The sequence below is a fragment of the Phascolarctos cinereus genome, unplaced genomic scaffold (genome assembly GCF_003287225.1).
Source record: "Phascolarctos cinereus isolate Bilbo 61053 unplaced genomic scaffold, phaCin_HiC Scaffold_9;HRSCAF=440, whole genome shotgun sequence".
Lineage (NCBI taxonomy): Eukaryota > Metazoa > Chordata > Mammalia > Diprotodontia > Phascolarctidae > Phascolarctos > Phascolarctos cinereus.
Window position 1 is genome coordinate 230,386,737 of NW_027556402.1, and position 123,910 is coordinate 230,510,646.

The 123,910-nt window shown below is 39.3% G+C and overlaps 1 protein-coding gene across 1 annotated transcript; it reads left to right on the forward strand.

The window, feature by feature from the left end:
• The first annotated feature begins 26,383 nt into the window (after window positions 1-26,383).
• On the forward strand, window positions 26,384-112,793 carry QSER1 (glutamine and serine rich 1). Its single transcript, XM_020963938.2, is given in 15 exon segments — window positions 26,384-26,838; window positions 70,475-70,587; window positions 71,269-71,430; window positions 78,532-78,902; window positions 78,904-81,987; window positions 81,989-82,166; window positions 94,595-94,920; window positions 96,627-96,743; window positions 97,438-97,571; window positions 98,339-98,550; window positions 101,260-101,397; window positions 103,256-103,353; window positions 106,174-106,323; window positions 107,802-107,897; window positions 109,147-112,793. Coding segments are annotated over 15 exon segments (5,613 nt in total). The 5' UTR covers window positions 26,384-26,545; the 3' UTR covers window positions 109,288-112,793.
• The last annotated feature ends 11,117 nt before the right edge of the window (window positions 112,794-123,910 follow it).

The following is a 123,910-nucleotide window of genomic DNA, read 5'->3' on the forward strand; positions in this document are numbered from 1 at the left end:
TGTACATCTAGCAACTATCTATTAAGTACTGCACAGCCTTCAATCTGCAAGAAAATTGGTGTTCCCATACCAAGAATTGTCCATACTGATAAAATCACAGATCCTCTCCACATTCCATATAAAATATCATTTTGTCTTTTGGGTTGTGTTAGCCAAAACGTTACATTAAATTGTTTTTCTTCTGAAAACAGGATTTGTATATGTGGCCTGCAGCTGTATTTAATCCAGTGACAGATTAAAACACAACAGAACTGCATTGTATTTCAATCCACATCTTGCTTACACTTTGAGACTTGGATAAATGCATTTATCATAGCTATAGTAATGCAATGTGCATAAAATCAAAAATATTGGTCATATTACACGTTGATTTGTGGATATGTTAAATATTTACTACTTGGAAAGGGTTTGTGAGTGATCTGGGATGTTAGTTGCAAACAGGAAGCTGAGTCCAATTTCTCATCTTCTAAATTCTATCAGCATGTCTCTATTAGCACAATCCAAATTCTCTAAAGGACAAACCAGTCTGGCCATGTTTACAGATTTGATCAGTCAAGTCAGTAAAACAAAAATTCACAGTTTAGTTGAGCTCCAAAAAGATACTGACCAATTCTCTGAATTTAAAATATTGAAATTATTTTTTTTAAATTGAACAGCTGTTAACACATAATTTCCATTTCTGTACTGGCTTACACAAGTTTGCCCTCCCAATACAGTGGTAAAAAAGCATTAGGGGCAACTAACACTGGCCCTGGAATAAGGAAGACCTACATCTGAATTTTGCTCCGTACACTAGCTATGTGACCATTAGCAAGTAACTTCACTTTCCTTATGTGTAAAATGAGTACAATTACAGCATCTACCACTGGAGTTTTGCTTGTTTGTTTATTTGTTTGTTTGTTTTTTGAGGGGAGGGAGAATTAGAGGAAGTAGTTTATGGAAGGTGCTTTACAAATCTTTAAAGTGCATTCTTTATAAATGCTAGCTATTATTGTAAGAGGGGCAGAAAGAAGAGGCTGCCAAATATAAGACAGACTTCACCAGCTTCACAAATTTGTCTGAGTTGGCCCTATTCCAACCCTCCCTTTCTTCACATGTTCCTTTAACTCAAACCTCAAACCTTAACATCAGACATTTGTCACATAGAATTTGGAGTAATAGAGGGGAAAAAAATTTTCCTACCACTGAAAGTAAAAATACAGGACAATTCATTTTGGAAGACTATTCTTCAGACAGCAAATATTCCAGACAGATTGACATAATAATGCCTAGCACTTACATAGCTTTTAAGTTTACAAAGCACTTTATAAATGTGAGTTTATTTGATGCTCACAACAACCCTGGGAGTTAGGAGTTATTATTGTCCTCAGTTTACCAATTATGACACTAAGGCAGACAAGAGTTAAGTAATTTGCCCAGGGTCATACAGCTAACCAAGGCTTGACTGGTCTGCCCAGTGGAGCACTTAGCTGCCTGACTGCATACATAGTTAGAAGAGACCTCAGGTCATCTAATCCAACCCTATCCCATATTCAATTCCTAAATTAGTTCCTAATACACAGTTGACTCATAACATTTGTCAGCAATGAGATTAAAATTTTTTCTAAGTAATGTCAACAATCTAGTTAATTTACCTCAAAAAGAAAAAATTACTTCTGCACATAATTATTCAACACAATTGAACCAAATTCTTTGTTAATTTATACAACAATGAATTTGTTTTACATAGTGAAAAAAACCTGATTTTTAAAAATCTGTATTTCGAATGTTTGATATTGTGTAGATAAACGCTAAAATAACTCCTGTTTTAGGGAGAAAGGAGTTAGTGACAATATAGTAAAGGGCAAACATAATTAAGAGGTACAGGTTTTTAATTTCTTGGTAAAATATTGTATTCAAATGCAAGAGTCATGTTGGTTAGTGTGATGTGGTTAAAAAGAGAGGAGGGAGGGAAAGGAAGAGAAAGAGAGAGAGAGAGAGAGAGAGAGAGAGAGAGAGAGAGAGAGAGAGAGAGAGAGAGAGAGAGAGAGAGAGAGAGAGAGAACGAACATTGGTCTTATACTCTGGAGGCCGAAATCGGAATCTCCAAATCTGGGCTCCAACTCCTACTGGCAGGGTGGTATTGACAGAGACTATATATAGAGTCCAAAGCCCCAGCTTTGTATCCCAGCTCTATCATTCATTCTCTGTGTGACCAGAACAAGTCACTTTGGACCTTAGCTACAAAATGAGGAAATGGATTAGGCAACTTCTAAGGTCTCTTTCAGCTTAACTTTTCTTTGCCTCAGTTTCCTTATCTGTAAACCTGAGGGTATTTCCTGAACTTGTAGTCTGGTGACAAGTTCTTTGGAATCTCCAGTATTACTTCCCATACCACATCGGAGAATGTCATTAGTGGAGCATTTTCTCATTTAAAATATAAAAATAAGTCATATAAGCTACAAAGCAGAAGTTAAACATTTTTTAGGAATTAAATATGGCTGGAGAAAAAGTGCTAGGTGGAACCAGAAGACCTAGTTCCATCTCTGCCACTAACTAATAATTTTAATAATTATTTTTATAGCTAGTATTTAAATAGTGCTTTAAGGTTTGCAAAACGCTTCGCAAATATATCATTTGATCCTCAAAACAACCCTGGGTGCTAAGTGCTATTACTATTACCCCCATTTTACAGATGAGAAAATTGAGACAGAGGTTAAATGATTTACCCAAGGGTCGCATAGCTAGTGTCTGAGGCAAGATTTGAACTCAGGTCTTCCTCACTCCAGGCTTAGTGCTTTCTAAAGCTATGTGGCCTTGGACAGATCACAGCTTCCCTGGGCATTGGTTTCTTCATCTGTAAAAATGAGAAAAGGGAGTTGACTCAGGTTCTTTCTACCTCTATTATTCTAACACTAAAAATCTATGTTTGAAGAGTCAAGTGACTTAGACAACTGTATGTTGAATCAAAGTAGACAATCTGTATGACTAAGACAAGTAAATATTATTTTATTAATAATGCTAATAATAACTATAAGAAGAAACATGACATAGCGGATTGGAGTCAAGAAATCCCTCCTCTGGCACATACTAACTATATGACCATGAGCTAATTACTTCACCTTTGAATGTCCCTAGTCAGATCTTTGATTATAAATTACAGGTGAGCTGTCCATTTGCAATGGTGGAGGGAGTTTCATCCCAGGAGGTCCCTACACCGATGACATTACAGCTGCAGACAGAAATTTATAGAGCCCTTTAAAGTTTACAAAGTATTTTGATATACATTAATTATCTTCTTTGATTCTGGAAAAAAGAAAACACCCTGAGATAGATAGGAGCCTATGATCCCAGAATTATAGATCTGGAGATGTGAGGGACCATAGAGGCCATCTAGACCAGTTTTAAATAGAAACAGGGGCCACTAATTTATACATAAGGATCCCTGGCCACATACTGGCTTACCTTTTAAATGTAATGTTATATAGTTTATTGTATTTTTATTTATTTTGTTAAATATTTCCCAATTACATTTTAATCTGGCTCAGGTCTGCAATTGGGTTCTTATCTAGATCCATCTTTTCATTTTTACATATGGAGAAACTGAGGCCTAGAGAAAAGTGACTTCTCTAAGGTCAGCCAGGTAGTAAGCAGCAGAGCTGAGATTAGAACCCAGGTTCTCTGTTTATAAATCCAATATTCTTTCCTCTGTGCTGCACTACAGGGAAGGTACAATCCACATTTTTGATAAATATTCAATTCATTTTACAGGTTAAGAAACATGCTCAATTATTCAAAATTTTTCTATTCTACTATATTATGGAAATGCTCATTTATTTCTTAAGTTCAGAATAAAATAAATAAAATTGAAGAAAAAAAAAGAAACATGCTCAAAAAAGGTTGAGTTACCCAACATCCCCTAACTAATAAATGGTAGAGCCAGTATTTTTACCCAGGTCTTCTGACCCCAAGTCCAGTGTTCTTTCCATTGCAATATATTGGGGAGGGGAGTGGGAAAGAGAAGGAGAATTCTTTGACCTACTTATCAGGATAATTGTCTCCACATGATAATTAGTGAGGTGGGAAAATGGGCACAGGCAGCAAACATCAGGATAATCAGCATGCAAAATGGTTGGCTCTTTCCAAATGTATTTATTCTTGAAACCAATTTTCATACCAGGTTAAAAGAAAGGGAGCCTTCACTGACATACTATTTTGGGGGTTGTGAATTTGTCCAACCATTTTGGAAGAATTGGGTGAGGAAAGGGACTAAACTGATCATACCCTTTGACCCAATGATCACATTACTAAACATTGATCCTGGAAATGAATGAATGAATAAATGAAAAAGTATTTATTAAATGCTTACTATGGGCCACGCACTGGAATAAGCGCTTGGGGTATAAATACAAAAAGCAAGACACTCCATCAAAGAGTTTGTGGTCTAATGTAGGAAGACAATGTCACACACAGGGAAGTGAAGCCCGGAGAGATGTGTTACAGGGATGTTAACTGACTATCCTTTCTAGTCTAATGAGAGCCTGGCTGATGAGCCCAGTCCTCACAAGCATGCACAAAGTGCTTGTTTAGTACAATTCTCACACAGACTTTGTAGCATGTGTAGGCAGACACTGGTTCTGGTCTATTAACATTGTGGTACATGGGAGCCTCTTTAAGGCTTTGTAGCCAGAACTGAGGGTGCATTCAAAAGGTACTCGTCAACCTTGTCCTTTCTATTGGTTTGAGTTCTTCCAGTCTGGTGGCTTTCTGGTGAGAGACAATACAGAGGCCTGGGGTCCTCCCCAACCAAGACTCACATGTGGCCCATGAACATTGTTTGTTCTTCCATTTTAAGTGAAGGAGATTAGATACTAAAGCCTTGCAAGTTTCAAGAAGTCAAGAGAATAAGCTACTAGAAGGTCTGAAAGTCAAGTAAATGCTGTTTTGCAACCAGCCTATATTTGATGTCCTCAGGAACTAGAAGCTACTTTCAGAACCCAGATAACTTGCAGCTGAGACAATGGCTCATCCAGTTTCGATGCCACATTTGGAAGTGAACTTGGTGGGATCAACGTTACCTAAAAGTTTTGTTAAATCTGAATCTACTCTCCTGTTCTTACTGTACCCTCAAAGTTAATATCTCTTGTCAAAGCTAATTGAAATTAATTGGGTAAAAATGACTGAGGTGCTAATCACTTGTGCTTGAACATTGAGGAGGGTGGCAACAACATGGTCAAAACACATCAGACTGAAATATTAAGCTAATGCAATTAGAAGAAAGACTTCACACAACCCCTCAGGAGCACCAGTAGAATGCTGAGGGGGAGATGTAGCCAGCTACAAAAAGACTGATAGCGTTGATTTTACTACTGGTTATAGAGATAGAGATAAAAAAAAACCAAACAGGGGCAGAGAGGTATAACAACATGTCTGGAAGATGCCTGGAGAGCAACATGGTGGGTCTGGAGAAGACTAGATTTGGTGAGGGGTATGTGGTTCCAAGAAGCTGTAGCAGGTACAACAGCCAGATCCCACTAAAACATCTAGATAGATAGGCTAAAACAGTTTGAGGGTAACCAACAGGCCCCAAACCCATCGGTGAGTTAGAGGATGTCTAATCCAAGCATGTGAAGACTTTCCCTGGTGGAATAGGCAGATGAGAATAATTTGTTCCAATGGCCATGAAGGTAGCTGAAAGCTTAGAGTTTGATCAGGCATTGAAAACACCAAGGTCATTCATTTCTTCCTGGGCCATTGCCAGTTACCTTGACTTTTGTCCTGCCACTGGACTTCAATGACTCTAGAAGAGAGAGTGAGGCCGAAGACTTTGTGCAACTCTATTTCACTTAAATCCAATGTATGGATAAGTCAAGACATCCCCTGGTGATGTCATAGGTCTTCTTTGAAAACAAAGGACAAACAACAGATTTGGTGAACTCTTACCAATCAGAAGGATCTAAAAGAGAGAGGGATAGCTAAGTGGCACAGTGGAAAGAGCGCCAGGCCTGGAGTCAGGAAGACTCACCTTCCTGAGTTGAAATCTGGCCTCAGACACTTATTAGCTATGTCACCCTGGGCAAGTCACTTAACTCTGTTTGCCTCAGTTTCCTTATATATAAAATGATCCGGAGAAGGAAATGGCAAACCACCCTAGTATCTTTGCCGATAAAACCCAATATGGGGTCATGAAGAGTCAGACACAACAGAAAACTGAACAACAATAAAAGAAAGAGAAAAGTGAGGAGGGTCCTTTATATATCAAAATATTCATAGCAGAACTTTTTCGTGATAACAAAAAGAAAGTTGTTGTCCACTGATATGGAATAGCATTGTGGTATATTATATGATAGAATAACTAATTCTGTAAGAAATGATAAATATGGGAATTCAGAAAATCATAGGAAGACTTGCATGAACTCATGTGCAATAAAGTAACAGAACCAAATAACATACAAAATGACCACTATAATGAAAACTAAAATTGTATGAACAGCAATAACTCTCTTGGTGCCAGAGAAAAGATGAAGAGACATATTTGCTTCCTCTCAGTGGAAGGTTGCATATTGTATCAGATCTGGACAATTTCTGGTTGGTTTTGCTTAACTGTTTTTTATTGTTAAGAGGGTAGAGAAATATTGAGAAACAACTGCAGTGGAAAGGGAAGAATTTAAAACAGCAGTCCCCACAAGGGATAATATATGAGGGCAGAAAGAGACCGTGAGCCCAGCCAGGGGTGGGGAACCTTCAGCCTGGAGGCTACATGTGGTCCTTTGACTGAATCCAAAGGGCTGCAGTTGAGGACCTAGAGGTCCACATGAGGCTGAAGGTTCCCCACACCTGGGTCCCAGACCCTCATGCCCCACAAATTTTTATGCCAGAGCTCATTTTTTTAACCTTCTTGTCCATTCATTGGTCTTTGAACTATTTACAAATTTCTGTGCTTATCTTTGCCACCTTGCTACTCAGTTGCTATTTTTGAAATGCCACTAAATACTAAAAGAACCATATAAAATGTTAGGTAGTATATTATGTAGTAGAATGTTACAATATGATTGGGATGTGACCAAAAAAGTCTTAGCAGCAATTTGAGATCACTGAGGAGGGTGATTTATGTCAGATTTATTTTAAACCTGACTAAATAAAGTTAGGGGTTTGATCCAGTTTCTAAACCAAATATGGCATTCAAAATTAGCTTTAAATCTTTGCCCTCATCTCAGCTAGACCTTGAAACCTCCTTAGTCCTCACATCTACCACACTCTGTCTTCCTTCTCATTGTCTCTTCTTTCCCTTGCAAAATTGCCTATGAACCCATGGAAAATGGCTTGCTGAAGGTCCTGGGTTGGATCCAATTAGTACAACTCTCTTGGGCAGACATTGCAGCTGGGCCTAGAATGGAAGAGGAGGAGCAAAATAGGCTGGGTTGCCTTTGGGAAATTGCAGAGGGCCTTTACTAACCCCCAAGTTCCTCCCTGAAACAAAACCCATCTTTTCCATACCAATGTTCTTACAGTGATGCACTCTGACTATGAATTGTGAAATACCAGATTCTAAATAATAAAAGTTGCTGGTCACCTAAATGGCAACAAAGGGATATATGTGGGGGTGGGGGAAGAAGGGGGGTTCAATAGGCCATAGAATATTACCAACAAAGAACAGCCCTCCAGAAGAGTTTGCTAACATATTACAATAACAAAACATTTATATGCTACCCTGGCCTGGAACAGAGACTCTGGAACCCTGGGATACCTCGGCATCCTAGGGATCTTTAGAACTCACGAGGTTATGGAGGCTTCCTTCCATCTAAAAATGAAAAGAACAAATGTGGAGGTAGGGATCTAGGATTGCCCTTTCACAGGGTCATGTGGCCTCAGAAGGGAGATGGCTCCACTGTGTCTCTCCCTGAAAATGCTGTTTTCTTGGACACTGAAAGTGAAAGAATCTCTGAAGGAAGGGACTCTTCCTTTTCTTTTTCTTTTGTGTGTGTGTGTGTGTGTGTGTGTGTGTGTGTGTGTGGTTGAAACTGAGAGGCCATTTTGAATGCTTTGACAGAAAAATCATGTTCTTCCTTTTCAGTGAAGGGTCAGCTGACTATAACCAGTTAAAGAACAGCTATACATGTCACACTGTCTTGCCAACGTAATGCAATGACCAACCACCATTTCAGAGGACTGATGACACTTGACATAGAGGTGATAGCCTCAAGATGCAGAATAAGACATATGTTTCTGGACACAGTTACTGTAGGAATTTGTTTTTGCTTGACTGTGTATATTTGTTATGAGGGCTTTTTTGGGTTCATTTTTGTTTTTGTTTTCCCAATAGAAGGATGGGAGATTGAGGGATAAAAGGGATAGGATGGGAAAAAAAAAAGAAAAGAGGGTCATCAAAGTCTTTTTTAATGAAGAGAACAGAAAAAAGTATGGATAAGTAGGACAGCTTTGAAAGATACAATTAAAATTTTTTTATATAGTTCAAAAGAAAAACTAGCTATGTAAATTAAAGATCTGCAATTTCATTTGCAATCCTTCACATCCTGACACAGCTCATGCATTCCTCTGACATTAACTCTCATTTAGATTTGTATATACTTTGCACACAATAATTGTTTGCATTTTGTCTCTCCTATTAGAATGTGTGTTCCTTGAGGGTAGAGATGATGTTTTTGCCTTTCTTTGTACCCTCAGGACTTAGCACAGTACCTGACACACAGTAAGTGCCTAATAAATGTTTGTTGTTATTGCTTATGTTCCACTATGTACATGGAAATGTCTGTATTATTTGGTGTTTGTTGAGTTCAGTATAAAAATAATTTTTTTTTAAAGAAAAAGGCCAACCACCACCTCTCACCACTAATAAATAAATTGAACTGAATTGCATTCTCTCCTGCTGAGCTAGAAATGACTGATAAATCAAGATCACTTTAATCTTTGGGGTGGCCTGGTGAAGAGGAGGAATGAGGATGGAAGATATGGCCACTGGCACTTACTCCCTCTAAGCCTCAGTTTCTTTAGATATAAAATGGGAGTAATAATAGCTCTAATACCTACCTTTGAGGCTCAAACGAGATAATATATATTAAGTACTCTGCAAACTACAAAACATCTAAATATCAGTTATTATTACTGAAAGTTGTTGCTGATTTATTGCCTCCTAGAGGTTGGGAACACCACTGGTGCAGTAGGTTGGGAGGTCAAAAAAAGAAGAGGTCAGCAAACATCACCCACTTTATCATTTTGCCTGAAATCACTATTTACCTTTATCTGTGACTAAATAAAACCTGTGGGCAGAGGTATTTTTGTTCTGCTCAACACACCACCTCCACTAAAATCTTGTTTTGATGCCTTATTGCGGTATGATGGGTCCCTGGCTTCTTAAAGGTTATATAAGCAGGCCCCAAGCTCTAGCAGGACCTGCGTGCAATGTTAGTGGCAGTATAAGAAAAGGCTGGGGAGGAGAATAGCAAACTTAATAAGCTGGAAAGATATCAAGAGTGGGTTTAGGGATAGATTATATTGTCTGTTGTCTGAAGAGCAATTTGACTGGGCTTGGAGGAGCTCATTACCAAGTTGGCCATAAGAAGGATGAATTTTTTTATTTACAACTCTCCAAGATTGTCCTTTATCATAGAAGTGACCTAGTTAGCAACACTAACAAAAAACCCACATTAATTATAAATCTTAAAGTATAGGTTTCTCACCAACTTTTCAGGTCAGGTGCCTGATGCTTACTCATTGCCATCCTCAAAGTCCTGCTCTTCCCAAAGCACAGACTGCCTGAAGGGAAAAGCACTGGAACTCTGGTCAGAAGGCCGTTTGTGTCTGAGTGACAACTCATTGGACCATATGACAGTTGCTAAAAGTTCACAGGAAGGAGATAATTCACTGTGAGATGAAGTGCTCAAGGAAGGCTTCATGGAAGAGGTGAGACTTGAGCTGATCTTTGAAGGATGGGTAGGACTTAGTTAAGTGGAAAGGAATGGGAAGATATTCTAGATAAGAGAAACAGCAGTCCAGAAAAAAAAATAGAATAACCAAAACACGGACTTTGGGGTGTACATGGGGATGGCAGCAGCCAAATTAAGGAAGTCTGGAACACAGTTCATACAGGTGAGTTCTATTCATTGATATTAGAAAGGTAAATTGGGAAGAATACTGTAGAGGGCTTGAAGAGAGGTTAAGGAATTTGGTTTGTATCCTATAGATTATGAGATCTCACCGAGTATTTTCAACATAATAAACACAGGTTTTAGGAAGATCCTTCTGACAATTTTGTGCAGAATGAATAGTAATGGAGACCAAGTAGGAGGATATAGTAGCATATAAGGTGATGAATGTCTAATCTAAGTTTATGGAATTGGAAATGAAAAGGATAGATGCTACATATGATAAGTGACTGATTATAAAGGAGTAATCAAAGATGAATAGCCATGTTGAGCCTGGGAAGCTAAAATGATGGGACAATGACAGAAACAGGAAAGGCAAGAGCATGAGCCAATTGTATGTTTGTATTTGAACTTAGCTCCTGGCCTATACCCCCAGGAAGACAGAAATCAGGGTTGGTCTTTTAAAGTGTGAGACCCAGAGCAAGAGATTACTAATAGGACTGCTTGGGTTTATTTTTTTATTTTTTACATTTCAGTTTTCTCATGGCAGAGGGAGAAAGGAGGAAATAAGTAGAGGTCTGCCACTCTTCAGCACATGCTACAGGCTTTCAGCCCAAACCCCTCCAGCCTTCCTGATATGTTCAACCACAATAAACACAAAGCACCTGCACTTTGCCAGATTCAGAGAGAGATATTTCAGTCCTCATTACGGTAGGGCCATATGTTGGTCAAGTTACATTTGGAGAGATTCAGGTTTTAGGGAAAAACTCACTAGTATGGGGCAGCTATGGAGTGCTGCAGTGGATAGAGTACTGAGCCTGGAGTCAAGCAGGCCTAAGTTCAAATCCAGCCTCAGGAACTTACTAGTTGTGTGACTCATGGCAAGTCAAAGCCTGTTTGCTTCAGTTTTCTCATCTGTAAAATAGGGATAATAACAACACCACCTACCTCCCAGGGTTGTTGTGAGGATCGAATGAGACAATATCTGAAAAGCCTTTGCAAACTACATAAATGTTAGCTATTATTGTTATTAGTCCAGTGCCTTGAACATACCCAGTAGGAAGTAAATGCTTATTGGGTTGACTGATTAGCTCATTAGGTTGGCCTCAGGATATTGAATTTTGGGGCCATACCAATTCTCAAACACCTTCTACTAAGTTATAGAGGAAATACAATCTGTATCTACTGAGCAGGAAGTAGGGGAGGGGGGAAACCCATATTGACAAAATCTCTGTTTTTTGAAGTACTGAATTATTAAAAGATAGGTAGAATTTCAACAGGTGGAGTTGGGACACGGCAAAATAAGAAGAAAGAGCATTTAAGACATAGGAGAGAGATGGGGATCAGAGCAATAGGGTATGTGTATAGGGAATAGCAATTCATCCAGGTTGATGGCAATGTAGAGGTTTTGGAGAGGTAGGATGTTGGCATATCATGGAGGGCCTTGAAATCCACGCACACCAAGAAGTTTGAACTTTATTCAGTAGGCAGTGAGGAGCTATTGAAGAATTTTGAGTGAAAGAATGACATTACCAGATCTTTGCATAGTAAATATTAATCTGGCAGCTATATAAATGACAGATTGGAAAAGGGAGAATCGAGAGGCTATCACGATATTCCAGTTACAGAGCCTGAATTAGAGGGTGTAGCAATGGGGACACAGAGGAAGGAGGTGATGAATGTAAGAGATATATAATGAAAAGGTGAGTAATTAGCTATGATCAGTAGGGGAGAGGGAAAAGTCAAAGAGGATGTCCATAGAAACAAGGAAATCAGAAGAGAAAGCAGGTTTTAGGGAAATATAAGATGTTCATTTTGGGAAATACTGAGAATTGGGCAGTTTGATGTACAAGGTACCTTCAATAAAATCACTAATTGTTTAACCCAACTCAAGCGGTCCTTTATTAAACACCTGGTATGTGCACAGAACTGATGATATAGCTATATAAAGCATAAATTTTAAGGTACGTTTTTGTTGAGGGGTAAGATGTTCTTCATTGTTCCTTGTCCTAGTCAGACCACAGTAAATTTGAATCCATTTTTTTACCTCACCCAAACCAGAAGCAAGAAGTGCCCTATTGCCAACAGATCCTGTACCATCTAACTCCCATCCAGTTCTTTTTTTTGTGAAGGAATTGGGGTTAAGTGACTTGCCCAGAGTCACACAGCTAGTAAGTGTTATGTGTCTGAGGTCACATTTGAACTCAGGTCCTCCTGACTCCAAGGCCGGTACTCTATCCCACTGCACTACCTAGCTTCCCCTTTCCATCCAGTCCTAAACCAAGAGTTTGAGTTCCTGTGCCCCACCCCCCAGAGTTCCAGTACCTCACTGTGACTCTTCTTGCCTAGTCTAATCCAGGCCTCCTTAAATGACCAAGAACCAAGTGCACATTACAGTATAGGGTATTTTCTCAGCGTACCTCATACTCTGCCATCAAGCGAAGCTATGGAGCTAGCACCAGTCCAAAGAACCATATCAACAGATATTTACCCACTCAGATATTTGACCCAAACGTCCTGCCACCTTTGCCTCAAGGATACACCTGAAGTAGCTGTCCCAACACTGACATGGCACTCCATCATTGTAGGACCCCAAGGGCTACCATTTGTTCTTTGGTTAGCAAACTTCTACATTCTACTTCCTGTCCCTAAGTTCGTAAAATCATAAATTTAGAGCTGGAAGGAATCTTGGAGGTAATTAAGTCCAAGTCCTTCATTTTATAGATAAAGAAATTGAGGCTCAGAGAAATTAAGAGATTTGGTCAATTTTACCAGTCCTCATAACCCTTCTTTGTCCTCCCTTTCCACAGTGCCTTATGCTTTCTTACTAAAATACTCTTCATCACAGATCTTGTCTTACATTTTTCATTTTCTCTTGTTCATAGAAACATGGATCCCTCTGGAAAATATCAGGTTCCCAATTACCCTCTTCAGTACAGGGAGCCCCTTCTCTCTTGCTTTTAACATATGGCCAGAAGGAGGAGTCTATATAGTCTTTGCTTCTCACCACAATTTCCAGATTCTCCCTCTGCCATCATTCTGAAACCTCTTCCGCTTTGAAGCTCATCCCATTTACCTATATTACCCAGTCTAGATCCTTGTTGCTGCCATCTGCCAGCTTCCAATTCATTCTCCCTCCTTTTTCAAGGATTTCAAATGTAGCTCACAGTCTTCTCCACTATCCAATCTCTGCTCATATTTAAAGATTTCATTAAGGTCCCCTCAAACACAGTGGCTTCCCAGTTTATCAATCTCAACTTCCATACTTCCTTCTTTACTCTACTTCAGCCACCCCCATGGGATGACCATCATGTGTTACTTCCATGATATGGAACTCTATAATTATACTTTCTGCTCACAATCCTCTCTCTCTCTCTCTCTCTCTCTCTCTCTCTCTCTCTCTCTCTCTCTCTCTCTCTCTCTCTCTCTCTCTCTCTCTCTCTCTCTCTCTCTCTCTCTCCCCAGCCCCACCTCACTAGTTCTAAACCTCTTCTCCTTCTAAATCTCATTATGTCCTCTGGACTTTCCATATCTCCTTTTTCCTCAAAGTCCATCATCCCTGCCCTAGTCTCTGTTTCCCTTCTTCACAGTCTTGACCTATTGCCAAACTACATGCTGCTTCTCACCCTCACATCGCAATTCCCCTGGGCTTATTGCCATTTATTCCAATCTTCACTTCTGAGATACTCCTCCATTCCTCTCCTCAACTACTTACTCCTATACTCCTGAACACAGCTAGAAGAAGTAACATTCCCAAGAGAAGTAAGGAGATATTAAGAAGGCACCTCGCTGCCCTTGGTGAATTCAAGTCACCTGGCCCATACGACTATATCCTCTGGTACTCCAAGAACTCACAGATAGGACTGCTGAGCAATTGTCAGTGATCTTTAAAAAATCCTAGAATGTTGGAAAGGTACCTCAGGACTGGAGAAATGCAAATATCCCAATTTTCACAAAAGAGGAGAGAAAGTCTACAGTATATAAGCCAGTGAGTTCAAGTTCTGGGACAGTTTGAGAACAGATCTTTAAAGACCGTGAATACGTAGAAAAGGAAGCAATGGGTGACAAAGAGCTAATGAGGTGTCATGAAGAACAGGTCATGCCAGACTAACTTTGCTTCTTTTTTTCTTGTTTCTAACCTAGAGAAGAGTAGAGTATGCAGTGAATAAAGCATGGACATAGAGTCAGGAATACCTGAGTTCAAATCTAGCATTTAGATACTTACTAGCTGAGTAACTCTGGGCAAATCATCTAACCTTTCTATATCTCAGTTTCTCCATCTGTAAAATGGGGCTGATAATAGCCCCTACCTCCCAGGGTTGTTATGAAGATAAAATGAGATACTATTTGCAAAGTATTTTGCAAACATTAAAGCACTACATAAATGCTAGCTATTTTTTTTTGGCAGTTACTAAACTGGTCAATCAGGGAATTAAGGTATTTGGAATTTATAGTATCATATACTATTTTTGTAGAAAAGATGGAGAGGTATTAGCTAGATAATAATACAATTAAGATTTGGAACTGATTGAATGAACAGATTCAAATGAATGATTTGATGTCAGTTTGGCAGCACGACTCTAGGGGCAGGCTCCAGGGACCTGTGTTGTTTCTTTGCTGTTTGACATTTTATCAATGAGTAGGTTAAAGATGCCATGGCATGCTTAACAGATGCGCAGATGACACCAGACTGGAAGGGCCAGCTAATGCCCTGGACGACAGAGTCAGGATCCAATTATTTTTTGACAAGGTAGAGTGCTGAGCTGAATCTAAAAAGATGAAATTCAGAAGGAATAAATAGAAAGTTCTCCACTTGGGTATATCTTCACAAATGTAGAATGAGAGAGATATTGTTAGACAGCTATTGTCTGAAAAAGATCTGGGATTTTAATCACCTGGGAGCTCAATACAAGTCAGCAGTGTGATGTGGCAGTGAAAAAAAAATCAAATGTTAAGAGAAATATAGCCTCTAGGAATGAGCAAGTAGTATTCTTGAAGTCTGCCCTGGTCTGGCCACCTCTGGAGGACTCGATTCAGTTCTTAGGAAGGACACTGAGAAACTGGAGGGTGTCTGGAAGAAGGGAACCAAGATGTTGAAGCACTTTAAACTGACGTCATATAAAGGAGGGAAGGAAATAAACACTTATCAAGAACCTACTATGTGTCAGACACTTTGCTAAGCACTTTACAAATATTATCTCATTTGATTCTCACAACTCTGGGACCGAGGTGCTATTTTTTTTCCTATTCAATCGAGGCAGATAGAGATTAAGTGACTTGTCCAGGATCACACAGGGAATAAATGTCTGAGGCAAGATTTCAACTCAAGTCCTCCTGACTCCTCCATCCACTGTGCCACCAAACTGCCTCCAGCTGTCATACACAAATTGGTTAAAAGAACAACATAGAAACAATAAATAATTTCATTAGCGTAACAACAATGAGACAACATATTAAAATGTATAGGATGCAGCTAAGTACTTAGGGAAATTTCATATCTCTAAATGCTTACATCAACAAAATAGAGAAAATGAATTCGGCATGCAACTAAAAAAAACCTAGAAAAACAACAAATTAAGAATCCCCAAATAACCACCAAATTGAAAATCTTGAAAATCAAAGGAGAAAATAATAATATTGAAAGCAAGAAAATCATTGAACTAACTAATAATTAAAAGAAAGAGCTGGCTTTTTGAAAAAAAAAAACCACACAATAAAATACATAAACCACTGGTTAATTTGATTAAAAAAAGAAGAAAACCAAATTACCAGTATTGGAAATGAAAAGGGTGAACTCACCATCAATGAAAATTAAATTAAAGCAATTATTAGGAGCTACTTTGCCCAATTATATGGCAATAAATCTGATAATTTAAGTGAGATGGATGAATATTTACAAAAATATAAATTGCCCACACTAATAGAAGAGGAAATAGAATACCTAAATAACCCTACCTTTGGAAAAGAAACTGAAGAAGCCATAAATGAGACCCCTAAGAAAAAATTCCCAGGACCAGGTGGATTCATGAGTAATACTACCAAACATTTAAAGAACAATTAATTCTAATACTACATATAAACTATTTGGAAAAATAGCAAAGAAAGAGTCCTACCAAATTCCTTTTATGAGACAAATATGGCACTATTTTTGTTGAAAGAGCAAAAACAGAGAAAGAAAACTATAGACCAATTTCCCTAATGAATAGTGATGCAAAAGTTTTAAATACTAGTGAGGAGATTACAGTAATACATCACAAAGATCATACATTATGACCAGGTGGGATTTATACCACCAATGGAGGGCCAGTTCAATATTAAGAAAACTATCGGCATAATTGACCATATCAATAACAAAAACAATAAAAATCATATGATTATATCGATAGATGCAGAAAAAGCTTTTGACAAAATATAACACTAATTCCTACTAAAAACACTAGAAAGCATAGAAACAAATAAAGCTTTCCTTAAAATGATAAGTAGTACCTATCTAAAACCACCAGCAAGCATTATCTGTAATGAGGATAAGCTAGAAGCCTTTCCAATAAGATTGGGGTAAAACAAGGATACTCATTATCACCATGTTTATTCAATATGGTACTAGGAATACTAACTATAGCAGTAAGAGAAGAAAAATAAATTGAAAGAATTAGAATAGCCAATGAGGAAACAAAACTATCATTTTTTACAGATGATATAATAATATATTTAGAGAATCAGCTAAAAAACTAGTGGAAATTCTTACCAACTTCAGCTAAACTACAAGATATAAAATAAACCCACATAAATCATGAGCATTTCTGTATATTACCAACAAAGCCCAGCAGAAAGAGATAGAGAAATCGCATTCTAAATTACTGCAAACAATATAAAACACTTGGGAGTTTACTTGTCAAGGTGCAGCTGGGTGGTGCAGTAGATAGAGTGCTGGGCCTGGAATCAGAAAGACTCTTCTTTCTAGTTCAAATCTGGCCTCGGACACTTACTAGCTGTGTGACCCTGGGCAAGTCATTTAACCCTATTTATCTCAGTTTCCTTATCTGAAAAATTAGCTGGAGAAGGAAATGGCAAACCACTATAGCATCATTGCCAAGAAAACCCTAAATAAGGTCACAAAGAGTTGGACATGACTGAATATCAGCAAAAAACTATCTCCCAAGACAAATCCAGGAACTATATGAATGCAATTACAAAATTACAAATGAAGTCATATCTAAACAACTGGAGAAATATTAATTGTTCGTGGGTAGGCTGAGCCAATATAATAAAAATGACAATTCTATCTAAATTAATCTACCTATTCAGTGCCATGCCACTCAAACTATCAAAAAATTATTTTATAGAGCTAGAAAAAAAAAACAAAATTCATCTGGAAGAACAAACAGTCCAGAATATCAAAGGAAGGTCAAAATGGGTACACAATTTAGACCTAAAGGGGGGATATAAAAAATAAATTGGGGGACCACAGAAAACTTTACCGGTCAGATCTATGGATAAGGGAAGACCAATAAGAGATAGAGAACATTACAGGATGTAAAAGGGATAAATTTGATTACATTAAATTTAAAAGTTTTTGCAAAAACAAAACCAATGCAGCCAAGATTAAAAGGAAAGCAGGAAACTTGGGGGGAAATTTTATAGCAAGTTTCTCTGATAAAGGCTAAATTCTTCAAATATACAGAAAAGTGAGTCAAATTTATAAGAATATAAATCATTCCCCAATTGATAAATGGTTAAAGGATATGAACAGGCAGTTTTCAAATGAAGAAATCAAAGCAATCGATAGTCATGTGAAAATTGCTTTAAATCATTATTGATTAGAGAAATGCAAATTAAAACAAGTCTGAGGTACCACCTCACACCTATCAGATTGGCTAATATGACAGAAAAGGAAAGTAACAAATCTTGGAGGGAATGTGGGAAAATTGGAGCAATAATGCGCTGTTGGCGGAGTTGTAAACTGATCCAACCATTTGGGGGAGCAATTTGGAATTGTACCCAAAGGGCTATAAAGCTGCATACCCTTTGACCTAGCAATGCCATTATTAGGCCTGTATCCCACAGAGATTAAAAAAAAAGAAAAGCACCTAAAGGTACAAAAATACTTACAGCAGCTCTTTTTGAGGTGGCAAAGAATTGGAAATTAAGGAATACTCATCAATTGGGGAATGGCTGAACAAGTTGTGGTATATGATTGTGATGGAAAACTATTGTGCTATGAGAAATGATGAACAGGATGCTTTCAGAAAAACCTGGAAAGGTTTATATGAACTGATACAAAGTGAAGTGAGCAGAACCAAGAGAACGTTGTACACAGTAACAGCAATATTGTAAAATGATCAACTATGAATTACTTAGTTATTCTCAGCAATATAGTGATCTAAGACAATTCCAAAGGACTTGTGATGAAAAGTGCTATCCACCTCCAGAGAAGGAACTGATGGAGTCTGAATGCAGATGGAAGCATACTTTTTTTTAAACTTTGTTTTTCATAGGTCGGGTGTTTTTGTCTGTTTTCTTTTGCAACATGACTAATATGGAAGTACATTTTGCATGACTGCACATGTATAGCCTGTATCAAATTGCTTTTCTTCTCAATGAGGGAGGGGTAGAGGGAAAGAGAGAATTTGGAACTCAAAAACTTTTAAAATGAATGTTAAATATTTCTGCATGTAATTGAGAAAAATAAAATAAATAAATAACAACCAAAAATTGGGGATATTTACCCCTAAGAATTGAAGATTTCAGAGCCAGTGAAAAATGATAATTGCCTACAAGTATTTGAGGGATTGTTATGTGAAAGAGGGATCAGACTCATTCTATTAGGCCCCAGAGGACAGAACTAGAAGCAATGAGTGGAAGCTGTAAATAAACAAACTTGGACTTAATGTCAGGATAAACTTCTGAATGTTCCACAAGTGGAATGGGCAGCTGCCTCAGGAGGTAATTGGCTTCTCCTCACTACAGGTATTCAAACACAGGTTGGATGGAGCCTTGTTGAGTATGTCATAGAATGGAAGGTCTTTGAAGTCAGGGGCTGTCTTTTTTTTTTGCTTGTCAATTTGATCTTCATAAAAGACATATCTGATAATGTCACCTCCATATATAATAAACTTTAATGGCTCTCTATTACCTCAAGGATCAAGTGTAAATCCTTTGTTTGTCTTTTAAAGCCCTCCATAACCTGACCCCTCCTACCTTTCCAGTCTTCTTGAATCTCTGTTTTCTTCAACGCCATTTCTACTTTGTTTTATATAGCACATCTCAGACTGTAATGGTCTGAGATGTGCTATATGGAATGGTTTCATTGCTCTTGATGGTGAACAGAATGTTATAAAAATCTCTCTACATTTTTCTTTCATGTTTTATCTGTCTATTGTCCTCCTCCTGGTTTTATCTTTACATTCTCTTGAGACAGCTTTGCTCAGTTGGATCTCCTGCCAAGCTTTCTCTAAATTTGTTTTCCTTTCAACTGCTTCTTGCTGTTTCTTTAGATGATATTGCTTATAATTTTCCTGTATTAGAAGGTTTTCTCTCAAATGAGTTTATATTCTAAACCAGCATTGGCTTGGGTGATCAGAGTTCTCTACTTGGAAAGGTCAAGTGTTTATTGGCTGACATTGTTTCTGAAGTTGTTGCTTTTCTGGTCTCCTTCTTATGGATATTGACTTATATTGGTTAAATTTCTTTAGGAAATTGTTATAATCATATTAATGTCCTTTTCTCCATCTATTTCATACTTCTTACACAGTATGTTTAGATCAGGCAGGAGTTGTTTTGATTGTACATCATTTCCTTTTCTCATTTTTTATTCTAGTTTTGCATTAATTTTGACCTTTACTTTAATACTTCAGTGACCTGGTATAGTTCATTCAGGAATGACTCACAAATCAATAACTTATTGTTTCATGTCAGTAAAAACATTGTCAATTGCACTGGAAACAAAGTGGGTGCCCATTAGCAGGGAAATAAGAATAGCTGAGTAAATTAGGTATATGGATGTAATGAAATATTACTGCACTGTAAGAAATAACTAAAGTGATAGATTCAGAGAAATGGAGGGGGAATACTTGTGTGAACTGATGCAAAGTAAAATAGAAGTAGACAAACAATTTATACAACAATAATGAAGAGGAAAACAACTTTGAAAGACTCAAAAGTGTGGATTAATGCAATGAACAATCACAACTCCAGAAGATCAGTGATAAAGTGTACTACCTAAATTCTGACAGAGATATAATGAACTGGAGGTATATAGAATGAGACAAATATATTCTAACATGTCATATGTATGGAGTCTCTTTAGTTTGACCATATTTACTTGTTACAAGAGAGGTTGCTTACTTCTTGTTTATTGGCTTAGTAGGGGATATATTAATAATAGTTAGCATTTACATAGTGATTTAAAGTTTGCAAAACATTTTATATATGTAATCTCATTTGATCCTCACAACAAACTAATGAGATAGGTGCTATAATTATCCTCATTTTACAGATGTGGAAACTGAATCAGAGAGAGGTTAAGTAACTTGCCCAAGATCACACATATCTAAGGTAGGATTCAAACTCAAGTTTTCCTGACTCCAAGTCCAGGAACTGTACTACGTAACTGCCCTCATGGTGATGCCAAAAAAGAAGAAAAGACATAAAACAGTATTAACCAAAAATTTATAACATACACAGGAGAGAGCAGAAGTTCAGAGAGACAGTAACTAGCAGGACAGTACTAGAATTACAATGTCAAAATATTTAACATATTACTAAGTTAAAATTTGGGTTTTTTTTTTTAAAGCTATACATGAGGTTCAAGGTTTGCTACGCAATTATTTCTGTTCTTCTTGTATATGGAATGATGTTTATTGATGTTTGTCAAGTTCATAATTTTACAAATGGACTAAAAAAAGCAATCATGATCCTTAACCCTTACGGGTTGGTCAAGATTGGAATAGACACATATACTGCAATCAATTTTATTTTTTTTCTGATGTTATTTGGCTACCTTGAAGTCTGTCACATCCAACATTCCTTGACTCGTTTCTAGAAGAAATGATTTATGACGTGAAGTTTCTGTGTGGTCTAAAAGTGACTGGCCTCTCTTAATTGTTCCTCCTGAACCACATTTTCCAATACACCCATGCACATGTGCACGTGCACGCGTACGCACACCCATAGCCCCCCCCCCACACACACTTCCTGTCCTCCTCCATGTCTGCCTTTGTAGGGCATGACATAGTCATTGATCATCAAAGTATATGTTGCTCTAATTTGGAGGGTCCTATCAAGTTATTCTCAGACTTTCTCTACCTCCTCATCCTTTGAAGTTAATATTTAGATGTAAACTGCAATTATTTCCTTGGTTGTCTTTTTGCCAATACTTTTCATGAGTCCTACTGTACAAGATAATAAAACATTCCACAAAATGATGCTTCTTATTGCCTTTGTATGTATAATAAAATCAACCCCACAGACTCCCTTATTTCTCCAATGAACTATAATTTCCTGTTGTCTCCTAGTTTCATTTATAGTGAAAATATCAAGATTGCTACAGTTCAGTTTCTTCAATAGAATGTCTACTCATTGGTCTTTGGATATAGATCTCACATTTGGAACACTAACAGCTAATCTAATGTTTGTAGAGGATGTAAAGAGTAGGAGATTATTAGCACCTTCTATCTCTTTTTTCCCCCAATCAATTCACAAATATTTGTTGAAATGTAGTGGATAGAGAAACTAAACTTGGAAGTTAGGAAGAACAGAATTCAAGTTCTGCCTCTGACACATCCGGGCCGTGTGACCACGGGCAAGTCACTCAACCCATACTCTAAGCAACTCTCTAATTCCATAAGTTAAAGGAAAGTTGCTAACTTGCATTGGTTAGCTGAGTTTCTTCACCCTGGAGTTCCCAATACCAAGGAAATCATAGGTCTAATCCCTATTCCTATCAAACTATGTGCTAGACACTAGCTTGGTGCTAGAGATACAAACACAAAAATAAAAACAGTCCCTGCCTTCAAGGAGTTTACATTCTAATGGAGAAAGCAAAACATACACACATATGTGTGTGTATGTATGTATATAAATAGCAGGTAGGTAGTACAGTAGATGGAGCATTGAGTCTGGAGTCAGGAAGACCTGAATTCAAATTCAAATCTAGCCTCAGATACTTACTAGCTGGGTGACCATGGGCAAGTCACTTAACCTTTTTTTTTTGTCTCAACTGTAAAATTGTGATGATAATAACACCTACTTCACAAGGTTGTTGTGAAGAGCAAATAAGATAATATTTGTAAAGTACTTAGCAAGTGCTCCTAGAGCAGGCACTGTATAAATGCTTATTCTTTCTTTTCCTTCTCTTTCCCTTCCTCCCTATTAGTTAACCTTGGGGGCAATGCTCTAGAATCTGGGGAGATCAGAAAAGGCATTGTGCAGAAAGTGGTGCTTAAGCTGAGTCTCGGTAGAAATTAGGGATTCCAAAAAAATGGTGGGGAAGAGGGATAGTGTTTCAGGTATAAAAGACAAAGATACAAAGGTCTGGTAATAGAAGATGGAGTGCCATGTGTGAGGAATGGCAAGAAGGCCAGAGTGGCTAGAGTGTAGGATATACCAAGGTGAGTAATTTTTTTGTTCTAACTTTAAATGAGAGAGAGAGAGAGACAAAGACAAAGAGAATTTCCATATACAAATTATAAGGATTATACAATATGCAAGTTAGAATGCAAGCAATTTATTCTTGTTTAGTCCTTTGTAATTGTTCATTCATGTTTACCTTTTTATGTTTCTCTTGAATCCTGCATTTGCATTTCAGAGTTTCTACTCAGCTCTGGTCTTTTCATTAGGAATGATTGAAAATCCTCTATTTTATTAAATATCCATTTCCCCCCTTGCAGGATTATGCTCAGTTTTGCTGGGTAAGTTATTCTTGGCAATGAACCTATATCCTTTGCCTTCTAGAATATTGCATTCTAAGCTCTCCCCTCCTTTTAGTGATGATTGCCAAATAGTATGTGATTCTGACTGTGGTTCCTCAGTAATTCAAATCTTTCTCTCTGGATGCTTGAAGTATTTTTCTTTGACCTAGAACCTCTGAATTTTGGCTATGAAAACTCCTGGGAGTTTTCACTTTGGAGTTTCTTTCAAGAGGTAACCAGTGGATTCTTTCTTTTTCTACTTTGCCCTCCTCTGTTTCTCAGGATCTGGGCATTATTCTTTCAAGATTTCTTGAACCATCATTTTTAGGTTCTTTTTTGGTCATAGCTTTCAGCTAGTCCAATCATTCTTAAATTTTCTCTCTTTGATCTATTTTACAAGTCACTTGTTTTAAATATAAGGTGGCTTATATTTTCTTCTATTTTCTCAATCATTTAATATTGTTCTAATTTTTTTTATCTCATGGAGTCACTGGCTTTTATTTGGAACACTCTGACTTTCAAGGAGTTTGTTGCTTTGCCAGGATTTTTGTACCTCTATGTCTTTCCTCTGCTAATTCTCTTTCCAGTTCTTTGTTAATTCTCCTCTCTTTTCCTTTTTTTTTTTTTGGCTCCACTGCTCTTATTTCATTTATAAAAAGTTTTAATTTTTTTTTAACTCTTGCTTCATTTCTTCTAGGAATTCTAGTTGACTTTGTGTCCAAGCCATGTTTTCCTTTGAGGCTTTGCTTGTAGATGTTCTGGAATCATTCTTTTCTTCTGGGTTTTTGTCTTAAACATCTTTGTCACCATAATAGCTTTAATGGTAGAATTCTTTTTTATTTGCTCATCCTTCCAGTATATTTCCTGACTTCAGATGTTGTGTTAGGGCCAGGTTCTGCACACTTCTGATGGGAATGTCTAGGGTACTGAATACTGGGTTATTCCAGTTATATCTCAAGGATAGCTCAGCTCTAAGCTATAGAAGATTTCAGTACCCCCAAAAGTGATCCAGAGCAAAGTCTGATTGCTGTTCTCTTGGTCTGAGCTCTGCAAGTTCCTGATATGAATTTGGGTCTGGACAACTGGCCTCTGGGCTTGGTTGCTTGGAGTTCCAGTAGACAGGACTATTCCACTCAGACATTGTGAGCTAGTTAGAAAGTTTTGCTGGTTCAGAGGGATAGAACTGAAGGCTTTCCTTTAGCCTTGGTTTTCCTTTGCAGGCTTCATTCAGACTGAGCTGGAGGCTGGAACTGAGATGCCACTCTGCTTCTAGGCTCTAAGCCATATAGCTGCTCCTTTCTTCTGAACATGCTCCCAACTCATAAATAGCCTAGGGCCCATGGCTACCCCTCACCCTGGTGATTAGTGCAAGTTCTTATCATCTCAAGCCCAAACAACCGCAGTAGTCGCTACTGGGTTTGCCTGCCTCCAGTTGTCTCCCCATTTCAATCCATTCTCCATTCAGCTGCTTCTAGACTGGCTTTCTGTATCCTACCATGTCACACTTCCTCTATCAAGACACTAAAAAAGAAATTTCCTCAAAGTGTCTCCCCCTCCTTTTTTAAACTAATTTAGGGGGTCATAAACAATATAGCCACGAGAAAGCTTTATAGTCATTTGTTTATTATTGGTATTGCCTGCATAACTGAGTGTCAGCCGAGGGCATCCCAAACTCAGCATAATGAAATATTTAGGAACTCCACCACTACCATCATTACCAACACATACCTTTATGTTCCAAAAAAAGTGTTTTGAGAATATAACTGAGTTATAGTCTCAGTATTTAAAATATTTTTCAAAAGTCTGCAAGAAGCAAGTTATAATATTGTAATGGAGATTTCTTTCCCTTCTCTGTAGGATCTGGTAAATTCCTCCCCAAGGAAATGCTACTTTTCAATGGCTTCCAACGGTAAATGTACATGGGAATTAGCATCAAACTGGCAGTCACCACTGTCTCCATTCCTCGGGATTCATTTGTAAATAACAACCACTCTCTTTCTTCAGCTATCCTTCTCTCAGACCCACTACCAGGTTCCAATCAATCCAGGTGCAAATAGACTTGCAAAAAGAGGGCGAACAGAAACAAAAGGATGTAGGCGCCAGGAAGAGAATAGGATGAACGAGATCCAAACACAATATTTTCGGGACAGTTGCAAATGCCTCCGCTTTTAATGAAACAAAATTGCTGGGCAGGAGTGGAGGCGGGGGAGATCCAGAGTAAAAATTACGACAAATAAGACGAGGGTGAGGGCGGAATGGGTCATTCATAATCAATTATCCTATTATCCAAAGTCTAAGCTGATTCTTCAAATCAGTAGTCAGTGACACTGTATCAAGTTTACGCTGTCTCCTCGAAGGGTTCCTAGATTTATTCTTCAATTTTCACTTTCTCCAAGGGATCAGATTTTAGTGCTGGACACCTAAAAGATGTTCAATAACGTTCCACTGATTGGCTGGTGGGATGTTATTCTTTCGAACTAATGGAATTCATTTTAGCACGTCTTAATTGTAAATTTTTCTCCACTTTCTGTTAGGCTTAAGCGCCCAAACGGACAGCTGCGGGAGTTAGTCTCCTTCGGCTCCCGGGGCCTTCAGGAGACAAAGCGGCGTCTCCCTGGTCTGGTCCCAGGAAGGGTCTTCCAGAGACACACAAAGAGAGGGCAGCGCCCGGGCCAGGACAGCCCCAGACACTGCCCTCCCGAGGCCGCATCAGCCTCATGGACAGCCCACCTCGCGCACCGCCCCCCAGGACGGCCTCCGGGCTCTGGGCCCCCCGGGGGGAGGGGCGGCGGTGACCGCGGCTGGCTGGCTGGGGAGGCTTCTCGCGGGCGTCGCCGGCCCCGGGGGCGGGGAGCGAGGGGCGCCCGAGGCCGAAGGGCAGGTCCGCGCCCGCGGGCGGCAGGGGTGCCATAGCGCCCGGCCCGGCCCTGCTCACACCCCCGCCCCGCGCCCCCGCCGCCGTCACTCGCCGGGCTCCCTCCACGGAATGCGCGCCCCCAGGGCGCCTCGGGCTTCCCGACCTGCCCCTCTCCCAGTCGAAGCCCGCGAGGCTCGAGGACAGCCGGCAGCCGCGGGGCCAAGCTGAGGCGTCGCTCAGCCCCGAAGAGCCTGGTGGGCCGGAGGCTAGCGGAGGTGAGGGCCGGGGCGGCGCGAGGGGGCGTGCGCGCGCGCGTGGGCTAGGAAGCGGGCGGGGCTGGGGCGGGCGCGGGGGCGGGGGCGCGGGCGGGCGGGCGCGCGAGGGGGAGGTGCATCCTGGGAAATCCAGCAACATGGGGAGAAGCGGCGGCTCCTGCTCCTCCTGCTGCCGCCGCCGCCGCCGTCGCCGCGGGTCCGGGCCGCCGCCGCTGCCTCTCCCGCCGCCCCCGCCGCCGCCGCCGTCGCCGCGCCCCTGAGCGAGCCGGGCCGGGCCTGGCGCCGCCGCCCGCGCCCCTGGGCCCCGCGAGCATGTGAAGGCAGCCCCCGGCCCCCGCCGCCTCGACTCGCCTCGCCTCTCCTCCCCGTCCGGGCCGCGGGCCGCCCCGCCGCCCGCCCGCCCGTGCCCTCCGCGGCCCCGGCATGGACAGGACCTACCCGAGCCCGGGCTTCGCGGAGCCGCTGCCGCTCGGGCCGCCCGCGCCCGCCGCCCCCGCGCCCCCCGCCCCTGCCGCGGCTCAGCCCCCCGCCCCCGCGCCCGCCCCGGCCCCGGCCCCGGCCTGGGCCTACGAGCCCCGGGGGCCCGCGGGGGGCGGCGGCGGCGGTGGCGGCGGGGGCAGGGGCAGCGGCAGTGGCGGCGGCGGCGGCAGCCCGAACCCGGGCCACGGCCACAGTAGCAGCAGCAGCGGCAGCAGCAGCAGTAGCCTCAAGGCCAGGTAAGGGAGACGCGGCGTCCGGCCCGGGGCCCATTGTTGTCGGGAGCCCAGCGGGCCTGGGCAGCGGCCGGGCCCGCCCTTTAAACGCCCGGCCCGGCGCGGCGCGTGTGCGCGGGGGTCCACGGAGCCGGCCGGGCCACCGAGCGCGGCCCCGGCGGGAAGGCGGGGTCGGGGCCCGGGGAGGCCGCAGCCCGAACAATGCTTCTCTGCCGGGGCCTCCGCGGGCCAGGGCTGGCCAGCCCCGCTCTGCAGGCGCGTCCGGCCTGGGGGCCTGCAGCCGGCCGGGGGGTCCGGGTCCGGGGCCGAGGCGGCTAGCCTCCCGGCCGGCGCCCCAGAGAACTGTTTAGCGCCCAAGTTTGGTGTACTGGGGACCCGGGATAGAGGTTCGGGATTGAATCTCCGCTGCTGAAGCCTTCCGGGCTGGGCATGGTGTTGTGGACGGTGATTTCACTTAGCATTTATCCTCTCCTCTCATCCCAGTTTGCACAGGGATGAGACAGATTTGACTTTCAGTACCAGTTAAGTAGCTGTTGCTTTGTGTGCATACATTTAATTTACAAAGTGAAATTAGTTTCTTTTCACTGAGTTATCAGTAATTGGGAAAATTTTTGTGATGCCTTTATGTATCACAAGTTTTTTTCTGATTGCAAAATTAGGCTGAAATGTTAACTGTTCTTTTTCATTTTAACTGAATCATTCTTTGAAGCTTCAGACTAAAGTCTACTTTTGACATTTACCAGTGGAAGTTTGTTTTTTTTTTAATAAGGACAAACACAAAATCTGGGTTGATATAGTTATAAATCTGTTTTTAAAGGTTTTTTTTATTAATGGTTTTTTTAAATGTCCTCTCCCTTTGTGTGTGTGTGTATGTATGTATGTGGTGTGGGGGGGGGGAAGTTGTTTTGTTTGTTTGGTCTGAGCTGTAGCATTCTATGATATACCTGCTTTGTTAATGTCTCATGTTAGGATCAGGCCATCTGTATAGGGCTCTGCATCTTTCTTAATTGTACCTTATTACATCTTTTTTTTTGTACCTCTAACTTCTGGATAGTGTTATATTTTGAATTTACTATAACCTAATTTTAGAAATGAAAAGTATATCCTGTGTAACAATACATACTGCACTAGATTTGTTTCTTTGTGCTTCCGTATTACTTAGTTTTAAAAGCCTGTGTCCTATTTGACATAAGGACTATGTATTTGCTGAATCCCTTTGTGAAGATTTCTGGGGAGAGTGCAAATTAGCACCAGTTGTAATGATGTAATATGGATACTTACCCACAAGGAATTAGATTGTCTATCACCTTGTTTCCCATAACTCACAAAATAGCTGACAGATGGTAATGATAGACAATTGTTATCAATCTGGGGTAACAACTTTACATATGTCATTGAACAATCCTGAAATGTGACATTTCTAGGCAGCTTGGGAAGCAGTGGAGCATAAAATTCATTTTGTCGAAAATAGCTGCGCTGAACATAAAATGCCTCACTTTAATAGTGGAAAATTAAAAGTCTAATGGAGAAACCAACCTCTTTTTAAAAATGGAGGCTTGTAGACTATTATTCTAGAGTTCAGTGCACCCTACCTAAAAAGTTCAGGGATAAGACTTGGCCACGTATTAATGTCTACCCATTTGAGTTTGGATTACCTAATTTTAGGTACTAGAATTGAAATTTTAGGTAAATTCACAGCATTGCCTTTTCTACACTCAGATAATGTGGAATATTGAAATATTGGTATATTAGAAATTTTTTAGTGCCTTAGCATTTTTTAGAGGCAAAGTAGGTGTTGAACCAGCTGAATGCAGGATTTCTGTTCCACTTCTCTACCTGATATTTATATTTTGTGTAGATCAGGAAGTGACAGGTTGAGTTTGCCTAAGTGATGAAAGATGATGTATTTTTATTTGAATGTACACTAGAGAGTGGTTGAATGGAAATGATTTGTTTCAGATCCAATTTACGTTTGTTTCCTACCTCCCTGAACTGAAAAACGTTCCTACCCATCCTTTTTGATGCTAAAGAGCATTTATTAATTTTTCTTAAAAGTCCACTGTGATAATGTGAGTGTGTAGTATGGTTAAAAAATTGAAAAGCCTCCATTGTATGCAGTTTATAATTCAGGTCTCCAAGGCTTATGAAAAGGGCCGGGTTTTTATACCTACCGTAAGTACGGACAGTTCCTACCTTATGGGTTGTGTTATAATGTTCAATTTAGTTATTTGTAACTAATTTTCCCCCACAGAAAATTTTTAAGTGGTGATTTAAGTGTCCAGGAAAGCTTACAAATGCCCATCTAACCCATAATGTACATAGACTAGTAGTGGCTAATGACCATGTTACTTAGATGGGAAAATATTCCAGATACCAACTTGAGACCCTGAAGACCATGTTTCTTGATATTGTCCTCATTGTAGATACAGGGACTACTTCTTTCTCGTTACTCAGTAATAGGCCTTCAGAATTTGAGACTGGAATTCAAGAGAGGTCTATGAGTTATTTTTGCAGAGGACTAATATTGTTAATGTAGTGACAGTAGATTAAAAATGAGGCAATAGTAATTCAGTCAGCACAGAGCGGAGAAGCCAAGAGGATTGAGTGTTCCTAAGTGTGGTAGGAAGGGAAGAGAAGGGCCTAAGTAAGGTCTTGGGGGTTTTACTGGGGACAGGGATCTTGGGTAACTATAGTAGCAGCAGCAAGGAGTTCCTTAGGGATGTAAGTTTCAGGCATTTCTATGAGGGATGTTGAAGTGGAGAGTGATGTGGAAGATGAAGGTAATAGACTTGCCTCTGCAAAGATTCCCTGTCTAATTTTCAGTCTCTCCTTGTCTACTGGCTCCTTCCCGGTTGCCCATAAATATGTCCCTATCTGCTTTAGTCTTTAAAAACCTTTACTTGACCCTACCATCCCCTCAAGCTATATTTTTTTTCCTTTTCTTGGGTACTCTCGTAGAAAATACTTCCTTTCACTTCTCAGTTTGACTTCCAACATTATTACTCCGCTGAAATTGCTCTTCAAAGTTATCAGTGATCTTTTAATTGCCAAATCAGCCGACCTTTTCATGCTCTTCATCCTTCTTGACTTTTCTGCAGCATTTGACATTACTGACCCCTTTCTCCTGCATATGGATCTCTTCTGACTGTTCTCATACCTGTCTAGCCCCTCCTCAGTCTTCTTTGCTTGGCTCATCATCCATCATCGTTACCCCACCCCCATCCCCCGTCATAGGGCTTTTCTTTTCTCCCCTCTCTGCTTCTCTAGGTGACCTCATCAGCTCCCATGGGTTCAATTATCATCTTTATGCAAATGAGTTCTAGCTCTATATATGAAGCTCTAAGCTCTCTGCAGAAATGCAAGCCCTGCATCCCCAACTGCTTATTGGACATTTTCTGATTCAGTGTCTTCTAGGCATCTTCAGCTCCACATGTCCAAAGCACAACTTGTTAAATTTTCTTCAAAAGCCTCCCCTTTTCCCTAACTCTTTTATTTCTAATTAAGTCACCGCTATTCTTCCAGTCACCCAGTTTCACAACTTTGCAGTCATCCTCGACTTTTTTCTCTCACCTTCCCCCTAATCCAGGTAGTTGCTAGGACTTGTCAATTCTACTTCCTCTACATTTCTTTCTTTGTCTTCTTTTGTCCACTTATAACTGCCACTCTAGTACAGGCTCTTATTATCTGTCTCCTGGACTGTAGCTGCCTAATTGTCCTCTCTCTCCTTCCCAATCCATCTTCCATATTACTGCCAAATTGATTTTCTTAAAGCACAGGACTGTGTCATTCATTCCCCAGTGCAAGAGGCTCCAGTTGCTTCCTTTGTGATAAAATACAAATCCTTCACATTCTGCCTCTAGGCTGCTTTTCTAGGCTTAGTGAACGTTTCTTTATGTAATGACCATACTACATCTTGCTCACACCTTATGACCATCTGTCTTCTGTTTCTCCTCCTCCATATTAGAAATGAACTTCTTCTTCACCTGTTGTCATATAGAACTCCTAGTTCCTCCCAGGCTCATCTCTAGTGCCACCTCTTCTACCAGGTCCTGAGTGGCCAGTGAGTGCCTTCTTCCTTGTGCCACCCTTCCACCCCCTTACTTCGTATTTACTTGTGTGTGTTAATGTTGTTTCCCTCTGTTGGAGCATAAACGCTGCAGGTAGGGACTATTTCATTTTTGTCTTTGAATCCAGAGCTGCTAGTACTGTCCCAAACACATGGCAGACAGTTGTTTAAAAAACAAAACTTAAACTCAGAGCATTGGTGTTGGTACCTGGAGAAGAGAAGGTGGGTGAAATCATGGCATTTCTTGGGCATGCTTTTTAGGCACAATGTTATAGAACATTGACACAGATGCTGCGGGTTCAGATGATGGGATCTAGAGCTGGAGATCCCAGAAGTCATCTACACCAACACCTTGTACAGATGAGAAAACCAAAGCCTGGGAGGTTTAAGTGACTTGCCCAAAGTCAGTATGTCAACAGGCATTTTAAAAAGCACTTTTGACTATGCTCCAGGCACTGTGTTAAATTCTGGAGAAAAGAGTTCCTGTCCTTGATGTTGAATAACTCGGTACACAGAAGATAGAGTAGGTGGAAAGTAATCTCAGAAGGGAAGGCACTGGTAGCTGAGAGGACCAGGAAAAATTGGCTCTAGAAGGAAGGGAGGGAAACTACAGGGAGATATTGTAGACATGGAGAGCAGTCTGGAAGTGGAGTGTCTTCTGCGAGGCTTTTTACAGGAGAATAAAGAGTAAGAATATTAGGAAGATGGGAAGGACTAGATTGTGAAAGGCTTTAAAAGTCAAACCTCATTTTGTATTTGATCCTGGAAATGTAGGAAACTACTGAAGATGGCCAGACCTAAGCTTTAGGAAAGTCACCTTGACACCCTTAGCACTCACTTGATGGATGCATCCCTGGAGCTGTCGTCCTATAGCTTTCCTTTCTTTGGTGGCTAAACTGGTCAAGGAAGCCATCTATAATTGTGCCTGTGCTTCCTTTCCTCATTCTCTTCTCAGTTCTGCAGTCTGGCTTCCCTCCCTCCTCCTCATTCAACTGAAATTGCTCTCTTCAAAGTTACTTAATGACCTCTTAATTACAAATCCAGTGACTTTCTTCTTAATCCTTATTCTTTTTGACCCCTCTCCAGTTTTTGACACTTTAATCACCACCTTCTTCATATTCTTTTCTCATGCTTTGAGAGTTTTTTTTTTCTTTTAAATGCTGCTTCTGTCTGGGTTCTCCTCTTTGTCTGACTGCTTCTGTTTTTTAGATCTTCATCCAGGTCTGTTTATCCAATCCTAACCTCTCTCCTGACCTTTAATGTCACAGCACAAACTGCCTCATACATCTTCAACTTAATATTCCCCTTCTAACTTCACTCACAGACCCACCACTGTGGGGCAGGGCTTCTTTGTCTCATGCTTGGACTGTTGAATTGGCACTCTTATTGATCTTCCTGCCTTAAGCCTCACCCCCAATCGAGGCAGTCCTCCACTTACCTGCCAAAGTGATCTTCCTGAAATTCAGGTCTGACTGTTGCCTCCTCGTGTCAGCTTCCTGATTTCCTTCAAGATTCATCTCAAATCCTGCTTGCTGCAGGAGGCCTTTCCAGGTGTCCCATTTATACCATATATATCTTGTTTGTATATAGTTTACATGTTGCCACATTAGAATATGCTCCTTGAGGGCAGAGACTCTTAGCTTTTCTTTGTATCTCCCAGTTCTTAGCACAGTGCTTGGCACATAATAAGGGCTTAATAAATGCTTGTTGACTTGGCAGCCTAATAGAGAATCAATTAAAATGGAGAGAGATTTGACGGGGAGATCAACTAGAAGGCTGTTGCTATAGCCTAAAGTGATGGTTGTGTGAGTGGAAATGTGACTGTATTAGAGAGATATTGTGAAGGTGGAAATGACAAAGACTTGGTAATATATTGGATATGTGAAATAAGTGTTAGAGAGGGATCAAGGGTGACACCTAGGTTGCTAGTCTGGGTAATTGGTAGTATGATGATGTCTTTGGTAATAAGGAATCTTGAAAGAGGTAAGGAATTGGGGGGAGGGGATAATGAGGTTTTTTTTTTGTATAGGCAATTTGTGTTGTGAGCCTGGAGGTCTGGAGAGAGGGTGATGGAGATACAGATAAAGATCTGGGGATCATCTGCATGGAGGGGATAACTAAACTCACGGGAGCTAATGAGATCACCGTGAGATAGAATGTATGAAGAGGAGAGAAGAGGGCCAAGGACAGCTTCAGTTAATGAATGTGACTTGGGTGAAGAATTGGCAAAGAACACTGATATGGAACATTCAGACAGGTAGGGGAACCAGGAGAGAAGATTGTCATGAAAACCTAGAACAGACCATCCAGGAGAAGACTGCTAAACAGTATCAAATGCTGCGGAGGTCAAGAATGATAAGGATAGAGAAAAGGCTGTTTGATTTGGCAAATAAGATGTCACTTGTGATTATGGAGGAAGCAGTTTCAGTTGAATGCAGAGGTCGATGGACTAGGAGAAGTGGAGTTTTCTCAAGTGTAGTTGCAAAGAGTAAGAGATAAGGGATGATAGCTAGCAGAAGTGGTAGGATCAAGTGAATTTTTTAGAGGCTGAGGAGACATGAGTGTGTTTGTAGGGAATAGGGAAAGAAACAATGGATAAGGAGGGAGAAATTGAAAATTAGTGAAAGAGCAGGGATAAAAATAGGGCAGTCTGCAGGAGAAGAGATAGGAAGGGACGAGATCAAGGATCTGTGTAGAGGGGTTTGCCTCTTCATGAGACAGGTGAAGGAGAACATAATGGAGGAACATGTTTTGAGTGATGTGAAGGGAGGATGAGGGAAGAAGAGGGAACTCTTGGTGAAAAACTTCAGTTTTTTTCAGTGAAGTTTGAGAGGAGGCCCCTTCCCTGAGGGTATGCAGAAGGTAATGATGCCCTTAAAAGCTCGAAGAGGGATAAATATTTTTATGCCTCTGGGGTAAGTGGGAGATTAATTTTCTGCAATCTAGGGCCCTATTGAGATTATGTCACATAAATTTATATGGGACCCAGTTTAGCACAATTTCATCACTTTTCCCAGCCATATTCAGTACCCCATAAATAGTGGATGTCACTTAAATAAGAAAGGATCAAGGGAAGGATTTGAACTGAAGGCCCTTTAATTCCAACGTTAGCAGATCTCAGAAGTGCCAAGGTGCTAATAGATTGTATGTAGTTAGGAACATTTTGTTAAGTACTAACTTTAAATCACTAAATCAGTCAATAATTCTTTGATTTCTTCTTTCTCACTGACTTGTTATAAGGCTCCTTTCCCCATGTCCAGATATTATGAGGATTACCTGGCCAGAATTTACATCTCAGCTGTTTTATTTAAGCATATTTACAAGTATTTTAGGTGAGTTCTAAAATGAACTTGTGTCATATCTCACTGTGGTTTTCATGAATTAAAGGATTGATTGTAGTCTTGTATGTATTTGTTTTTATATATGGATATGAGGTTTTGTAGCCATTCTTTCTTAATCTGAGTCTCCATATTTGGGGCAAGTAAACTTGGGAAACATCCTCAATATCATGTGCTAATTTTTAAAAAGCAGATGACATAGCACTGAAAACTTGTCTCTGCTTTACTGGAATGTTACAGTGACCCTGGGTTCTTGAAATTTATATCCACAGAGTGCAGGCTCAAGTTGTCCTAACCAACCTAGAGAGGCTTTGGCCCAGCACTGGACTCTCATCTGTGGATCAGCCTCGCTAAATTCCAGGAGACCCACCTTCAGAAGGTTGGCCAACAAGGCATATCTGTTTCTGGCCAGAGCAACTCACCAGGAGTTGCCAGGTGTGCCCACCTGTACCTTATGAATATTGCTATTAAATGCGGTATTACACTGTATTCTCTCTGGAATAGCTAAGAGGAAACATTAGGTGATTAATTGGCACTCAAAGTGCAGGCTGTTTTTGCCTTAGATAGCTAAATACTTAATTGTAAAAAGACTTATTTTCCTTTTGCCTGAAAATCCTACTAATTGGGAGTTCAGGTGTCATCATTTGCCTCTCTTGACCTTTAGTACTAGGAACTGGCCTAGGCCAAGATCCAGGATGATGCAGATTTAGGGCAGAAAAGAGTTTGTTCATCATATACTTATAGATAGCAGTCAAGTTAACTTTGACATGGTCTTTAAGTATTTTAACCTTTAACCTTTGCAGTTGTAAAAAATTATCAGGTCTATAAGAAATGTTCAGTCCTGCCTCTTGTCTAGTCTTTTTGGGGGAAGTGGTGTGCTGTTTCTTCTTTATATTAATGTTACTCCATCTGTTGGGTCTGGGCATTTTCTCTGGCCATTCCCAGTGCCGGGAATTAGATTCCTCCTCATTTCTGCCTCCTCGCTTCCCTGACTTGTTTTAAATCCCAGTTAAAAACCTACCTTTTGCAGGAAGCCCTTTTTAATTCTCATTCCTTCCCCTTGTTATTTTCTGTTTATCCTGTATATGGCTTGTTTGTAAATATTTGTTTGCTTGTTGTCTTTTCCATTAGGTTGTAAGCTTTTCAAGAGCAGGGACTATCTTTTTTTTGTGTCCCTAGAGTTTAGCACAGTGCCTGGCACCTAGTAGGCACTTAATAAATGTTTCATGACTGACTGACTATTCATGAAGCTAATACAAAAGAGTATTATACTAGAATATCCTCATAGAGAGACATATTCAGTTAGGCTATTTTAGCATATATTAAGCACCTACTATGTATTAGGCACTGGAGTAGACAAAAATGAAATAATCACAGCTTTCAATTTAAAATTATATCCAGTTTCTTTAGTAAAATCTAAGTTGCTATGGAAAGCAAACCCCACGTTAGAAAGTAGAAGCATGGCTTGCTGACTTTTTTAGGACCCGACCTGATAATGGATTTTTCTGAATGTTTACTGATTAGTCAGGGAAGATGAAGAATTTGCCTTGATTTATTGAATTTGAGGTGGTAGGATATTTCCGAGGCGTTCAGAACTTGAAACTGATATTCAGGAGATGTGTAAATTTGACAGTTATTTTTTTGCAAACTGTGATATTGTTGAACCAGTGAGAGTGTATAAGATTTTCGAGAAAGAGAATGTAGGAAAAAAAAGAGCCAGAGGGCTACAAGGACTACACTTTAGAATAAGGATTCTTAACCTTTTTTGTCTCATGGACCCCTTTGGCAATCTGGTGAATTCCATGTACCCTTCTCAGAATAATGTTTTAGATGTGTGGAATAAAATTCAAAGGAAATTGAAATAATTTTTTTTCCCCATTCAAGTTCTTAGAGTTCTTGAAATCCTCAGTTAAGAACTTTAGGGACTACCCTCACAGTGGAGACAGTAAGAAGAAAAGGAAGTAGTGCTGCTTGCAAAGGATTCTGAAGGATATTAGGTGAGAAGAGAAACGGGTTCTAGAAGCCAATGGAAAGAATTTCAAAAATATGACTTGAAAAATTTGAAATACAATTCTCGTATGAAGTGTATGCAGTACTCATTTGAACTAGCAACATTCTTCCCTTAGCCAAGATGTAGCTGTGCCATAGGAGATAGAGAGCAGACCTCATCTCCAGGAAGACTGGGGTTCAAGTGTCGTCTCTGATGCAGCCTGGCTGTGAGTTCCTGGGGGAGTCACCCCCTTTCTCTGCTCTATGACAGCACTTCTTAAAGTGGGTCATGGAAAATTTGGCCACGGTAAAAGGTTTCTGAACATGCAACGATCAGAAATTAATTAAAAATCAAACGTGAAATGAATCCAAGGTGTTTCTGGCAGCAGTTGCCTGTATTACATGGAGCAACTTCACTGCCAGCCTTGGTTCTGAATACAAAGCATGCACTTTGCACTGCGCATGCCCTCAGGCCATGAAATGCCCTGGTGAATGATGTCGAAAGTAGGGAAAGTTAAAGAAGCCCTGCTCTGGGAGACTAGTTAATAGAGACTAGAAAACTACAGTGGAAGGTGCTGATATGCATTGGTAGAAGGAGGAGTCTTTCTTGACTGGATATTTCTTGTACCTGTGAAATCACAGGTCCAGTCCCCATCTTGATCCCTATTCTTTTTTTTATGATAGGATTTCTCTGATTTTTGGAGTTAACTTGCGTCTGTGAACCTGTGCCAGATTGCCGGTTTGCCCCAAGATATCAGAAAGTTCAGAAAACGTATTTTATTTCGTATTCTTAAGTGAAATGAGAAAATGCCGAGTGTCCATAGAAGAAACTATATCTTCATTCTTGTAAAATTCTTATTTTATCATTGTTAGAAATGACAGATCACAAAATTGAAAACTAGATATTTGACATACCTTTGTTGGACAGTTTTCATATAATCTTTTTAACTAGACAACTGCTTTATTAATGAGCAGTTGGTTTCACACATGCCAGCTCACCCTCATTTCCATAATCTTGGGCCAACCTAGGCTTTGCAACAGAGATATGAAGGGGGGCAGCTAGGTGTGCAGTGGATGGAGCTCTGGCCTTCAAGTCAGGAGAACATGAGTTCAAATGCAGTCTCAGACACATGACACTTACTAGCTGTGTGACCCTGGGCAAGTCACTTAATCCCAATTGCCTCACCAAGAAAAAATAAAGAAAAAACAGAGGTATGTGCTGCCTCCTCTTTGCTTCCAGGGCAACAGCAAGAATCTAATATATGCTTTTAAAGAAGGTAAGTGTTCTTTCGACATATGTGATATGGCCAGATAGATGGAAAGTATTAGGAGGAGCCTAATCGCTTATTTATCGAAATCATATAATATTAGAGTCAGAAGGGATCATAGAGGTCATTTATCCTAACCTCCTACCCAATTTACAAAGTACTCACTGTGATATCCTTGATGGCACAAAGACTCTACTGCCAAAGAAAACAGCCTATTTAATTTTTAACAGCTCTCATTTGTTAAAAAGTTTTCTTTTTTCTTTTTCTGACTCTCAGTCTCTGTCCCTGTGACCAGTAGGTGTTAGTCTTAATCCTTCCTTCTGGAATAATATTTAAAAGTTCCTCTTTGACTTGATTATTTCGGATGGTTGTTTTCAAGTAGCACATCCCTTTATATCTTTTGTTTTGCAGAATAAAGTGTGCGTTTCTTTTCCTTTTCTTCATATGACAAGGTGTCCATATCTCCTAATGTCCTGGTCACCCTCCTCTGGGTGCATTTTAGTTTGTCTGTACCCCTCTTAAGATATGACCTGTAGAATTATATAGTGATATATTCCTGGTGTGATTTGATCAGTGCAGAATTTGGTGGGTTTATTATTGCTTGTTATGGACACTATACTTATGTTAATGTAGCCTAAGGTTAAATTCTTTTTTGGGCTAGATTGTTTAACACTTCTCATTTTGATTCTATTATTTTAACTTAAATAGGCATTAAACTATGTAAGAAAGAGTTTGCCTTGACCAGAGGCATAAAGGCAAAATATTATATCTGAACCAGATCAAAAGTGTGAGCCATTACCAAGAGTGGGGATTTAGCGGAGAGAGAGCTCTAGAGGTGGGGCTTGTTGGTTAGTTTCTTTGATGTATTTTGGAATAGTTTCAGTGTTTCAGCCTGAAGTTGAATAATGTTTTCTTAAGCTACCTGTTAGAATTAGTTGTGAGATTTACCTTTAATTTGAATATGACATAAGAGCCAATATATGTGTGTAGACACATATATCTGATATATGTGTATATAGATGTGTATAAGATATATCTATATACATCAATGTATATGTGTTTATATACATGTGTATGTGTATAAATACTATTTTCTCTTTCACGTGACACCTCCTAAATAATAGGAAGTCGGCTCTCATGCTCCATTTACATCTTTTCTCTCCCTCTTTCAGTTGAAACTCATTCAGAAAACTCATGACTGGGGAAACGTTACATCCTGGTTGCCTTTCACATTTAAGTACAAGTTAAGGGACCTTTTCTTCTTATCCTATTCAAGGCATATCTTACAACTAATTCTAATAGTTTAATGAAGCTACTTATAACAGATGTATTCACATATGTGTATATTTCTATAGGCATATATACACGTATACCCGGCCATAGGATATGGGACTTCTTGACAGTAAATGTGTGGTTGTGCCACTTGTTGGCATCTCTTGGATCATAGGACTGAAATCTGGAAGATGAAATTGCAAAAGTTCATTTATGAAATTTTACAAATAGTGTTTTTCTTGATAATGTTTTATTGCTTTAGGACTTGCCCTTTTCCCCCAAGTTCATGTTTCCTTTTACTCTGCCTTTATTATGAATTACTTCTGTAGAACGTGAAACAGCTATGTAAAATTTAATTATCTGAAACATTTTAAAACAATTTTGAATTCGTAGTTATCCTACCAGCTTTATCATTCTAATGCAGCAATGATTCCACTGAATAATCATTATTCAGGGGCTTGTTTCTGAGCATTGTAATTGAAACTCAGCATGTTCAGAACCAGTGGGCCATCTACACCTCCCCACCCCCACTTCCTCCAGATTTCCCTCTTTCCGTTTAGGGTACTGTTCAGTTGACCAACTTTAATGCTTCCTCCCTTCCTCCCCCTCCTTCCAAAACCAATCAGTATCAAGTCATGTCAGTTCTACCTCTATAATACCTTATATTTGTTTCCTTTTTGCCACTACCCTAGTTGAAACCTTTATTGCCACTTGCCTAGATTATTTTAATAGAAAGATCTCCCCTCTTCTTCTCAGCTTTCTCCAGTCTCTTCTTTGCACGACTGGTGTCCAAATAGAAACAGTCTGTATATGAGGATCCTTGTGGCAGCATATTGACTTAGTTTTAAAATGTAATGTTATGAGTGTTTTATTTTATTTTGTTAAATATTTCCCAATTGCATTTTAATCTGGTTCAGGTACACTGGAGAGTGTTGTAGCTAGGGATGTGTTTGACCCCTCTGCTCACAAGCCTTCAGTTATTTCCTATTGCCTCTGGAATCAAAAACAAACTCTTCAGCCTGGCCTTCCATAACCTGGTGCCATCTGATTTGTACAGCTCAGTTTCACATTGCCTGCCTTCCTTACTCTTTCCAGCCAAACTGAAATTTCAGGAGCAATTAGAAGGGGACTTCAGGGGCCATCAGTTCAAACTCCTACCTGAACAAGAAGCTACCTCTACAGAAGTCCCAGTATGTAGTCATCCAGACTTTTCTTGAAGACTTCCAGTGAGGAGGAATACCAGACAGCCTGTTCTGCTTTTAGAAAGCTCTCCTTGTTGGAATTGTTTGTTTGCATTAATCCTAAATTTGTTTATTGGCAGCTTCTGCCTGGTTTTCCTGGTTCTGCCCCCTGGGACCAAGAAGAACAAATCTATTTTCTCTTTTACATGACAAGTCCTAAATTATATGAGGTCAGCACTCATATTCCACTTAAATCTCTTATCTAGGCTAAACATACCTTTTCTGTGTTGTTCTCTCTCTCTCTCTCTCTCTCTCTCTCTCTCTCTCACACACACACACACACACACACACACACACACACACACGCCCATCCTTCCCTCCCCCCATTCACCTCCCTAGTAGAATCTCATATGACATGAATTTGAGGTCCTTAATCATAGTGGTTGCCTTCTTCTTGACAATCTTTAGCTCATTAATACTTTTCCTAAATTGTGAATTTCCTAAAACTGAATGTACTCAATATACCAGCAAATTTGAAAAATTCAACAGTGAATAAAATAAATAAAATTTAAAAAAAATCAACAGTGACCGCCGGATTGGAAAAGATTAATTTACTGAACAATTGCATTCATTTCACACACCAGCAAGGTTATGCTTAACATTCTGCAGGCTAGGCTTCAGCAATATGTGAACTAAGACTTAGCAGAAGAGAAGGCTGGTTTTTGAAGAGGCAGAGGAACTAGAGACCAAATTGCCAACTGGATTGTGGAGAAAGCAAGGGAGCTCCAGAAAAACATCTGCTTCTGCTTCATTTGCTACTCTAAAGGCCTTTGACTGTGTAGATCACCACAGAATGTGGCAAGTCCTCAAAGAGGTGGAGTACCAGACCATCTTTCTTGTCTCCTGAGGAGCCTGTATGTGGGCAAGAAGCAACAGTTAGAACTGAACATGAAACACCGATTAGCTTAAGATTGGAAAAGGAGTATGACAGGGCTTGCATGTTGTCACTTTATTTATTTAACTTATATGCAGAGCACATCATGCAAAGTGTCAAGCTGTACAAAATCGAAAGCTGCATTTAAGGTTGCCAGGAGAAATTTCAACAATCTCAGATATGCAGATGATACCACTCTGATGGCAGAAAGTGAAGAATAAAGAAGCCTCTTGACATAGGTGAAAGAGAAGAATGTAAAAGCTGGCTGGAAACTTAACATAAAAAAAACCAAAAACCTAAGACCTTAGCAACTGGTCCCATCACATCCTGGCAAACAGAGGGAGAAGAAATGGAAGCATTGTCAGGTTTATATCCTTCACCTCAAAGATCATTGTAGATGTCAGCTGCAGCTATGAAATTAAAAGATACTCCTTGGAAGGAAAGCTATGGCAAATCTGTTCAGCCTTCTATAAAGCAGAGCATCACCTTGCCAACAAAGGTCTTGTATAGTCGAAGCTATGGTTTTTCTAGTAGCAGTGAATGGCTGTGAGAGTTGGACTAGAAGGAAAGCTGAACACTGCAGAATTGACACTTGTGAATGTGGTGCTAGAGAAGACTTTTGAGACTCTCTTGGACAACACGGAGATCAAATCATTCAATACTTAAAGAAATTAATTCAGACTATTCACTAGAAGGTCAAATGCTGAAGCCAAAGCTCAAATACTTTGGCCATATAACAAGAAAACAGGACTCATTGGAAAAGACAGTCATGTTGGGAAAGATTGAAGGTAAAAGGAAAAGAGGACAGCAGAGGATGAAATAGATAGTGTCATGGGAACAACGAACATGAACTTGGACAGACTTTGAGAGACAGTGGAGGATAGAAGGGTCCATGAGGTCATGAAGAATCGGACATGACTGAATGAAATATCCTGAGGTCATTCCGCCAGGGTCAGGTAAACAAGGCTATCACCTAGCTATGCCTCTCCCATTTTGTACTTTTGAAGTTGATTTTTTTATATACAAGTATTAGACATTAAATGAATCTACATTAAACTAAATTTTATTTGGCTCAGTGTTCTAGCTTACTTTGTCCTTTTTGAAACCTGTCATCTAGTGTGCTAGCTGTCCTTCTTATAAACATTCCATCTGTCTTATCCAAGTCATTGACATAAATGTTAAATAGAAAAATCCCTGAGACATTCTACTAGAGACATCATTCCACATTGAAATAAATCATTGATTACTATTCTTTAGGTTGAGCTATCTAAATGATTTCTAATCTTCCTAATTGTAGAACATCTTGCCCATGCCATTCCATCTTTTCTCTAAGAATAGCCTCAAAGGCATAACATACTTTGCTCAGATCTAGGAAAACTGTATTTACAGCATTCATACGATCTACCAGTTTAGTAATCTTGTTCAAAAAGTAAATCAGATTAGTCTGGCATAACTGACTCTCTTTAGTTCTATGCGTTTAACTCTACCTTATGTTCCTTCATGGTTCAGCTCAAGTGCTACCTCCCTATTTAATCCTTCCCTGAAGGTTTTTCAGCGGGAGGTAACATACTGGTCATACTGGTAGAGGAGCCAGGAAAAAGATCTCCCCAAAGCTGAGGAGTAGCATGGTTCAGTGAATGAAAAAGCATTTATTAAGAGTTTATTATGTGCTAAGCCTGAGGATACAAAAACAAAGCCAAGTATTTTTACATTATAATGGCGGAGACTACACACATGGGGAGTGGGGGTCTGAAGAAACTCACTGGGAATTGCATTGGGGATCAGTGGCAGAATTGAGTTGATCGTGGTTCACCCAATTCCAGAACTGGAGAAGATGGGACATGTACTATAAGGTGATGGGAGAGTCTGGGGGAGGGGGGAAATGTTTGAGGAGTAGGAAATGAAATGGCTCAAACATACCCACAACATCCTGTGCTTTTGCACTGTATGCTCCTCAGTCCTCTAGTGCTTTTCCTCCCAACCTCCTGTTCCTTAGAGTCCTTGTCTTCCTTTAAAACACCGCTCCAGTCCTCCCTCCAGGAGGGCTTTCCTTCTTCCCCCTAGCTGTTAATGCCATCCCATCTAAGATTACCTTCCATCTGCTCTATATTTGTCTTATAGGTTCTGATTTATACTTACTAGCTGTGTGACCCATGGCAAATCATGTGATCTCTCTCAGCCTCAGTTTCCCCACCTATAAAATAAGGATAATATGAGCATTTGCCTCACAGGATTGTTAGGAGGATCAAATGAGTTCATCTGTAAAGTGCATTGCAAACCTTTTGTTATTGTTCAGATGTGTCCACCTCTTTGTGACCCCATTTGGGTCTTCTTGGCAAAGGTACTGGAGTGGTTTGCCATTTCCTTCTCCAGCTCATTTTACAGATGAAGAAACTGAGGCAAACAGGGTGAAGTGACTTGCCCGGGGTCATACAGCTAGTAAGACTCACCTTCCTGACTTCTGGTCTGGCTGGTGCTATGTAAATACTATCCTCTTCCCCTCCCCCTCCATTAGAATGTAAGTTCTTTGTAGGCAGGGATTGTTCTTGCTTTTTCTTTTCATCCCTGATAATTAGCATTGTGTCCTAGTAAAGATGCTTACTTCTTGTGGCTGGGCCGTATTGAAATGAGAGGCCCAGGGCTTGGGGCCAGTGGAGAATGAAGAAAAAGAGGAGTGGATTTGGAGTCAGAGAACCTGGGCTCAGCTCCCACCTCTGACAGTTACCACCTGTGTGACTTGGGACAAGTGACTGAGCCTCTTCTTTCTCATCTGTAAAATGAGAGGGTGGAGTAGTGGCCTTTCCAGATCTGAATCATCATGATCTGAGAGGAAATTATGTCCAGGAGGAGGGGCTTGTAAAATGTTAGTGTGGCTCTCCAGTGGAATACCCTATGAAGTATTCTGACCATTTGCTGCTTAACTTTGTTGTCTGTGACTTGGATAAAGGAATAGAGGTCATGCTCATCAAATTGTAGAGTGATAGATAAGGTACTAGGTGATGAGGCAGGATCCAAACATCTTGATAGACGAGAGCATTGGGCTGAGTCTAATAGGATGATATTTAGTAGGGTTTAAATTGACTTGCATTCGAAAAATCAACCTCGTGAGTACAAGGTGGAGGAAGCATGGTTAGACAGTTTGTCTTACAACAATCTAGAGGTTTCAGTGGGACTGCAGACTCAATGTGGATCAGCAGCATGATGTAGCATCCTTACATTATGAAAAGCATAGCTTCTAGAAATCGGGACTAGTCCCATTGTACTGTGCCTTCATGAAACCCTGCCTGAAGTCTTGTGTGCAGTTCTGGGTGCTACTGTTTAAGAAGGACAGTGATAAATTGGAGAGTGTCCATAAGTCCCTTTCATAGAAAGTGTGGTTGAAGGAACTGGGCATGCTTAGCCTGGAAAATAGAAAATTGGGAGGAGGGGGAGTTGATATCTGTCTTCAAGTGTTTGATAGCCTCTGTTTGGCCCCAGGGGGCTGAACCTGGAGCATTTGGGGGGGGGAGTTGAAGAAACCACTTTGGTCTTGAGATCGAGAAGTCTCCTTAACAATTCAAGCTGTTTCCAAAAGGAATGGGCTGTCTCTAGAGGTAGCAGGTTACCCCTCCTGAAATATCTTCAGGCAGACGCTAGGCAGGCACACTTACTGAGTATGTCATCCTGGGCATTACTTTAGTATAGGTGTTCTTAATCTTTTTTTATGTCAAAGATTCCCTCTCAGAATGTTTTTTAAGAGCATAAAATAAAATTCATAAGATTGCAAAGGAAGCTGCTTATAATAAAATAGAATTACCAAAATATCTTCTAAAAAACAAGTTTATGTATCTTAAGAACCCCCAAAGTTGAATGTATAGGTTGGACTAGATGGCTGCTGAGGGCTTTTCCAGCTCTCAGATTCTGTGATTTTTGTGTGTTTCTCCTGCCCCTTAGTTATTAGTGATGTTTTCCTTCTCAAATTACTTGAGTTTGCTTATTTGTATCAGTTATATCCCTCTTCTTTGAGGGGAAAGTAATCTCCTTTAGTAGTCATACCACACTCTCCTCTCTCTCTCCCTCACTTCATGTGTTCAGTCAGTTGGCATTCCTGTCAGCTCTATTCCCATAGCATTTCTCTAGTTACTCTCCTTTCTCCACTCACAAGCCCTTTTTATAAAAAAAATTTTAATTCACAAGCATGTCTTTGCATTTCATTGTAACATTCACTGAATATGTTCGCATTTTATGTATTTCCATATAACATTTTACTTGTCTTAATTTATCTGTCAAAAATATCAATATATACTTTTATTAAGTGACACTTGAACACATTTAAGAACACTTATTTCAAGAAGCAAACTGGTATGGTGGACCTAGATTTGAATCCTGACTTCAGCAGTTTGTAGCTGTAGACTATTGGCAGATCATTTAGATTCCTTGAAGGATGTAGATATATAGCTACTTCCCAGAGTGTGGTGATGAACGTTGTGAGCAATCTTGAAAGCACTATATACATGTGAGTTTGATAAATTCGTGGAAGATTACGTTCAGAGTGCTAGCACTGTGAGGGACCTGAGGATGTCTAGTCTATTCCAGCCCTTTTCCAAGACCTGTATCTCTTTACCACCTCCAACAGATAGTTGGCCAGTTTCAATTTGTATATCTCCAGTAATGGAGAACTTATTCCATTTTCTAATAACTCTTGTAGGACATATTTAGCTCCAAATGTACCTTGTAATTCCATATGATGGTCCTGATTTTATCCCTGACACCATAGAGAAAGCAAATATATCTTCTATGAGAGACTTGAATACTATCATAGTCCTCCTCTAAGTCTACTTTTTTCCAAGCTAACATGCTCATTTCCTTCAACTGTTCCTCATGTGATAAATGGTTTCCAGATTTCCACCCCTCCTGCTCTCCTCTGTTGATTATCTTCAATTTATCCTGTTGTGTATATTGTTTGTTCTTAGTTTTCATGTTGTTTATCCCATTACTCTGACCTCCTTGAGAACAAGAACTGACTTTTGCCTTTTTTTTGTTTTGTTTAAATTTATTTAGGATTTTTTTTTAAAGGCAATTGGGGTTAAGTGACTTGCCCAGGGTCACACAGCTAGTAAGTGTCAAATGTTTGGTCTGAGGCCGGATTTGAACTTAGGTCCTCCTGACTTCAGGGCTGGTACTCTATCCACTGTACCACCTAGCTGCCCTGTTTTGTTTAAATTATCCTCGGTGCTTAGACAGTGCCTGGCACATAGTAGGTCACTTAATTTGTATTTACTGACTGGATACATTTCAGCTTGGCAGTATGCCTCTTAAAATGTAGCACCTCAGATCTAAGTACATTATTCCAAATGTGATTTGACCAGTGCAGAATACAATGCTATTTTCATTTTCTTGTTCTGGGTATTATGCTTATATTAAAGTAGCAATTTCATTGGCTCTTTGGGGGGGGCCGTAGCCGACTGTTAAATCATTGAGCCATCAGTCAGCTAAAAACCCTCAAATCTTACCTTAATGTCATCTTGTTAGCTAGATCAGCCTCTGGAGATGCTTCTGTCAGTCAGTGTATTAGCTGTCTTCTATAGCTTCCGTTAAGAAATCGGCCTCATAAAAATATTGACCAGTGTCAAGACTAGAAATCTCCCTCCATTTAGTGAATCCATTAATTCCAAAGCCTCCTTATAAAGAGGGCCCTGAAGCTCTGACAGCTCTTCATTACCACCCACCTGCATGGCTTGGCTTCTACTCCACCAGCATATCATGTACCCTCTGCATCTCCCTCCCCTTTTCAACTTCCTTTGTGTGTTTCTTCCCCATTAGATTGTGAGCATTCAAATTCAGCTGGTGGTTATAAATCTACTGAGCTATATTGTCATTTCTCCACCTTGTTTACAAAGGGGATCGCGCCAGCGGCTTTTTCATGCATGCTGCTGAAGTCCAGAGAAACTATCTGCAGTATTCCATTGTTCTACTAGTTTGATCATAATTTCAGAAAAGGCCATGATACTGCCCTAACATTCTCCGTTTTCAGTCAACCCATGTTTGTTTCTTATGATTTGGTTCAGTTGAGCCCATGTTTTTTAAGGCCTGCTGTGGGCCAGATACAATGTTAGGCACTCAGAATACAAAGATGAAATGAAGGTATCACCGACCTCAGGGAGCTTATGTTCTTTTGGGGAATCATCTGGGATCAGCAAAAAGCTCACTTATATGTAGTTTGAAGGCTAAGGCACAAACTATTTACAGTATTACATGTTATTATATCAGTTATCTTATGCGATATCTGCCACTCAACTCCAAATATTCCTGAACATATTTAATAGTTAGCAAAATGAGGATATGTTGTCCAGACAAACAAAACACACTCAGTAAGATAAAGAAGATAAGACAAATGATAAATATATCTTAAGAGGAAGTAATCAGAAGAATTTAAAGAGCATAAATTTTCCCCACTCATATAAAAGGATGTTATTCTGTGCCTCCCTCAATACTTAATATTTATTGAGCCCTGGTATTGTTCCTTATATTATTTTTTAAAAGTTTTAATACTTCTTTTTATATTAGTCATTTCCCAATCTATCCCCTACTCCCAAAATGTTGAATTCTCAGTTTTAACAAAAGAAAAATGATTAAACAGAAACAACAGGAAGACTTTGTTTAATAGCACATGTAGTGTTATGTACCTGTTGTCCCTCATCCATCTTAAGAGTGGGGAAGTGTTTGTGGTATGTTCTAATTAATCGTATCATTATTTTATAACCATTTAAAATTTTCATGCAGAAGATGTTACAGTAATTTTTTTTTGAAAAACATCCCAGGAGCCATTGTGTTTAAAACAGAATTGTAAATAATTTTAGTGATAAATTTATGTGATAAAAGCCTCCATTCATGAATTATGGATTGTATTATAAACCTTTTGAAGCCATAGTTTTGAAAGTTAACTATCATACAAGTAAGCAGTACCTAAATCGACCAGAATAATTTTTCCTTATGGCGCTTCAGAAGAGACAAATGATAGTAAAATAAGCTCAGTAGAGCTTTATAGTAGTTTTTAATGAATTACCCAGAGATTAGCATGGATGTTACTTAGTCTCTTGTACTTTCCACATTTGTAGCCCCAGACATTGAGTTGGTGATTCTTGAAAAATAACAAGATTCAGAGCATTGGCTCTGTCACTCTGGTTTGAGGGCTGGAGAGAGAGAAGCAAAATAATACTGCTCCCAAATTATCTCTTTAAAGAAGGCTCCAAAATTCTGACAACTGTTCATACCATCTAGCTAGTTGTACTCTTTGGCTTCTATTCACCACTGTCTTGTACCCTCTGTACCTTACTACCTTTTTGCAGCTTCCTTTGTGTATTGCCTTCCCCCATTAGACTGTAAGCTCCTTGAGGGCAGGGATTGTCTTTCTTATTTGTATCTCTAACATTAAACATAGTGCTTGACTCATAGTAGGCACTTAAAAAATGTTTATTGTATTTGGTGGAGTCAGAGGACCCAAGTTCAGATTGTTAGCTGGGTAACCTTGGGTGAATTATTTCCCTTCCATTTCCTTATGAAGGTGTTGGGCTAGCTGATTTCTAAAGTTCCTTCCAGCTCTGAATTCTATGATTCATTTGTGTTCAGTATACTATATAGTATGTTGTATTTAAAAAAAAAAAGTAAGGTGAATACGTTTTACCAATATTTTCAAAAAATCTGCAACAAAACTTTTGGTTAAACATCTTTTTCCTGACCACTTGGTTTAAGTGAAACGTTGTACAAAATATCTAAATGTTGGTATTCTTATTTGTCTTTCCTTAGTATATTCTTAGTGTCTTCCCTTTAAATTGCCTGTGTCAAAATTTTAAATAAACTCTTAAGAGTTGAATTGAAGGTAGTGAAGATAGAAAAAAAGTTCTCATTTTACCTTTTGATAGCATTAATCTATTCAGAACAAGCAGGGGAACATTAAATATTCATTGACACTATGTATCAACTTGTATCAACTGCTCTCTTAATTTTAATCCACCTGGAGTCGGTAATTGCTCCCTTTCTCCTTGTGAATCAGTCTGCTAAAAAACAAGCAGACAGAAAACCAAAGGAAAAACCTCTTCCCCTGAAACCTTGAGCAAGAGTACACTCTTGCCTCTACTCACCCTGTAGTCCATGTCTTCATCTCCCTTTTGGGCATCTAGTTATTTGCTGTCCTTCTTTCTGGTCGTGCTCTCTCCATTCTCTAAGTGGCTCCCAGGCTTCCTCTCTTCTTCAGTTCTTGCCCTCTCTCCACCTCAGAGACATGTGTCTACTTCTTCATGTCTCCTCAAGCACAACTTCCTCACCTGCCATCATCATGTGGGATTGTAAACTCCTTTGAGCTCCTTGAAATTGTTCATTTTTAGAAACACTGATCCTTCCATTTCTTTCTGCCTCATTTTTACTATTCTCTGCCATAACCTCTTCCTAGTCTAGTTGCTCTGTTTTCTCATGGCCACACATTCTTGACCCGGTCAGTGATTGACCAATTAGGCTGCATACCATCCTCAGCCCTTGCCTCCTTGTCCTGACTCTGCTCTTGTCTCGCTGAACATCAGCCATTTTTGCCTCTACCTGTAAAGAATTCTGTTGGAGGAAATTATTGTGTGATACCAATTAAGCCTGCTACAAATTTGTTAGCTAAATCTCAGCTGGACCTTCAGTGCTGCATTGCAGCCTTTTGATGCTCAAGGATCATTTAAGTTTTTGTTTTTGCATCCCTAGCACCTAACACAGTGTAGGGGCTTAATAAAGATCTGTGAATTGGTCTCTCCCTGTCTCTGCTAGGAGTATATGACATTTTCTCTTCCCTCTTTAAGCCTGCCAAACTATTCTTCCCCCCCCCAGCAGAGAACTTCACCTATTCTATGCTAATAAAGTTTTTTTAAAAATCTTTTTATTTATTTAGATTTATCAACAATCACTTCCATAAGCTTTTGAATTTTAAATTTTTCTCCCCCTTCTTTTCCTCCTCCCTCACCAAGACTGCACACAGTCTGATGTAGGCTATACATATACATTCCTATTTGCTAATAAAGTTTTAAGCCATCTCTGATCAGCTCCTTTTTTCTTCCCTGTTCAGTACCTCAGTGCTCTCTAAATCATCCTTATTCTCTCAGCAACATCCCCCCTCCCACTCCCATTCTGTCCTCTGCTCTAGTCTGAGGAGTAGGGGGCCATTTTCCTTAGATCATAGGACCAGGAACCAGAAGGGAGCTTGCAGAAACTATCCCCTTCTGTCCCTCAGAGTTTGTCTCCTTGATCATTCTCTTTCTTGAAGCTTCATTCTTTCCTTATGCATTGACTTCTTCTTGGCTGCCTAAATGTGGTCAGTTCTTCCTCCTCAAAACCTTGACTACTCTTCTTACAAATTATTCTTCTGTTTATCTTCTCACTTGCATAGCCAAACTCTTAAAAAGAATTTTATGGTTATTGTTGTCATCTCATATCCTACTCCCACCTTGCAAATATGGCTTCTAACCCCACCACATACTGAAACTATTCTCTCCAAGGTAGCTAATGATATCTTACCTGCTAAATGTGATGGGAGTTTGTCATTATTCATTCTGTTCTTCTCTGTAGCTTTTGACCCAGGTCCACCACCCATTCTTCCTTTGGCTTCTGTGACCCTGCTGTTCTGATTCTCTTCCATGTTCAGTCTTAGAGGTTCCTCTGACTACTGACCTCCCTGGCTTCCTTTAAGTCTCATTTGCAGTTCTACTTTCTGCCATCCCTAACTTCTCTTAATTCCTATGTTTTCCCTCTTTTAATTATTTCCTATTTATCCCATATGTAGATAGCTTTCTTTGTATATATATTTGCATATTATCTCCCTCATTAGAGTGTAAGCTCCTTAAAGTCAAGAATTGTCTTTTGTCTCTATGTCCCCAGTGCTTAGCACAGTGCCTGGGATATATATAGTAGGTGCTTAGTAAATGTTTATTGGTTGATTAATAGATCACCAACAATCAACCATCATTTATTAAGCACCAACTATGTTCTAGGTACTATGCTGGGCAGTGGGGAATACAGAGACAAATAAAATATTTTGCTCCCAAGTAGCTTACCACCAAGGGAGACAGTGTGTACGCATACACACTATCAACAAAATAAATACAAAGTCATTGGGGAGGGTGGGAGAATCTAGCTAGGGGGATCAGGAAAAGCCTCACATAGGAAGTTTGAGTTTTGAAAGAAACAAGGGGTTTGTTAGAAGTGAAGGTGAGGAGGGAGTGATTACAGGCATGAGGGGCAGTTAGTGCAACAGCTGGGAGGCAGAAAAAAGGCCAAGTTGGTGGGACTGAAGAGTTCATAAAAGAGACCAAAGTATAATATTCTGGAAAGGTAGTTTGAAACCTGATAGTGAAATCCTTCAAATACCAAATAAAGGAGTTGGTATTGTGAAGGTATTGGGGAGGAACTGGAGTTTATTGAGGTGCAGGGTAAAATGGTCACATCTGTCTTTGAAAATCACAACTATGTAGATATGGATTGGAAAGAGAAGTTTCAGACGGGGAGGATACTAAATAGAAGATTATCGAAGTGGTCCAGTTGAAAGGTGATAAAGACCTGAATTAGGATGGTGGCTATGTTGAGTTGAGAGAAGAGGATGGATTCAGGAGATATGGAGGTAGAATTGAGAAGGCTTGACAGCTTATCAGTACTGTGGGGTACTGGAGAGTGAGGTGTTCAGGACAATGCCATCATTGTGGGTCAGGTATCTAGGATGGTGGTGCCCTCCACTGGAATGGAGAAGGAAGTTCAGAAGAAGGGTGAGTTGGATTTGCATTGTTTGGGGTGTAGCAAAGAAGAAGGGCATTTGGAGGAGGAAACTGTTGTTGTTGGTATTGGTCCTGACATCACAGGTGATGACTTGATGTGTGAGTTAATTGGATTTTAAGTGAGGCAGAGTTGCACAAAGTTGTCAGCCTCACTCTGTCTTCCTGAATCTTCGAAGTCCAGTGGCAAGACAAAAGTCAAGGTGACTGGTGATGTCCCTGAATGCATTGGATGACCTTGGCACATCTGATGTCTGACCAAGCTTTAAGCAGTCCACATAGCCTGCTTCAGTCACCTTCACAGCTGTTGGAACAAATTTTTCTCATTTGCCGATTCTGCTGGGGAAGTCTTCACATGCTTGGGGTAGACACCCCCTCTCCAACTCAGCCAAAGAGTTTGAGGCCTCTTGGTTCCCCTCAATCTGGTTTAGCCTGTCTGCCTAGACAGCTTTACTGGGTCTGGCCAGTGCACATTCTACAGCTTCTTGGAGCCACGGGTATGAGTTGGGTGACAGGTAGACAGCAAAGAAGGTAAATGAGCAGCCCTGAAAAGGGCTTGGCAAGCCTTCATACCAGAGGTGCTAGGAGGCAGTGAGCTTTGGTCTGTAAATGTCGAGTTGAGATGCCCTTGGGACTTGTAGTTCAAAATATCTAGTAGGCAGTAATTGGTAATATAGGACTGGAGCTCAGCATAGGATATAGAGATCCCAGCTGGCTGCACACAGATGATAACTAAACCTATGGGTACTGATGAGGTTACTAAGGGAGTATAAAAAGAGAGGGTATTGGAGGACTACTAGGGTCATCCACTGCATCCCAGACCCCAGTTGTCTTGACTTTTGTCTTGCCTCTGTACTCAGGAAGAGAGAGTGAAGCTAATGACTTTGTGCAAGTTTGCCTCACTTAATCCAGTTCACTCACAAGTCAAGACATCACTCATGAAATCAGTGGTTCTCTTTGAAAACAAAGAACGAACAACATAGACAGAAGAGAGAGCCCAGTAAAAACTTGAGACATACTTGAAGTTAAGGGTTATGATATGGATAATGGTCCAACAAAGGAGATTGAACAGGAGTGGTCTAATAGGTAGGAAAAGCAAGAGTACAATGTCAGAAAAACTCACAAGAGAGCATCCAGTAGGAAGAGGTGATCAGTGGCGTCAGGCTGCAGAGAGGCCAGTCAGGATGAAGAATGAGAAAAGGCCGTCAGATTTGGCAGTTAAGAGATCGTGGTTAACTTTAGAGAGAAAGTTTAGTTTTGTGATGAGATCAGAAACCAGATTGCAAGGAGATGAGAAGTTAATGAGAAAAGTGGAAGCAATGAGAATAGGTAGTTTTTTTCCTAGGAGTTTTAATGGGAAGAAAGCTGTAGGGTCATAGCTTGAGGATATGAATCTAGTGAGTTGATTTTTAAGGATAGAGAGACCTGAATGTTTTTGTAGACAGGAGGAGAGAGATTGATGATTAGAAAATGAAGGGATGCTTTTGAGGGCAACATACTGGAGAAGGCTGTGGGATCAAGGACACATAGAGAGCTTGGTCTTGGTGAGAAGGGCCACTTCTCCATCAAAGATGAGTAAAAGAGGAGTTATGGGGGATGATATCAAGGAGTTTTGAGATGTGGAGAAAGAGGAAAGAAAGATCTCGTAGTGAAAGGCCTCTATTTTGTCAGGAAAATATAAAGCCGGGTCCAAGTCTTCTGTTAAGAGAGTGAGTGAAGGGGAGGTGAGTTTTCCTAATTCCTTGTTTCTAGTAGTCTTTCGTCTCTCCAGTTCATCCTTTAAACAACTGCCTCATTAATAGAACTGGGGCGGGGGGCCGGGGGTCATGCAGCTAGGTTTCACAGTGGATAGAGCACCGGCCCTGAAGTCAGGAGGACCTGAGTTCAAATGTGGCCTCAGACCAAACACTTGACACTAGCTGTGTGACCTTGGGCAAGTCACTTACCTCCAGTTGCCTTTATTCATATATATATATATATATATATAACTATATATATAGTTTTATATATATATATATAACTATATATATATAGTTATATATATATAGTTATATATATATATATAACTATATATATAGTTATATATATATATATATAGTTATATAACTATATATATAGTTATATAAAACCTCAGACTATGTTATTCCTTCTTTCCCTCTAGTATAAATATATTTCTTAGTCTGACATTTAAAATCTTCGCAATCTGGCTTTTACCTGCCTCTCCATACATTTAATATTCCTCCACTTCTTGCACCCTGTTTTTTAGCCAGAGTGGCCTATGAGCTGCTCCCTAAAATGCATATTCCCATCTCTCTTGCCTCCATGCCTGACACAGATTTTTCTGCATGTCTGCAGTACAATATTTCCTAACCTCAGAGAAGTAATAAAATTGACTCCCAGTTAGGAACCCTTTGTTTCAGTCATGTCTGACTCTTTGTGACCCTTTCTGGGGTTTTCTTGGCAAAGATACTGGAGTGGTTTGCCATTTCCTTCTCCAGCTTATTTTATGGATGAGAAACTGAGGCAAACAGGGTTAAGTGACTTGCCCAGGGTCACACAACTAGTAAGTATATGAAGCCAGATTTCCTGACTTGGGCCCAGCAGACTGTTTTTCCTGTTTGTCTTTATATCTATCTTCATTGCCTACAGTAATGCCCTATATATAGTAGGCACTTCAATTCAATAAATAATAATTATTATTATTATTGTTGTTATTTTTTGGTTAGGCAATGGGGTTAAGTGACTAGCCCAGGGTCACACAGCAGGTAAGTGTCAGGTGTTTGGTCTGAGGCCAGATTTGAACTCAGGTTCTCCTGACTTCAGGGCCGGTGCTTCATCCACTGCGCCACCTAGCTGTCCCTAACAATTATTATTAATTTACTATCATAGCTTGTTCTGTAAAACTGTTGCTTCAAAATAGAGATTTTTAAAAAACTTGTATACATTAATTCTTGCTTTTAAAAAGAGTCCAACAGAAATATTAGTGCTATCCTTTGGAGAACTGCAAAATGCTGACAAAACTAGGTATTTATTCAACAGGTGGGGCTTCTAATCCAAACAAGCGATGACGAGGAAGTGGACAGATGATGAAATGCAGCACTCCTTTGGAATTGTGCCTAAGCCAGGCTGTGGTGGCTCTTGTTATTAGGGATATAGCCAAGCAGATGCCACATCACCATCGTATTTCATTTCTTCATCTGTGGAGCAGCAGCAGAAAGCTGCTACCCGAATGGCTTTTGGCAGCCTTTTGTTTGGATAGTTGCTGAAAGTCTCTAGATCTGCTTATGTGATGTTTGAAACTGATGGACTGATCTCCAACTTTGCTAGGTTGGAAATATGGCACCTTTCTCTACTTAATCTCCCTTGCTCAGTAGAAACTGGAGAAGCCAGTTAATTTAGTCCATCATGTTTGTTGTAAAAAGCGTTAGAACTTTTTGGTAAATCATAATGACTGGGTGTAGGTATGCAGAAACTAAATGAGAAATTAATTTCCTTCAAGACAATGTACTTAGAATCTGAAGATACATTCATTAGTAAGTGGTACTTTTGTAGAAAATACCAAATATTTTTCATATGTTTGATAAGACAGACATTAAGAACCTACTCTGCAGTACTTAAAATTAGGGACCAGAGCTTTGAGCTTTATGTCTGGATGGTTATGGCTTTGCTAAACTTTTCATTTGGATGAGTTTTTGTTCCCTAAATTGGAGAAAGGAAATTTCCATATTGCAGCTTGATGACCTAGCCAATCAAGCAGTCAGACAAGGTTTTTTTTAATCTTTTAGTTGGTGAAAACGGTTAGGCTTATTAGGAGGTACAGGTAAGAATAGAACTTTAGTATAGCTGAATTCGTAAGTGTACTTGTCAAGCAGTGTGGATTTCTTTTTACAAAACAGAACAATGTTTCATTGATATCCTCTAGATACTCCAGTAACCTTGGAGAAGTTCCTTTCTTTCTCTTGGCCTCTACTTCCTTATATGTAAAATGAGGCGGTCTATTCTCCAAAATCTATGAGGTCAGCTCTGATACTGCATCTTATGAGTCATAGTACCTAGAAGAATCAATTAAAGGCAACAAATACTTGTGTCTGCTCTGTTAGGCATTGAAACCGGGGAAAAAAAAATCAGATAAACTAAGGACTGGATTTGGAGTCAGAAGACCTGGGTTCAGATCTTGGCTTTTCACACTAATCTTTAAAATTGCCATCCCTGCTTGTATAGTAGCTCAAGTGTTCACTTTGGGGTCAAGAGAAACCTGCTTTCAGATTCCACTTGGGCAAGTCACTTAAGGAAACCCAGTTTCCATACCTGTAAACTGGGGATAATACCAACATAGTACTATTGTGAGGCTCAAATAAGATAGTCTATTCTGTATAAAGCATTTTGAAAAATTTTAAGTGTCCTATAAATGTCTTAATTGGTATTATGATGAAAAATGGCTTCTCCAGAGTTACTTAAGCAGTTAATATCCATGTTCATTTTAATCTAGGTTTCTTAAAGTTTCTTCCTTCAGTAATTCTTTAATGCTTATAATGAAAGGCGTCAGTTGTTTGTGGGGTTCTTGTTAGACTGGAACAGAGAGAAGTGAAGGGGAGTAGTAATACAAAGCAAGACTGAAAAGATAGGTGAGAGCCAGATTGTGGAGGACTTTTACGTGCCTGAATCAGTAGTTTGTATTTTATCATAAAGACAGTTGGAAGCAACTGAAGACTTTTGAGTAGGGAACTGACGTGAGGAGCCCTGTGTTTGAGAATATCAATTGAGCGGTTGTGGATAGACATACCAGTGAGGGGGTGGACTGGAAAGAAGAATAGCAATTAGGAGGATTTTGCAATAATCAGGCAAAAGATGATTCAGGTTTGAACTACGGTGGTAGTTGTGTGAGGGAGAGGACAGATCTGAAAAGAGATGTCATAGAGTTAGAAAAGATAAAACCTGGCAACTGATTAGATAGGAAGAATGAGAGAGAGAATTAGGGTCTAGACTTCTCTCCAAGCAGTCAAGTACGACTCTTAAAAAGCAGAAGGGCTACTTCTTTTTTTCTTTTTTTAAGTTTTCAACATCCACTTTTATAAGATTTTGAGTTCCAAATTTTTTCCCCTTCCCTCCCTCCCCTTTCCCCTCTCCAAGATGGCAAGCAGTCTGATATAGGCTGTACATGTATAATCATATTAAACGTATTTCCACGTTAGTCATGTTGTAAAAGAAGAATCAGAACAAAAGGGAAAAACCACGATAAAGAGAAAATAGTATGCTTTGACCTGCATTTAGACTCCATAGTTCTTTCTCTGGATGTGGATGGCATTTTCTATCATGAGTCTTTTGGAATTGTCTTAGATTGTTGTATTTCCTTTTTTTAAAAAATTAATTTATTTTGAATTATCAACAATCACTTCCATAGGCTTTTGAGTTTTACATTTTTGTCCCTCTTCTTCCCCCCCCCACCAAGATGGCACTCAATCTGATATAGGCTATGCATATACATTACTATTAAACATTTTCACATTAGTGATGTTGTACGGAAGAATTAGAACCAATAGGAGGAACCACCAGAAAGAGGAAACACAACACAACAGAAGGAAAAAAATAGCAAATAGTATGCTTTGATCTGCATTCAAATTCCGTAGTTCTTTCTTCATATATGGATAGCATTTTCCATCATGAGGCCTTTGGAGAGGTCTTAGATCCTTGTATTGCTGAGAAGGGTTAACTCTATCAGTATTAGTCATCGCATGATGTGGCTGTTACTGTGTACAAAGTTCTCCTGGTTCTGCTCGCTTCACTCCACATCAGACCATACAAGTCTTTCCAAATTTTTCTGAAGTCAGCCTGTTCATCATTTCTTTTCTTTTTTTTTTAATTTTTAATTTTTTTAAAATTTTTTAATTTTTTCCATATGCTTTTGAGTTGAAAATTTTTCTCCCTTTTCCTCCCCCTCACCCTCTCCAAGATGGCTCACAATCTGATATAGGCTTTACACTTACATACCAATTAAACATATTTTCACATTAGTGAAGTTGTAAGTAAAAATTAAAACCAATAGGAGGAACCATCAGAAAAATGAAACAAAACTCTACAGAAGGTAAAAATAAAGTGATAGCAATTCGACTTCCATAGTTCTTTCTTTGGATGTGGACAGCATTTTCCATCCTGAGGCCTTTGGAGATGTCTTAGATCCTCCTAATGCTGAGAAGGGTTCAGTTTAACAATCTCAGTCATTGTATAACGTGGCTGTTATTGTGTACAAAGTCCTTTTGGTTCTGCTCACTTCACTCAGCATCAGACCATATAAGTTTTTCCAGGTTTTTCTGAAGTCAGCTTGTTCATCATTTCTTACAGCACAATAGTATTCCATATACCACAACTTTTTTAGCCATTCCCCAGTTGATGGGCATCCCCTCAATTTCCAATTCTTTGCCACCACAAAAAGAACTGCTATAAATATTTTTGTACATGTGGGTCCTTTTCCCATTTGTATGGTCTCTCTGGGATACAGCCCTAGAAGTGCTATTGCTGGGTCAAAGGGTAGGCACATTTTGATAGCCCTTTGGGCATAGTTCCAAATTGCTCTCCAAAATGGTTGGATCATTTCACAGCTCTACTAACAATGCATTAGTGTTCCAATTTTCCCACATCTTCTCCAGCATTTATCATTTTCCTGTACTGTCATATTGGCCAGTCTCATAGGTGTGGTTGGTACCTTAGAGTTGTTTTGATTTATATTCTCTAATCAGTAGTGATTTACAGCATTTTTTCATATGACTATAGATGGCTTTAATTTCTTCATCTGAGAACTGCCTGTTTATATGCTTTGACCATTTATCAGTTGGGGAATGAGAAGGGCTATACAGATGCAAAGAATAAAACAATCCCTAATTGTAACTTAAATGGAAACCTCTCTTCGATGGCCTCCATCTTCACTTTTACTCCAGTTTCTGATGAAGAGGTAGCCCTTCTCATTCCCCATTTCACGTGTGGTCCCTGTGCTTTAGAACCTCTAAGGGGGTTGCCTGTCAGCTGAGGAATGGCTAAAAAAACTGTGGTGTATGAATGTGAATAAAACATTGTAGCAGTGTAAGAAATAGCAAAGAGATGATCTCAGAGAGTTGTGGGTAGTGTGGACTACTTTAATACCATATCTCAGCTGTGGAACTTTGCTTAGTGCCTGGGGCTTTCTTACCCCAAAACATCCTTCTGCCATGCTGACCCCCTCCTTCCATTGGTGAGTTCCTCCCTTTTGAGTAGTTCCTCCAGTTTTAATTTCCCTCCTGCTTTTCTTTGGACTTTCCAGATTTCAACACCGTGCCTTCTTGTGGGTGTCTTCTCTTTATGCCACTCCCCTCAACAAAGCTGTTAGACTGTAAGCTCCTTGGAGAGAGGAGCTGTCTTTCTTTATCGTATTTGTGTCCCCAGCACATAGCACAGTGCCTGGCACACAGTAAACTCTTAATAAATACTTCTTACCTTGCCTTAACATGTAGATTGAAGTGAACAGAATCAGGAGACTGGTTTATACAGTGATAACATTGTAAATAAATACAACTCTGAAAGACTTCAGAATGCTTGATGACCAACAGTGTCCAGAGGACCTGTAATAAAGCACAGGGGCCACACGTGAAATGGATGCCAGGTACAGAATGAGATATACATTTTTGTACACGACCACTCTGTGAATTTGTTTTGCTTGACCATGCTTATTTGTTACCTGGATGGATTTTTTTCTGTTTTTAATTTGGGAGTGCTATTTTGGGTTGGGGGAGAAGAGGGCTTAGCAAAAAAAAAAAAAGGCCAATAGGCATTCAGAAATGCATAGAAGAGAACAGAAGGTGGCACAGACAAAGCAGGGCAGTTTGGAAAGTGATTCACTGAGAATTGGAAGCCAAGGTGACCAAGTGGAAGGAAGCAGGAGAGCCATGCTCCCCTCTGTGGAGCTCTACCAAGCACATCTAGAAAATGCACCAGGCTGAATTCTGGTGGGGAAACGCAGAAAAAGGCACAGGAGTCATTGATCCAGACCAGCTAGCCCTACCATGTAGGAGCACTGCAGCACCCAGAGAGGGGCTGTGCACCCCTAGACACATACCAGGGCACAGCAGCAGGATCAGGTGTAAAACTGGCAGCTTTGTTGCTCACTGTCTAATTTCAGGTCATAGATCCAGGGCTAGTATTCCTAGGTAGGGAGACCCTGGATGAGTATTAAGAAAGAAAATTCAGAAGCCAACAGCAAGTGTGTGGCTCGGTCTCCAAGCAAAGAACAGGGTCTCAGTTCTAACAGCTAGCCCAGCCTGCAGAGGAGTAACTAGGGTATAAATGCTGGACCAAAAGGGAGCTTACAACTGCCACTCTGAGCCAAAAGAGCTTTCCAGTTGGCTGATAGGAACTGAGTCTGCCAGCTCAGACTCAAACCCAGGTCAGGAACTTGCAGACCAGGGGGCAGCAATCAAACTTTGCCCTGGCTGAGATCACTTTTAGAGCACTGAAAGCTTTGCAGGTCCCCAGGCTGTCTTTGAAATCCTGGAAAACAGTGCTCAGTACCCCAAGAAAGCAGCAATGGAACAAGGCCAGACTTTCCGAAGTGCAGCAGAGCCTGTCCTAAATCGAGTTTGAAGTCAAGAAGTATGCTGGAAGAATGGGCAAACAAAAAAAAGAATCTCCCTATAAGGAGCTATTCTTATGGCAGGGGAAGCTCAAGACAGAAACCCAGAAGAGAAATCACTCCAAAATACCTAGAAGAAAGGAAAAACACAGCTTGTTCACAAACAAGTAGAATTCCTGGAAGAGATGAAGCAAGAGTTAAAATATCTTTTTATAAATGAAAAGAGAGCACTTGAAGAAAAATTTGGAAAAGAAATGAAAGCAATGGAAGAAAGCATTGGATAGGGAATTAACAGGGGAATGACACAGGATGTGCAAAGTGTTGCCCAAGCAACAGATTTCCATAAAATTAGAATGAACAAAATAGAAGCTAGTGACAATGAAGAAAAACATGAAAATGTAAACATGAGTGAACAGTGATAAAAGACTAAACAAGGAGAAACTCTTTATGTTCAAATATGGGGAGGTGATGGTACACAAGCATTCCCTCTGATCCCCGTTGTCATCAGGAGTTATAGGGGGAATCTGATTAGACAAGGCCAAGGAGTGGTTCTGTCATGGCCAGATTACACATAAAAAGAATGGAAGGAGAAGCAAAGAGGAATACACTGGAGTAAAGGGAAAGGGAGGTTGGGGGAAAATTATTTCACATAATCAGGATGTGCTAGTAGACATCTATATAGAGGAGCAGGTAGGGGAAACAGCTGACCCTTGAACCTCACTCTTATCTCAACTGATCAGAAGAAAGACACACACAGAGTTGAGTATAGAAATACATATCACTAAATAACAAAAGGGAGGAGGGGGAATTAAAGAGAGGGCAGAGTAAGGGAGGAATTAGTCCTAAGCAAAACAAACAAAAGGTTGTACAAAAATGTATCTAGCTTCTTTTCAGGGGCCAAAGAATGGGAATCTGAGGGAGTGCCCATTAATTAGAGAATGGTTGAACAAGTTATCTTATATAAATGTGATGGAATGCCATTTTGCCACCAGTACCAAGATTCCATTTGTAATGAGGAAACATGCCACCTGGTAGAGAGGGGAAGGGCTCAGAATGAGACAAATTTTTTTTGGACTTGACCAGTGTAGAAATTTGTTTCGATTGACTATTTATGTTTGTAATAGCTTTCATTTTTCTTGTGTTCTCAGATAGGGTGGACAGATGAGATGGTGGATTTTGGTTGATTTAAAAAAAATCTTTTTAACAAAGAATTTTCACACATTGAATTTAACACATATATTTTAAAGCAAGAGAGATGAAATGGAGATTCAGTTTCATATACCATCCTCGTTTGTGTTCAGATGTGTATAGGAAAATGTTCTTTATTAAATCCAGAGTTTAAAAAAATTTTAAAGTAAGATGATGCTTTAAAAAAAAAAGGCAGTTTGAAAAGAATAGCCCTACTTACATTCTTCCCTATAAACTAGATTAACAAGAGTTAAATAATTATAGCCAGAAAGCCTATTTCTATTTCAGTTGAGGTCCATACAATAAAATTTTTATTAAAAAAAAATTTTTTTTTGTTAAGCAATAGGGGTAAGTGACTTGCCCAGGGTCATACAGCTAGTAGTAAGTGTTATGTGTCTGAGGCCTAATTTGAACTCAGGTCCTCCTGAATCCAGGGCCGGTGCTCTATCCGCTGTGCTACCTAGCTGGCCCTAAAATTTATTTTTAAAAGATCACTTTATATGTTTCAGGGTTTGCAAACTGCTTTATATTATTTTCAATAAAGATTTTTAAAAATTAGTTTGTATGGACTTTATTGGAGTTTATATATATGTATGTGTATATCATTCTATTCATATTTTAAAATTAAGAACAGGAAATGCAAAACTATTCAATAAATAAAACAAAGAATTTTTAAAATGCAAGAGGTTAATTCTCCATCATGGTCATTTAAGGGGGTGCTCTGAAGGCTACGTCCTGGGCCTCTTCTACCTCTATACTATTTGGTTGTTTATTTCATCATCTCCCATGGATTCAGCTGTCATCCTTAAGTCTGTGATTCTCAAATTCATTTGTCTGGCCTAATCTCTAACCTCCAGAATCCTATCTCTGACTGCTTATTGGACACTTCAAACTATACCATAAACATCTTAAACTCAACATGTCCAAAAATGAACTCATTTTCCCCCAAAAACCACTCTTCTTAACTTCCCTGTCACTGTCAGGGGCACCGCTATAGTCTTAGTCCTCCAGGCTCACAACCTACGTGCCATCCTTACCTCCTCACTCTCAGCCCACCGTATCCAAAGTGGTGCCAAGTCCTGTCGATTTTGCCTCCAGGGTATTTCTCTTATACACCACCTTTCCTCTTTTATCACTACTGCCACCCTGGTACAAAAACTTCATCCCCTCATGCCTGGATTTTTCAAGTAGTCTGCTGGTAGTTTTCCTTGCCTCAGATCTCCCTACTCCAGGCCATCCTCCATTCATCTGTCAAATTGATCTTTCTAAGCTCAGGTCTGATTATGTTACACTTGTCTCTTCCCATCCCAATTCAATCAACTCCAGTGGTTCCCGGTCACCTCCATAATCAAATATAAAATCCTGTTTTGCTTTTAAAGCCCTTTATAACCTGGCCTCTTCCTTCCTTTACAGTTTTCTTATACTCTACTGACTTCCCCACCCACTTCACTCCAGTGACAGTGGCCTTACTCTTCCTCACACAAGATATTCCCATCTCCTAACTGGGAATTTTCATTGGCTGTCCCTCATGCCTGGAATTTTTCTTCCTTCTCATCTCTACTTCATAGCTTCCCTAGCTTCCTTCAAACCCCAGATTTAATCACACTTTCTACAAGAAGCTTTTCCCTACCCTTATTAATCATTGTGCCTTCCTTCTGAGATTGTCTCCAAGTTACCCTGCATATAGCTTGTTTGCACATCGTTTGAGGGCAGCTACTATTTTTCCCCTTTTCTTTGTGTCCCCCCCCCTTAGCATAGTGTCTGGCACATAGTTGGTGCTTAATAAATGTTTATTGATTTTACTTAAGTGTGAAATACGCCACTAATAGAGGCATGTTGAATTCAGCAAGTATTTATTTAGTCCTGGTCTGAAAGTCAGTGTACATTGTATATTTTCATCTTGTGATCTTTTAGGAGATTGTCACTAAAGAATTAAAACATGCTGTGTTTTTGCAAGTATAGGTGTAAATAAGGTCTTCACTTGTAAATGTTTGACCAGGAGGATTGGTGAAGTTAAGCGAAAGACTAGATTTGGCTGCTGGGCTGAAGATTCTCTACTTTTGCTTTTCAGTTAATCTGGCAAAAGCAAAAAATGAGATTCTACCTTTAGTTGATGATTTGGCAATAGAATAATAGAGCATTTTAACTGTAAAAATGTGTCTGCTGCCAAAGTGGTGTTTTGTAGTGAAGCGTTTCAAAGAATCTGCATTGGAAGGGACCACTGACCATTTAGTCCTACCTGAACAAAAATTCCTTTTATATTGTATCAGGCAAGTGATCATTAAGTCTTCTAATAAAGATTGTGAAGTAGAACTCACTAGCTTCCAAGGTAACACATTCCACCTGATAGATCACAGAATTTGAGTTAGCAGGGACCTCGCAGACCATCCCTTACATTGAGCCTAAATCTGCCTCTGTAACTTCTACTTTGGGGGTAAAAGAACATGCCTCTTCCACCTGAAAGTTCTTCAAAGACTTGAAGATAGTTATATTCTCCCTAAGTTTTCTCTAGGCCATCATCCATATTCTTTACAGTTTATGATCATTTTCTGGGCATGTGGAGGGAGTCTGTGGCAGAGTGGACAGAAGGAAGACGTGGGTTCAAGTATGCTGCAGTGGGGATTCCTGTTTCATTTGGGTTTGTACTAGTTGGCTACTGAGGTCTCAGAATTCTCAAGTCCTACCTCTGGGTAAAATACTCCCAGGTATCTGCTTATCTTGAGTAATACTACCAACTCCAAATTGTCACTGCACCTTGTTTTAGCTGAGAAAATTTCCACCTAAGTACAGATTTTCTGTCACTAAATTCAAAACAGCCAGAAAGCAAAATTATATCATCTTGGCGTGCCACATTTGTACCTGTCCCAGTAAAAGTGATTCCTGAGCTTTTTCGGAATGGAATGGAGTATTGTAGTAGCTTATTTTAGTGGCTAGCAGCCTGGCAGTGACCCAGGTAGGTAGTAGAAAGGTTGCTTCTTCTAATATATCTTCCCCTTCTCTCTGCTCCCTTCTTTGATGCTAATTTTCATTTAATTTTAACTAAATATATGAGTTGGCTGGGGAGGCATATGATATATTTTTCCCCATGTCAGTATTTTCTTAGCACGTTAATGGATACTGGCATTCAAATGTGATTTGGTTTATTTAATATCATGTTTTCTGTCTTTAGAACTGATCTCCCTTCCCTTCCCCATTCCCCTCAATTAAATTCTGTATTTCTAGCATCATTTGTTCCTTCACCTTTTCTGATACTAACATACATGTGTGCCCTTTTAGAAAGAGCTATTGTTTATGAAAGCACTTGGAGGAAGAACATAAGGTATTTGCTAAAAGCAAAGAGTCTGTGTTCTTATTTATACTTTTGTTTTTGGGCACTATTTTCATTTAACAGGTAATCTCAGTTATGCATATACATGCATACATATATACATACAGAGAGTGACACACAAGTAAATGTTTTAAAGCACAAGTGGCTTCTAAACTCATTTGATCCATGAACCATTGAAAATGAAAGCATTCAAATTAATATTCTTATTTTAAATTAATTCATTGAATTTCTTTATCTCTGAACTTTTCCCTGTTTATATGTTATTGCCCACTGTAGGAGGTTCATTTCTCATGGCAGATGTAGTACCTTTTGTCGGACCTTGTTATCAAAATAAGCTTGAGGCATATATCTTTGGCTAGCATATTAGGTGACTTAATGTGTTATTGGTGGTATTGTTTTGGTTTTGGTAGCAAGCAATTGTTGGTTTGATTTGGGTGATCCTTGGGAGTCAGGAGAGACCAAGTTTAAATCCTAGCTCAGTGGTATGTCCCAATGGTAATTTGCTTCCCCTTTGAGTTTCTTCATTTGGGTATTGTAGGGCAAATGCTTTATAAACTCTAAAGGGCTGTATAAATGTGCTTCCTGAATAAACTTTTATGGGTACTTAATCCATCTGTAGCCCATTCTCACCTAATTTACTTATCTTCTGACAATAGTAATGTTTACCTTGATAATGGGAATAATAGAGTAGATGATTAAATGTTTATAGCAGTAAGACAAATACTTAAGCAGTAAAAAAGATCATTAATCAACTAAGATATGCAAAGATGGACAGCATAATTATTCAAACTAATCTAGGACTTATTTGCAGTGACATCTATAATGTACCAGAGATTAATGGATTAGGTCCCCATTTCTGGTTGTTGGCACTCATTTATACAAATATAGTAGGTGATTTTATAATATACAGATAAGAATCTGGCCACAAATGAAATATGCTTTTATTCAATTTATTATGCTAATGAAACACATATTAACAAATTGGTTTTGTTTTGTGCAAGATTTTCATTTATTTTAACTGCATATCAAGGTAAAAGGCTCATTTTCTCCTGCCCCTTTCAGTTGGACCCAAGTGAAAGGTTAATAAAAGTTAAGGTTAAATTTAAATCTCTCATATACTTATTTATAAAGTCTATAGATGGTACACTGTGAATTTTGATTTTTTTTACCAAAATAGCTACATCCTTGGAATTGTAAGTTTTCCACAGGGCTTTTATGGGAAATTTATCATTATGGTCTATCACAGTTGGATCTTGCACATCTCATCAGTTTCTCTCTCTCTCTCTCTCTCTCTCTCTCTCTCTCTCTCTTAAATATAAATTTATTTATTTTTAGTTTTCAACATTTACTTCCACAAGATTTTGAGTTCCAAATTTTCACCCCATGTCACCCTTCTCCCCACCCCACGATGGCATGCATTCTGAATGCCCCTTCCCCTAATCTGTGCTGTCTTCTATCTCTCCCCCCCTTCTCTTATCCCCTTCCCTTTCTGTTTTCCTGTAGGGAAGGATAGATTTCTGTACCCCATTTCCTGTATTTCTTATTTCCCAGTTGCATGTAAAAACTTTTTTTTAACATGTGTTTTTAAAAATTTGGCCAAATTTTCTCCCTCCTTCCCCATCCACTCTCATTGAAAAGGCAAGCAACTCAATATAGGTTATACATGTGCAGTTATGCAAAACACTTCCATAGTAGACATGTTGTGAAATATTAACTCTTATTTCCCTTAATCCTGTCCTGCCCCCCCCATTTATTCTGTTCTTTCTTTTGACCCTGTCCCTCCTCAGAAGTATTTGCTTCTGATTATGCCCTTTCCCAATCTGCCCTCCTCTCTGTCATCCCCCTGCTGTCTTGTTCCCTTCCCCCCCATTTCCCTGTAGGGTAAGACAGATTTTCATACCCCATTGAATGTGTGTATATGTTATTCCCTCCCTAAGCCAAATCCTATGAGAATAAGATTCACTCATTCCCTCTCACCTTCCTCCCCTTTCCCTCCACTGTAAGAGCCTTTTCTTTTCTGTTTTTTTGTGAGATAATTTACCCCATTCTACCTCTCCCTCTCCTCCTCCTCCTCTCTCTCTCATCCCTTAATTTTATTCTCCAGATATCACCCCTTCATCTTCAACTCACCCTGTGCCTTCTATCTTTCTATCTATCTATACATACATATAATTTTTTCCCTCCAACTACCCTAATACTGATAAAGGTGTCATGAGTTATAAATATCTTTTCATGCAGGAATATTAAACAGTTCAACCTTAATAAGTCTCTTATGATTTCTCTTTCCTGTTTACCTCTTCATTTTCCACTTGAGTCTTGTATTTGAAAGTCAAATTTTCTATTCAGCTCTGGTCTTCATCAAAAATGCTTGAAAGTCCTCTATTTCACTGAATTACCATTTTTTCCCCTGAAGGATTATACTCAGTTTTGCTGGGTGGGTGATTCTTGGTTGTAATCCTGTCTCCTTTGCCCTCTGGAATATTATATTCCATGCCCTGCGGTCCTTTAATGTAGAAGCTGCTAAATCTTGTGTTATCCTGATTGTGTTTCCACAAAACTTCCTTTCCCATTTTTTTCCCTAGTGTATTTCATCCTCCCTTCCATTCCTTTCTTTTTTTAAAAAATGTAACCAAGTCACTTCAATGCCCTCTGTCTTATTCAATTCCCTCTGATCCCTCTGTGATACTGGGTTTCTGGGAGGATACTTATTTCCTCCATTAGAATGCATATGTTTCATCCTTTTTTAGCCCTTCTGATTCTCCTATGTTTGTATTTTGAAGTTTCTGCTTAGCTCTGTTCTTTTTACCAGTAATGTTTATAAGTCCTCTCTTCCGTTAAAGTTCTATTTTTTTTCCCCTGTAGGTTTATATTCAGTTTTACTGGATAAATCATTCTCTGTCTTAAGCATATATCTTTTGCTTTTTAGAATATCACGTTCCAAGTTCTTTTTCTTTTTAGTGGTAGCTATTAAATCTTGTATGATCTTGACTGTAGCCCTTTAGTAATTCTTTCATTCCAGTTGCTTGTAGAATTTTTTCTTTGCCTTGAAAGCTCTGGATTTTGGCTGTAATGTTCTTGGGAGTTTTCATTTTGAAGTTTCTTTCAGGAAATTATCAGTGGATTCTTTCTATTTTCTGTTTGCTCCCTTGGTCTAAGAATCTGAGTGGCATATGACTGTGCTGGAGTATTATTGTGCTATAAAAAATGACTGAGGAGGGGGTGTCAGGGAAATATGGGAAGACCTATATGAACTGATGTAAAGTGAAGTGAAAAGAACTGGGAGGTCATTGTGCACATTAAATGGCAATGTTGTAATGATGATTAACTGTGAAATACTTGGCTACTGTGATCAATACAGTGATCCAAGACAATTCCAAAGGACTCATGGTGAAAAAATGCTGTCTACCTCCAGAGAGAGAAATGATGAACTCTGAGTACAAATTATGCTTTTTTTTTTGGAAATATGACTGATACAGAAATGTTTTGCATGATTTCATATGTATAATTGATAAATTGCTTGCCTTCCCAGTAGGTGGAGGGAGAGAATTTAGAACTCAAAATTTAAAAAGAAAAGAATGTTAAAAATAAATAATAGATTAAGAATAAGACCAAGAGGGACTAAAAACCCAATGATGGGGAAGAGTAGGTTTAGGAGAAGTTAGTTACAGAAAAAGATAGAATAAGAAGAGGTTATGGTCCAACCAGAGAATATCAGAGTTTGTAATCAAGTGTAACATTTATGGGTAATGTTGAGCTTGGACAGCTCAGGCTGGCCATACCTGTAAGCTTTCAGTGCACCCAAAGCTATCTAATCACTGCTCTCTGGGTTTGAGTTTTGCAAACTCCTGACTTGAATTTGGGTCTGGGTAACAGCAGTATAGACTTGCTCTTGGTTGGATTTTCATTTGATTATTGCTGGCCCCAAATACCATCCGCTAGCTGGATGTCTCTGCAAGTTTAAAACGACAGAATTGTAGGCTCTCTTGGATCCTGAGCTCCTGACCTGTTTATTTATTTGTAGTCTTCAGACTGGGTTGAGGGCTGGATCTAAAATCCAAGGGTCAGAGCCATACAGTGACTGCTTAATATGTTTCTGCTCCTTGCCCAGTACACAGTTTTAGACTCCCAAACATTCTCTTCCTTGGACTTCCAGGGTGTCAAGTTCCTTCCCAAGTCCATGCTGGATCTATAATTCAGCTCTAGGGTTTGACAGGCATGCCATTTGACCCTGCACAGCTACAGACTCTTCTCTACTAAATCTCAAACCTCTTACTGCCCTAGTGTACATATCCCCAAGCCCCAACTCAGTGTCTAATGGAAGATTCTTTTCTCTGTCTTCCTGGCTAGACCCTGTCTCCAGCATCCTAAGACTTCTATTGAACTGGTCCAGAAAAAAGACTCTCTGAATTTTCCTTGTAATTACATGATCAGGACTTGGTTTGGTGTGTTTGCTAGATCTTTGTGGAATAGTTTATAGGGGATTTGGGCTATATTGCACCTTTTTCCTTAACTATTATGTTTGGTCTCAAGACTCAGTTCTAATCTCACCTTCTGCAAGAGGTCTTTCCTGGTCCCCTCAGCTTCTAGAGCCTTCTCTTCTAATATTTCCTTCTTGTACAGACCTAGTTATTCATATGTTGTCACACCATTAGAATGGAAGCTCCTTGAAAGCAGGCATTGTTTACCCTTTAAATTTAGGGAATTCTGAGAATGCCAGATATCCCTACTCAAATAAGTACAAAAACATTTCTCAATTTAGTCCATTGATAGTAAGTGTTTATTGCACTTGTGTGCCAGGCAGTTTGCCAGGTCTTGGGGATAGGCAGTAGTCAAACAGTTGCTGCTCTTAAGGAGCTTACATTGTGTTCCTTAAACCACATAATTGCATATCACCAAAGAAAGGTAATTTCTGAGGTCTCTAGCAGTTTGAGGGGGAGTTCAGGAGAAGACTCGAAAATGTGGTGAGTTTTTTTTTAACTTTTGCTTTGAATTAAACAAAACTTTATTTTATTTATGCAAATAATAAGTTTATAGAACCTCCAAGAGTACTTGAGTGCATTCTTGTCTTTGTACCTCCAGCACCTAGCACAGTTGGCATAAGCACTAATAAATACTTGTTAGTTAGAATGTAACTGAAATGGCAGGGCTGGAAAAATGAAAGTAGAAAGAAAAATCTGTAAAATTGTATATGTTCCATATATATGTATATACAAATGGAAATACTTTATTTTATTGCTTAAAACTGATTTGAGACTCTAAAAGTGGTATTTGTTGAAACTTTTTATTTCGCTTAAATCATAAACATATTCCTTATTTTATTATCTGACTTCAATTAAGATTGCTCTTGAGGCAAATATTAAATATAGATACCATACTTTTTTTTTTTAAATCTTTTTTCCTTGTGTCATTGAAACATTTTTTCATCGTGACAAAGTAGCCAGAATCCTGGGTTGGAGGTAAGGAAGATTAGGTTCAAATTGTCTGACTATAGGCTGCTTCAAGTGGAAGTTGCCTGACCACGCTTCCATTGGAGAAAATCACGGATCCTTTGTTTATTTTGATCAAACTAACTTTTGTTTCATTGATTTGTATCTGTAGTAATGTTAATCAAATCATTGGTTAAAGCTTTTTGGCTTACCTAAGTTTTATCTGTTTGTGGTATTGGGACATGTTATCTTTAGTCTCTACTTTTAATATTCTCTAGTTTAAACTATGGAGGAGGACATTCATCACAATCTGAAACGGATCTTCTTCACAGACAGAATTATGGCACCTCTCATCAGCTTCCTGGATATGCTGCCACCCATCATTCCACCGGTAACAGTTCTGTTGTCAAGTCTGTCATGACTCCGCACAGTTTTCAGAAGAGGAGTGGGAGTGCTGCACATATTTTAGTTGTGAATGTGGATAGAAAGAGAGCCATACTGAAAGGAAACTCAGATAAATATAAGAATGAAAACTTTCTATCATACTAATGGATTAATAAAGATAAATATTAGATTTAAAATTTTGCATAATATTTAGAGAAATGAAACTGTAGTTTTTTTGTGTGTCTTTGAGACCTATCTTGATTAGGCTGGAAGTACAGTAGCTCCTCCCAAGCCTGATCTCACTCCTGATCAGCACAGAAGTTTTGACCTGCAAAATGTCTGATGTGGGCAGATTTACTCCTTAGGCAGCCTGTTGCCTCCTGTGCACTCATCATCTTGGTGCTGGATTTAACAATAGGCTTTAGCCCTGCTGCAGTTCAGAATGCATAAGCTCAGGTCATATATTGACCTGAGCTTCTTCCTCTAAACAGGGATTACAGGTGGGCGCCACAAAGCCCTAAGAGATTAGAATTTTTAAAGTAAATTTTAATTTAATTGAAACAGCATTATTGGGGAAGAATTTTCTTTATTTCAAATTAATTGTAAACTGCCGGAACTTGTTTTTGTAAATGTAGGTGGAAACAATATGTATATTTATTTTTGTAATATATTTTATTTTAACATGTAGGTCTTTCTGGAATATTTGATACTAATATGAACAGTGCTGGCACTAATGCTAAAGAATCTTCAGTAATGAATTTTCTATCTGCTATTGAATCCCGAACTGCTCCAGCTACTTCTTCAGGAACTACTCTTTTACCGCAATTCAGGGCTCCATCATGGCAGACAGGTAATATTTTCTGAATTTTTAAGCTTGTCAGCAAACTAGTAATTCGTGATCCAGCATAGATTTTAAAATAATTTGTACACAAGATTTTTCTCTATGATGAAAACAAAAATTTGGTATGGCCCTTTAAAAATAGCATGAGGACTAGCTGTAACAGATCTCAAACTTTAATGTAAACCAGCGATTATCAAAACTATCTGTTACTAGCTAAGAAATAGAGTGGTGGATCAGTGGAATAGATTAGGTACACAAGACACAGTAGTAAATGACCACAGTAATGTAGTGTTTGATAAACCTGAAGGACCCTAGCTTCTGGAACGAGAATTCACTATTTGACAAAAACTGCTGGGAAAACTGGAAAACAGTATGGCAGAAATGATGTATAGACCAACATTATACATTGTGTATCAAGATAAGGTCAGAATGGGTACATGATTTAAATATAAAGGGTGATGCCATAAGCAAATTAGGAGAGCATGGAATAGTTTACCTGACTAATCTATGGAGAAGGAAAGAATTTATGACCAAATAAGAGATAGACAGCATTATGAGGTATAAAGTGGAGTAATTTTGATTATGTTAAATTAAAAAGGTTTTATATAAACAAAACTAATGCAACTCAGATTAGAAGGAAAGCAGAAAGCTAGAGAAAAATTTTTACGGCAGATGTCTCTGATAAAGGCCTCATTCTCAAATACACAGGGAACTGAGTCAAATTTATAAGAATACTAGTCTTCCCCAATTGATAAATGGTCAAAGGGTATGAACATGCAGTTTTCAGATTAAGAAATAAAAGCTGTTTATAGTCATATGAAAAAAAATGCACTATGATAAGAGAAATGCAATTAAAACAACTCTGAGGTACCACCTCACACGTATCAGATTGGCCAGTATGACAGAAAAGGAAAATGATAAATGTTGGAGGTGATGTGGGAAAATTGAGATGCTGATGCACAGCTGATAGAGTTGTGAACTGATCCAACCATTCTGGAGAACAATTTGGAACTAAGCCCAAAGGCAAATCAAACTGTGCATACCCTTTGGTCCAGCAATACCACTACTTGGTCTATATCCCAAAGAGATCAAAATAAAGGGAAAAGGACCTACTTGTACAAAAATATTTATAGCAGCTCTTTTTGTGGTGGCAAAGAATTAGAAATTGAGGGGATGCTCATCAATTGGGGAATGGCTGAACAAGTTGTGGTATATAAATGTAATGGAATACTGTTAACGCTATACAAAATTACTAGCAGACATTTCAGAAAAATCTTGAAAGACTTACATGAACTGATGATGCAAAGTGAAGTGAGCAAAGCCAGAAAAACATTGTCCACAATAACAGCAGTGTTGTACAATGATCAGTTATGAATGACTTAGCTCTTCTTAGCAATATAGTGATCCAAAGGACTCATGGGGGAAAATGCTATCATATCCAGAGAAAGAACTGATGGAGTCTGAATGCAGATAGAAACATACTATTTTCACTTTCTTCATTTTTTTCATAGTTTTCTTATGGTCTGTTTCTTCTTTCACAACATAACTGATATGGAAATACGTTTTACATGATTGCGTATATATAACCTATATCAAATTACCATCTTGGGGAGGAAAGAGCTCAGGAAGGTAGGGAGAAAATAATGGAACTCAAAATTTAGAAAAGTTAAAATTTGTCTTTACATGTAACTAGAAAAAATACCTTATTTTTAAAAAATAATGTCAGGAGTGCTAGAGTAAGGATATTACGTGAGGCTAGAGAGAAGAGCTCATCATGGCAATAGCACTTTGGGCTATATCAGTGAAAAAGATCAGAGAAGGAATAGGGCCACTGTGAAGGCCGTATGGCATGATAACAGAAGGCAAGAGGCACAGCCACTCCTTGCTTCTGTTCTTTCTTCTGAGGAGAAAATAGTATTTGGATTAGAAAGTCCCGAAGAAAAGTAGCTTATAGAGAACTGAAATCCAAGGTAAGGAGATGGTACCCAGTTGCTGTTTGTGAATTCAAGTCATCTGGTTCAAATGAAGTACCTCCATTCTAAGGTATTGAAAGTACTGGTAGATAAGATTGCCGAAACACTGTTGTTATATTTGAAAGAAGGTGAAGAATAGTAGAGATATCAAATGATTAGAGAAGGGAATAGGACTCAACTTTGAAAAGCACTTGAGTATGGTCTTCAAATTATGGGCTAGTGAGCTTGACTTTAATTCCTGAAAAAACTCTCTAATGTGTCATTAGGAAAACAGTGAGGATCTAGGAAAGGAAGTAGTGATCACAAATAGCCAGTATGGCTTCATCAACGATAGGTCATGTCAAATCAACTTCATTTTGTTTTTCTTAGAATTACTATAGTGGAGGGTCAGATATGTTTTCCTCCCATCCTGGTACTACCATAGTTGTAGAGAGGGTTCCTTTCATGTGTAGATTGAACTAGATGGCTGATGAGGTCCTTTCCAGTTCTCAGGTCATATAATTTCCATAGGATGACAGATTTAGAGCTGGACGGACCTATAGAGGTCATTTTACAAATGAGGAAACCAAGGCCATGAGAAGTCGCCCAGCCTCACACTAGCAGTAAATAGCAAAGCCAGGGCTTTGAACCCAGTCCTCTTGACCCAAAATCAGAGCTAAAGTTCAATATTAGTCCTCATGTGATACAGTACTCAAAATAAGAATATAATTTTAGACTGTCAAGAGGTAGTGTGTTATTGTGGAAAGAACACTGGATTTGGAGACAGAGGAGCTGAGTTCAGATGTCAGCTATGCCACACTTACTACCTGTATACCATACTTCCCTTCATCTCTGTGGGCCTCACTTTCCTCATTTGTAAAATCCTCATCTGTAAAATGAGCAGGCTGGCCTAGGTGAGCCTGTGAGGAAGGTGACAGTCTTGTTATAGTCTGCTTTGTTTTGACCTCAGATAGTATTGTCATCAGTTCTGGGTACCACATGGTAGAAATGACATTAATGAAGCTAATGTGTATCCAGAGGGAGGCAGTAGAATGATGAATAGTCGGGAAGTTAGGGCATGTGAGAAAGAGTTTACAGAGTTAGGGATATTTAGCCTGGAGAAAAGAAGGCTTAAGGGGAGGAGGATAATAACTGTCTTCAAGTACTTGTGGGGCGTCATGAGGAAAAGTGATTAGGTTTATTCTACACCATCATTGTAGAGGTAGAAGAATTGTTCATCTAGTCTAATTACCTCATTTTAAAGATGAAGAAACTGAGGCCTGAGAAGGTTAAATGATATACCTTGCATCATACAGGTAGTGATGCATGGCAGAAATGAGATTTGTACCCTGGTTCTTTGATTCCAAATCCAGTATCCTTAGTAGGGGACATGCTGGCTACTCAGAGTTATAGAAAGGGAGATTTAGGTTTGATGTAAGAAAAAAATCTTCCTAATAACTTTTTAAAGGAAATAGTTCAGGTATGGATTGAATTAAAATGGTCTCTGTGGTCCCTTCTAATGCTGAGATTTGTTGACTCAGAATTAAACTTAGCCTCAGGCTTAATGGGCTCCACCTGGAGTCAGTGAGTTCTCTCTTCATTAAGTATCTTTGAAAAAAGGTTGAATGACCACTTATCACATGTGTGGCAGAGGGAATTATTGTTCTCGAAGGGATTTCATAGAAAATGTGCCTTGAAAATATGTAGATTATTAATACCTTAAAAACCTATAGAACCTAGAATTTCTTATAGGCAGCATTTAAATGTTTGTGTCATTTAATTTAAAAGCTTAAATATTTTTGGCAGTGGTGAAGTGTGACAAGTTTAAAATTATAGGTTTTCATGTATGTGTATACATATATGTGTGGGTGTGTGTATATATGTATATGTATATATATGTATATATCTGTGATATCTGTCTATCTATCCATCTATCTCCCCTTTTAGTAGTGTTTGGTTCTAGCTTCTTCCTCTCTTTAGGAGGAGCAGCACTTTTCTAAGTAGAAAAGATTTGATCTAATTTATTTTTCTGATTATAGACTTTGTGTGTAGCATAGTAAAGAGTTGTAGAAGATTAATTTTTATAAGTTATACAGAATACTTCCCAAAACACAAAACAATCATTTTGTTAAGTAAAGCTCTCACAAGATGCTATTCTAAAAGTTAGTTTATTTCAGATTTATGATTTGTGTGAGGTTTTTTCCCTTCTGTTTTATCTCATTTTTCTTTATATTTCTAAAAATATTTGGTATCTTTAAGGCTTTTTAACCTTGGCACCTAGATTATGAATGAGAAATTTTGAAAGTAAAAATAATAGTGCAAATATCACCAGGTGATGAATAAAAGAAATATAGCCAAGTTCTTCAGATAAAATGTCTGAACTACAATTTCTCATCATCTCATTAAAGTAATATTCTAGAAAAGCTTTTCCCTCCCCCTCTTAAAGTCTTTTTGTGTTGCAGATTTAAATTCAGTCTGTAAAAAAATTAGTTTGAAGCTTGTTATCCAGGCTTTAAGTAGAGTTACATTTTCTTCTGTTTTTTTGAGGGGGGAAATAAGCTCTGCTTCAGGTGTGTATATACATGTTTACAATGAACAGAAGACTTTTTTCACTTATTTCAAAGAATAATTAATACCTTCTTTGTAAATATCTGTATTTGGTTTACATTAATTTTAAAAATTCTAACATAAAGAAAATTCTTTTTATTAAGTTTTTAATTTTTAAAATCATTGTTGTAATCAGTATCAAGCTTATAATAGAATTGAATTCAGGTTCTAGGCCTTTGAATCCCAAAATATAGGCACAATGAGATTCTTTTCATAGTTATACTGAGTTACCTACCAGTGCCCAATTAAAGTAATTTTAATAGATTTTTCAAAGCATGAAACAGAATGGAAATGTTTTCTACAGTTTCTCATTGTGAAATAAAGTGACCTTGGAGATGGGTGGAGGGAACAATGACTTCATAATATCTTAATGCCACATTATAACCATGTATTATACACAAATATAGGAACTTTTCTTATTACTAAATTTGCTGAAGCCACCAGAAATTTATCTAGATTCACCTTTAGAGTTCATTTGGTTAAAAAAAAAAGCCATCGTGCAGAGATAGGAAGAGGTATAGGTGTAGGACACATAATAGTGTAATATTGTTAATATCCATATAGGCCCTCAAGTGCCTAAGAAAGACATTTGTCCAAGAAAACTTGAAAGAGAACACTCTGATAATATCTGAAATGGAAAGAACACTTCAAAGTTTTGTTTTGGTTTCTTTTTTGTGAGGCAGTTGGGGTTAAATGACTTACTCAGGGTTACACAGCTAGTAAGTGTTAGGTGTTGGAGGCCAGATTTGAACTCAGGTCCTCCTGACTCCAGGGCCAGTGCTCTATTCACTGAGCCACCTAGCTGCCCTAAACACTTCAAAGTTTACAAAGCCCTTTCCTTACTCTAATCCTGTGAAATAACTACATGTATTGAGGTTCAAACCCAGGTCTTTCCTGGCTCTCCAAATGCAGTATTCTCTACACAAAATAGTAGTGTAGAGCAGAGATAAATGGTATCTCCAATTGAGGATATCAAGTGCAAACAACATTTACCACCTGTTTTATGCTGAGATGAACAAGATGGCCTTTAGAACTCCATTTACATTCATCTGTACTGTTCATTTGTTGAGTGAAAGCTGAAGGTATTTGACTATTTTACAGGATTAGGATGGATTACCATGCTATCATGAGACTCCAACTCCTCCCTAATTTTCTCAGTTATCTTTGGACGTGTGCTGTCCACACCACACAGTACATACCTGTTAGGTCACTGCTGCCATCATTTTCGGTAAAGTTGGAGATTGGTATTAAACCTGGCTGGGAAATTAAATTTGGGCAGAGAGGGTGGTGGTGAATGGGTCTTTATTGTGGGAATGGGGAAATCACAGAATTTAAAATCTCCTATTATAGCCTACAGATTTGCTGTGTACCACTTCCCTTTTTTTCCACACTTCTCTGCATTTTTATACAACACATCTATCTAGGGAACCTGCAAAGGAATATATAAAGAATCTTTTGGCATGGAGATCTGCTGATGTGGCTCCCTCTACTATCCCACATCATAATCTGTTTTGGCTTACTAGATAAACTCTGGGGAGTTGCCTACAGTGCATAAAGGTTAAGATGTTAAAAAAAGGATGTGAACCCAAGTCTTCTGACACCAAAGCGCAACATTCTCTTCACTGTGCCATGTTGCTTTGGTTTTAGGGCATTATGGTATTAATGACAATTAATACATCAACATGCTAAGACAGAATCACGTAAGTATAATTTTAAATTAATTTAGGTTTCAATTACTATTGCCTTGTATTGCCATGTAGCCTATTTATGTAGTCATTTTATAATTAAAAACTAATTGTTACGAGTACCTGCTGTTGCTAGTACTGTGCTAGATATTTTCTCATCTTTGTGAGGAGGAAGCATTTTTTGACATTTAACAGAGGAGGGGGAATTGAAATAGAAGTGGAACCTACATATTAGGGCTATGGAATACTTCTAAAGCATATGCTTTAATATTTTCTCACATTTTATTCACTGTCATGCATCTCTTGTAATATTTTTTGGTAAGTAGTAATAAATTTCAAATTTAAAATGTAAGAAAAACATGTTTGTTTTGACAACGGAAACCTGTTAGTATTTTAAGCTTAATATTTAAAATGTATTTGTCACTTAGACTGCGGGCAGCTTAATGTTAACTTAATTATTATAATTTTTGTGTTCCTTTTAGTTAACTTTATAATTTGTTTTTTGGCTAGATTCTTTTTGAAGGTGAAAATGTGTACCTATGTAATATGTATACTTGGCTTTATAGTTATTTTGTTACTCTGTTGTAAAAATAGGTTAATTCCAATTAGATACCCAGTCATGTGAACTAAAAATTGTATATATGAATTTCTGATTTAATAAAACTAAGTACTTTTGGATAGCGAATTTTAAAGTTCATGAATTTTCAAGAGTTATTCCTATTAGTATTTTTTTTTCCTTATAGGTAAGGATGTAAGGTATATGTGAGAATTTTTCATTGTTATAAAATCTATACTACATACGTAGATATTTATTTGTTTGTGCTCTCCTTTTATAAATACCGGTTGTGTTTTTTTTCTCCTCATAGGTATGCATTCCTCAACAGCAACTGAGCTGTTTGTTACTGGAGCTTTGCCAACCACTGGAACGTTTCCATCAACATCCACTCTTTCCACTTATCAGCATCCCAACACCTTCAGCAATAGAAACTTTGCTACCACCCCACCTCTGACACTTCAAGATTCAACTTTCAGTAGTACTTCAAATGGTATTTTAAATCCTCATGACCCTTTGCTACAAATCAAGACTTCACAGGGTACTATTCCAACCGCTTTGGCATTTGAACGGCTGGGCAGTTCTGTGTTAAGTACCAGTATACCGCCTCAGTCTTCTACATATCGTTCAGCTCAAGAGTCTGCACCCCATCTCTTACAACCTCAGTTTAGCTTGTTGTCTTCACCCCCTTGGAGGAGCCCAGCAAGCTTCTCAAGCCTATAGCTCATCAGTTTTTACTGGTTCTACTACATCCATTGAAAGAGTTCTTCGAGAATGTAGTGTTATTAAACACCATCAGCGGCCTTCAAATGCTCAGTCTCTTCAGGCACAACTGACTAGTTCACAGCATTCCTTACCTAGTTATTTTTCAAATGCCAGTGTAGCTGATTTTCAGGATACAACCAGGCAGCCATCTTTATCTTGTAACCCAATTGGAGATTCTACTCAGGTGAGCAATGGAGGACCACAACAGAAGACCTCTCAGGTCTCAGTGGGAATGGCTCAGTCTTACCCATCTACAGTTCCATCACCCAGCTATCTTCCTACTTCAAAAGGAAAAAACTGTTCTACAAAGCAACCACCAAGGTCACCTAAGACCCCTAAACCTCAAAGTGTGATGCCTCCTGTGCTAAAACAAAGCTATTCCAAATCTTTACACAACCAGAGTTCTGTGATATCAGGCCAAGCACAAATTTATTCTACAGCTCAGCTACCCAGCCTTTTATCAGTTAGCCAGTCCCAAAATTATGCTTCCACGCAGTCACATAATGTGCCATCTATTGTTCATTCACAGGTTTACACGCACAATAAAGCTGAGAAGTTGCCACCCTTGTATAAAACACTGACTTTTTCTGGGCAATCTCAAACAGTAACTTCTGAAAGTCAGACAGTTAGTTACTCCTCTGATCAACAACAGGTTTTATCTTCAATTACAAATGAGAACTACTCTACTCAAACAAGAGATATTTCTTCAGTTAGCCAGTCTCAGAGCTATTCTTCTGGTCACTCTCAGGGTTTATCTACTGTCAGTCAATCACAGGTTAGTTTCTCATCTCAATCACAAGTTTTGTCAGCTGGTAGCCCTTCACAAAACTATACTTCAGGTCAGTCTCTAACATTAACATCATCTTCTCTTCCATTTTCTTCTTCACCTCAAGTTCAAAATTTACCAGCTTCTAGTTCAACCCAGAATTATATTTCTATGCATTCTTCTCAAAGTGCTCAGACCCAAGGATCATCGTCACCACAGTCACATAAATTTTTGCCAACTGCCCAGTCATCTTTTGCATCCCCTGTTCATTCACAAACCTTACAAAATAATAGACCTTCCTCTGAAGCAAAATCTTATGCTGAAAGGAAGCCTGATTCTACTATGTATACATCCTCAAAACAAGAAGATGATTTTCCAGTGCAAGATTTACAAGTGTTACAACAGCCGGCATCTCTTGAATCACCAACCCAAAGGCTTCCTGATGGAGAAATTAATGTTCAAGATCCAGCTTACGGAATTTCAAAGGCAGACGATAGATATCCTCAGAGTGTAATTAGAAGTAATTCTTGCCTTGAAGATCAAGTTGTTGGTGTTAGTCTACAAGAGCAAGAAAAGGAGGAAAGAATGGGCAGCTCTATGACACACCTTACCCAGTCAATTGGGCCAGTGCCTAATGTGTCAAGCCATGATATTAAGAAAGCATCTAATTTAATGCAGACTTCACAAGTAAACACAAATACAAAAGAATTAAACCAGCAACATTCTCTTCTGCCTAAGGTTCATGAAGTACAGGTCCAAGAACAACATAATCAGGCTATTCACCCTTCACCACAGATTCAAATTCAGACTAATGCTTTAAGACAAGTTCATCAGCTACACTTGCCTAATTCACAGGTACTTCTAGAGTCTGGGTATGACTTGCAGATTTTTCAACAGTCAATTTTACAGGCAGGCTTAAGCCAAGCAAAGATATCGACACAGATACAGCCTGTTCAGAGTTCTCAGCAAATAGTACATCCATTCCTTCAAATGGAGGGCCCTATTATTCAAAGCAGTGGTGGACATTCTCAGCAGCAGCTTCATCCTCAAAATTCTGAGGTTATTAAAATGGATCTCTCAGAATCTTCTAAACCATTACAACAACATCTGGCGACAAAAGGCATTTTTAATCAACCAAATCAACATGATTCAAAGAATCAGTATGTTTCCCTTGGTTCCATGTGTTTTCCAGAGTCAATACTCCTCAGTGATGAGAGAAACATTTTATCAAACGATGACATCTTAGCAGCTACTGCTGCTGCTTGTGGGGTTACACCATCTGATTTTGCCAAATCAGCTGCAAGTGAAACACTTCCAACAGTTGAGAATGGTGATGACCCTAAATCCCATTTTCAGCAATCAACAGATATTAGGCATGTGACTCCAGACTTCAACTCTCTGACAGCCATGGTTGGAAAACCAGAGAATCTCAATAACATTTCCTTAAATGGAGGCCAAATTACTATAAATCTTTCATCCATACCTATAATTCATTCAAACAATATGAACCTCGATCAAAAGCATCTTGAAACTTCTGATCAAAATATCACTCCCTCAGCAATTGAGGAGCAGCAGCAATGCTCTGATACAGTGAACAAAACCTCTCATATCACTAATGAATCTGAAGAAGACAATGAAGTCCCCACTGATGGCCTGTTAAACAACAGAGACCAAGAGTTTGTTACTAGTAGTAAAAGTCTAAGTGGAGAAAGTGCCGTTTCAGAGAATGAATTTCATGTGGCTAGTGACAGTAGTGCCACAGGGTCCCAGAATAAAGTCTCACTTCCTCTAATGGTTATGGCACAACCTGGGGATATGATCAGTGTCAAGACTGAAGATGACGACCAAGATATAATACAGTTCAACCTTCAGAAGAAAAAACTTACAGGAAAGGGGCTAATGAAGGAGGATGATAACAATAGTAACCAGAAACAGGTAAAATGGCCCCCACAAAATAAACGTCAGAATTCTTCTCCTAGTTCAGAGTGTTGTCATGATGGTTATCAGCATCAAGAAAAAATGAGACAGAAGATCAGAGAAGTTGAGGAGAAGCAGCCAGAAGTGAAAACAGGATTTATTGCCTCTTTTTTAGACTTTCTGAAATCTGGACCCAAACAGCAGTTTTCAGCCCCTGCTGTACGAATGCCAAATCGGACTAGGCGGCCAGGGACCCAGGTTGTTCGTGCACCTTGCCACACCCAACTCCCAAAGACTTCATCTTCTTCATCTGCAGTGTCTAGAAACTGGGGGCTTTAGTCCTTCTAGAAAAATTGATGAACTCAAGAAAAACTTTGAAGCTTTACCTTCATTTTCTTCTGATGATGAAGATTCTGGAGGATGTAGTAATGATCTCCAGAAGAGCATCTCCACTGTTTTATCTACTTTGGATGATGCTTCTGATAAAAAAAATAAATCAGGTAAAATTTTCCATTGGCAGTCATGATTGTAATTTAGCATTAGCATAATAATTTCTAGAGGTATTATCAGTTCTAAGTTTTTTTTTTATTAAAGTAGGCACAGAGATGGGAATGGGATGGAAAATATTGGTCTGTAGGTGACATGTGTCTTAATTTCAAATGACTTTGTCAGGAAGAAGTGATTACCTTGCTGGAGTGGATGCTACATTGCTATTATCTTCCTTGGGGGTTGGGGTGAGGAGTGGAGAGCGGGGTGGTCATATCTAGCACTTTCTTTCATAGTGGCTTCTGACAAATAATTTAAAAATTGTCTAGAAAAATTGGAAAATTCATTTGAAATACTTTGGGAAAGAACTTTATCCTGTCTTAGGCAAGGCAGTTGAGGTCTGGATTGAAGGAAAGACAAGGAGCTAAGTAAAGGTTAAGGAAGGTATGAATAGATATGCCAGCAGGATTGCCAAGCTCACCAACCAGGATAGCAGCTAAGAGCTTTCCTGGAGACAAGAGTTGACGTCAGATCAGTTGACGTGGTAAATGTGGTCACCAGAGTGTGGGTGGGCACACATGTGTGCATATGTGATCGTACTTACATGTTCATTTGCATAAGACAGACTGAGAGTTGGTTGATATTAGGAGATAGAATAGAAAGCAACTTAAGAGAGAGCTCCAAACAAATCTTATTATAAGAACATGGAGCAGTTGCTACCTCCTTTTTAAAGCAGCTCAAACATTTCCTTAGTCAGGCTTGCCCCTAAAGTCCTTAGACTTTAAGGGATCCCAGGGTTGTGGTAATCTTCATAAAGCAAGCTCTCATTATCTACTTAGTCATCTTATCTATTCCATTCCTATCAGATGGCAGGATTTCTTCTGTAAGATTTGACTGTTCTGCTGTGGTTTTGAAGATGCTTCTCACCCCCGTTTCCCAGGTGTTAGAAGATTCTGACCACCAGATGAAATGGAACATTGGCAATTTCAGTGGGATTTTTTTTGTTTATTTTTAAGTGGTGTTCTAAGAGTCAAACTCTGTGGTACATAGTTTCATTTCTCTGGATTTGAAACAATCTTTAATTTACAAAAGTGATGCCAAATAACTGATGTTCTAAAACTCTTTGGACAAAGTTTGATAAGTTTATATTTAAATATGTAAATATGTATCCTTGTGTAAGGACTCTCTTCTCAAGAGTTGTTCTCTGATGTCTCACTATGGCATAGAGAGAATCCTGGGTTATCAAAGGCTGTATAGGCAAAGTACATGCTCTGGTAGGTCCCACCAAGTTGGAAAGCATGAAATTGTATGTTACCCAAGGACTGACCTAACGTAATTCAGAGAGATTTACCACCATGTTGGCTACATGCATCCTGCATGTATTTTTCAACCATTTCATATCATTGGGGGGGGGAGTTTAACTTTATTGATGTATTTTGTTTTAAGATCACCTTTATCTCTCAACGTGCCCCTTGTTCCTTCCGCTCCCAGAGTTATCCTTTTTTTTTTTTTAAGAATAAAAGTGAGAGGAAAGAAAAAAAAAAGTCATCAAAACTAACAGCATATAACTAAGTCTGACAGTATGTCATTCCACATCTGTACTCTTCTTCTGAATCACACTTAGGCATTACAATTACATAATGTTAAATTTCAGGTTTTTTTGTTCTTTGAGTTATCTATGTTGTTTTCCTGGTTCCATAGATGTCTCTTTTATCTGTTCCTGTGTCTTCTTTGTATTCTCCACATACGTTGTTTCTTGAAGTGCAGTAATATGCCATTACATTCCTATATCACAGTTTGTTTAGCTATTCTACAATCATTGAGTACTGGTTTTGTTGGCTGTGTTTTGCTATTACAAAAAGTGAGGCTGTAGACAGACTTTGGTGTGTGGGGGATCTGCCTTTGATATCTTCGGGTGTTTGCCCAGCACTGGGTTCTCTGGGTCAGAAAAGCCATGACCATTCTAAAGACCATCTACAAGGCAGTGGAGGTTTTGGATGACAATTCAGGGAGTACTTTGAGGAAAAGGAAGCAGCACTGCTGTGTATTGACTCTCAGCTGCAAAATTCCCCCAAAACTCCCAAGTGCAAATCATATTAAAATGTAATTGGGAAACATTTAACAAAATAAATAAAAATGCAGTATAACTTAGATAATGTTTTTTAAGTCAGTTTGCTGCATGGGATCCATTTCGATTTGAGTCTGACACCACTGCAGTACACAATAATGGTCTAAAGAAGTAGTAGGGGTTAGTGGAAAGGGTAGTGTGACTAGAGTCAAAGGCCCAGGGTTTAAATTACATCTCTCATACTTGGTAATTAAATGACTTTGGGCAAATCACATCCATGAACCTCGTTCCTTCTATAAAATTAAGAGGTTGGATTAGATGGCTTATGAGGTCCCTTACAGGTCTAGATTTCTGATCTTATAATTATGGAAATTTTAATAAAAATCACTAAATTCTTCACATATCCAGCTTTCTTTTCATATTTGGGGAGGGAACTATACTAATAAAGTGTGAAAAAGTGAGTACGAACTCTTGTTTTTAAAATTTGATTGTTTTTGGTTTTCTATCAGTCGTTGCTATATATACACCCCTCTCCTTGGTGAGTCTTTCTTTTAGCCAAAGGGGGAAAGAAGTTAAGCAGGAGGGTGTTTGTACTTCTTAAAAACAGAATTTCTAAAGATGATTCTTTGATATTTTTAGTGTAGAATTAATGGAACAGTTGTTTGTGCCTAATTGAATTCCTGAGATGGGATATGAAAAACACAGGTTTGAAATTATAGTTTCAAGGTGTTTTAAGTAATCTTGTGAAGTCTATAATCTCAACAAGGAATGATTATAATGAAAAGAACTGAGAAGAAAAGAGTATACAACGAGGAGAATAGCTAGATTTTCCCTTCTTTAGGTTCTTCTTCCTGGGATTCTGATTAGGGGTAGAGGTAAAGTAGGCAACCACTTAGGACAGAATACATAAGGAGAATACAGTAAGAGTATAAAAACATTTGGAATGCCAGAAAATTCTTTTTTGACCCTGAATCACGCAGGTGGTTATTCTGTGGTGGTATTTATTGGCCAGAACAAAAGAATCAAAGCCTCTGCTGCAGGATCTCCAGACTGGGGACTGTGCACTTGAGAGCTCACAACAGTTGGTGGGAATGTATGAAGAATGTAAGTGCCTGCAGCCTCCCTGTTCTTGCTCAGATGGTTTCAGCCAGAGGCCCTTTTACTTGAGTGGATGTTATAGCGGTTCAGCTGGGCTCCAGCAGTGGCACCGTGGACAGACTTGGCAGTGGTCCTCAGCAGTCAGACAGATGTGGCACATCAAGACTGTCAGGGCAGCCTCACATTTCTTCTGTTCCTCTCCATCGGTTTTGAAAAATTTTGGTTGGTGGTGATGGTGATGATGGGAACAGATGAAAGCTCAGCAGCAGCAGCAGTAGCCAAGGAGAGGTGGGTTGGGAAGGTGAGTGGTAGGTGATACATCAATCGGCAAACATTTGTAAAGTGCTTATTATGTCCTGGGCAGTGTGCTAGTCTCTGGGAATGCTAAGATACAGTCTAGCTGGAGGAAACAATGATAGGGAATAGGGGGTGCCATTAGTAGCTGAGCAAATCTTGAAGGGTTCCTTAGAGAAGGCAGCACCGGAGCTGAGTCTTAAAGGAGGTACTTAGAAGGTAAAAAAAATTTTATTTATAGGTATACACAATCAAAAACATTTGGAAATGATTGTTTTAGGGGGTGATACACACTGGAAAGTTTGTAAAGCCTACGTAAGGCACACAAATGCCTTGTCCTAAGTCTCTTTGGAATATCATACAATGCAAAAAAATTATTAGATTGTAATCTCTTTTGCAGATATATTCTTTGTTTTTTTCCTCAGTACATTGCACAGCATGCATTGCTTATAGTGTGTCTAAATGAATGGTTAGTGTCGGTCTTTCTCCTGAAAGGTCTGCATATCACTGAAGAGGTCCTATTTGGCTCATAGGTGAAGGGCCTCTCGTCCTGAATTTTAGTCAATAAATCTCTTATTCCGTGATTCAAAAGCCAAGAACAGGAATGTCTTGTTTGTGGCACAGCCAGGAGGCCACTGTCACTGGATCAAAGAGCGCTCGCCGGGGAGTAAGATGTAAGAAGACTGGAAAAGTAGGAGAAGTGGGATTATGAAGGGCTTTGAATGCCCAGCTGCACATTGTATTTGATTCTAGAGACAGAGGGGAGCCACTGGAGTTTATTGAGTAGGGGAGGGGTATGATCAGACCAGCAGACTTTATATTAGTCCAGGTGAGAAGTGATAAGGGCCTGTACCAGACTGTTGCCAGTATTGGGGAGAGAAGAGGGTCTTATTTGAGAAATCTTACAAAGGCAGAATTCACAGGCCTTGGTAACAAAATGGATATGGTTGGGGGTAGGTGAGAGATAGTAAGGTGTCCAGGAAGACTCTATATGGAGAACCCCTGAGGGACTGGGAGGATGAAGTTGCCCTGTACAGTAATGGCAGTGGTTGAAGTTGGGGAGGGCTCAGGGGAGAAAGATAATGAATTCTGTTTTGAACATGGTAAGTTCAAGAGGTCTCCTGGACATCCAATTCAAGATGTATGAAAGGGAGATGGAAACTGAAGGTCAGTAAAGAGGCTGGGGCTGAGTAGGTAGATTTGAAAGCATATAAGGTCACACAGGTAATATTTGGCACAGCAGAGATTCAAATCTAAATCTTTTTACTCCAGATCTAGTGTTTTTTCTACTGCTCAGGAGTACACATTCTTTAAATACTTATGCATTCTTTACATAGGCAGTGTACTTATAAAGATGAGTCTACTGTGGAATATCACTAGTGAAAGCCTTCCAACTTCCCTCTCGTCAAGGATAGCTTTTATGTATGAGTACATTACCCTCAAAAAATTATGTGTAGATGAGAAAGTAAGCATATGAGTTGGTAGTTATTCCTCCTTGGAATCTACTTCTTACTTCCAGGACTTTTTCCCTTACCATAACAGTGTTCTTACCCTGGAAACTCCCTTCACTAAAATCTTTATTAACATTTTTTATTATAGCAAAGAATTGGAAATAAAGTAGATGGCGATCAGTTGGGGAGTAGATAAACTAATAACATTGATATAATGGAATATTTTATTTTGCTGTAAGCAAAAAAGGCATGGTGAATACAGAGAGAACCTTCTAAAGAACTGCATGAACTGATGCAAACTAGAGTAAACAGGCAGAACAGTGTAAATGGGAAGTACAACCACCACAAAATAATTCTGAAATTATCAAGAACAAGTTTGGCTGAAAGAAAAGATAGGAGAAGACATCTCCCATGCTTCTTTGCAGAACTTGGAATCCACAGGTGTGAAACACTGTATGTAATAGACTTTCTCCATGTGTCATTCAGTTTTTTAAAATAGTATTTTTTCTAATTACGTGTAAAGACACATTTTCACATGAATTTCAAAATTTTGAGTTCCAGATTTTCTCTCTCTCTCCCATTCAAGATAAGCAGTTTAATGAAGGTTATATATACATACAGTCATGTAAAACATTTCTGTATTAGTCATGTTGTGAAACAAGGAACAGACCAAAAGAAAAAAAAAACATGAAAAAAATAAAGTGAAAATAGTATGCTTCAATCTGCATTCAGAAGCCATCAGTTTTTTCTCTGTATATAATAGCATTTTTCCTCATGAGACCTTTGGAATTGTCTTAGATGCTTGTATTGCTGGGAATAGCTAAGTTATTTATAGTTGATCATTGTACAGTGTTGCGGTTATTGTGTACAATGTTCTCCGGTTCTGCTCACTTCACCTTGCCTCAGTTCACATCTTTACAGGTTTTTCTGAAATTTGCTCATCATTTCTTGTATTCTCGTATTGCTTGTATTCCATTACATTCATGTACTACAATTTGTTCAGTCATTCTCCAGTTGATAGGGATTTCCTCAATTTCCAGTTCTTTGCCACTACAAAAAGACATGATGTAAATATTCTTGTACAACTAGGTCCTTTTCCCCTTTTTTTTGGATCTCTTTGGGATACAGACCTAGTAGTGATATGTCATTCAGTTTTGCTGAATTTTTTTTCCTCTTCCTCCTTTCAAAAAAATTCATTATGAGGTACAGTTGTCTGAGAGGGGGGAAACTATAGAGGAAAATCTAAGCAATATAAAAACAAAAGATAGCAATAAAATGTACTTTTGACAAAATTTTAGAGAGACTATAATGTTAGAGGGATATAGGTCCAGCAGAAGGGTGAAGGTAAAGGGAGCCCAGTTTGATGATGCTTAAGAATCAGAATTAGGGCCCTAGCTGAAGTTGTGGCTGCTTTCCCCCAGGGTTCTTAGGAGGGAAAGAACCCCAGCACTAGAGTGGCCACCACTCCCATAGATCCAAGACCATAATGCCTTTCCACAATGGCAGAATCTGAGCTACTGCTGTTGGACTCTTACCATTGGCCTCTGTGTGGTCCTGCCCATGGTCTTCACCATGGGCATGATCGGGCACTACGTTGTCCATCCTGCTCTAGAACAACAACAAATATCATAGAGTCAAGTCCTAATTCGATGAAGAGTCCCAGGGTCGAGCCAAGATGGTGGTCTGACTGTCAGCAAAAGTGCAGCCAGGTTCCCCTTTGCAGAATTCCTTCAAACAGACTTAGAAAATGCACCAGATGGAATCCTGATGGGGGAAATTCTGAGAAGTCATTTATCTAACTCAGATCAGTATAAAGAGGTGGAGAGGTCTGAGGACCTTAGGAGTGGGATCAGGCCAAGCAAATGCTATGGGTGGAAGCCGTGTAACAGGGAATCATGCCTGGGACAGGTGCCAACTTTGTTGCCCGCTACTCAGTCCCAGGTCACAGATCTAGAGCAGACCTAGGGATTTGTGTGGGGCGAGGAAGGTGCCATTCCCTAGTAGGAGGATTTGGGCCAAAAGAAGAAGTTTAGAAACCAGCAGCAGTGTATCACTTTGATCCCAGGAGCAGATCAGGGTCTGTTTCACCATCTAGAGGCCATCCTGCAGAGGATTAACCAGGACAGGAATCCCAGACCAAAGGGTAGCCTACAAGTCTCATTCTGAATGAACAGAATGTTCTGGCTGGTTAATAGGGACCAAGTCCAGCAATGTTCTGATTTTGCTCAGACCAAACTCAATGTTAGGAACTTGCAGGGTTCAGACCAGGGAGCAGCAATCAGATTTTACTCTAGTTGAAACCACTTTGGGACCATTGAAAATTTGGGACCAGCCTTTTCCCTGAGATCCTAGGATGAGACAGTTACTCAGTACCCCAAGAAAGCAGCAATAGGATGTGGCCTGATCTTCCTTCCAGGGGTATTGCAAAGCTTAGCCCTAACATCAGACCTGAAGTTGAGAAGTATACTGGAAGAATTAGCCAAAAAAATAATAAATAAAATCTAGAGCTATTGTGGTGACAGGGAAGCTCAGGGACACAAACTCGAGAATGTCTCCAGTACATCTTAAAGCAAAACCTCAGAGAAAAACAGCTTGTTCACAAATTAAACTAGAATTTCTAGAAGAGATACAAGAGCTTTTTTTTTCCCCAAGAAAGTTAAATGTTTTTGTAGAAGAAATGAGAGCACTTGAGGGGAAAAAAATGGGAAAGAAATGAGAGCTATGGAAGAAAGAATTGGAAAGGGAATTGACAACTTCAGAGCAACAAACTCCCTGAAAATTAGAATGGACCCAGTAGAAACCAGTAATTCCATAAAGTAACAAGAAATAACAAAGTCAGAAGACTGAGGAAAACACAGACACATGTGTATGTGTACACGGAAGAGATTAAATGGAATCATAGCAAAAACAACTGACCTGAAAAATAGATTGACAGAAAATTTAAGAATTATTAGACTCTGGATGTCACAACCAAAACCAAAACAACAACAACAAACAAACCTAGATATTCCATTCCAAGAAATCTCAAAAGAACACTGTTCAGATCTATTATGGCAAAGTAGAAATAGCAAGAATCTACCAGTTTCCTGAAAGAAACTCCAAAATGAAAACTCTCAAGATCATGATAGCCAAAATCCAGATCTTTCAGGTCGGAGGTTCCAAATCTATTTGGACTACTGCTCTCTTTTAAGAAAAAAAAATTTACTCAGCACTCCACTGGAAATCTACTTTTTAAAAAAAATTCTTTAATGTTTTTCTTTGAAATTTGCATCATTTTGAAAAAGTACAAAATATTTTGTAATGATGCATCTTAAATTAGATAATTGTAAATTTGTGGGTTTTTTCCTGCATTGAAATTTTGGTGATGCGGTATTGCATCATGTAATCATATCGTATTGTAAAGAAGTCATTACACACACATATTACTGCCAGTGCATGCTGGACTTCCCAGCAATGCATAACACTCGTCTGCTAACACTTGCTTGTTAAGACCTGTTAGTGTACTTGACCACTGATCAGTTTTACTTGTATTTTGTGTTTATTTGGAAAATAATGTAATCACTACAACTTTTAACTCTTGTTACACAACAAATGAAATGTGTATGAATGGTTTTTCAAAATTTTCTTCTCTTCTTTCCTTATGTTTCCACCACCCCATTATTTTTATTCAGTGCCCCCCAATTGCACCTGAGGCTACTGCTGCTCCCCTCCCCCCCATTATTCCAGTGTGCCATAGGGAATGATATCACCCACTTTGGGAACTTCTGTTCCAGGTCAAATTAAAAAAAAAAAAACAAAAATAACCTTGTAGAGCCGGAAAGAAAGATTTCGAATATTGAATTGAGGAGCCACAATTTGGATCATAATTCAGCTGCCACCAATATAGGATGTGGGCTTGACAATTAGGAATAACTTATCCAGCTAAACTGAGTATAATGCTACAGAAGGAAAAAAAAAAAAGAAAGACCTTTAATGAAATAGAGAACTGCCAAGCATTCCTGATGAAAAACCAGAGCTTTGTAGAAACTTTGAAGTTCAAAACACAGGAATAAATAGAAACATGGATGTAAAGAAAAAGGTAAACCAAAATAATTAACTAAAGAAGGATAAATGGCTTGTATTCAAATATGCGGAGATTATATATATATATATATATATATATATGTCTGGACTCTATCATCTTCAGGGGTCACAGAGGGAGTCTAATTAGAAAAGGCCTGGAAGTGATTCTTGTCTTCAAGACATGTCTTGATGATCTTAAGAATGGAAAGAGGTAAAGAGGAATACAGTGGTGAGGGAAAAGAGAAGATTAGGTTAAAAATTTATCTCATATAATTAAGGTACACAAGTAGAAGTATATACAAAGAGAAGGGAGGGGATAGGGAGAGCGGCTGACACTTCATCTCTCATCTGAACTGGTCAAAGGAAAGAATACACACATATTTCACTCAACAGGAAAATAGGAAGGGAAGAGGGAGGGAGGAATTAGAAGAAGGGTAGGTTAAAGGAAGGATTAGTTCTAAGCAAAACAAACGAAGGATGTACAAAAAATATTTTCTCTCTTTGGAGGTGTAAAAAAAAAAAAGGGAGTTTGAGGGAGTGCCAATCAGTTGGGGGATAGATGAGCAAGTGTGATGGAATACTATCGTTGCTTAAGGTTGGCGTACCCTTGATGGTTCTGATCTGGGGCATATTCATTATGCTGCTGGTCCAAGATTCACACGCTTTTGAGGCCAGTTGATGATCAGAGCAGCTTAGCTCCATGTTCCAGGTTTCTTAGCTAGATTCTCACAAGTCTGGCTGGGATTCCTACTCTTACACATAGCTTCAGGGCTTTCTTCACTAGCCCCTGGTACTAGCTGGAATGTTTCACTATGCTGTCTCCCATGTTGGACTTTTCTGTCTAGACTCTTCCCCTAGGGCCCACAGGCTTCTCCCTAGGTTGACATGCTCTGGCAAGATGTACCTACTGTAGCGTACCCCTGAAATTCTTGACTATTTTGGCTCATTGTTCTTTTTTTAAAACTTTGTTGGAGTACCTGGTAGAGACAGGCTGTTCTGCTTCTACGCAAACTGACACCTTGAAGAGGGTCCCTTCTTGTTTGGGCACAAGCTGGACTAGGTGCCTCTGAGAGTCCTTGCAAGTCTGATATTCTATATGTTGAGTTAGTATTATTTTCTTCACTTCTTGAACAACTTTTTTGGATACTTAATAATCAGCTCAGGCTTCAAAAAGTATTTTCTTCTCATCTATCTTAGTCACTCCAGAAGTCATTGGATTTTTGAGATTTTTCTCCCCAACTTCATCTAGGTTTTTTCTTAGCAACTTGCTGTAAACCTTGTAGGGATTTCCTTCTGATAACATGGGATTTTTTTTTGTTGTTGTAGGAGGAGATTTTAAAAATCATCTTTTCTTAATTAAATCTTGGATTTTCAAGATTTTAGTATATGTTTGTATGCAGAACAGAAAGTTGGTTCTTCTGTTTAGAGAGGTAATAGAATACAAAGCTTAAAGTGAAAGTAGAAGAGAACAATATAGAAATGAAATTAATGTTTGTGGCTAGGAAGGAGTGGAAATAAAACCTGGTAATACCTATTTTGCCTTGACAAAGTGTAAAGAATGAGAGCCTACCATAAAAGCAGGGCTTTAATAGCATTAATTGGGACCACAGAAAAGAGGAAGGAATGAATTGGACTTGCTTCCATATAGCTTAAAAGAAAAGTGTTAGCGCCATTTGAGATTTTTTCTGTCTGGTTTCAGTTATGAGGCCAATGAAAACTAAAAAGTTCTATTTCAGATTCCTGCTACGGAGCACATTCACAGATAAGTACAGAAGACATACTAAATAAACTGAGTGGTTAGAGGTAGAGGGGAACTGACCAGGACAAGTGCTTAAGGAGAGAGCCCTTGAGCCTTGGAGGGACTTCAGGAAGGGGAAGGGAAGGAGAGCATTCCAGGCATGCTTCACCCAGGCCCCTGCTTGGCTCAGGCCCTTCTCCCATATCACCTGGACCTGTCTTAAGGCTCCCTCCACTCCATCCACTCATCCTTTGAAGTGTCTCACTCTTCTATTCAATAAACCCCATTGGCTCCCTCTTACCATTGGGATCAGATAGAAGCTCTTAACAGCTTTGCCCATCCTCCTTTCCAAGTCTTCCCGTTACTCTCCTCTTCATGCACTGTGCAGCTCACTCATACTGGTTTGCCTGCCTGCTCCCCTTTCCATGTCTTTCAGTGGTGTCTTCCATCCTCTGCACCTCATGGAACCAAAGGTTTCTTTTAGGACTTAATCAGCTTAGGTTAGTTGTTGGGTGGGTGTGGGTATGTTAGTATCTTCCCCTTTGTGTCAGCTAGGTGTCGCAGTGCCTAGAGTCAAGAAGCCCTGTGTTCAAATGCAGCCTCAGACACTTACTAGCTGTGTGACCCTGGGAAAGTCAACCTCTGTTTGCTTCAGTTCCTTTTTCTATAAAGTGGGGATAATAGCACCCACTTCCCAGGGCTATTCTGAGGATCAAATGATAGTAGGTGTTATGTAAATGTTAGCTATTATTATCATTATTGCATCTGTTTTGTGTCTTGTATAATCCTGTATATGTACTTGTTATTTCCTGAGAGCAAGCATACTCAGAGCATAGCACAGTGCCTGGCACATTGTAGGTGTTGTATGAATGTTAGCTGTCATTCTCCCCCACCCCCTGCACACGCCTCGGTTCAGATTACTCCTCATCCTCTGTGTTTTCTCTTTTGCTTCCTTGTCATCTAGGGAGGACTGAGTGCCTTTAGCACTTTTCCCAGACTCCTCTGTTTGGGTTGTCACAAGCCACAGACTACAAATGAACGGTTTTAAATTATAAAGATAGTAGAATGATATCACCCTTTATGACTGCTTTAGACTCGGTATGTCCCATGCTTATTTAACAGCAGCATCACATTGCTCAATATTAAGCAGTTTACATGTGGCTCATTACAGTCACCTTGGTGCTTTTGGGTTTTTCCCCCCAAAGCTGTCATAGAGGAGGATATTCTTAAGCATGAAGTTCAACCCTTGTCCCTACAGGCTCCATTGTTCCCTGATGACTTCTTCCGTGGCTTTAGATGCTAATCTTAGAGTCAGAAAATTTTACCTTTTAAGGGACTGTAAAGAGAATTTCACTTGCTTTCCCCATTTTAGACACAAGCACCCTGAGGTCCCCGGCAATTCAGTGCCTTGGCCAGGATTCCAGATGTTCTTCATGATAACCTCACAAATCTGCCACATTATGCATCTTCTTATAAACCAGACTTCTTTCCTTGCCTCTCCCTCCTATCCTGCCACCCTTTTTCCAGATCTGTGATGAGTTCCCTACGTCTCCGTCTCTGGGGGCACAGGGTAGTTCTGGTCTTTTTTACTGCTGGGTTCCTTATCTAGCTAGACCTGCATTTCTGTGAATCTCTGTCAACAAGAGTAACCCAGTGTAAATGAAGGGTGCTTGGCCTCTCACATGTGAGGGACTTGATGCTGAGGACTGACTGTGTCTCTGCTTGGTTCAGTTCCAGAAGCTGTAAAGGCCGCTGCTGGTACAACGCCAACTCCTGCTGCTGCTGCCACCGCCACTTCCAGTGCTGCTGTGAAGCAAGAGTCTGCACACAAAGCTACATCCCCTGCCACAAATGCTTCAGAAAACACCGGCTCTACAGAGCCGCCCAAGCTCTCAGGCCTCGGTCTTGATGGCATTTCTTCAGACCAGTTAGCAAAGGTCCAGGAAACAGCTGCGTTAGAAGGATGTGCAGAAGAAAACAGTGACAGTGGAGGAGAAGGCCAGTACAGGGAACGGGATGAATTTGTTGTGAAGGTAGAAGACATCGATAGCCTGAAGGTAATCCCGGGCTAGGAGAACCTGGATATGCTCCTTTTTAACCTCATTGGAATAACTTTAAACAAGATATTATAGTAGATCCCCACTTGGCTTCCCTGCCTCCAGTCTCTTCAGCTCACCTCTCTGCCAAAATAACTTTCCTCCTATGGAGGTAAGACCAGGCTACTCCCCTGCTTACAAGCCTTTAATGGCTCCCTGTTATTTTAGAATAAATTCAAACTTTTTAGACTGGTATTGAAGCTTTTCCAGTCTGACTTCAGGCTACTTTTCTGGCCTTGTTTCACATTGCTGACCATTACACACTCTGTTCCAGTCGATCTGGACTAGTAGTTAGGTCCCACAGCCTCTTCCTTTTTTTTCCTTTTATCTCCATTTAAAGTTTTTTTTTTCCCTTCAATTTCCTTTCCTTCACCTTCCCCATGAAGCTTTCCCTGATTTCCTTTCTCTTCAGGTTTTCCTTAAGCACTTGGTTATCTCTCTTTTGCCCTTAACAAGAGCACCTTGGGTTGTACCTATTTGTGGTCTATGTCCCACCCTCCCCTTCATATACACATTAGATAAGATTCTTGAAAAGAGACTCCATAGTTTTTCTTTTTTTTATCCCCAGCACCCAGCAGTTTCTAACACTAGGAGTCACTTAGTAAATATTTGTTGAATTCAGTTGCATTCCAGATATTCTAAGTAATACAAAGGCTTATTTTTATCCCTTCACTTTTTAAATAGCTAAATGTGTCATTTTATTCTTTGCAATGCTTTCCATTTTGTCAAAAATATAATCAAAATAATGAACTAAATGTCATTTAAAAATAAAAGCACTTAAGAAATCTGAATTTCATCTTAGTTCCTTGCTAACTGTAGCTTGGCATAGTTTAGGTTACCCAGTTATATTTTTGGATAAATTCCTTTCGCAAGGTGACATGCATTATGTGATGATATCATTAATATGATGGTTTATTTTGTTTAACTGTGCTTCTTTGTTGTATGGGAGAGTTGAGGGGAAGGGAGTGGAAGGGACTGGGAAATGACCACAGTGGCTTTTTTTTAAGCATTAATAAAACTTAAAAAAATACTGTTGGGAATATACAAGACTGTGGTGTAGTGGATAGAGGGCCAGAATGGAGTTCAAGTCTTACCTCAGATACATACTTGCGTGACCATGAATGAACATGTCACTTAGCCTCAATGCTCCAGACAGAGCTCCTTTACCATGAGTCCCCTATACCAATGAAATCATAGGTTCCTGCTAGGGGAGAAAATATGTACGTGTAAGTGATCAGAATTTGTATAAAGTATTTATAAACTGTAAAATTCAAATAAAAATGGCTATCGCATGGAAGAGAGATCCAAGTAGTATTTGATAGGTGAGAGTGGTTAGCATCTAATGATAATCTTCTGTCTCTAAATGTACAATGTCATTACGTACCCCAAAGTAACGCACTGTGGCTCCTTAAAGACCAGTGTGATAGAAACTACGAGGCAGATTTCCACTAAAAACAAAGAACCTTGACAGCTAAAAATTCAGTAGACTTTCTTTTTAAGTAATAAGCTCCCAAGCAGAAGCCAGATGACTCATCTATAAAGAGAATGGTGGAGGGGTTTTCTGTATTAGGTGGGAGGCTAGACTACTTGACTCTTGAAGTGATTTTCCAAATTCTGTGAATCTGAAAATCAAGTCATCTATTTTGATTTAATTCTGTGCCTTACAGGCAGCTTTAAAAACAGGTAAAGAACCACCAGCCATCTGGAAAGTACAAAAAGCTTTATTGCAGAAGTTTGTTCCTGAAATTCGAGACGGTCATAGAGAGTTTGCTGCTACTAATAGTGTAAGTAGAATCAACATCTACCAATTTTGGATGGTCATTGCTCAAGAAAAGTTATGGATGACAGGCAGCTAGGTGGCGCAGTGGATAGAGCACCAGCCCTGGAGGCAGGAGGATCTGAGTTCAAATTTGACCTCAGACACTTGACCCTGCCTAGCGCCCCGCCCCCCCCCCAAAAAAAAGGAAAGTTATGGATGAAACTCAAGATTATTTTCTACGGTTTACATTTCTGCAGGAATTGTAGTAGGATTTTCTGAGTTAAGATAGAATGAAAGCACCTTACACCTTTTTCTACTGAAAGCATGACAATAAGACTTGACAAATAAACTTTTTTATTTGAAGAATGGTTACAGAAGTATATTATGTTTTCTTAAATATCTGAACAAGCAAGTGACAGTGGCCATCTGGGTGTTGTGTCACACAGGAGAATTCTGAGGTTCTCTCTGTTGGCTCATAGAATGGTGAGTGTGTCCCTAACTAATAGCACCTTCCTTCCCAGCCTGAAACAAGCCTGATCAACTTTAATTACCCCCTTGGTAAGCTGCATATGAGCTTTTAACTACTGAAAAGGAAAGATGCCGTGTTTAACATCTGATCAATGTTCACTGAAGTAATTTAACATTCTTCATGAGTTTAGTCTGTTTTTTACAAAGCCGTAAGTACAGTCATGTAATTTGGACTCTGTGTTTTTCCTCAGTATCTTGGATATTTTGGGGATGCAAAGAGTAAATATAGACGGGTATATGTAAAGTTCATCGAAAATACCAACAAGAAGGAATATGTCAGAGTATGCTCCAAAAAGCCAAGAAGTCACCCTTTACCAACTTCCAGGTACTTCTCTTCTTGCTTTAGTGTTGGTGAGGGCCTGTCATTCATGATGGGGTGCAGAGAATGAATATGAGACTTTTAAGTTCTAATTATTAAGACTGAAAATTCAGTCTTAATGCATATTGAATAAATTGTTGCTGAGGGCACTATAACAGACAACGGCTCTCTGTGGTGGTATGGGCCCCCCTGGGATCTTGTGTGCCATTGATTGGTACCACCAGGTGAGGAGTCTGAATCTCAGGACACTAGTGTAATTCTAGGTTTCTGGAACTGTTCTAGGTGTTAGGATTTGGAACAAGACAAAACAAGATAAGCTTTACCTTGTCATCTAGAGAATGCCTCAGAACCAATCCAGAGCAGAACTGTTCAGTAGCCATAGGCTCCATGACTTTCTCCCCCAGTCTGTGGCCATCCAGGTCCTCATCCTCAAGCTCTCAGAGCCCCTGAGGGTCCGAAAGCCAGGTGTGACATGACCTGTCCTTGTGTAAGCTTCTGGGAGTTAGGTGTGCCCCAAAAGGAGCTGAAGGATGAAAGAGCTGGGATAATTAGTCCTTTAACTGCATGCTGAATAGAAATGGTGAAGAGAACTATAATGAGGAAAGCTTTGGAGTCATTGTTAGAGATATTATGGCCTAGATCAGAGTCCTAAAGGTGATGAAATCCATCCTGCTCAGTACATTAAGATCACCTCTGGGGGTGTCTTGAGTTTTCTTCCTAAGTCATTTGACAGAACTGGTGTTAACAAAATGCAAATGCTTCTAATTTTGCAGAGCTGTTCATTCTAAACCAAGTAGCAGCAGTAAAGTTCCTGATCCGCCAGCACCAAAAACAACAAAAGTCTCTTCTGTAAAATCCAAAGCTAAGCAGCCAAAGATGAAGGCCGAGCCACCACCAAAGAAACGGAAAAAATGGAAGCAAGAGCTGGAGTCTTCCCAGTCTGATTCCTCACCTGAAATCCGTACTAGTGGCAGTGAGGAAGAGGGTGAGTGGGCAGGGGATGTCCAGCTAACAGCGCCACAGAAGCTGCAGCTCTTCAAAGGATGTTTAAAAGGGTCTATTCTAAGAGATTCTCCTCCAAAATTAGATTTATTATAGATGATAGTAGTGCCTACTGTATGCCAGGCACTGTGCTAAGCGCTTCACAGATACGATCTCGTTTGGTCCTCATCACAACCACCTTGGGAGGTAGGTGCATCGTTATCTCCATTTGACAGATGAAGATTGAGGCAGAAAAATGTTAAGTGACTTGCCTGGGGTCTTCATGTCTGAGGTCAGATGTGAACTCAGGTCTTCTTGACTCCAGGCCTAGAGCTCTATTTACTGAGCCCTCGGGCTGCCTCCTAGAAACTCTGAAAACCATCAGTGCATTTAATACTTTCAGCTGTTTTTGACTGACAGCTATTACCGCTAGTCTTCATGACAAGGTCCTCTCACCTCTCTTGGCTTCTGAGATAGACACGGTTGGGGTCTCTTTCCTTGCGCTTCTGTCTGCTCGCCTGGGTGGCTGTTTCTCCTTCTCCCTTTGCAGTCTTTTACTCCCAGATTTAGATCTTGTGCCCTTTCTTTTCTCCTTAATCTAAACAAGCACCTACTTACATACCTTACGGGGACCTCAAACTCAACATGTCAAAATCCAGAAATCTGTTCCTTTTCGCTTTACTCTGTCACCCAGTTTCCCATGTTTCAGACATCAGTTTTATTTTTTGACTCTTCATTTTTCCTGTCCTCTCATGTTCACTTAGACCTGGTTCAAATCCCATGCCTGACACAGCCTATGTAACCTTGGACAAAGTACTTAATAATTAGAATCACTGGCATTTTATATAGCACTTTAAAGTTTGCAAAGTGCTTTACAATGTCTCATTTGATCCTCAACCACTCTGGGAGGTAGGTGATATTATCATCATCCCTATTTTACATGTTGAGGAAACTAAGGCAGACAAAAATGTTACATAATCATAAAGTGTCTGAGACCAGATGGTCTTCCTGACTCCAGACACCCCATGTAGACATGGGGTTCATCCATCCCATGAAGAGTTAGCCTGGGTAGTCTCTGAATGGCCTCCAGTTTTAGAGCTTGTACCTTTATGAGGATCGGTGTGAAAACACCCCTTCCCCCCTATCTAGTGCCCCGGGCTCCACTGGACTGCAGGTTCTCATTCCCACCTGCCTTCTCACACCCTGAGAGCCAGCCTCTGTGGCCCACTGAGCCTCCCCAGGCTGACGCCCTGCTGCCTTTCTTAACTAAGCGTGTTCTTTCTCTTCTCATTGGCCTTTCCATACTGTCTGCCACAGTGAGGGCTCCTCATATGTGCTCCTGCTTCCCTGCCTTTAGAGTCTAGCTTATCTTCCCTGCACCCACAGACGCCTCTCACCTCCTTAGTTCCCAGGTCTCCTGGAACCCCCTGAAATGCCACTTCTTCTATGGCCTCTTTTCTGTGTCAGCCTCCCATCATGTTGATCAGGAACACATTCCTTGAGCAAAGCACTTTTTAAAAAAATTTAACCTTTGTTTCTAAAACTTTGAATGAAGAAAGCACCTTTTACCTATCTTACGCATTATTTTGTATTGTATCTACCCAGAAGTCCTGGAGAGCAGGAATCACATCTTATCTAAACTTCTTATCTCCTAGTAGCACCTAGCACAGTGTTCTGTATGGAGTAGGGGCTTAAGAAATATTTACGGATTTGAATTCCTGCGCTTCTGATAGCAGTGCCTGTGAATAAAATGAGTACTAAGAACAAGCACTGAATAGAGGATTTTTTATTTATTTATAATTTCCTATTATTTATAATAGGAAAATTTGGCTTTTGCATTTGTCATTCAGGGAAGGCATATGAATTAAAAACAATTTTTTTTTAAAGACAGAGTTTTTTTTTTCATCCAGGTAGCACAGTGGATAGAAGCTGGGCCTCGATGGAGTCAGGAAGACTTGTCTCCCTCAGTCCAAATCTGGCCTCAGATACTTACTAGTTCTGTGACCCTGGGCGAGTCACTTGACCCTGTTTGCCTCAGTTTCCTTATCTGTAAAATGAGCTGGAAAAAGAAACGGCAAACCACTCCAGTGTCTTTGCCAGGAAAACCCCAAATGAGGCCTGACATGACTGAAATGAGTCAACAACAAATCTGACTGACCACTAGATGTCACCATTGGGTAACACTAAATTTGTTCCTCCTCCTTTTAGGAAGGAAGCCGCTCATCTTAACCCTGAATTCCTAAGAAGTGATAATAAAGTTTTATATTCTAATGTAGACATTCACAATTGCTACCAGAAACTTGTCCTTTGCCTCTCAAATTAGAACACGTTTTTCTAGGAAATATCACTTTACATTTTCTTTCTCGTTTTTATGCGTTATGTGCCTATGCCAGAAGTTAAAGGGATGGCGAGGGAACAGAGCCACTCCTTGGTGTGGACACCACATGTGTGTCTCTGCCACCTCCATTGGAGTTAAAGGTACAGTGCCAGGTTATTATCCCATTGGAGAATTCCTGGAAGGCAGCAGAAGAGACTACACAGTGGTAGTGCCCCCAGGGTCACCCTAGGGGCCAGGGAAGCTCCAAGGAAGTCTCCTGCAGCCTTTGTTCTACTTTTTGTATCTTGTATTTTGGTTACTTGAACAGTAATTGTAGGATTTTTGAGGTGAATAATAGTGTATTTCCATTTTTACAATAATGTATCTGTTTTCTAGAATTTGACCCTCCTGCTCCTTCCGTCCCCCGTTTTTTGAACACAAGGGCTATGAAGGAAACCTTTAGGAGCTACGTAGAGCTGCTTGTGAGCATCGCCTTAGACGCAGACACGATGCAGGCCTTGGAGAAGAGCAATGGTATGTGCTGATCACTGAGACTTCAGGCACATTAGTGCTCTTATTGAGGGCAGAGGGCATGTGCAGAATCTGCCCTCTCAGCCAGCGAATTCCTTGTGAGAGTTATTCTGTTGAACAAATGGATTGAGTACTGCCATTACAGTAGGAAGAAGCGATGATGCATTTTGACTACTTTTTAGATAATTTTACTGCAAACATTGAACAGTTCAGTCCTAGATTCTTTAGCCCGAAGTTCTCCAAATAGTCTTAGACTGCGAGGTAACATACGCAAAGAAAGATACAGCCTAGTATACATTAAAAATGAAGAACAAGTCATTCTAGAATTTTCAGCTAGAGTTTCTTTCATACACTTGTGTTGTTAAATATGCCATAAATGACAGAAAATTATTTCAAATAACTGAGCCTATCCTGACACTGTCTACATAGGTATAATCATAAAAAACAAGAAAGAATTCCAAGTTAATTGTAATGAAATGTAATTAGTATCTAATTATCCAATTCCTTCTGTGGGCTATTTCTTTTTTATTTTATTCTATTTTTTCCCCCTTAGTGTATGCCCTAGCTTAAATATGTCACATCTAAAATTTGTAGAGAGCTTAATGATCTACTTTGAATATATCATAGATATCATCCTGTCCAGCTGAGGCCCAAACCTAACTATTAACAAAGTTGGGGCTAGAACCCAGGCTTTGGAAAACCCAGGCTGATGCTGTTTTCCTAGTACATGAGTCAGTAGCAGGAAAGTAAATTCATTGCATTTCTGTTTGAACTCCAGCTTCCAAAGACACATGTGAACTGTGACCCTTAGATGATGTCTCAAGTTAATTATTTACTTTTAAAAATTACTAAGTCTTTGAAGGTATTTCTGGACTTGACCCAAAAATGACTGATTTGGGGAGTTTAGTTTTTTTTTTTTGTTTTTTTTTTTGCTTTATCCCAGGCAGACCATAGATTCAGAAGAACTTAGTTTGAGGACTCTGCCACTGAATAGTTTTTGGGTATTAGGCAAGTGACTTAAACTCTCCCAGCCTCAGTTTCATCATCTGTAGAACAGAAGTAGTAATACTTGCATTGTCTCCTTCTTAAGGTTGTTTTGAACATCAAATAAAGATTGCTTATGAAAAGGTGCTTTGAAACCATACCATGCATTATGATGTGAGCTGTTGTGGCCCCCTCAGAAAGGGTGTAGTACTGATTCCTTTCATAGCACAGGTGATTAGGGCAGAGAGAGATCACAGAGGTCTTCTCATTCGGCAGGTGTCATGCCCCCCCCCTTTTTACAAATGATCCAACTGAGGCTGAGGGAAGTTGAATGACTTCCCCTAGGTTGCACATCTCAGTGGTGATGAGACTGATTTCATGATTCCAGATGAAGTAATCTTTCTGCCACACTCTGGTGCCTCTTTCATTTGCTTCATTATTAGAAATGCTTCCAGAGTTTTCTTTCCATACCTTTGACAGAAGTTGGACACTATGGGTATGCAACATTGCACCTAATGTCCTTTGGATACAATAGCTAATTCTGTTGAGTTTTTTTTCCCTGTTTTTTATTATTAGTTATAAGGGATAACTCTCTGGGATGTGGAGAGGGAACTATATACATTTAGTAATTAGAGATGTAAAAGCAAATTAGATAAAACCTGATTTTTTTTTTAAGGTTTACCTTCCATGTTCTTTAAGGATAGTCAATGTCAGTCCTTAATTCTGAAAATTGGGAGTTGACTCATTTAATATTTTTCCTTGAAGCTTGTGTATTTTAAATATTTCAGTATATTGCATATTTTAAAAATTGATTATTCAGTATTTCCTGCTTAATACATTTCTCCTTTAACGATATTAAATTTTGATACTATTTCAGATGAGCTACTTTTGCCACATATGAAGAAAATTGATGGTATGCTGAATGACAATAGAAGACGACTTCTTCTGAAGCTCCATTTGGATCATTCACTTAAGGTATTTCCTCTCGCCAAGTTGGATCTATGCCTGTTGAAAGAGCAGATTTGTAGTGGGACCTCTCTGCTGAGAAGGCAGCTTCTGCGTTCCCCAGGAGATTCGTGTTCAGTTTTAATGATTTTCCTAAATGAACGTTTCATGATAAAAATCTTTTATACCTATATGTATACATAGCCACCTGTGTAAATGAAGTGCTGACAGCTCCGGGGTGTGTGTGTGCTTCTGTGTGAGAGCATGGGTGCACCTGCTCGCTGGGGCACGTGTGTGAGATCTCATTGACTGGGGAGCACCTGTGGAAGCGTACACTAGTCCCTGCACCAGTTTGTCATCTTGGAGTTGTCTCTGCCAGATGCCAACTGAGACGAGCTAGCTGCCAGTCTTCAAGGCTCCCCGTGTGTTTTCCCAGTGAATCCTCCCAGCAGCCCTGGGAGGTGGGGGCTATTACTATCCCACTGAGGCTCAGAGACATTGAATGGTCTCCCCAGGGTCATGCAGTGAGTGAGTGTCTGAGGAGATTTTTCAGGGTGCCTAAGCCTGGCTGGGTCAGAGATAGGACTTGGGGCAAAGAAGTGGGCTTGAGGTCCCTTCTCTGCCCACTGAACATTACTGCTCCTTTATAGGGTGTCTGTGTCCTTTAACTACTGTTCTGGTTTGACCATAAACTATACACCTTTGGTAAGATCTCTCTGAAAGGAAAGGAGTTTTACAAATTTTCACAAACCTGTTGAAAGGTCAATGTTGCCTTTACTCTGCAGGTGCTTTTCCTGCACCTCCTGGTTCCCCACTGGAGACAGCCCTGCTGTTGAGAGTAAAGGGAGGCTGGGGCTTTTCCCCAGGGCATTGTTTTTCAGGCCCTCACACAAACTCTCTTTTACCTCGTACTTCCCCAAAGAGCAGCCAGGTCTGCAAAGCCATGAATGGGAAGGTGCTGCCTGGGGAAGCTGCCAGGCCACACGCAGAATCAGAACCTGCTTATTACACGATGTGTTCATTAATGTATCACATGATGTTCATTTAACTTACACCTTAACAACAAAAAGAGAAGTTTCTTTTAAGCTAAGGTGACTTTGCAATCAATGTAGCGGCGTTTTCCAGACTCCACCATGCTTAAGCACAGTCACCTGGACTAACCCTTTTGAGAGCTGATTGACCAGCAGTCTCATCACTTGGCCGAGTATGTTAAACTTCCACAGCAGGTCTGGAAGTTCTTTTATTTTCACATTCAGTAGTTGAGTTGTGTATGCTAATTTCACAGAATGGAAAAAAAATACATTTTAAAAGGAACCTGCAGTATAAGAAGCTGTCAAGACAGCTTAATATTTTTAAATAGAAAGCTCCTAATTAGCTGAAATGGATGATTCTTGTCTAAGCTAACTTTAAAGATAGTGTAAAAGTTGGCAGAATGCTTTTTAATTTTTAAAATATAGCTGCAATACCAATTTCATATGCATTTGAAATAAATACTTTTCACATCTTCCCAGGATAGTCTTGTTGAACGTTTGGGAAATCAGTCCTGTAGCATTGTTTTCTTTGCCTCAGGAAATTTGTTTCAGATGTCTTTTGATAGCCTGGATTTATAGAAAAGGTAATTTGAAAGTTGTCCTTTTGTCTCTATGTAAGTGCAAAATTCATTGCTTCCAGCTTTGTGTAGAATCAGCGGTTAGTCTTCAGATTTCTTTTTTATGTTGGTTGAAAGGAGTGATTGTATTCAGAAATAATTTAAGACAGGGAATGCATATTAAAAATGAAAAGCAGTACAGTAATTCCTGATAAAAGAACACACTTTAAAACTATAGGGACTAGGAATAATTGGTCGCTAAATTATTGGTAGCAAAGAATCATATTGTTTAGTGAAGATGAAACTTTGTCTCGTTATTTCTCAAGGGAAAGTATGATTCATATGGGAAAAAATACATGCCCATTGTGTTTTCAGGAGCACAATTCTAGGTATTTGGAAACACGTAAGTGTCTGGATAAGAGTCCTTGCATTCTAGAGCTGGTGTGGTGGTGTGTAAGCGCTAGGTTTATCAGACTAAATTGTGAATTGTGCATGTATTTATAATTTGGAATATTTCATCCCTTTACTCTGACAGTGGTAAACTTGATGGTGTATAGTTTTGTGCTCATTAGCATTCTCTTAGTCACTCTCTGCAGCCTTCCTTTTCATTCCTAGTGGGAATGAAAGGGTGCAGAGTTGTGATCTCTCAACAGTGATAAGGTATTTTTTGAACAAATATTCAAAACTATATAGAGATTTAATTTGTATTACATGTATAAATATAGAGGAATAGAGTATCTTAAGATCATAGAATTTAGAGCTGGAAGGGAATATCACCCAGTCCACAAGTGAGACATGCACTTACTTAAGATCCCACAGGGAAAAAGCAGCAGGGCTGGACCTGAAACCAGGACTTCTTGACTCCCCTTCTGGGGCTCTTCCCATTTTGCCACACTGCCTGGTTGTGTGTGAGGGGGGCCTAGAACACCTGTTGGTTGTTGATTGTTTTCTAAGACACTTTTCCTTCTGGAAGTATGAGTGAACCTCGACAAGAAACAACTGTTAATAATCACCAGCCGGATTCTCACCTCAGACATCAGACATATAAAAGCTTACACTGGATCTCATGTTCTGCATAGACCCGAAGCAGCCTATTTTATTTTCTTTCCAGTAGAGTTGGTCCTCCTGTGTCCCCATCCCGCCATTTAAAAAACTATATATTCTAATGCCAGCCTTCAATGTCTTCAATTCCATTTTTAATTGATTTTTTAAAAAATATTGATTGTTTCCTTCAGACATTATTTTGTCTTTCTCTTTTAAAGAATGCTTTGGAAAGTTTTCCTGAACTAACAATAATTACTCGGGACTCTAAAGTGAAAAGTGGAGGGTCTGTTTCTAAAATCAAAATGAATGGCAAATCTTATAACAAGAAAACACTTAGGACTTCCAAATCAACCACTAAATCAACACAGGTAAGTGTCATGTGATTTTGAACTGTTTTCTCCTCTTATCTCTACCATAACTGCTCCCCCCTGCCATTAATCCTAGTTATACTGTACACCGTCATGACCCAAAAATGTCCCTTCCCTCCAAGATGCTTAACTCTAAAATTCCCTTTTCTCACCCCTCCTCTGTCCTTCCACTGCCTGACTCCCACTAAGCTTATTTATCACCATTGATACGTCCTTTTCTCCCAGTTTGACCAATTTGCCCTAGATAGACTTTTTAAATAAGCATTTATTTTCTCTCCCTTCCCCTGAAGAATTTTAAAAAGCAAACCTTATAACATGTCCATCAAAAATTCCCACGCTGGCCACATCCAAAAAATGTAGGTCTCATTCTGCATACAGGAAGTAATAGGTTTCATCTTTAGTCCTCTGGAATCATGATTTGTCATTACAGTGATCAAAGTTCTAAAGTCTTTCAAAGTTGTTTTTCTTTATATAATGCTATCGTCATTATATAAATTGTTTTCCTAGTTAGAAGTTTTCCTGATTTCCTTTGAAACTATCTATTTCATCATTTATTATAGTACAGTAATATTCCAATATATTAATATAATTGTTTAGTCATTCCCTAAAGATAACTATGTGTTAGTCTCCAATTTTAAGCCACTCTCTTAAGGGCTGCTATGAGATGTGAGATGTTGGTCTCTATCTGATTTTAGCCAGACTAATTTTTAGTTCTCCCCTCGGTGCTTGTCAGACAATAGTACCTCTCATCAATAATTAGGGTTTGGGGTTTATCAAACACTTTGATGCTGCATTCATTTGCTTCTTTAAATTCACTTTCTTTCCTTCACAGTCTTCATAAGCCATTTCAGTAATGCTGTCTTCCAAACATATATCTGTCCCTCTGGCAGTGTTCTTGCTCCCCCAGTCCTCAGACCTGTGTCCTCTTCACCATCTACTTTCTTAGCAGTGCCTTACAAGCTCTAGATACAAATAAGGAAGTCATGAAAATTTGCTGTTTTCTACATGTTCCCCATAGGGGCTGTTTCAAACCTTCTCACCCCCTCAGTTCTAATTTCACAGGTTCCTGTTTTGAGAAAGAGTCAAAACTGAGGCCCCCTCTTGTGAGCTCTTTTCCTCCTCATTTCCCCTCTTCTACCCTTATTCCCTTCTTTACTCCAAGAAGAACAAAGTGATCTTATTCCTTGGCAAAGCAAACAATGGAGTGTTGGTACCTTCCTTCTCATCTCCTCGGTGAGTTCACTTCGTGGGCCATATCCTCCTCCATTTGTAGCTGGCCACTAGATGAAGGATTGGGTTTCATTCTCGATGTGAACTAGCAAGCAGTGTTCTTAATTTGCGTGCGTTCTGCCAAATCTCCCCCAAGTCAATCAATTCCAGAATTGAAGTTGAGAGTTTGATTCAGTATTTTTATAAAGTATTCTTGTGTCAAGTGCTTATTTGTTCAGTGAAATATATCATTAAATTATTTTTTATAGGAGTTTGCTGTAGATCCAGAAAAAATACAGTTGTGTTCTTTATATCATTCTCTTCATCATTACAAATACCATATTTATCTGATGTGCAAAGAGGAGGTAAGTGCCTATTAATTTATTTCTGTTATTCACTTGTAAATTATGCTTTTAAAAAATTCATCTGCTTTAACTAAGACTACAGCTAATAATGGTGTCTTTTAGTATAATTATGGTGAAAAAGCCATAAAATATGTACTTTGGAGTTGTCTTTGGTTAATGGATACTCGTAATTCTACCTTTTGTCCCTTATTTTGCTCAGACTTGAACCCCTCTATGTCTAATTGCTTTATGCTATCATACATCCTGATGTGTGCCATTTCCAAGCTCCTAGGTGCCGTTAATTGCAATACAAATTATGCGTCACTTTTTTCTGCTCACAAGTGAGCATTTTCAAGTTGGCCTGTAGTAACTGCTTTGACAGTAGTCTTCCTTTTTCAGTACTTAAACTAGCCTAACTCAGGATAGTTATAATGAATATCATTTTATTGCCATGAAATGAATATGAATTAGCATTTAGATAGAGTATGTTGAACTTGCTAAGAAATCACATATACAGTAGAAAGTGGAACCCAGTAGATGGGATGTTTATAATACCTGTAACATATTACTGAGTGATCCTAGAAGAGCTTTAACTAATTTTATCAGATCGGGCTATATTTATCAAGTATGTGAAGTACAATTAAAGTCCAACAGTGATTTGAGAAAAAAATGATACTTGGGGAATTTTTATACTAAAGACTGGCTTTGAAATTGGCAGCTGCCTTTTCCATTGTGACTTAACACATTTAGGAGGAGATGAGGAATTTTGGGGGCTCTTTAAAGAAATACTCATATTTCTCATGTGAAGCCCTAAAAAAGGGAAACCATTATTTCTCCCTGGACCATGATAAAGTGTTGCTCCTACAAGAATTAATATCCTTGGCCAAGAATGTGACAGCCACTGATTAGGGAAGGGAACCTACCATTGCACATTTTCTATTGTTGGAGATCACTTGGGTGAGAAAGCCTGTAAGACTCAAAAACCCTAATAAAAGTACAGATAAGAAGATTGCCACCTTCTGTGAGGCCAGACATAAATAGATTTGTCTTTTCTTCCAAGCTTGCCCAAAAGATTAATTGCTCAGTGTTGTATCCTTTTTTTAATTGGCCTAATCTGGAATAGTCTGTGAATTTTCGTAATCCACCATGAGTTTGGGATGCTAACATTCGTTTTCAAATATTTGAAGAATAAACCTTGGAGATACTGTAGTATTCAAAGAATATAATAAAGTCATGAATATAAACTAATGTGACAATCTTTCTCCTTCAGATTTCATCTGTGCAAAAAAAAAATGAAGATTTAGGACAGGAAGAAATTGTACAGCTCTGTATGAAAAATGTAAACTGGGTGGAGGACCTTTTTGAAAAGTTTGGAGAACTTTTGAATTTTGTCCAGCAAAAATGTTCATGACATTTTCCAAAATAATCATTTTTCTACATGCAGGAGGAAAAACAATTCAAAGAGCATTTCCAGTTCTTCAGACAATGCATACCTTCTTCACTTAGGGAACTTGTACCTTGGTTCCTGCTGAGGAAATTAGTCCTTTGTGAATGGACCTATAACACATTTTTATCCTGATGAATGATTTTTCTATTTTGCAAACTATTGGGTAACAGTTATTTTCAGAAATGTTCTTTGAAAAAACAATAAAGCATGCACTAAATATAATTCTTTATTGCTACAGAGAACACTTAAATACTTTAGTTTTTCTTGCCTCTGTCTAAACAACAGCCAGGGGTGAAAATAAGCATATATATTTGCATTTACATCTGGCCACCAAAATGAGAGTATTGTACATTCTATAAACAGCTAGTGTGTTGTGTCATTCTGTGAGAGAATATTGCCATCATCAAATTCAGAAACCACATTCTGCTGTATGGACTCCTTTTACTTGGAACATGTTCAGGAAACTGGATGTGGAATTGGTGCAATCCTTTGACTGCTTTTTGTGTCAAATTATATTGTAATGAAAAACAATGAACTATACTATTTTCCCTGTTTTGAAGAAAAGTATTTTCCTTTATACTCTGTTTTTCTTTGGAAAAAATTCAATTGTACATTTTATCTCACTAATAGTTGTATTTTTCACAGAGAAAATATTGTGGTTATAATTGTTTCATATATCTTTGTAATACACTTTGCATTGTTTCCAGTAAACCTTATTCATTTATATGTTGACTTCCTATTGTAAACTCTATCTTGAAGTAACTGATTTGTTTATACAGACTTGCTTCAGTGTTAACCAGAACATGCATTTAGTACTAGACTAGTTTAGCATCATAAATGTAGTTGTGTTAGACACTGCAGTTATTTTCTGACATAGGAAAATAAATTTCTTACTAAACTAGCACTTGATTAACTGATTTATTAAAATGAAAGCTTAACTATGGCTTACTTTCTGGTTAACAAATTGGTAATTGACTTGATTATTATATGCAGTGTTGAACACAGCTTACATCATTCTTAGAACTGGAAGTGGTGGAGTTCTCCTTTTGGTGCCTTTTCAACCTTTATACATGCTTTTTGTAGCTTTCTTTAGTTTTAATAGCTGACATTTCAAATAGTTCTGCTCAGACAGTGAATGTATTAGGTTCAACATGATATTATTTTTTATTTTTGTTTGCCAACAGGATGCCTTATTTGTTTGGAAGAGATTTCCCAGTGTCACTCAGCTATCTCCTTTTTTTAAGATTTTAAGAAATGGTCAACTACCATACTTTTGTTTATTTTACCACCATTTAGTGCCTTAACTCCTGCCAAGAATGCAGTCTATTGCTCAGTGCCCAAAAAAGGCATGGTTGTGTAGCCATTGCTAGTGTCTTGATTTTGAATTAACAGGCTAACATATAATACTTTAAAACCTCAGTAAATGTGGCTGAAAGTTGAAGATGACAAGCAATCTGATTTGTGTCAAAACACCTGTAGCACTGGGGGGAAAATCAGTACTTACTCTTGAATACTTATTCTGTTGTTTAAAGCAATAATACTTAAATGCTTATATACAATTGGACACAGGATAGAAACAATGTTTCATGACAAGACAAATGTTTTATTTCTGGAAGTTTCTTAAAACCTGGTTAGGTAGCTTATTACCATGAAAATAGTACATGGTATAATTGCTTATTGGACTCGTATCACCTGGACTCATATTTGAGAGTACAGAATGTCAGAAGCAGAAGCATCATGAAACTAATTTATGCTAAGTGAAGAAAGACACACATGTGGAGGAAGCAGCCATATTTCTCTCTTGTAGTACTGACTCTGGACAGAACCCATTTACAAAGCTCAAAACAGATTATATTGAGATGCTAAAAAGTAAAGACATATTAATATGCCATTATTCATAAACATAAGACTACATCATTCACCCAAATTAGCCTCTTTTAGCATTTCTAGTCAAACTTTTTGTTTCTGCATTTCAGGTAACACGACTCAAAGTCATCAAAATTATTTCATGATGTGCCCTTGAAAAGTTGAAGTGAGACGTTTTCCTCATTGAAATTAATCATGTGCTTCCTATCAAGACATCCATTTCACTTCTAGCCATATGCTTACAGCTTAGGCCACTTCAGTACAACAGGTGTACTATTTCCCACTACACGTAGAAAAACAAGATTAGAGGTTAGTTCTATTTCTGCAGTATGCTGCCCGTGGCAGGCCCAAGAATTCTAACTGTGACAACATCGCAGTCCTCAAATGAGCTCAACAACATAGGCAGCAGCAGCAAAGTTCCTCCTCTTAGATCCTAGGAAAAAGAACCGTAAGTCAAGCTTATAAATGAACTCTCCCTTGCTAACTAAATACAGATGTTACCGAGTACCAGTTCCTAACTTTTCTGAAAAGATGCTGATTACAAAGTTTATGATGGCAGCTCGAGTTACAGGGAATGTGCTGCTTGTCACCACAACATTTTGAAGATGAGATTTTCCTGTCTACACAAACCTGAAAGGAAAGAAATTGCACAAGACATTTCTGTGTGTGTGTGTGTGTGTGTGTGTGTGTGTGTGTGTGTGTGTGTGTGTGTGTGTGTGTTTATTTCAGATATCTGGCTGGAGAAGAGGTGGTGTTCCCACATACACTCCCTTCCCTCATCCTAGCCCAGTCACCTTTTTCTTGATCCTGCAGTGAAATAAAATTTTAATGGTTTACTAGTCATCATGGTGTGGTGACAATAACAATTGCTCATTATTTGCTTTTCATTGCAAGATCAAATAGGGAAGTCCTGGGAAGAAGAAAAATCTTAAGTATTTTTCATAAATTTGTAAATTCTCTCTTAAACTACAAAATCAAAAAGTGGTAATAGGTTAATTTTCTAAGATGATGTTTTCCTCAGCATGAAAAGTCTTCTGTTCAAAGAAAATAGAGTTCTCGAAACATACAAAAAAAGAATTTTTTTTTTGCTGAAAAAGCTGCTCCATTTTGAGCTGTGACTTTGAAGGCAGAGCCCCCTAAAAGTCAATGGAGCAGCAGGGTTTAAAGTGGTTGGTAACAGCTTTGAAAGCTGCTTCAGGTGTTTAAGTTCTAGAATGTTTATTGCGTCTGTATGGTTTAAAAGCTGTTTCTGCCTCTTGTAGCAGAAAGGCAGTTTGTTGAATAGAATGTAAAATCCCAGGATAACTGCTGCCAACTGCGTCAGTGGCACAGAAACAGTGCACCTAGCTGTGCATCATTGCACAACGTACGCCTTGTCGCATCAATGTTAAGTGCATGCTTTTGCATATCACCTTTTATTTATGTGACGAGACCTGAAATTACGGATACTAAGGAACCTTATGCATTTTTAGTCCAGAGTTTCAAGTGGTCCAGATACTATGTATGGAAATGTGAAGGGACAATTTTGTATAATACACATTTGATGTTACTAATTCATTAAAATGAAAGCAATTTTTAAACAATAAAACTGAAAATGTTCTGGGCATTTGTTTTTTCTTTTAAGTGAATTAGTTTTCTTTTATGAGTCTGAGTTTTTATATTACATTTAAAAAGTGAGTCGATTTAAAATTTTAAATTAACTGTCTTGATTTCAGTTTTATTAATAGCATAGTTGCAGTTTTATATTAGAAAAATTCACAACATTGAACTAATGTTGCTTTAAGTTAAAATGACCTTCAAAATCCTACTGCTTCCTCCTACCCCATGTATTTATCCCACAGGCATAATGAAACTTTGCTTAGCAATTTTTTTTTCACTTAAAGTAATACATAATTACAGCAATAGCTATATCACTTTTTTTAATGAAAATTTTAGTACCAAATCCATTTAATGGGTTTTGTTTTTTATGGTTCCTTGCTTTTCAAAGTAACAAATATAATCCCATTATAGGGAATAAAAGGTCTATTGAGCCACTGATTTTAAATTTTCACTGTTTGAAGAAATACTTTCCTTCCCTGTTTTGAAAGCCATTTAATAAATTTGGAAAATAACATTGCTTCTATTAGCCATAGCCATCTGATGAAAATGGACCAAAGAAATGTATCATGCAATTTATCTGCTTCACTTTGTTCAATTTTTAGAAGTCCTATGGTTTTAGGTTCCCTACCTCTAAGGTATTTTTAAACTGTCAGCTCTCATTTCTTGAGTGGATTGGACACCTTGGAGCTGGAGTTACTGACAGTTCTTATAAATTGCTTTGTTAGCCTCTAGTTCTGTTTCTTTTTTTCCTTCAGTTCCCCATCAGAAAGGTCTTTTAGGAAAATCTCATAGGAAGACTAACGGACTGTCAGAGGGAATTGAGGGCCTTGATGTTTGAAGGGCCTGAGCCACAAGCAGCAGAGCCAGGATTCTAATGCAGACTTTGATCTAGTCATCTTTCCACTTTGCCAGCCCTCATTCCATGAAATAACATGTATCAGCATGAGGAGTGAGCTGTGAATTCCCCAGGTTATAGGTTTGCAATGAATCAGGATGAAGAAACGGTAGTCTAAGGTGTGGTCTTCCCAATGTGTTAGATAATATCCGTGATCAGGCTAAAATCCAAAAAGATTCAAAAGCCAAATGCAAATTACTTAGGATAAGGGTGACCTTCAGAATGAAGGAAACACAGTTACGTTGAGGTAACTAAATACTAAGTAAAACAGACTGCATCGGTGATGTTGTGCTTGGGGAGTTTATGTGTGCTCTTAGTCCTTGTGCTTTCAGTTAGTGGCTCTGTCAAGGGCCCCCAAGTGAATGACTCTTAGTTTGATGCCTTGAGTCTCCCATCTCTAGTTCACAGTATCTGAACTGAAAAGGACGTCAGGGCAAACATTGAGTGCACCCAGACCTGGCACCGTGCAGCTCTTCAGAAGACTGAAATTTGCCTCTTGCAGTTTCTAGCCATTCCTAGTTGTTCTGCCCTCTAATGCCCAAGCAGATCTCCGACTCCTCTTCTGTATGATACGTTTCCCTCAGTGATCCACTCCCTCACTCCCTCCACGGCAGTCTCTTCTAAGCTAATTTTGATGTTGGCTTGCTTTTAGAATCTCTCTGGGGTTTATGCTTTTTCCTCTCCTCAGTTTCTGTTTTTGTTCCTTGATATTAAAAAATTTCCCCCAATCTGTTTCTTCCCTTTCTTCCACTTATAATTCATCCTATTCAGCTGCACTGTGTCCTCATACAAAATGCTAGCTAGGGACATAGTTGTTTCACCAACACTTAAAGGGGGACAGCATAGACAGTCACAGGAAAGCACCGGGCTGGGAAATGTGGCAGCTGGGTGGCCAAGTGGATAGAGCACTGGCCCTGAAGTCAAGAGGACCTGAGTTCATATTTGGCCTCAGATGCATGATACTCACTAGCTGTGTGACCCTAGACAAGTCACTTAACCCCAACTGCCTTGCCAAAAAAAAAAAAAGTAGTAGTAGTATATTGAGGGCCAGAACTGGAAAGTCTAAATATGGGATAAGGAATTTAGGTTAGAGCTTGACCGTTTTCCTTTTCCTACCCATAAGGGCTTAATTATCCAGATCCTTTGGCTCACCAACCTCCTGTGCCTAAAGGTTAGAACACTCTGACCCTTAGACCTTGATTGTAAGCAGGTGTAAACAATTAAGGACTCACTGATCTCGCCTGGTCCACCATCTTGTCACTTCACACTTCCCCGTTTGATGCAAAACTTAGTCACAGGCGGGCGACAGTAGTAGAAGACAGGGCATGATCCCGGTACTGAGGAAATCTGGAGTCTACTTGAGGAGACCCAGAGTGCAACCGATGAAGCACTAGTAGAATAAATAAGTATGTAATCCAAAGCTTCCTCCTGTGCTGTAGATCATCATGGCAACAGGAGTTCAAGAAGGGAACGTAACACAATTAAACAGTGAGCACACAAGACTATCTCAGGAAGGCCTCAGCCCAGCATGAGCTGAGTCTTGAAGGATGGCTGGGAATTGAAAGACAAAGTGGGGGTGGGAGGGGAGTAAGCTACAAAAGGCTTTCCAGGTGGACCAAAGGTGATGTCCTGGAAAACCACAGAGTGTGATCCAGTCGAGGGTGGCCAGGTAACGTGAGGACGAGTAGCCGGGGATCAGACTGGAAAGCTAGGGTGGGTCAAAGTGGAGAAGGCCCTTGAATAACAAACTGGAGTTTGTGCTGTTTCCTGGCTTTCAAGGCATTAATGATTGGTTTTGTTGACATTAGTGGAGGTTTGTTACATCATTTACAGAGCTGGGCTCTCCACTGGAGTACTGTCAAAAGACTAATTGCGCCTGAACTACTACAGAGCGGGCTTGGGGAAAGGGGGGGAGAGATGTATTAATTAACTTTGTTTTTAATGGAACTTTATCAGTGACTTAAAAACTCTTGGACTAATCAACAGGAGGCCCTCTCCATGCCAGTCTTCCATTGAGTTTTAATAGTAAAATGTTTATTTGGCAAGAATGAGTCAGGAAGTCGGGGTTTTCACAGCCTAGACTAATGCAAATGCATTAGCATTATCACTGGGTTTGGCAAACAATTCACTATCAAAGAAGATAACATTAAAGCACTAGCCACCAAGCAATGGAAATCAAAACCAGCCTTCAAATCTGTCTGATCATGAACAAACATTTTGGATATTCTCCTAAGATGACAAAGATGAGAAATGCTGCTACTATTGTGAGTGAGTTCCAAGGATGTAAAGAATAGGTATCGCTAAGAGACAGATAGGCTTCAGCTGATAATTCTCTCAGCCCTACTTAAGGAACAGTGCATTTCCCAGAGGCCTTTATTAAGTGTTCACCATGTGCCAAGCACTGGGGCTATCACAGGAGCCCACGTTCTATTGAGGAAAAGAGGCTTTCTGTGCAGGAGTAAAGGCGGGTATTCCAGGCAATGGAAAAAGTGTAGAGTCAGGATGAATATGCTAGATGATGAACAGCAAGTTAGTTGACGAAGCTTATAGGAACAGAATGCCCAGAAGGAAGTACAAGAAGACTGGAAAAGTAGAAAGGGGCAGGTTGTGGAGGGCTTTAAAGACCAAACAGGATTTTATGTTGGGGTGAGGGGGAAGAGGAGACATAGTCAGACCTATGCTTTAGCAAAACTGCTTTGGCAGTTAAATGGAAGATGCATAGGAGTAGGGAAGCACTTAAGATGGGGAAACCAATTACAAAGCTATTGTGACAGTTCAAACAAGAGGTGATGAGGACCTGTCCCAGGGTAGTAGCTGTGTGAGTGGAGAGAAAGGGACATGTAAGGGAATGCTGTGAAGGTAAACTACATGATTTGACAACAGAATAGATATATGGAATGAATGCAAGTGAGGAGTTGAGGATGACACAAAGGTTGGGAGCCTGGATGACTAGGAGGACGGTAAGTTCAATTCTGGACATGTTGAGATATCGGAGATGTCCAGAAGGCAACTGGTGAAATGGGAACGGAGCTCAGGAGAGCTGACGGCTAGATATGTGCCTCTGGAAATCATCTGCAGAGAGGATGAACCCATGGGAGCTGATGAGATCCCCATGAGAGACAAAGGGAAAAGATCCTTGGGGGACAACCAGGAAGGAGCCTTCAGGCACAGCACTGCAGTGCCCACGGACAGGCTGTAGACCAGGGCAAGAGGAGGTCCTAGATCCATTGGGGGCACCGCCAGGCCTATACAGGGTCACTGTGACTATGGCAGGTGTCAATGGGCAGCTTTGCTGTCAACTACCCAGTTCCGAGTCACAGACCTTCCAGCGTCTTCTGAGAAAGAGACCTGTCCAGGTCCCTGGGCAGTGGACAGAGCACTGGGCTTGGAATCAGGAAAACTCACCTTCCTAGTTGTATGACCCTGGGCAAGTCACTTAGCCCTGTCGGCCTCAGTTTCCTCATCTGTAAAATGAGAAGGAAATGGCAAACCACTCCAGCATCTTTGTCAGGAAAACCCTGAACAAGGTCACAGAGTTGGACATGACTGAACAAGAACAAGATCCTTCCATCCTTTATAGTTAAATGACTAGAGTACAAATAATACCAAAACTGAATTCTCGTCTAACTATATCCTATTCGATGTAACTATCCCAAACGGCCATAATAATAGAGAAAGCAGGACTGGCTCAAGGCTTATTGGCACCCCAGGCAGTGAACATTTGTGTCTTTAAGTCTGCCATTTGGGACACCCTTTAACATATACTATTTGGGGACGTTATGGGCTGGTACGGGGAGAAAATGAGGCATTTTAGCTCTCTGCTGAATCCTCAGAATTTCTAGACTTAATAAAATAGCCTGTCACTAAAAAATGAAAAAAAACCTAACAAAGCAAAAAGCACTTGGTTCAAGAGAGAGGGAAACAGCACAAGTTAATTAAGTTTCTCTGTAAGGGACAACCAATAAGCCTGATTTCTGAGCCCTAACAAGCCAAAATTCAGTCATCTTTTCAAATGCCATACTCTTTAGAACAGATACCATCATGATGGTGGATAGGAGGCCTCCAGAAGTAGGGTTATGTAGATTCCAGCCCTGCCTCTAACCCATTTCAGCTATGTCATCTTAGATCACTTAACCCCTCATTACTCCAGGCAAAAACTTAATTTCAGAAAAACTGCCTGACTTGCCTCAGAGGAAGGAAATGTCCTTACCAGAAATTCCCTACTTTCATGAAATCACAGATTTGATTTTTTAATCCAAATACCAGACCCTCAGCATTATATATGTGTGTGTGTGTGTCTATTTTTTTTTTTTTGCTGTTGAGCAAGGTTTAGTATGAATCAATTTCATCTGGACACAATTTAAAGATTTAGTTAATGAAATACAAGATCATTTCGGCAGCATCAGTACCAGAGTTCTTTTACCAAAGCTGTGAAAACGTTAACTTGAATGTTTCCACTGGTTAGTTTATTGATATTCACCAATATTAGGATACCCTTGTAACAAGTCCTTGGAGCATGTTCAGTAGGCTCCAACCACTGCCAACCCACATGGAGGGGGAAGGGGAGAGGAGAACAGGTGAACCTGCTTCTCCAAGTAAGGGACTATGGGTAAGGAAAGGTACCTATTCCCTGGTGCAGAGCTGCACAGAATTCTGTGACTCCTGCTGTTGACTGAGTGATGAGGAAAAGTCTGCTTTTCTTGGCTACTGAGTGGGAACTGAGTATATTGACAGAAGTCACTGACTGGCCAAATCAAATTTTCCTTTCCGCTAGCCATGAGCTGTAAGTAAAGGACAACTCTTCGCACTCCCCTGGGACGGTGGGAGGGGCGGGCTGGCTGGTGAGCTCATTGGCCTTTTAAGCAAGCCTATCTTGCTGAGCTGGGGCTCTCGTTGCTTGTGCAAAGGCCTTGGTACCAGGCCTTAGAAGATCTCAAAAGGTCAGAAGAACCAGCAGAGGTGCTGTCTGAGAAGCCATCTCTGATAAGGTACCTGCTTGACTCAGCCTGCCTAGTCCTGTGAGCCAAGCAGCCATGTATCTACTGGTTATGCAGAGCAGGGAGGGGTGTTGATAGAGAATTTCTTTAAGTTAAAGCCTATTCTCCCCAAGGACCAGAGGAGAGGATGCCCCACATGGGGGAGAGAGGACCTCTTCTATCTCAGGTCCTATGATATCTTCAAAATAAATCTCTTTGTTAAGAGTTAATTGATTCTAATCAGTGATGGGTGATCCTGGGGAGACACCAATTGGCACTAGTAAATGGTAATGGAGTGGTGATTGATACTGGGGAAAACACCAGAATGCTGGCTGGAGCCAAATGCATTAGAACCCCATTATTCCTCAGGGGAAGCCCTAAACCTCAAGGGGGAGGTAACAGTCAGTCAAGCTCTGGGAACAGGACATGCCAGTGAAATTGCACTGAGGAGCATGAGGCCAGAACCTAAGCGTGTTACATACATCCTGTTTAATTTTCACTTGATTATGGTAGTATTTCATTGCAACTGTGGACAAATTGCAAGTAACACTGCTAAGAGAACTGCCTGATCTTACATCTCCAGATTGATCTCTTGTACTGCTAAAGTTAGGAGTTTTATCAAGTCAATGCCCCAAAGAAATGTAAAATGATAGTCACACAGGTACAAATACCAGGAAAAGGCTAAATCTATGCTTTTCCAAATGTAAACAGAAGTTTAAAAATTCCTTTTGCCACCAAAAAAATAGTACTGTCAGTCAAAATTTTATACAGCATTTGACCTCCTATCCCCCTAATCCCTGCGATTTAGATACCCCATCTGTTGAAATGAAAACCTACTTTCCCTGCTTTCTGTCCTCCCTTTCTTAACCTCATCTAGCTCAGCTCTAGCACACTGGAGTCCATTTCCTCCACTGCCCTGCCCTTTATGGCCTGTGATCTCTCCACTCTGTTTTAATAAATTCCCCGTTATGGTAGTTTTCCTCCTCTAACAATTTTCATTATCTGGCATTCACAGAAATATGTTCTCCCCAGATGTGGGCCTACAAAGGGCAAGGAAGATTATATTTACCTGAAGTTTTGCAAATTTAATCAAAAGGGCTTTAAACTAAGTAGATTTGGAGGATGAAAAGTGCTGATGTATGTCTACCGACTAGGCATCAGAGGACAGTGACAATGGAACAGTGGACAAAATCTATATACATATTCAAAAAATTATAGCGGTTTTTTGTGACAGTACAAAATAAAACCTGGAAACAAAGCAGATGTCCATTAATTAGGGGGGAGGGTGACAACAAATTGTCACATAGGAAAGTACATTAGAACATTACTGTAATATAAATGATGTTCAGGCACTGGGCTAAATGCTTGGGATACAAATACATGAAAGCAAGCCAGTCCCTGCCTCTAATGAGGGAAGACAAAACATAAAAGGGATCCAGAAAGGGGAGGGATGAGAGAGCATGGCATAGAGATGGCCTCGAAGTGACTAGATTGAGATAAGGTGAGGGGCAGCTAGGTGGTGCAGTGGATAGAGCACTGGCCCTGGATTCAGGAGGACCTGAGTTCAAATCTGGCCTCAGACATATAACACTTATTAGCTGTGTGACCCTGGGCAAGTCACTTAACCTCATAGCCTAGCCAAAACCTAGAGTGGCTTGTTGAATGTAATTTAATTTAGGGGAAGCTGGATTCCATTAATTTCAGGAGATGAGTGTAAAAGCAGAACATTATACTAATTTTGTAGACAGACTAGCAAAGATTGTGTTTTGAATTTTTTTAATAAAGCAGCATGTCGATCTGACACAGTCATTTTGTATTACAATGTTCATAATTATTTGAGACTAGACTGTGACACATTTTTTAAATTTCTTAAATTCCTCCTAAGATATGCCATGTCCAGACAAAATAACTATAATAACATTAGTAAGTGACTTGTCTAAAACAGTGCAGTGGACAAGCAGATAAAATTAAAGACAGAACTTAACTGTGATTCATTCCTGATTGTAAGGTAATTTATTTTAAATTTCCTCCACTGGAAGAAAATTCACTCCACAAGAAGGGACAATATTCACTATCACTCATCTCTACCTTTCCAGGAAGCATCTGATGAGAATTTACTAAATTGTGAAGTCCTTGAGGGCAGCTACTAAAACGGATATTCACTCTGTAGCCCAAAGGCCTACTCTGCTGCTTTAGACTTTTTAACTAATGCTTGTTTGAAAACTGTTTTTCCAAGCTAGAGAACTAGAGCACTAGAGCACTAAAATTTTACAAACTGAAGACTAAATTATCTGTTTTTAAAAGAGGAAATAGCTGCTTAATCAATTTAGACCGAAATTCCTGGGACCTAAATTAAACTGGGGTAGCAATGACCCTGTTTACTACTTTAAACTAGTAGAGTGTCATCCTACCACAAGGGTATCATTCTAAAAGTGTTGTCATAGGATTATAGATTTAGAGTTAGAAGTGACCTTAGAGGTCCAGTCCAAGTCCCTCATTTTATAGATGAAGAAACTGAGGCCTAAAGAAAGAGTTCTTGCCCAAGATCACACTGGAATTTGAACTCAGGTCTTGTGCCTCTTTCCATTGTACTACACTGCCTCCCTGTGGCTTTAATATTTGTAGATTTTTGTTAATTAAACATTGGAACTGTACGTGTTTTAACTGAACTAGTTATATTGCAAAAAAATAAAAATAAAACAGCCCCTTAATATACTTCTTTACCCCATGAAAAGGGTTATTGTTACTTTATGACATATAAAGGACAAAGGGGGATGACTGTGAATAACTGGAATATTTTTATGAAATATTTACAGTAAACAGGATTTGTTCTAATTCCTTCACAGCAATGGAGCTTTCTTTCCTCTTCAACCCTTCCCCCCACCCCCTACTACCAACTAACAAGAAAACTTTTATGTAACTTTTGAATTTGAAATGAAGCCATGGGCAAACTCATTAAAACTACTTAAGCTCTCACATTATGTTTAAGGCTTTGAATTTAAACGGAAACCATGTTAGAATTTTTAATATGTCTATTTCTTTAATTTTTGTTTAAAAATCATGAAATGAAATTCATGAATGCCTTTAAAGCAATTTTTATTATGCATGCAGTAAGAAATAATTCTACTTTAGTTCAGTTTAAGGATCTGTATTCATTATTTCCAAATAAATTTTTGAAGATTACATTAAAGGAAATATTGTTACGTATTTCATGATGTTTAAAATCCAATACAGAACAGTAAAGACAGTTTCTCTGGCCCCCTCTTCAATGCTACAGTAACAAATACACAGCTTGATTCATTACATTGATGCATTCATTTGACAAGCATTTATTATTGCCTTCTATGTGTAGGTTATCGTGCTAAGCACTCAAAAGGAAGAAAAGTAAGCAGCAATCCTCTTGAAGCTTATCCAAGAAAAAATCATATCATATCAAAAAATGCTGGAAAAGCTCTAACAAAATACCTATTTCTGTTAAAAAAAACAAACACACCCACTAAAAAGCCCAACTACAAATGGATCTTTCCTTAAGGTAATCTAAAACCAAGAACAAGTATTATATGTACTAGAGAAAGGCTGGAGGCCTCTCCAATAAAATCAGGGGTAAAGCAAGGATATTTGTTATCACCACTACTATTGGACATAGTTCTAGAAGTGCTTGCTATAGCAATAAGTCAAGAAAAAGAAATGGAAGGAATAAGCATAGGCAACAAAGACACAAAATCATCCCTGTCTACATATGATATGTTGGTCTACATAAAGAACCCTAGAGACTGAACTAAAAAGTAATTGAAACAATACCTTCAGCAAAGTAGCAGGAAATAAATTCATACAAATCATCAGCCTTCTCTGTATTTTTTTAATATAAATTTATTTATTTGTAGTTTTCTACATTCATTTCCACAAGTTTTTGAGCTTCAAATTTTTACCCCGTCTCACCCTCCTCCCACCCCAAGATGGCGTGCATTCTGAATATCCCTTCCCCTAGTCTGTCCTCTTTTCTTTCTCTCCCCTCTTCTCTTATCCCCTTCCCCTTCTATTTTCCTGTAGGGCAGGATAGACTTATGTACCCCATTTCCTGTATTTCTTATTTCCTGATAGCATGTGAAAACTTTTTTTTAAACATATATTTTTAAAACTTTAGGTTTCAAATTTTCTCTCTTCCTCCCTCCCCACCCACCCTCATTGAAAAGGCAAGCAACTCAATATAGGTTGTACATGTGCAGTTATGCAAAACACTTCCATAGTAGACATGTTGTGAAAAACTAACTCTATTTCCCTTAATCCTATTCTGCCCTCCCATTTATTCTATTCTTTCTTTTGACCCTGTTCCTCCTCGGAAGTATTTACTTCTGATTACACCCTTTTCCAATCTGCCCTCCTCTCTATCATCCCCCTGCTCTCTAGTCCCCTTCTTCCCCTATTTTCCTATAGGGTAAGACAAACTTCCATGCCCAATTGAATGTGTATGTTATTCCCTCCTTAAGCCAAATCCTATGAGAATAAGATTTACTAATTTCCTCTCACCTTCCCCTGCTTCCCCTCCACTGTAAGAGAATTTTCTTTTCTGTTTTTTCTTTGTGAGATAATTTACCCCATTCTACCTCTCCCTTTCTTCTTCTCTGAGTATAATCCTCCCTCATCCCTTAATTTTATTCTCCAGATATGACCCCTTAATCTTCAAGTCACCCTGTGCCTTTTATCTATCTATCTATCTATCTATCTATCTATCTATCTATCTATCTATCTATCTATCTACATACATATAATTTTTTTCCCTCCAACTATCCTAATACTGACAAAGGTCTCATGAGTTATAAAGCCTTCTCTATATTTTACCAACTAAAACCAGAGGTAGAAACAAAAATTTTATTCAAAATAACTACAGAATTGCAAACTACTTGGGAATACTTGCAAATCTACTAAGACACACAAAGAAATTATATGCATACAACTACAAAGCATTCTCTACAAAAATTAAGAAGGTCCAAATAACTGAAGAAGTATTCATTACTTGTGGATGGGTTATGTCAATATAATTAAAATGGTAATGTTAAATTAATTTACATATTCAGTGCCATAACAAACTACCAAGAAGTTACTTTCCAGAACTAGAAAATTAGTAACAAAATTCATCTGGAAGAACAAAAGGTCAAAAACCTCAAAGGTAATAATGAGAAAAAGTGGGAAGGAAGGGGGCTCAGGATTGCTACAGGTCAAATTATACTACATAGCAGTAATCATAAAAACT